Here is a 144,179-nt window from a genome sequence, read left to right as displayed (position 1 = left end):
GGTGCAAGGGTAAATGTGTGGACTTGTTGGGCCGAAGGGCCTGTTTCCACACTGTAAGTAATCTAATCTAGACCTGCAATCGGTCATTACCTCTATTTATTTATCAATGTATTATTTAATGCATTTATTTGGCAATTTCTAGTCTGTTCCTTGTTCTGGAGAACTGTCTAACTACTGCATTTCATGCCAAGTATGATCATGTGGGTAATGTGATAAAGTTAGAATCTGAAGTAAAGTAACAACACTTTTTTTAAAGTAACCCTTGGCTTGCTACCAATTATCTAGATATTGGGAAGATAAATATATATAATTAGTTCAGAGTTCATTTGCAAAAGCCATCTGAAATGTTGGCTCCATAACAAATATTTACAGTATGGATTTTTTCAAAAGTTATTTTGCCTTTAGTTTCATCAACCTTGACAATTACTGCAATATCTGATACTTTAAAAAAAATAGATACTGTTAATAAAATTGCTGTGGCACCTTTACAACTTTCTGCCTCAATGTATAACTGATATTCCATATTTGTCAGTCCTTACAGAAAAGACTCATTCATGCATCTTCTATTTTATGAGATTTCATATCCATGGCCATGCATTACAATAACAAGAAAACTGGTTTAAAGATGAACAGCTGAACATTAATTAAAGGCACTTTCTTCTGATGGAATGAATGCTTCTTCATTATGCTGTCCTTAAAATTAGACCTTTCCTGATGAAGGGCTTTTGTCCGAAACATCGATTTTTCTGCTCTTTGGATGCTGTCTGACCTGCTGTGCCTTTCCAGCACCACTCTAATTCAGACTCTGGTTTCCAGCATCTGCAGGCCTCCTTTTTATCTCGTTTTTACCTCCTTCCTAAACTGTTGTAATTTGTGTGACGAATTTAAACCAGCAATTCGGTTGGGGGGAGGGGGGGTGTTTCAAGATTTTCAAATACTGGAGGTAAGAAATAGTAATATACTTCTAGACTGATGGTGACTATTTACAGATTGATGGAGAAGAGCTTTAAATGGTGCTATTTGCATGCAACTGATACTCTTACTTTTCTGGATAGTACAGAAGGGGGGGGGTGGGGGGATCTTTGACAGATGCTTTAAAAAAGACTTGCTGAGCTATTGTTGTGCATCTTGTATATTTAAATGCAGTTGTCATGTTGTGTTGGTGGGGAATGTATAAGGTGGAGGACCTGATGTCAACTAACCAAGCAAGTTTTTTTCTGGATAATGCTGAACTTCTTGACTGTTAGACTTACACTTATCCAGGAAAGTGTTCCATCACGTTCCTGACATATTCTTTGTAGATGATGGACAGGCTCTGGGGAGTCAAGTGATGAATCACTTGTGCAGAATTCCCATCTCTAACTTATTCTTATAGCCATAGCATTTAAATGGCATTTCCAGGTTCTGATCAATGGTAACCCCAATGTTTTTGGTGGTGAGGAATGGTAATGTCATTGAATGTCAAGAGCAGATGATTACATTTTCTGAAGTGTTATGACCCCCTGGCCAGGCTGTCAAATGCACATTACAGAATGGCTATATATAGAAATTTCTTTTTTTTTAAAGTAGACAACATTTCAGATTTTAGATACTTGCTAAGAGAATAAAACCACATGACTTCAAAGTTTTGAATAAACAATAGTAAATTTTACTATACAAAAGTTGAACAGGAGTACTATCAATTATATGCATACAAACATCTGAGAATGATAGAGTATTTGTTCCTCATCCTTAACTTTAAACCACCATCAACAAGTTCATAGCTAATCTGTCCCAGGCCTCAATTACTCCTATATGCCAGCATTTATTTCTAACAACTAATTCAAATTAACCAGAGGTTAACATGGTTAACAGACTGCAGAAATCACATTGACCATAAAATGTCATCAAGATAAATGCAAAGAGTTTCTTAGCAATCCCTGAGATGTAAATGCATAGTGGGTCATAAAATTATATTAAAATTTTTTTTTGGATTCCAATTCTTCTCGTTCTAAGACCTTGTTTTGGACCTTTCTCAAAAGTTATTCCATTACACAGTGCCGCAAAGAGTGCTCATGTTGTGGTAGTTCACCTTCCTTTCCTGGGTCGAGCTATTGCTAGATATTGGAAACTGCACTTAAGCACTTATTGAAAGGTACAAATCCCAAGTTTCACAGCTAGCTTCATCAAGCCAGTACTGCCTCATCTTTGCTTTTTCTGAGTTCTAATCTTCTTCAGCCAGATAAGGACATTACTGCTTGTGGAACTTCCAACACTGACTCTCGGCTGTATTGAAGTATATTTATCTTTAGGCTTCTTACAAGATTATTGCAACTTCTAGGGCTTTCCTAAAGCTTAACCCCAATATCTAGCTACAACTATCAGCTCCTGGTACTTCCCATGCATAGGGCTATCCAAATGCTTTTGAGACATTTCTATGATTCCCAGTTGTACAGAACCAATGGCCTTCTCAGTCAGGCCATTGAGGCATGTTTTTGCATTAACTCTGCAAGTAGTTCCTCCTTTCACTGTCTCCAACTGATGTTAACCTTTGATCTGCTCTCAGGTGAACCTTGAACTGTTTTGAATAAGCTATTGAAAACTTTACATCAAGACCTTGCCTTGTTCCCAGATAGTTTTAAATGTAGCTACCGATGTAACTGTCTCAAGTAGAAATCATTGGAAGAACTAGTTGCTTGGACGTTATAGTATTCATAATTTACACCATACAACTGGATATAAAAAGAAATAGATTTCATCACATAACTTGTGTGTACTGGTCTCTATTTAGGAATCCAAGTCTGTTTATTTTTCTTGCATGCAGGAATGGACAGCTTCATTATCTGAAGAGTTATGAATGAAACAAAGCAACATATAATTGTCAGCAAACAGTCTTATTCCTGACCTTTTGATTGAAGAAATGTCATTAATGAAGTAGATGAAGATGTTTGGGCCAAGCACATGACCTGAAGAACTCCTGCACTGATGTTATTAAGCTAATACCATTAGTTTACAAAAACCATGACCATTTTCTTTGTAACTCTAGTCAGTCGAGTGTTTCTCCTCATCACACTAAGTCAGAAACTATCTTGAAATTAAGACATGCATTCGCACCTATTAAACTCAGCACTTCTAATCATGTTTAACCAATGAGGTCTGGAAGCAACTCATCTTAATCGAACCTAAATTGGATATTAGTTGAGAAATGCCTTTTCAGTATCAAGTTGCAAAATATCTTTTTCAGGTACCAACCACATTAAAAATTCACAAATACAAAGTCTCTACCCAATGGTTGGGATTCATTGCTTACTTGTTCATTGCAGCGTGACAGATCATGTTAGAATACCAATGAGAGAGATCAGTACAATTTGGATTTGCATGTACAATGCCCTTCAATTTGAATTGAATCTTGTAACAAAAAGAGGAAATACTGAGTGAAATCTTTATGCACATCCAAGAACAAAGATTCGGACAAATCAGTACCTACTGCTCTTGCACAACAGTTAATAGAATCAGTTTATGCTGGAAAAAAAAACATAAAAATGCATACTTTTAATTCATCATTTATATAAAAGTAAAAAGTGAAATAATTACAAACAAATTGGGAAACTGAGGCTGTATATATGAACCACACTGAAATTACATTATATGATAGAAATAAGAAAGAAAATTGAAAGTTCACAAATGTTGAGGTAGATACTAAGTTACTAATGCTATTGAAAGGGATTACTGCATTCTTAGTTTAGTCAAACAGTCAAGTGAAAATTAAATCTATTTTTTGTTTTTTGTAGACAAAACGATGCCTTTGGCCAAAACGATGTCAATGTTTCACTATATACTATTTGGCCACAGAATAAAGTGGCAAAATCTAAGTTATGGCTGCATTGAATTTAGTGATGGAAAAATTAAATCATCAGCTGATTAATATGAGACATATTTACTGCAGAATGTATTCTAAAAGGTATTCAATGTTTTTACATGGCCCATAGCAGCAGCTGGCCAATCCCTTAAGTATCTCGAGGGTTTCTGTTGATCAAAGGCCCTTTACTATCATTTAAACAAAGTGCATAGTTAGGGAGCTTTCAAAATTACATCCAAAGAACTTTGGCACTTCAGTTTCAGTTAGATTCATATCGCACACTGATGGAATCCAAGAAAATATGGACCTCCGTTCTTGACATGCTCTTTCTAATTGTGATAAATGAACCCCAGTGTCTGCATTTAATTCACTGCTCACAGCTGTCATGTCTGTCAAAATCAGCATCTGCTTTCTGATATAGGAGAAATCCATGTATGTTGCTGCTATCTCTTTGGGGCCCAGCATGTTGCAGACTTTGAAGGAGTAAAAAATCCTTTTCAGGGTACATTTTTATGTTGAAAGAACAAAATTGTTTCCAATTTAAGAGCTGAGGATGGGACTTAGACCATAATGAAGTCAAACCAGTATTGTTTACTTTGTCATGTTATCTGCCTGTCTACAGAACAAAATGCTTGACAAAATTTTTGAATGATTTCTTTTTATATAACAATTTGTCAGCGACTATTGCAAAAGAAGGTGAAGCAGGGCAGCAATTATCTACTTGACAAGGTGAACAAGCACAGCGAGAAACAAAAAAGAGCTGCCCTAACTTAACTGTTTAATTATTTAAAGATTTTAATTGAGCTTTTTAAAGTGAGTATACCTTTACACAACTAAGTCCAATGCAAAACAATGAGAAATTTTCAGCATAATTTATTTCAAATTTTAACATAATTCCTGCTTATATTTATAACATAAGAATAGTATTTTTGGGTTTGTATCAATAATCATTTTAATTTTTATAACTGATAATCATGTTACAAAGAAGTGGTATATTGCCACATAGGGGAAGACCAATATGATCTACATGTTACTATAAACTGAATTAATTTGTATAAGTATGTTGAGTTTTCTTGAATTAATCTCAACCTATGATCTGAAATAAGGGAAGGCTGCTTTGAGAATGTCAGGGAGATCTGATGGCTGGGTAGATATTTTGCTGATAAGGCAGAGTTTAATTGATTGTGCATTGGCTGAGATGTAGTCTCCCATACTTAATTAATATACTTTAGCTCTAAAGTGTAGGGCATGTTTTTTTCTAACAAAACCCTTTAATACCTGCTTTAAACATATATAGTTGTGGATTTCTGTAAAAACATAGTAATAGGAGTAATCCATTTAACTGCTTGAGTCTGTTCACACTTCTATTCAATGTGTGGTGATATTTTGTTATGATGAATAATCTTTCACAATTTTAGTAGCTAGTAAATTGAGTATTACCAATTATTCCTCATAATTCAAATATGTTCAAGTTCAGAGTGACTTTGTCATCGTTTGGAGGTCTTCCCATAACAGGAGACCAAAGCAGGATTGGCATTGCTATTCACAAAACTCACAGTTCATGTCATTGTTGGTGCTCAGAGCAATCTTTGGAGCTAAATGCCAACTCTGGTCTTTCCCTGGACACAACAGTTGTTATGATCTTGCTTTAGAAGGCCTCGAAATATGCTAAACCAAAACCAAATTTCAGTGCTTGTCAGATTCATTGGAGCTAATTTGGAATGGTTTCTATTTTAATATCTAGAAAGGAGCTGGTAATTAGATGAGTCCCTGGGAGATGCTTAAGGAATTTTTTTATTCATAAGTTTTAATATAACGTTCAAATTAGTGGTAAAGTTTTAAAAGAAAGGCCAATAGAACCAAGTGAGTAATATAATTAAATAATTAAAGCTTATTAAGGATGGCAGTTCAGGTGGTATGTCAAGGTGCTATTGTGAACGAAGGCAAACCTGACTGCAGTGGATATATGAAGCTCATGCATCTTTGTCTCAGAGTGTATGAATTGGAGGCTGAACCTTAGACACTTTGTTGCTTCAGGGAAAGGGAAGGTTACCTGGAAACATGTACCAGGAAAAAGTGAGGACTGCAGATGCTAGAGATCAGAGTCAAGTGGTGCTAGAAAAAGAGTGAAGGGCTTAAGCTCAAAACATCAATTTTCCTGCTCCTCAGATGCTGCCTGACCTGCTGTGCTTTTCCAGCACCACACTCTCGACAACAGGTACCTGGAGACAGCAACGCCACTTAGAGTGAGGTCTTCTGATTTGATCAGTGGTCAGGCAATGTAGGGGACCCAAAGACCATAGTGCTATAATGTTAGCCTCGCAATTATCCAATAGATCCAAAGATCTTAATTTTTAAACAGAATGTGACTGCAAATTTCAAGATGCACGAGGATTTGTGTGTCCTAATGCATGACATACAAAAGGTTAGTGTACTGGTGAAGCACATAATGAAGGAGCTACCCTGTACCACAAGGGAAACTGAACATACAAGTAAGGATGTAATTAAGAATGGTTCAGTTATACAGGGTACTGTTGAGACCACATCTGGAATACAATGTGTAGTTTTGATTTTATTATTTAAGGAAGGATGTAAATGAACTTGAGGTGATTTGGAGAAGGTTTACTAAATTGATACTTAGAACAAGTGGGTTGTTTTATGTGAATAGATTGGACAGATTGTGTTGGTTTCCATTGGAATTTAGAACAGTAGCTTTCACTGGTGTGCCGTGTTATCTGAGTGTCAAGGCCTTGTCTGTGCCTCTGATCTTCTCAGGAGCATCAGTGTCTATTTTTGAAGGCAGTATCTGCTGACACTCAGCACCACTAATGACTGTTTAGAAGAAGAGAACTGTGCTCAGTTATACAGCCTGCTTGTGCATGCACAGGTCCAATCATTCAGAAAGAGCTTGCATATTAGTCGTGTATTGTATTCTAGTATGAGAGAAATGGTGCACATGCAATTGAGACAGCTGTGTTGACATGGATTTTAAAGTGAATATTTTTGGATTTTTGTTATTTAATCCCTTGATCAAAGTCTTTGATTCTAAGAGGGTTAAGTTTCTTGTCAAAAGTGACAATTCCTCTGCTAACTCAGTCGATGGAAGATCTGAACCCAAAGGGAAAAAAAAACTTTTCATTGACAGTATATTGAGAGCTATCTGGCCTTTGGATTTTCATGGACAAGAGATGCTGTTTGCCCCTTTCCTGCTTGTCTCATATGTAGAGAGAAATTGACAAATATTGTGATAGTACCAAGTAAGTTAAGATGCCATTTATGAATAACATATTTATCTCTTACAAATAACCAAATTCAGTACTTCAAGAGTTTGAGAGGGCAAAACATCAAGCAGACCCAATATCTGATGGAATGTGTGTGAGTATTGAATAAAGCTCAATAGGCTAGTTACCTGGTAGCTGTGTTTGCAACAAAATCAAGGTAGCCCCATACCATTGCCATATCCTTATCATGCCTGCACGTGAGAAAACAAATCATACCTGGGGTGTTAAGAGATGAAACTGCAAAAGGGATTGAAAAAATTCCACTCTCTGATGATACAGTTAAACTGTGAATTGACAATGTGTCAGCTGATATCAAGGAGGTGTTGTCCCATTATTCTGATAACCTAAAAACTTACTCTCGTTTGCATTTTACTGTGATCCATTGTTCATAAATCGAAGTGGCTGAGTGAGCAGATTTTGAATTTTTTTTGCCTGCGTTTAAAGGCAGTGTATTTTTTGTCAGTGGTTTGCAACTTCATCTTTTGATCTTTCTTTAGTTTGGCGTATGCATGATGTTGTAAACCTCTCTAGTAAGGTCACACTCATAGTAAATGTGACATTTATGAGCAATTAATTCAGCTGAGAAAAGTGGATGTGGCTGTGGAATCGTTTGTCTCCTGAAATGTGTCGTGATATTTAAAAGGTTGGGAACTAATGGTTTAGAGTAGTAATGGGTAACTTGATTGAAGTGTATAGGATCCTGAATGGTCTAGTCAAGGTGGATATGGAAAGGATATTTTCTCTTGTAGGTGACTCCATAATTAGGAGGTATTGTTTTAAAACTAGGAATCACTTGTTTAAGGCAGTGATGAGGAGGTTTTTTTTTCTCAGAGAATTGTGAGGGTTTGGAACTCCTCAGAAGGTGATGAATCTGAGTCATTGAATATTTTTCAGATCAATATGGACAGATTTTGATAGACTATTTGTGGTAGATGATATTGCAGAATTTATCAAACAGCATCCAGGAATATTCATGGTGTCCATTGCAGGTAGAACTTCTTTCTGGATGTGTGTATGGATATCTTCATCAATACTGACATTCTATAACATCATCCTATGAGACTTTTTCTACAGCCATTGAGAATGGTGCCTTAAATCATTAGGCTTCGTGCTTAGCAGAATGTCCATAGTACTGGCTTAAACATAATCTTGATTCTGCTTTAAATGCAAAGATTTGTGGCAGCGCTTAAGAATTTGTTTGCCATACTCAAGATAAGGATTTGGAGGGATATGGGCTGGGTGCTGGCAGGTGGGACTAGATTAGGTTGGGATATCTGGCCGGCATGGACAGGTTGGACCAAAGGATCTGTTTCCATGCTGTACATCTCTATGACTCTATGCCTCCCATGTTGTGCACAACTAGGGATTAATCACCTGTTTACAGAGCTATCTGATTAATGCTTCTGTGCCAGTGTGTGAGACATGTACTCAGGAAACACTGATAAACTTCACTGAATGGAAGCTAGTGTTGGTGCTTACAGGCAGACCTATGATGGCTTCCCTAAGCATTGCATTAGAAAAGAGGTTGAAGTGTTGCGGAGCCACATTTCACATTTACACCATTGGTTACCAAAGCGATATTGGACAACTCACTCCTGGCACAAATACATCTGATCATGCAACCATGCCTTAGTTGCAGGACTTTGACAAGCCCTGTTCAGAAATCCTGCATTATTTGATTAAGTTTGTCTGATCACCAAACATTGTTCAGTACTTGACTGATTTAGCCTTCAGGCACAGCTAGTGAGTCAAATGATTGATTTCTAGCAGAGAGAGAATTATTTGAGGAAGATGAGAGATACTATTCCTAGTTATGACAGTATATAAATTGAAAGTTCTTCAGTAACTAAGATATATTTAAGTCACGTAAATATGCTTGATAACTATCTCTGCATTATTCTGATATAAATAAAATGTAAAGTAAGTTAACTCAAACCTCAGCTTTGAGACCAAGTGGCATAGTTTAGATTGACTTACACTGTCAAAAACCTAAGTTGGGTCCATGAACAGCACATATAAATCTTGGTGTAACTTTCTGCACTCTAATTTTCTATCCGTAAACAGACATTTCCTGCCTCAAGGTTATTTCTAAAACCACACTGTGATGCTGAGAGAACATCCTCTATGATGCAATCAAATAGACCGATTAATAGAATCCTTCCTGCAATGGAGGGAAGACTGACATATTAATTAATTGTAAAAAATGATAAGGGATGTAAGCCATCTAGTCTCTGAAGTATATTCTGTCATTGGATCCAATCTTGAGTATTTTACGATCTAACATCAGAAAGCTGTCTCTGCCTCTTAATATTGTTATTTGATTTTTTTAAAAAATCAACTTCAGATTTATAATTAGTAATTTCATTATCAGTTACCATTTATAGGAGAGAGTTCAGAGTGACAGAGGAGGGGGAAACATCAAGGGACAAAATAGGGGAAAGTATGGAACAGGAAAATGCATGGGCGGTAGGAAATAGATGATAGAATGGCATGGGAGAGGCACAACGATCAATGAAGTCGTAGCAGAAGGATAAAAGAAATGGAATAGTTATGACATGAAAAGCAGGGCATGGGAAGGATGAAATGTCATCAGATGGTGATTTAAGTAAGTATTGTTCATAGATGCTGAAGATATTAATTTCACCACGGATTTCATGGATTTAATGGCAGGAGACCAACAACAACATCAAGGGGTGGAGGGATTGGGGAGGATGCAAGTGGCATGGGAGTTAGGTGATGTGTGTGAAAGAGGGGCTACAGCTTTGAGGGAGGACAGCTGGAGAAGGAAGATGGGGAGCAGGATGGGAGGAAGGAACAACAACATGGCAGGAATGAATGAAATAGGAGGGGAGGAAAGGAAGAAAGGTGATATAATGATGGGAGTAGCATTGCAGAAAACAGCATGGGAGGACTGGCATGGGGAATGTGGAGAGTTGACTTGGGAAATGTGATGACGTGAGAGGAAAGGGGAATACATGAGAATTATGAATGTACATAGAGCAGGATGAATTGGGAAGATTGATAGTGCAGGGAGATGCCAAAGGGCATGTGATAATATTATTAAGAATGATGACAGAAATAGGATGAGAAATGAGAATGAGCAATGATGTGGGAAGGATGAAATGGCAGTTTGGGGATTTAAAGAAGTACTAATACAATAAAGATACTAATTTCACTGCAAATGTTTTGTGGGTCTCTTATTATAAAATTATTTTAGGGCATGAATAGATGCTAAGTATGTTACAATTGGAACGCTGTGCTGAATTCTAGAGATGCCAGAAATGTACCCTATCATATTTGTGCTGGAAGTCACATAATGAGAGTAAACTCAGAATTTCTTTCACTCATTTAAGTGAAGTGCCATCATATCAAATGTTTAACAGAAAACCTGTTAAGAAATGTTAAAACATTTTCATGATCTATTCTAGGGGAAGGGTGTAGGTTTGCTCGCTGAGCTGTAGGTTTGATATCCAGACGTTTCATTACCTGGCTAGGTAACATCATCAGTGGCGACCTCCAAGTGAAGCGAAGCTGTTGTCTCCTGCTTTCTAATTATATCTTTCTCCTGGATGGGGTTCCTGGAGTTTGTGTTGATGTCATTTCCTGTTCGTTTTCTGAGGGGTTGATAGATAGCATCTTGATCTATGTGTTTGTTTATTAAACGAACAGGAAATGACATCACCACAAACCCCAGGAACCCCATCCAGGAGGAAGATATAAATAGAAAGCAGGAGACAACAGCTTCGCTTCACTTGGAGGTCACCACTGATGATGTTACCTAGTCAGGTAATGAAACGTCTGGATATCAAACCTACAGCTCAGCGAGCAAACCTACACCCAAAACCTCAACCTGAGCTACAAACCTTCACAAACCTTGCTATTCTAGGGGAAATTTTCTGCATTTTGGCAGAATGTCTGGCTCGAAATCAAAATATTATAATTAATCACATTACACCCAATCTGTTGGATTTATATGGGCTAAAATATTGATGGATTTTGTCTGATTCAGCTCCTTTATTGCTTTCACTGGAAATTGGAATTGATTTTCCCCTTTGACTTTATAGCTATGTGCATAAACTTTTAATAATGCCTGACTTTAAAAATCAGATGCAAGTTGGTTTTACAGCAGGTAACCAACCTCAAAAATATTGCAATGAAACATTTAATATTGTTGTAAACTCAAATCCAACGTCATCAGGCAAGCTTTAGAGAATCACTTATAAATGTACAAACATTGAAACATAATTCAGTTGACTACATCTTGGTTCAGTATTGTAAAACATAACATTGTCAGAAATAGAATTAAGTCCTTAGTTCTGCTATCCACTCTTTATCCTATAGTGTAAATTTGCAAGCTTCCTATCTATATATCTAGTCTCACTGTACTCACTTTAATATTTTCAACTTTTTCAAAATTGCACAACATTAAGCTGAATGACCAGTTGATCTGCTGAAAAATAACTAATGGGCATTAGAGGAACTCTTTGCTAAAATTGTGAAATGGCATCAGTAACATCTACCTGGACAATCGAAACAGCATTTTTGGCTTTCAAATTAACATTTCGGCTAAAAGTTAGTACTTTTGACAATAGAATTCATCAGATGTGGTACAACTGAGTGTCACATTGTGAGTCTTTGCTTTCCTCAATAACCTTTAATGTGTATCAAATGCTTTCTGGAAATTTAAATACAGCAGCCCGTTTCCCTTCATTCACAGCATATTACTTCGTCAAAGAACTCCAATGCATTGGTTAACCATGGGTTTTTTTCATCAAACCATGATGCTGAATGATTACCTTGAACTTTTCTAAGTGGCCTGCCATAACATTTTAATAATAGCTTCTAATATCTTCCCTATAGTGAATGTTAAGCGAACCGGCATGATTTTTCTTGCTTTCTGCCTCCCTTTTTGAATAAGGAATTATGTTCACCAATTTCCATTCTAACATAACTTTCTCCAAATCCAGAGAATGTTGGAAAATTAAAACCAACACATCAACCATCTCACTATCTACTTCCTTTAAGACTAGAGAATGAAATAAGTCAGGACCTGGGAAGTTGAAGCATGCAGTTTGAACAATTTGCTCAGTCCCACTTCCCCATAGATTGTAATTTTCTTAAGTTTCTCCCATTTCCTGATTTCCAGCGATTTATGGAATGTTACTTGTATCCTTTATGGTGTAAATCAATGCCAAATATTTGTTCAATTTGTCTGCCATCTTCCTTTTGTTTTGCTATTAAGTCCCCAGAATCACAGACTCCTATGCTCACATTCTTAACTCCCTCCTTTCTTCAAATATCTATATCTAATATCTAGCTTCTTTTTGTGCAAAATGTTATATCAACATAAAACAGAGAACAAAGAGCTGTACAGCCTCTCAGCCCACGATGTTGTGCCGAATATGACGCAAAATTAAACTAATCCCTTCTGCCTGACCTTGGTCGATATCTCTCGATTCCTTGCATATTCAATGCACCAAAATAAAAATGTCAATAAATATAGTCTGTCATTACTATGTGCAAGTTAATGAAATATCTCAAACTTAACAATGGCTCAAAATTTGATTTCACCAATGCAGAATCACAGATCAAACTTCAAGGGAATACATAATATAGGATACATAATATGCAGAGATAATCTCATGATGTTCTTACAATAACCTTACATGAAATCTTCACAAATTTCTTCATTTATTTCTTTTGACTGTATCTCTATATTGGTGTATTTGTATTGCAATGCAAAAAGGCTTTCATACATTTCAGAGAGATAATTTTAAAAAAAAATACACTGGGGTGAGGTCGTCTGTCGTGTATCATAACATTATTTTCTTATAGTTTTGTTTGAAGTAAAATACTGAAACTCTTAATTTGAAAAGAAACACAATTCAGAAGGTGGCAACCTATGTGTAAACCAGCTGTACGGACTTGGAGGTCACTGAGGTAAATGTATGGCATATGTTAATGCAGCTGACACTGTTTCTGGACCACCTATGGTTTACTCCTGCCCTAATGGCACAGTGACTATGGTGAAAATATAATTAGTAACTTCTCATGAAACATTTGTTTTTCCCATATGGAATACTGCAGCCTGAAATAGAAATGTGGTCTGTGTAGCAAGAATCTTTTCCTTCATACTGACAGCAGTGAGAGTTGAGTGAAAACATCCATTAGCATATTAACAGTACAGCATATGTTCATACGTACCTTGCCACAAATATTGTTAACAGAGGTATCAGCAGACATACCTTAGCAAGACTTGTGGGGCTGAATTTTCAGTTGCAGGAGCAGGCAAACATGAGTGTGGGTACATATGGAAAACTGCATCCCAGAGAGCCCAATCACTAAAATGTCCAGAATGCAACACCGTTTTCAAAGAGAGAGCAGACAGAGGAGTAGGAGAGCCAACCATCCCAATTAATGGCACAGTAGGCTCTTTAAGAAGCTCAGGATGTCCAGGAGGTGATTTTCAAATTGTAAATTGCTAAATCTGAAATACACAGCAATGCACAGCTGTTAGCTTCAGTGCAGGGCGCTGCAGATATTTTTCAAACTGGAAACATGTCCGTCTACAAGGGTTTCTCTGTGAGATTGGGTACAGTACCACTTGGTTGTTAGTTTAACCAATTGTCTGAGCTCGGAGGCATCTGGCCCTCTGAATTTCTCGCTCCTTTCTTGTCCAAGACATCAGCAAGCCTCATTATTTGCCTTTCACAATCCTGATCCAAGAAGCATCTGTTGTCTCCTCACAGAGCGAGGCCTTGCTTCTGACCCAATTAAAGCATTAACAAGAGGCATGGGGTTGGAGCTTGGAAATTATCCAAGTGTAAGGATAAAATCAAGTCTGTGTTTTTGTTGCTTTATTTGTTTAGCTAACTTAATCTTAACACCAACAGACCTTATTAAATTAATAGCCAACTTATAGGACTCAATGACTTATAAAAATGTGGATGACTAGTAAAATGCTGATGACTTGTAACTTATTTTTAAAAATTACAGGAAATAAATATTTGAATCTGAACATAGAAGAAAATTCCCAAAAGTGTAGCCATCCAGAGAGTGCAGAATCTTACATGATGTTGACTCATCCACAATTCACAACTTCTCCTGGGAGATGTAAAAAGAGAGAATAAACTCTCTTATGGCCAATTCAGCAGAAAATCTGGGAAATTCTTCTGGAGTTCCCTGAGGTAGCTCCAGGATATGGCTGTCACAATGACTCATCACAATCACAATTAATTAGCAATTTATTCTGTAAAACTAGAACTTTCTTCTTCTTTCAGGAACTTGTCATTTTTTTTTCTGAAAACAACCTAGAGAAAATCCATAGCTACCACATTTCTAAGTAGTTGTTCCACTGGGTCATTACATTCTGTCAAAATAAATATTTCATGGTACCTCACCTGACATTTTAGTTATGGATTTTATAGCTTAATTTTCTAGTTTCATTTCAGGTTGGATTTTCATGGAGTTAAAGAAACTTAGCAGAGGGGTGAGGATGATGGGTGGGGGGATTCCAAACCCCGAACTTGTGGTTTCTAATTTTCAACAGTGCTATTCAATTAAGAAAAGACTTGAATTTAAAATTACAAACTTAATTTTCAAATATATCTTAGCCTGCCCTAAATCTTTCATTTCCTCCAACCTGACAACTCTTTAAACTACCCACAGCTTTCTAATCCTAAGGCCTTGAGTGGCTCAGATTTTAACTGATATACCATTGGCTGAATAATCCTTGTTGGCAGGAATTTATTGATTTAGCCTGAATTACTACATTTTGCATATAGTAGTGGATATTTCTACTAATTGGATGTTTGTACTAATTGCACTAAGGTTGACTTATTGTACTAAGACTAATCCAGCGGATGTGTTCAAATCTCACTTTTTCCGCTCAAGTTGAATTCAACTTTAGAAATTTGTCATCGTGCAGGTCAAAGGTAATTTGGACAGAAAGCAACCAGGAAGAGGATGAGCAGTTGCCACTTTAATATAGAGCTAATGAAAAGTCTCTTGTTCCTCTCAACTCTACAAATTGGAAAGTAAAGGGGGAATACCTGTCAGGGAAGGGTAGATAAACTTAAATTCCAATTTCCTTCCCTTCTGACCAAAGGCCATTTGTTTTGAAAAGATAGTTTTATTTTCATAAATCTTCATTAATATGTTGTCAAACTAAAGGATTCCAGCAGCACATTTTCATGAAGTTAAACAGAGAGGATTTTTTTTCACACACTCTCCTCAAAAGATCTAATGTTAAATTAGTCACACACTAGATACTCAAGAAAATAAAGACAAAATCAAAGAAATATAAAAGAATTACTCCAGGGATTAACACAAAATGGTAGTGAACAGTGCATGTGCCTTTGAGACTCCATTGAAGAAGGAAGGTTTTCTCACTCTTGGCTGATGTTTCTGATGAGTTCAGGTGGTTGGATTAGATGTCCACTTTAACAGCAATGTTCCTTTGAAGAGAAGTTGGTTCAGCTGAACCTAGAATCCCTACAGTATGGAAAGTGTTCATTTGGCCCATTGAGTCCACATCAACTCTTTGAAGAGCATCCCACCCAGACCCACATCCTACCCTATCCCTGTAACCCTGCATTTCCCATGGTCAATCCACCCAATTTGCTTGTCTCTGAATAGGGAGACACATACTCATGGTTGTTCAATTTATTCAGGAAGTTCAACTTCTTTAAAGTTAAATTCAAAACTTTGTAATCAGGGTGGAAGCCTTTTGTCAATAAACCTTTCGGCATTGTAGTTCTAAAAAGGCATCACAAAGCTCTCCTGAACTCTTTGGCAACCAACTTAACCGTTCAACGATGTCATTTTAAAAAACAATAATTTTTTTCTTATTTATTATATTTCCACGAGTGTACTGGCAATGACAAATGGGTGGTTTGGCTACTGACTGACTGTAAACCAACAGCATATGCTGTAGTTATTTGCAAACCAATTTGCCAAAGTAACCTAAAATATGCATTATTGTATAATTATAGAATGGTACCACATTGTGGGCCCAAGGGATGAGGCTGGTCTGTTTCAGATCTGTAAAACTGGGCAGTGATTAAATTGACACACCTTTTAAGCAAGGAAATTAATCTCTGTTTTAATATCATCTTATGGTTATGGTTCTTTATTTTCAAGTGTCAACCAATTAATTGCCAAATATTGAGTGTACTTCTTGAATCTTTCACTTGGGTTTGGTAAAATGGCCAAGTGTAGAGTGGTAGGTTTCATAACTAAATGAATTAGAGAAACAAACATCTAGCTTTCTGGCTGCTGTTACTTAAATACAAATACTATATCTCCACCCAAAAGCTGCCCCTGACTTCAGTCCCATTGTGCTTACAAGATTGTTTTCATAAATGCTAAGGTACAACCAGGAATAGGCTATGCTGGCTCATGCCAATGACAACTGTAATACAGACAAACCACAACAATAATGAAATCTTTTTCAAATGTAAACTATAACAATTCACTCCTCCGCAAATGAACTGGAGGTGACCAACACATAACTGAAAACCTTTCAAACAATAATATTGATTTTCCGTTCCTCACCAGGCTTCTTTACCTTTTGCATCAAGATAAGGTGGAGTAAAGAGAGTTCAAATGTTGAAAAGCAATCTTTGTGTCAATTTGTGTGACAGAATGTCATTAGAGTAATATAGATGACCTGGCAAACAATAAAGATCCTTGACTTAATACAAATTGGTCCTGAATATTTCTGAGTTAGACAGAGTATAACTCACCAATCATTACTTATTTTCCAATCAAGCCATTTTACCTCAATGATTTCTATCATGGGTATACTGAAATGTAAAATGAAAATACTTTTTTTCAGTGCCCGTCACAAGTGTTTAATCAATCTGGCATGGTGATTCTACTAGGACATAGTCTGATGGTCCATAGGCAGATCGTTGTATAGGCAACAGGACTCCTGATCACCACTTGGATGAGAGCCTCATGTTACCACTTTTATGGAAAACCTGCCTTATCTTATTCCACTTAGGTACTTGACATATCAGCAGTGGGCCTCCACCTGTGATCAGGGATCCTTGGGACAGAATTCCTATCCGTTAAGAATTGCTGCACTCTCAGAGACCGATATATTTACTAAATGGAAGCACAACTGGGGAGTGGTCTCACCTATTTGAGATCTCAGAATACTCCTGAATCCCATGCCACAGGTAATGATCACAGAAAGGGAATCACAAGTCGGACCTCACGGGGAGAAGAAAGGGGTCAGCAGGAAGGAGAGGAAGGCACCTCTCTATGACCCCATCCCTTCCCAATAACAGGTTCCCCTGAGCCAGGCAATTGTTTGACTCTTGTCCTCCCCACATCATGAGCCATCTGGGTTAATTCCAGGCATTTAAAATGAGGCCCTTAAATATGCAATAATTGAACAGTTAAGAGTCTTAATTGGCAGTGAGACAGAAAGACTGTCCATGAATTTAATCATGTCAGAGACGAGAAGGTGCTGGATGTTCCTCACCTTCCCATTTACCATCAAACTCACACACGGAAAGGGGAACAAGATTCTGCCCCTGGATATAAAATAGCACCATATTATCTTAACACTTGTAGCACAGAGCATTGGTGCTCTGATGTACTGCATCATCCTTACTTTACAATACTTTTTAAAATGATTATGGCACCTCTTATTCTGCATTATACCACATTTCCCCAGAAATAACATAAGTTTTTTCAAATAATCATGTCCCCAAGATGCATAGAAGGTGGTGGACAGCAAAGCAATGTTCTCAGCACATTATTTGTAATGGCAACCTTGTGATTAATTTCAATTTGCTTATTTTATACAGTGATAGAAAAATATTATATCCATGTTCCACTACTTTAAAGCAAACAGCATTGCTGACATTTTCTATCTCTTTCCTTATTGTCTACACATGTGCTATCTATATTGTTTCTCAACAGGCAGTCAGACTAACAGATTAGAAACGGTTTCAGAACTCAAAAATAAATTCTGTTTAATGTTCATTCATTTTCCTACCTACCTGCAATTATTCAAATATCTCCAGATAAAAGGGAAAAAGCTTCACACATTTTACTATGAACACAAAGTTACATCACTATCAACGCATGTTCTTTTTCAGAAAATATTTTAAATAAGAACACTTTGGCAAGTACTATGAAGCTTATATCAACAATAAACATTATTCATATTTATGATAAATAATTGATTAAAGTACTGATGAGAGTCTTTCCTAAAAGAGTCCTTTTCACTTGTTACATAGTTCAGTATTTAGTAGCCCATTTACTTTTTTTTACAGCTGTGAATCATTTGTTACAATCTGACTAGATAGTTCCATTTCGACTTTAGAGTGTTTGCCTCGATTATCAGTCTGATTGCATTTGTGATGATGTCCATTCACATTTCAATTTTTAAAAAAGTTCAAATAATTTCTCCTTTCAGCATGACTCAGTGGTAGCACTCTTGTCCCTAGTCAGTAGATTGTGGTCCAAGTCCTGCTCCAGAGACTCCACTGATTCTTTAGCTTCCTCTAAGCTATTTGATACATTTATTCTAGAACCAGTCTAGCTTGGCTTTTCTGTAGTGTAAGGGAGGGCTGTTCATTTTCCCTGATTGTTAGGAGAGGATTTAGCAGTGGTGAAGGAAACAGCAGTTCCAGTTCATCCCTCTCTGATTTCCCATTTTAATGTTATTCTTATTGTGCTTTGATAAGTATGGCTCCTTCAGGAGGCACAATGAAGGATTCCGTGATCGATTTAAGGCTCTGATGCTTTATCCAAAACCTGGGATGGAATTCTGTGGCAACTTCCCAACCAGGACATAAGTTTAAAAAAAAATGCTTTCCTAGTGTGACCATACAGAGCAGGAGTGTCCACTTCTGGACTTGGAAGGAAAATGCAGGCCTCAACTACCTGGGGTTTTCCCATCTCCTCAGTGCAAAGATCTCCCAATGGTTGTGAATAAAAAGACACCACCCCCATCCATGCAACCTACCAGCTGGTCAGTTATTGCTTTCTTTTCAAAACAAGCACTGTTCACAGCAATAAAATGAGGCCTGATTGGAACAAGAATGCTAGATCTTTAATGCAGGTTTCAGCAACAAATTGTTGTTCCCTCAAAAAAGTTTCCCATAAGGATGAAAAATTGACTGTATATTATTTCTTTTAGCTACTGACCAAACTTTTCTTTCTATAAGGAGGTATGATATGACTCATTTACTGAAACAGTGCAGTTTCAGCATCTCACTTGATGTACTGGAACATTTGTAAAGAATAAGGGAAGGGTTTATATAGGCTGTGGATCTTTTCTAGAATTTTTTTTTACAATTTTAATAAGGCTTAGGGCCTTAACCGTAGCTATCCTGGTGACTTGGTGAAATGATTGAACTCATTTTCATTTGCAAAGTCATGAACCTTTTATCAGCAATTTATTTTGTATAAATTATCTAACTGAACGGTGAGAGACAGTTTCTTCTCTTTCTAAAAAGTTTTTTTTCTGAGAGTCTGTCTGATGGCTAGAAAATGGTTCCATTAATGTTCAACTGGAAGCTGTTTGTGTACTTCATGCTAGATATATAGGTTTCTATTTCCTCAGAGGCCAGTAAATCACTTCTCTACCTACTCCACCTTCTACTGTCCTCCCCAAAGACAACTTGTAACTCAAATGAACTTTGCATCTCTTCTCTCATACAGATGAGTATGATGATTTAATAGTCTTTGAATAACAATCAATTCCAAGCTGTAGGCTCCTTTCCAATGTTAAAATGCATAGCAATCTGCAACGGCCAACTGGCGACTTATGCTTATTCTCATTTGTAACCATTTTGGATTTTAATCTATTGCAACAGTTTGCTGAATCTTTGCCATTTCATTCTGAGGTAAGATAATATTGCAGTAAAGTACATTTTTTCCTATTGCGTGTGCAGCAATCAAGATGATTCCTTCACTTTTAAACCTTCTGATCATTTAAATTAGTCAGTTATAAACCATATTTATGAAGAAGTCCACCTTTTTTTTTATCACTAAACTTAAAATTATGATTTTGAAGAGATAATATCATTCCATAAAGCATTATGGAAAAGTTCATGTTTTTTTCAAAATGGTGTCAAACAGTTTGTGATTGTGTTTCACAATAAAGTGGCCAATTTCCACCTCTATGCTTCTGGTGCAAAATGTATCACCTTGGGAACACATATCAGGACATAGGCTTGTAACCCTATTATACTAAAATCTACATTCCCATCTATCACCGAATCAAACACTAAAATTAGCTACATTCTAAAAGTAAACATTTCGTACAATTTTATTTCCTTAATAAAGTCAATTTTTTTTTCAAGTAAGTAATCATTTTTGATTCTGATAAACAAAGGATCACTTTTAGATTTCAAGTGTTTAAAAATTGAATATGCCCTTTGTTTTATCAGTGATTTCTGATTTTCCTTAATGCATTCAATATCTCGTTCTCAGGATATTGTCATTTGTTGAATCTCAGCTAAACATCATATATGGAGGTGGAATGAATTGCATAATAGCATTCATTCACATGGGATATCAACATAATGTAATCTATTGCAGTTAAAAATAAGTGCAAATTATGAATTTTAGTTTCGTTCACTTCATATTTTACAAAACGAGTCTCCAGCAGAATTAACAAATATATTTAAAGGTGACTAAGAACTTCAATAAACTGTTGGAAATAGGAGTTTCAGACAAATATACTAAACATGCGTTTTGACTGAATAATTTCAAGGTCATAGTTAAAAATATTGTAATCATGTTATGAGGTGATTTGCCTGTCAGAGCTAGGAAATTTTTAATGCCCATGGAATTATCTACAATACTACTACCAGCTAATTGATTTCATGCCAATTCACTCCCAGGTACAATGGATTTGTAGATTATGTGATTAGATTATTCTCCAGTTATTACATGACAAATGATGATATACCCATGATAAATATTTTCAATTGTTTTATATGAATTCAACAACTGGCAAATTAAAACACGACTAACCATTTAAGTAAATGGTGATACAAGTTGCTAAAATCTCCAGTCACACTAATGGAAACAATAATCTATTTTAAAAAATGACATTTTAATCTATTTAAATCATAAAGACACATTGAAACATGGTTCAAGATTAACAAATTATGTTTAGCATTCTGCAGCTTTTTGTATCGCTAGATATCCATTTAAAAAAATAATCATTATAAAAGCATTAAACCCATGTAGCATAATGAAATTGCTTACCTGGGATGAGTTAATGATTGTAATTCAATCCATTTATTCTACTGATATTCACAAAGTACCTCAGCTTTACCCTAAGGTTCCCAATGTAATGAGGACCCCTTGATTGAATTATAACCTCATAACTCCCTCCTAAGTATCCATTATTCTCCATGCTCCACTTAGCTTAACTTTTAGTTCTCCCAGTACTGTCGTCCCTCAAAAGCAATATTGCAACTTTTGATGAGAAAGTGAATCCAGTGTGACTTACAAGTCCTGACCACCTTAATGAGATATTTTGAAAGTACTTTAACATGTTGAGTTTCTAGTACAATTAGTTGTTCGTTGTGTAAAATATTTGTGAATGTAGGCAAGTCTTTTTTGTGGACCAGAGGGGACCAATAAACTGTCTTTTGGATGAAGTATCTTATTCCAGTTTTATGAAGAAATCTGTAGCTGCACATATATCAGCTAACTTCTATACTAAACTATTGTACATATTTCCCTTGTAAGAAAGCATAGAATTGACAAAGCCAATTGCTCCATTAAGCCTTAAGGACTTAATCAAAAAACTTTATCTTGGGGCATGTGATAAATGATCTACTAATATATTGCAAAAATTTTATTTGAGTTTCACTTTAAGGTCCATTAACTTTAATCCTATGTCCTCTTGTCCTGCAATCCAAGTCATGAATTCTGCCAGTATCTGTATCATCTCAGCCTCTCAGCATTTTAAAAGCTCATTCAAGAAGGAATTTGCAAAGGTCAACAAATGGTGGACTTCTATTTCTTAGCCACAAAGGTCATGAAAATGTACTGAATAGTTTTGACACCACTGCGTCAAATTGAACTTTAGAAGATACAAAATGAGTCACAATAGATTGACCAACCGTTATCCACCTCTTAAAATCATCCAATTTGTGCTATCTCGTTTGCATTCGTGTCTAAATTGAATTTCACCTGAAAAGCCTCTGCTCGCTTCATGCTGGTTCCAGTTCTCCAAGGCATTCCTCCCCAAAGGGATGGAAGTGGATGTAAGCCAGTAATACGCTCAATTCAAATGCAACCTTGAAAATGTGAAAAGGAGAATCTTTGTGCTCTGGTTTATCTTTCTTGCTTGAGCTCTGAAAGTGTGAATAATTAAAATGTATTTCTTTGGCTAAGCCTGAGTTTAGTTGAGGGATTTTTAGAGGCATTGCTGCCATGAACCCCAATGAGTTTTCTTTTTTGTGTGTCTTTTACATGTCCTTTTATTTTTGTGCTTTTGAAAGGACAGTTTCTAAAACCAGTATTTTAAAGAGCAGCTGTAGTTTTGAAAGCAAATAGCCTGATACCTATGGCAAGAATTGTAAAGAACTATTTGAACAGGCAGCAATTGAAGTTCAGATTTCAGATGAATGGAAGTCGAGGGTGTGCACTGATGCAGCTTCTTGTTGGAAAGAAAAAAAATTGGTTGGTTTGTGGACCAGTGACAGTTCTCAGTGGTGGAGACTTTTGCTTGCCAACAATTGTGTGATCGATTCTCCGTTGACTGAGCAGCTTGGAACTGGAAACAAGTTACAGAGACACAGAATGAGGAAGGAAAAGAAGTGTGCAGATCTTCACCCAGCTGCATGTTCTCTGCATTCAAAAGCTCAGTTTAAACATGAAGAAAACCAGTGACCTTGTCTGTAGCAATTGATGTAGGCTTTGATTTCTGAGTAGATAAATCAGAGACATACTTTAAGTAATTCAGTTACTCTGGTACTTCTTGCAAACCAGTAGTAAAACCCAGAGAGTAATACATGTGAAAAGCGAGCAGTTTAGCTCGCCAAGGAAGGATCATTTCAACATCAGAACTCAGAAGCAAAGACCATTGAAGTAACTTTCCAATTTTTCTACATCTGCCAATCTGTTTTCCCTATTTCTTTGTTTGTGTGTGCTTATGTGTGTGTGTGTAAGGAGAAGTTTATAAGGGAATGAGATTTTAATTGGTAGTCTTATATGCCAATGGTTTATATCTGTTTACCTGTGGCTACGATTTAATTATTGTAATAAATAATAATTGTTCATTAGTACAGAAACATGGTCCATGCTTTCTGTCAACCTTGGTCTGGAAGTCAGGCAAATTGTGTACTGTAAAAAAGCTTGAACAGTTGGAAAAACTCTGGGAGTAGTGGGGCTCATTTTATGGTGCACTATCCAAGTGGATAATAACACCGTATCTTCCCAAATTCCCATCGTTAACTGCCTACTCTGCCCTATGGCATCCCTCACATCCGATTTTGACACCAGCTAACCACAGGACCTTCCTGGAACAACACGTCACTGAGCAGAGAGCCAAGAAGTCCTTCCTATGTGCCTGTGCTAAGTGGCAAGGGAACATGATGCAGTGCATCCAGGTTGGCTCAAAGAGAGTGTGCTCTAAGGGAACATCCAAACAGAGACAGTCTGGTCCACTCCATGAGCATGGTACATATCTCTCAGTGCACAGTGTCTTTGTATTAAAATGACAGTTGCTGGTGCAACCTGTGGTACAATGTTGAAGTGCATAAGCATCTGGAAATTAATTGGACATGTACGATAAGGTTTCTTGGAGGTTGGCACATATAAGATGCCACAGCCTGTGGATTTTGGATTTGTGTTGACAGTGCCCATGGAGTGTGCTCTGAGAGGCTGGCGCCTGGAGTTAACATGGAGATCCTTCAAAGCACGCAAGAGCTGAAGAGGCCTGATTGCCTTCAGGTTTTCTTGACATCAGATTATTTAGTGAGCTGGAAGCTTTGTTTTCAGATGTTTCATCACCATATTAGGTAACATCATCAGTCTCACAAATAAACCTTCCAGCTCAGCGAGTAAACTTACATCCAGAACCTCAAACTGAGCTACAAATCTTCTCAAAACTCACGAAAAAAAACTTAGCAAGTATGGTCATATCAAAACTTGAATGTAGTGAGGAGATCTGGGCCATCAACAAGGCCTTTAACAAGCTTTAATCACTGTAATTTGACAACTCGCTGCTGCCTAGCGAGATTCTCACTACGGAATTCATGAAGAGCATTAAGGATTGAGTCATATGCTCCCAATATAAAGATGAGCTCTTTGAACAACTGATTCTGCCACATAACTTGCCATAGCCTGCATCAGACAGATTCCTATAAGATGACTCCTGAAAATTTGAATTCATACAGTACTTTTCATGACCGCCAGATTTTTCAAGCCTGCTACTGGCCACTTGTGACTGATCTTTTCCAAAAGAGGTCATAAAGTCATAGAGATGTACTGCACGGATACACACCCTTCAGTCCAAACCGTCCATGCCAACCAGATATCCCAACCCAATCTAGTCCCACCTGCCAGCACTTGGCCTATATCCTTCCAAACCCTTCTTATTCATACACCCATCCAAAATGCCTTTTAAATGTTGCAATTGTACCAGCCTCCACCACTTCCTTTGGCAGCTCATTCCATACGCGTACCACCCTCTGCATGAAAATGTTGCTGCTGAAGTCTCTTTTATATCTTTCTCCTCTCCCCCGAAACCTATGCCCTCTTGTTCTGGACCCCCAGAGAAAAAACTTTGTCAATTTATCCTATCCATGCCCCTCATAATTTTGTAAACCTTTACAAGGTCACCCCTCAGCCTCCAATGCTCCAGGGAAAACAACCCCAGTCTGTTCAGCCTCTCCCTATAGCTCAAATCCTACAACCCCGGCAACATTCTTGTAAATCTTTTCTGAACTCTTTCAAGTTTCACAACACCTTTCTGACAGAAATTGCATGCAATATTCCAAAAGAGAACCGCACAATGATCTCCCAACACCCGTACTCAATACTCTGACCGATAAAGGAAAGCATACCAAATGCCTTCTTCACTATCCTATCTACCTGCGACTCCACTTTCAAAGAGCTATGAACCTGCACTCCAAGGTCTCTTTGTTCAGCAATACTCCCTACGGCCATACCAGTAAGCGTATATGTCCTGCTAAGATTGCTTTCCCAAAATGCAGCACCTCTCATTTACCTGAATTAAACTCCATCTGCCACTTCTCAGCCCATTGGCCCATCTAATCAAGATCCCATTGTAATCTGAGGTAACCTTCTTCACTGTCCACTACATCTCCCAATTTTGGTGTCATCTGCAAACTTACTAAATATACCTCTTATGCTCACATCCAAATCATTTATATAAATGACGAAAAGTAGTGGACCCAGCACCAATCCTTGTGACACTCCACTGGTCACAGACCTCCAATCGGAAAAGCAATCTTCCACTACCACCCTCTGTCTTCTAACTTTGAGCCAGTTCTGTATCCAAATGGCTAGTTCTTCCTGTATACCGTGAGATCTAACCTTCCTAACCAGTGTCCCAGGGGAACCTTGTTGAATGCCTTACTGAAGTCCATACAGATCACATCTACCGCTCTGCCCTCATTAATCCTCTTTGTTACTTCTTCAAAAAAACTCAATCAAGTTTGTGAGACATGATTTCCCATGCCATGTTGACTATCCCGAATCAGTCCTCGCCTTTCCAAATACATGTATATCCTGTCCCTCAGGATTCTCTCCAACAACTTGCCCATCACTGAGGTCAGGCTCACTGGTCTATAGTTCCCTGGCTTGTCCTTACCTCCCTTCTTAAAGAGTGGCACCACATTAGCCAATTTCCAGTCTTCTTGAACGTCACCTGTGACTATCGATGATACAAATATCTCAGCAAGAGGCCCAGCAATCACAACTCTAGCTTCCCGCAGAGTTCTAGGGTACACTTGATCAGGTCCTGGGGATTTATCCACCTTTATTTCAAGACATCCAGCACTTCCTCCTCTGTAATATGGACATTTTTCAAGGTATCACCATCTGTCTCCTTACATTCTATGTCTTCCATGTCCTTTTTCACAGTAAATACTGTTTAGTATCTTCCCCATTTTCTGCGGCTCCACACAAAGGTCGTTTTGCTGATCTTTGAGGGGTCCAAAATTCTCTCTCGTTGTCCTTAATGTATTTGTAAAAACCCTTTGGATTCTCCTTAATTCTATTTGCCAAAGCTATCTCATGTCCCCTTTCTGCCCTCCTGATTTCCCTCTTAAGTACACTCCTACTGCCTTATACTCTTCTAAGGAGTCACTCGATCTATCCTGTCTATACCTTACATATGCTTCCTCCTTTTTCTTAACCAAACCTAAATTTCTTTGGTCATCCAGCATTCCCTATACCTAACAGCCTTTCCTTTCACCCTAACAGGAATATACTTTGTCTGGATTCTCGTTATCTCATTTCTGAAGGCTTCCCATTTTCCAGCCGTCCCTTTACCTGCTAACATCTGCCCCATCAGCTTTTGAAAGTTCTTGCCTAATACTGTCAAAATTGGCCTTTCTTCAATTTAGAACTACAACTTTTAGATCTGGCCTATCCTTTTCCATCACTATTTTGAAATGAATAGAATTATGGTCACTGGCCCCAAAGTGCTCCCCCACTGACACCACTGTCACCTGCCCTGCCTTATTTCCCAAGAGTAGGTCAAGTTTTGACCTTCTCTAGTAGGTACATCCACATATCGAATCAGAAAATTGTCTTGTACACACTTAACAAATACTTCTCCATCTAAACCCTTAACACTATGGCAGTCCCGGTCTATGTTTGGAAAGTTAAGTCCCCTACTATAACCACCCTATTATTCTTACAGATAGCTGAGATCTCCTTACAAATGTGTTTCTCAATTTCCCTCTGACTATTAGGGGGTCTATAATACAATCCTAATAAGGTGATCATCCCTTTCTTATTTCTCAGTTCCACCTGAATAACTTCCCTGGATGTATTCACCTGAATATCCTCTCTCACTACAGCTGTAATACTATCCCTTATCAAAAACATCACTCCGCCTCCTCTCTCCTTTCTATCCTTTCTGTAGCATTTGTATCCTGGAACACTAAGCTGCCAGTCCTGTCCATCCCTGAGCTATATTTCTGTAATTGCTATGATATCCCAGTCCCATGTTTCTAAATATGCCCTGTGTTCATCTGCCTTCCCTGTTAGGCCCCTTGCAATGAAATAAATGCAACTTAATTTATTAGTCCTACCTTGTCCCTGCCTGCCCTGACTGTTTGACTCGCTTCTGTTCTCATCTGTTCCAGTCTCAGGTTGTGTTACAAGGATGTCACAAGCTTCCTGGTTTGTGAGTGAGATTCCTTTAGCCTGGATTAAATTCCACCCGGACAGTGCACTCTACCTAGCTCTGGGTACAGCTCAGGCAGAGACGTAGAAACATTGAAGACAGGAGCAGGAATAGGCCATTTAATCCCTGGAGCCTGCTCGCTGATCTTTGAACTCAATGCCCTACTTCTACCTTCACTCCATATCCCTTGATCCTTTTAGCCACAAAAGCTGGATCTACCTCCTTCTTGCAAATGCAGTGTTTTGGCCTCAACACTTGCTGTGAACATGAGTTCCAAAGGTTCACCAATGTCTGGGTGACGAACGTTCTCAGTCCAAAAAAAGGAAAATCCCTCTATGCTTTCAACTTGCTGAAAATATCCATTTAAATTGGAGAATTCAGAAGGTTCTGTTGAAATAAAGCAAATAATTACTCTGGGCAGCATGATAGCAAAGTGGTTGGCACTGCTGCCTGACAGTGCCAGGGTCCCAGGTTCGATCCCAGCCTCGGGTGACTGTCTGTGTTGAGTTTGCACATTCTCCTCATGTGTGCGCAGGTTTCCTCCTGGTGCTCTAGTTTCCTCCCACAGTCCAGGTGATTGGCCATGCTAAGTTGCCCATAGTGTTAGGTACATTAGTCAGAGGGAAATGGGTCTGGTTGGGTTACTCTTCGGAGGGTCGGTGTGGACTGGTTGGGCCGAAGGGCCAGTTTCCACACTGTAGGGAATCTAGTCTAATCAAAAGATAGAGTATCCAAGACATTATCTTCCGATTCATCTATTCCAGTAGGTATTCATCTGACCACGTACGTACTTTGCACACACCCAACTACAACTACCATGGACCCCAATTTCCCTGACCCTGACATGACACCCCTTTCCCCATAGGTCATGAGACCCTACCACCCCACTCCAGAACCTACACCCGCTTTCCCCTTCTCTGGACCTGCCCTCCTTTCCCCAACTCCTGACTCATATCTCACTTCATTCCCATTTTCAACCCGACACTCCCTTTGCCTGCTTCAGATCCACTGCACATTTCTTCCCCTGAGAAATTATCCACCCTTTCCCCTTCTGCATTCACTTCCCCCAGCCCCTAATTCTACCCCTACCTGGCTGGCAACTACTCCCTCCCCACTTGGCACACGATCCCACTTGGCACTCTATCCCACCTGGCAGCTTACTTACCTTACTAAACCATCTGGTACCCTGGCCTCCGGACACACCAATCTCAATTTTATATTATGTACCTATCCTTTGACAGCAACTTTCAATGTGTTTATCAGTAGTTCTGGACCGTTAATATCCAGAGTAGACAACTGACTGCTGTGAAAAGATGGGAGGAGCAGTTCTGCGCTATGAGAAAACAATCAGAATTAAAGTACAACTCCATAGTTCCAAAGGAATTCTGATTGGAATCTCCTGTCAGAAATATGGAGCTGTCACCTTTCATAATAAAGAAGGGGGAGAGTTGCAATCTGGACCAATATGCACAAACAAGCTAACATTTTCATTACAATTATGTTTGTTTCAATAGATTCAATTGAGTGAGGAAAAAAAATACTGGATATGCAAACTTAACTGCTCTTCTCCACACCTGTCTATGAATACTGGATCCTATTAAAGGAAAAAGTTAGACTTGTTTAAGATAGATGATATGAATGTTTGGAAAAAATAAATAAAATTGCTTTTGTCTATGATACATGGTATTAATTTATTTCTCTTGTAGCACACATAAGTCAACAAAAGTTCATTCACAGAGGACAGTTAATTCTGTTTCAATACACAACTCCCAGATAGATATAAAAAACAATTCTTTGTGTCCTCACTGTGCCAATGTCCAGGAAATAATATAGAGGAAGAAAGGTCATTGACCTATTGTAATAACTTTATATTTCATCTGCATGCCTGCTGGTATTGGAAAGGAAATTTTGATTTTGCATTTGTGATGAAATTAATTGCAGTGCATCCTGTTAAAACTCGTGAGGTAGGCATCTTCATACAACTTTTCTTCAATGGCCTGATTGTACATTAAAACAAATAATAATGCAATTGATTTTCACTGCAAAATAGTCTGAGTTGGTCAGTAACTTCTGGAGTTTGCAGTTAGTGATGTAAATTGTTCTCCACTTTTTCCTGCATCTCCATAAGTTTACTGTGCACTTTTATGCTAGATTCAACATTCAAATACCCTAATTTCATTAGGTTGTAGTACTTAACCTTTTTCCAACAAATAAGTCAGTTTGAGGGAGGAAGTTAAGGGGTGGCATCAGAACAGGGAGGAATGTTTGTTCGTGGAGACTGTGAGGTTGGGTTGAGGAGTATCAGGGATTCAGTGTTATTGTTAGCTTGGTATTAGAGCAGGTTTTAATTGCTCACAGTTAGGACGGTTTTCAAGGCATTCCCAATGCCTGGTAATTGCCCATTGGAAGCTTAAGTTTCCCAGACAATACCCAGTGAATCAGGGCTTCAGGACATCAAGGGATCCTGCTGTATATCTTTTAGAAAACACTACTGCAATAATTATCTTCATAGAATCCCTACAGTGTAGAAGAGGCCATTTTGCCCATAGTAATCCTTTGAAAAGCATCTCACCTCCTTAACCCTGCATTTCTCATGCCCAATCCACCAAACATGTTTGGACTTTGGGAGGAAAGTGAAGCACCCAGAGGAAACCCACACAGACACAGGGAGAACATGCAAACTCCACACAGACAAGTGCCTGAGAGTGGAATAGAATCCAGGAACCTGTAAGGCAGCAGTATAAATCATTGAGCTACCACTCTACCCCAATCAAAAGGTCTAGGCCAAACAGTTTCAGTGCACTCTTTTTCAAATACTAACATGTTTAAAGGACAGAATGCGTCTGATTAGGAGGCAGATAAACTAATTGCTGGAAAAGCATTCATAGGGATTTACAGCATGGAAACAGACCTTCAGTCCAACTCGTCCATGCCGACCAGATATCCCAACCTAATGTAGTCCCATTTACCAGCACTAGGCCCTATATCCCTCTAACCCCTTCCTATTCATATACCCATCCAGGTGCATTTTAAATGTTGCAATTGTACCAGCCTCCACCATTTCCTCTGGCAGCTCATTCCATACACGTACCACCCTCTGCATGAAAAGGTTGCCCCGTAGGTCCCTTTTATATCTTTCCCCTCTCACCCTAAACTTATGTCCTCTAGTTCTGGACTCCCCCACCTCAGGGAAAAGACTTTTGTCTATTTATCCTATCCATGCTCGTCATGATTTTATAAAAATCTATGAAGTCACCCCTCAGCCTTCAACGCTCCAGAGAAAACAGCTCTCAGCTTATTCGGCCTCTCCCTATAGCTCAAATCCTCCAACCCTGGCAACATCCTTGTAAATCTTTTCTGAACCCTTTCAAGTCTTACGACATCCTTGTGATAGGAAGGAGACCAGCATTGCATGCTTGCTACATTTCCTGTATTAGATAGGAGCTTTTAAGGAGAATTAAGGTGATCCTATTTTAGATGACTAACAATCTCATTCGATATATCTTCACATGTGATATTAATAGGAAGGATAGGAATTAAAATATTTAGACAATAAGGTATAAACTGTCCAGGTTAGAGGGGGAGGGTATCTATATACTTAATTCTGCCACCCAAATATACTGAATGAAATAGACTCTTAAGGCAGGATGCCACCTTCGGTAAAACTGGCCATAGAGTCTGCAACAGTGAAAGTCAACTTGGGCTGGGCCCAAAACCAGCATCAGGCATGTTGTTATATTGCATGATTAATAGGTCAGTTGACCTTTATGAGACATGCTCATGATTTCATTACTGCATCATTATGTGACATGAGAGTTTAAAGATTTACGGAAAGACTTCACCTTACCTTGGATCACTTGAAGCATTGCACTCTCTCCTGGAAACAAACTGTCACTTGGTGCCTAATTGCTTACTGTTAGCCCAGACATTTCTGGAACTGAAAAATGAAATATTTGGATATCATATTTGTTTGTAATAACTGCCCGTTGGATTCTTCAATATCCACATCGAGTTTCCTTTTGTTACAGGAAATAACATAAGCATTGCTGTATCAAGTGAAAACACCTGTGACAGGCAAACTCACAACACACATTGGCCAACTATCCTCTCTCTCTCTCTCTACTGCTGCTGTTCCTCTTGGCTTCACAAGCATACTGCAACCCTCACCATTTTATTATTAGGCCCTGATTTGTTTATTAAATGTCCAACTGCTATGTTCTTCCTGGTGTCTCAACTGCTCAGTATAAAACCTTTGAGTCAGGAATACCACTATGATATTGAAGTTCGAATGTAATATCTCCAAGTTTGCAAACAAGAGGAAAGCTGGGTGGGAGGATGAACTATGAGGAGGATACGGAAATAATTCAGTATGATTTGGACAAATTCAATGAGTAGGTAAATTTGTGGTAAATAAGTTGTAATGTGGAGAAATGGTAGCAAAAATAGGACTGCAGATGATGATCTGAATGGCAATGGATTGAGAAAGGGAGAGGAGGGAAATGAGACCGAGGTGTTCTTGTTACTGAAAGTAAGCAGGTGCAGCAGGAGATGAACAAGGCCAGTCAGTGATGTGATGAACTAGTGGTATTATCACTAGATTTATTAATCCAGAAGCTCTGCTGATGTTTCTGGGTTCAAATCCCACCATGGCAAATGGTTGTACTTGAATTCAATTTTTTTTTAAACTGACGACTATAAAAGAATTCTTGATCATCAGAAAAATCCTTTTGGCTCATTGATGCCCTTCTGGGAGGAAATCTGCCATCATCACCTGGTCTGGCCTACATGTGATTCCAGAGCTACAGTGCCGTGGTTGACTCTCAACTACCCTCTGAAATTGCCTAGCAAACTATTCAGTGAATTGTGAACAAAGAAATGAAGTGGACAGAGCACCTGGCATCAACCTAAGTATTGGAAGAGACATCAGAAAAAGCCTGTCAACCCTGCAAAGTCCTCCTCACTAACATTTGGGGACTGGTGCCAAGATTGAGAAAGCTGCCTCACACTAGACAAACAACAGTCTGGTGTTGTCATACTCATGGAATCATACCATTTAGTTGATATCCTAGACACCAGCAACTCTGGATATGTCCTGTCCCACTGGCAGATAGACCCAGCAGAGGTGTACAGTTGGGAGGGAGTTGCCCTGGAAATGCTCAACATTGAATCCCATGAAGTCTCATGGCTTCAGATTAAACTTGGGCAAGGAAACCTCCTGCTGATTACAAGCTACTGTCCTCCTTCAGCTGATGACTCAATACTCCTCCACAATGAACAACATTTGGAGGAAGCACTGAGGTGGCAAGAACACAAAATATACACTGAATACAAGAGAGAAAAAATACTTGACCTCATCCTACCAATCAGTTGGCTGCAGATGCATCTGTCCAGGACAGTGAGAATGACCACTGCACATGTGGAGTCAAAGCAACTGACGTGTTGTGTGGCACTATCATGATGCTAAAGGGGACAGACTTCAAACAAATCTAGCAAATAAATTTGGGCATTCAAGTGTGTTGCGATGTTCAACAGCACCAGAACTATTCTCCAGCACAATCTGCAATCTCACCATAAAACTCATCTTCCTCACCATGGCTCACCAAAGCCTCCACTTAACCATTTCCACCAAGCCAGGGAATCAACTCTGGTTCAATGAAGAATACAGGATAGCATTCCATTAGCAGCAACACAGATACCTAAAAATGAGGTGTCAACCTGGTGAAGCTATGAAACAGAACTACTGGCATGCCAAACAGCATAAGCAGCAAGTGTTTGACAGAGCGAAGTCATCCCATAACCAACAGACCAGATCTAAATTCTGCTGTCCTGCCACATCCAATCATGAATGGTGTTAGATAATTAAACAATTCACTGGAAGAGGAGGAGGCTCCACAGATAAATTCATTATCAATGATGGAAGAGCCCAACACATCAGTGCAAAAGATAAGGCTGAAGCATTTACAGCAATCTTCAGCCAGAAGTGCAGAGTGGATGATCCACCTTAGCCTTATCCAGTGGTCCCCAGCATCACAGTTATCAGTCTTTAAACAATTTTATTCATTCCACGTGATACCAAGAAATGATTGGAGGCACTGAATACTGCAAGAGTTCTGAGTCCTGACTATATTCCAGCAATAGTACTGAAGACTTGTGCTTCAGAACTTTCTGCTTTCTTAGCCAAACTCTTCCAGAATACCACACTGGCATCTATTCGACAATGTGGAAAATTGCATAGGTATGTCATGTACACAAAAGCTGAACAAATCCAATCCAGCCAATTACACCCCATCAGTCTGCTCTCGATCATCAGTAAAATGATGGAAGATGTCATTAACAGTGCTATCAAGCAGCACCTGCTCAGCAATAATCTACCCACTGACACCAAGTTTGTGTTCCATCAGGGTCACTCAGCTCTGACCTCATTTTTGCCTTGATTCAAGCACAGGCAACAGAGCTGAATCCAGAGGTGAGGAGAGAGTGGCAGCCCTTCATATCAAGGCCACATTATACTGAGCATGGCCTCAAGGAGCCCTAGCAAACTGGAATCATTGAGAACAAGGGGACAGACTTGCCACTGGTTCGAGTCATATCTGGCATTTAGGAAGACAGCTGTGGTTGTTGGAGATCAGTCATCTCACCTCCAGGATATCTCTGTAGAGAATTCCTTAAGTAGTGTCCTTAGGCCAACCATCTTCAACTGCTTCATCAATGACACTTCCAACACAAGGTCAGAAGTGGAGATGTTTGCTGATGATTGCACAATGTTCAGCACCATTCATGACTCTTCAGATACTGCAGCAGTCCATGTTCAAATGCAATATCAGGCCTGGGCTAACAAGTAACATTCACACCACACAAATGCCAGTCAATCATCATCTCCAGTGAGAAACAATCGAACCACGGCCCCTGTTAATATCAGGAGTATTGTATGCACTTTTGGTCTGGCTATGCCAAACTGCGTCAGGTTTATTCTTGGGTAGACAGTACTGATGGATAAAGACAGATTGGATTGTTTAGGATTATATTCACCGGAGTTTAGAAGAATGAGAAGTGAATTCATAGAAACTTAGAAAGCTCTAACAGACTTGGACAGGCTGAATGCAGGAAGGGTGTTCATGATGACTGGAAAGTCCAGCATCAGAGGTCACAGTTTAAGAATATAGAGTAAACCAGTTAGGACTGAGATGAGGAGTAATTTCTTCATCCAAAGTGGTGATGAGCCTTTCTGGCGCAAACTATTTGAGGTTAAAACATTGAACGTTTTAAAGAAGTAGGGATGAAAGGGTATGAGGATAAAACAGGAACAGGGTATTGAGCAGGGGAATCAGCTGTGATCAATTGGCAGAGCAGGCTGAAAGAGTCAAATTGCCTATTCCTGCTATTTTCTATGTTTATGTCTACATTTAATGCAGTGATAAGTCGACCACCACTGTTTAAAGCTGTTAGCTCTCAGTAAACTCAAATTTTGGTAGCTTAAAATTGACCCAAAGCTATTTAAATTCATTCTGTTTAAAGTTCTGCTGATGAATGATTTGCAACAGTGGGACATTATGGCCAAAATGATGAAAGGGGAGAAAGCTTAAGTGGTTACTTAGAGTCAAGCAAATGCTCTGGTGTGAAGTTGGATAAATATAGCAACAGCACCAGCTGCAACAGTGTGTTTAACACAGATGCAGCAGCCAGATCCTGAAATGAGGAGACTCCTGCTGTGACAATAACATAAACAATGTAAGAGCTTGCAAAGTAGCCCAGTACTTTCTGCATGTAATCATCTGCAGGTAATTATCTGGTGGAACTTTGGACCTCTAAAAGGTGCAACAATTTGCCATATTTACACTTTACACTAGATAGCTTACAATAGCCATGCTGTTTTTTTTAATGCACACATAGGACATGGGTATCAGTGGCTGGGCGAGCATTTATTGTCCATCCCTCATTGCCCTTGAGAAAGTACTGGTGAGCTGTCTTCTTGACCTGCTGCAGTCCACATGCTGTGGGTTGACTCTCAATGTTGTTAGGGAGAGAATTCCAGAATTTCTATTCAGTGACAGTGAATGAACAGCAATATATTAGCAAGTTAGAATGGTAAGTTGCTTGGAGGGGAATGTGCAAGTGGTGGTGTTCCCATGTATCTTCTGCCCTTGTCCTTACTAGTTGGCAGAATATGTGGGTTTGGAAATTGCTATCTAAAGATTTTTGGTGAATTTCTGCAGTGGATGTACACACTGCTGCAAGTAAGCGTCAGTGGTGGAGAGAGTGGATGCTTATGGATATGGTGCCAATCAAGCAGGCTGCTTTTGTCCTGGATGGTATCAAGCATCTTGAGTGTTGTTGGAGCTGCACTCATCCAGGCAAATGGGAAGTATTCCATCACACTCCTGACTTCAGCCTTGTAGACGGTAACTTTAGGGAGGCAGGAGATGAGCTACTCACAACAGCATTTCAAACCTCTGACCCCCTGTTATAGCCATTGTATTTATGTAGAGAGTTAAATTGAGATTTTGGTCAATAGTAAAACCCAAGATGTTAATATTGGTGTTCAGTGATGGTAAGATTGATGGTAAGGGGTTATGGTTAGATTGTGTAGCATTTGAGACTGGCCTTTGTGTAATGTGAATGTTACTTGCAGCATACAACATGCTGCCTTCAATACACCTTCTAAACATGCATTTTGTACCATTCACTGTATTTTTTCCTCCCAACCCCAGTCCCCAAAACTTGTTCTAACTTGTTGTGTTGGGAAAACAAATCCATTCATTGTCCTTGAAGTTAAAACTCTGGGTCCCTGATGAAGTGCTGGTGCCTTAACAGACTGACACGATGTTAAAGGAATACAGACTCATGCCAGCAACGATGATCTACGCCAGTTGGATCTTTCAGAATATCAGGAGGTAAAATTCACAAAGTACAATTTGTTTTAGCACTTTTTTGTGGCTTTGTAACTCTAGGGAATGGCTGACAGTTGCACAAATCTAATGTCAAGATATAAGCACATGGATTTCTGAGTAAAAGGTAAATTTAACCTAGAAATCTCACTTTCCAGTGTGATTGTAATGATGGTAGTGGTTAGTATTTTGTTATCAAATTTCACTTCAGGTGTGCTCTTAAAAGAGATTCTGTCTGATCTAGAAGACCAGTGTTTTCTTTTTGTTATTGCTTCTCAGTCACCCGTAGCAACTGTGGTAAATAATATAGTTGTATAGTTACAACTCAGCCAATACCAATAACAAACAAGTGGCTGAGAGAGATATTTCTTCAATAACCAATTCATATGCAGCATATATTTACTCAGCAGAAATACAAGGTTTAGAATTAGCTCACCATTAGGCGCTTTTCATATTTAGAGTGATACCCTAAAAGCACAGCAGGTCAGGCAGCATCTGAGGAGCAGGAGAAAGTGATATTTGGGAAAAGCCCTTAATCAAATAACCTGATCAGGAAACAGGAGACCAGGGTGCTTTTCCAGCACCACTCTAATCTTGACTCTGATCTCCAGCATCTGCAGTACCCATTTCTGCCTGGTTTTCATATTTCCCAAGTTACTCACCATTTTTATTATTATTAAGATATCAAATGCATCTGTTAACACTGGTCAAGGATACATAATTAGGATGAGTACTGATGAGAATAGGAATGTGCAAATCCAAGCTTCCAAAGGAAAGTATGAAATATCAAATGGTTTTTAAAAAAAAGGCTGGTATGATCATAGTGACAGGTACTGGAAATACTAACTGCATCTAAAGTGCTAACCACTATTGCCATAACATATAATAGTCCATCAATTCTCTACAGAATGGTGAAGAGATTCAATAAAATATTCAAGCTATCCAATCAGCCATGCAGATGTCAGGTTATCCATGTCAACGTGTTCAAACCTTAAACAAAAGCAATTATATCATGTCTCTTCCCCTGAACAGAGGATTTGTGAGAAATGGTTATAGCTTATGTTGTGAAATAAAATGGATTAATTAATGGAAAAGATTATTTTGAGTGCCTCAGCTCAATTAACTTCCATACAAATGCATAAAGCTCAGCACAATAATCAAACAACACATGCAGTTTCAGTCACTCTGATAGACACCAGGCTCTGCAATAAGCAGTTGAGCACATTGCAAACAAAAGAGACTTAAAGTATAAGCCGTATCAGGGAACATATAACTCAAAGAATCCAGGGAATATATTAGCTTTCTTGAACCCTTCACATTGCTGGAGGAACTGGTCCACAAGAAGATAAGGGCCAATTGATTCAACATAGTAATGACATGGCAGAAATTGAAATCCATCCCTTGATTTGCAAAGAGCAAATTCTGGAGAAATTGAAAATGGGAGCTAACAGTGACCCGAGATGTGAAAGGTGCTAATAACAGGGCCTGGTCCTACTTTACAACTGGATTTCTACAAGATTAAGATGTACATTAAGATCAAGAATGCTCCTACTTTGTCCCAGCCGTTGATAAATCCCATTCTTCCGCAAGCTTGACGAGTGAAAAGAAAAAGGGTCATGATGGTTCATAATATATTATTTGGGAATTTGGATGCTCAACTAAAGGAAAATGGATTTTAGTTTTCAGTTATATGAAAATCTGACATTTTTCCAACAGGTCAAAAAGTAATTTTCGGCAGGGTTTTCAACATATTCATGAAGTCCTGTGATTTTAGCGAAATGATGAGCAAGGGTGGGTTGGAGATGTAGAAGCTGGTTTATTCAAACAGAGGAGATCCATAGCAGCAGAGCTGCTGTTATTAGCACTGTCGAAGAGTCAGGCTGGGGAGACATCCTGAGAAGCTTAGCAGTCAATGGCAAGATAGTCCCAGAAGGCTGTGAAAGAAGGCAGGGAGGAATATATCCTACATCCTAAGTTGTTGAAAAGGTGAATTTCAGAAACTCATGCAACAAGCAAGCTAACTTTGCGGATTGCTTTAAGTTTCTTGGTGAGGAACATTAAATAAAGCAAACAGATGCAAATAAATGCACAGAAATTTTCCAAAAGGAAACCTATTACATCTGTACGAGCTGAACAAAAAGCTTTAGGGTAGAGATGGGGTTGATTCTTCACTGGTTTGAGTGTTTGTAAGGTTGTTGCTGGGGTAAAGGGATGAATCTTTCTTTATGGTGTATGAAGTAAGATTATTGCAATAGTTCTTCTCTAACTTAATACAGTCTGTGCATTGTCTTTTATGTAATAACTTCTTTTACATCCTTTTGTGAAAAGTACATTGGCATTCTTTCATGAATATGTTCAGTGACTGACATCCATAGTAAACAAAAAGAAAAGTAAAATGCATACTCTACCAAGCCACGTGCTATTTTGGGATCTGACTTGTCCAGTGTTATCATCAACTAAGAAGTGTAATCTCAGCATGGTGAGATTCTGTACTAATGACACCATATGATTGAGTGGAAATAGAGTCAAGCAAAGGAAGATACCATCATATGCCAAGCTTGCTCATGGCACAGCTATAAAGTCATTCCAATAAATTATCTATGAAAACCAGTTAAATGGGTCTTGATTTTTCACATGCAAAAGAATAACCAGTGGAACCAATTAACCTATCTACACTATTAAAACACCATAACATGTATTGTGAAACTGAGATTCTGCAGCTCACAAGCACTGCAGGTAACCACACTGTGGGAATCAAACTGCATATAATGATTTGGCTCAAGCAGCTTGTACGATACCAGACACATGTCAACTCAGTGAAACAGTTCAAAGTCTTTTTGTATCACTCATAAAAATTTGATGGTTTCCATACCATGTGGTATAAATATGGCACACAGCGTGAGGAACAGCTTCCAGAACAAACCGGTTTGTACATCAGGACTATAGTCCATAAAACACAGTGACACTTTTGAATTATTACTTATTGTGCCATTTCTTGATTTATTTTCCAGTAAACCAATGTTCTCTTTACATCAATATATTTGAGATATACAAAATAATGCCTGAAGAACAAATTTAGGTTATCCTGATCTATTTTAAAAATGCAGTTTGCTTGAAATTGGGTGGGTGGATATGGACACATTTTGCGTATTTTAAAAATTGAAGGAAAACATGTTCTAATAAACTGCAATGTTTTTGCAGCACAGGAAAGTATTTGTCTGAGGGCAGATGCAATCAGTTACTGAAAAATACACAAGAGGCCTTGAGCATTAATATGAAATCATACGGGCCTTTCCACCTTTTACACAACAGAAATCAGAATCAATGCAACATCAAAATATTATTGAAAAAGAGAGCAATTACAACTTTGAGACTTATCATGTCACAATCTCATACATGCAGATTTACCTTTCATCTTTGTATATGTACCTCAATAGTAAATATTGCACATACATTGGTCAGAATAGACTGTGCATGTCAACTGTTTTAGAACAAGTTCTACGCAACCTTTGACTCAAACTAAACTTTACTGGAAGTGACAATGACATGATTTTTGAAAGGTCAATTAATCCTCGTCAAGTATTCTATGTTGTTATCACCTTAACACAGCAGCATACCCTTGGAGCAGGATGGAAATTGGTTTTCAGTGAGCTGAAAGAGGAAATTGTCTGCAGCTGTCAGGACTCTTATCCACAAGGCCATTATTTGGGTCGATGCCTTGCCTCATAAATATTTTGTCTATTTTAGTTCTTAAAGTGAAAGGAAAGGTTACCTAATCAATGATAAAGGAAAAGTTGCTCAATTACAGTAGTGATTTATAGCAATTTTTATCAACCTGATAATTCTCACAGAAATCTGAATACTATCAATTCATTTATTTTTATCAGTTGAAGAATGACAGGCCCTGAAAGAAGTTTAGAGTCTTGCTGTCATTGTTGTACTATCTATGATGAACAGGTGAATACAAGTCCAGAAATACTAAATCAAACCTGACATTCCTCGTGCAGCATTATGAACGACAGTCATTTTGTCCAATTTTATCTTTACATTAGGATTGCAATGCACTGACATTATGATGCATTTACATTTATTATAAATACTTCCAATTTTATTTTGCAAGTTTGTCCACACTACATTACACATTCAAAGCACGCACAGCTGAGTATTATCTTTCATGGCTTCACTTTTAAAAATCAAAACTACAGAAATTTCATTTTATTAAGTGTTTAATTAATTCATTACAGTTGAGAAAGATGAACAAATCTGAAATAGATTTGGAAATATCTTAGTTAAAACATATTTTTGTCATATAGCATGATTCAAAGATTCATTTTTCGGAAGAGATTTGGAATATGGCTTATTTGCATATTTCAGCTGCACATATTTATAACAGAAAATGAACAATAGAATGACACAGGATAGAAATAACTTATTTGAGCCATTGTACTTGTGCTGATTCTTTGTGGAGGTATCTAATTAATACTACTCCCGTTTTATTTTCTCTATTGTTTGTATATTTTTCTTTGTCCAATATTTATCCAATTCTCTTTTAAATGTTCGTATAGAATCAGTTTCCATATCCTTCAGACTCTGCACTTCAGATCACTGTTTTACACATGTCAAGTTACAATGTCCTCAACTACCATTTTTTCGCTAATCATCTTAAATCAGCATTCATATGTTACTCACCCTCCTGCCCCTGTTTTCTCTTACATACTCTTATCAGATGATTTGGATAACTTCAGTCAAATATCTTTATTACACATACCTTTTTGAAGGTAATCAACCAGTTTCTTCAGTTGCTTTTACAACTGAAATAATTCATCAATAGTGGCAGTGTAATACATTTCTGTAAAACCTTGCTAAGGTCCTAAAATCCTTTTTAAAGTCTGATGCTCAGGACTGAGTATAATATTACAATTGAATCCTAACCAGTTTCTTTTTCAAATGTTTAGCATTATTTCTTTTTTTTTGTTCTATTGCTATATAAGTAAAGCTAGGGATCAACTTCCTTATACTTGCTATCAACATTTTTAAGTTGTCCTGCCACTGCCAAAGATATACTGCATTCATCTACGTGTTTCTCTTTCCCTGCAATCTCTTTGAACATGGAATCATCTAATATACATTGCTACTTTTCATGTTTCCAACCAAAGCATAGGCTTCACACTCCTGTTTCAATTTCATCTGTTATGTTTCTGCTCATTTTACCAATCAATATCCATCTGCAAATGGATCTTGTGCTCTTCTTATTTACCAGACATTTAAATTGTGCATGACCTGGAAATTCACAAATGATGTCCAATTCTTGATCATTAATTATATGTTAAAAAGTTAATGTTAACACATAAATAATGTACTCAACATAATCAGGGGATGTGATGTGAGATCAAATAATGACTAGACCTTTGGGGAATAGTTTTACCTTGTAGTCTTGTCCTATACATAGTTAGTAGTTGCCATATTAAATAAAAAGTAATGCTTATTAACAACTAAACCTCCTGCAATCTATGTTAACCCAATCCTGGACACAACTAAACCCGAATGACAGAATCTCAGATAGTGAGAAAAAGATTAATATATATTAGAGGATACAACGATCACTATGGCAACTCCTGGGGAATGCAGCCATCTACTTCTCTGTAGTCTTAACAACCATTCAAACTACTGGGAAATCTGAAATAAAAACAGAAAACATTGGAAATTCTCAACAGAAGTAGTAGCGCCTGTGGAGAGGAAAACAGAGTTAATGGGTTCAGGTCAACAACTTTTCATTAGAACCAGGATAAGTTATAAATGTAGTTCATTTTGAGCAAGGCATGGATGAGAAAAGGGACATTAAGGAAGGTTTGTGTTAGAACGGAAGTTGGGAGATTGAATGATGCACAAATTGATCATACAGGGTACAAAGAAACAAAGGGTCAGTCTAGAATGGTCATGCTACTATTAGAAAGTGAAAATAAAAAGAAAAAAACTGATACAGGCAGATATATAAACCAATTAGTGGTAATGGGAAGAGAATGATGAATTCTGAAGGCACTGAAGTGCCTAATCAAACTATGAAGTATTGTTCCTTTTTCTTACATTGAACTTTACTGGAGCTATGCAGGAGGTTAACTACAGTGAAGCCATGTGAGAGGATTGCTTGGATACTGAGGATCATGCTGTAGACAGAATACAGGTGTTCTGCACAGTGATCTCTTCGTTTGTGTTATGTCTCCCAATTGATTTTTCAGTTATTCTCAAAGAAATATATTTGGTCTGGGCATTTATTTTGTTCTTTGTTTCATTTCGTACCCCAATCCAATTCCCTTTTGCCTTGCATGACAAAGACTTCTGTCATACACTCCCTTTTCTGCCCTCTCACAGACTGTACTTATGTCCCTGTTCTCACTTATTTCTTATTCGAAACTTATTATGCTTCTAAGTTTTCCCAGTAGTGATGAAAGGTAATTGACCTGAAATGTTGTTCTAGACTTCTTGCAGAATTATGAAGATTCTGTGACCTATTTACTTGAGTGCTAGGATTCAGCATCTGGATGACCTACAGTCACTTTGCAGAGATCCTATGTTCAGATCGGGGAGTATGAATGGGACGTTACTTGCACATGGAGTAACCTGGACTCAGATGGGCCATTTGAACTTTGACTGCAGAATTCAAATAGATGAATTTACACTAAGAGTGAGTACCTTATCCCGCAATGAGTCGCTTGAACATTTTTATATTAGACGTAATTGCTCATAAAAGGTGGATAAGATCTGTGGAACTATCAAACTGTAAGGTTAAATAAACTCTCTGAAATGAAATAGTCTCATTCTGATTTGAAATAAATCTGTGCTTATATTTCATAGGCTATTTGTTGATTTAATAATAAGGGGTATTGTTATTACTGTATGGGACTGCTTCAACAACGTCATTATCACAATGGAAGTCTGTCAGCTCACGGTTTGATTGATAGCTCCAAGAAGTTATTAAGGGTTTATGAATGCAAATCTTGTTTGTATCAGAGGTTAAGTACTTGAGGGGATTTAAGTTTTTGTATGAACTTCTGTCAATGGGAAATTTTTTGTGCGACATAGTATTTTAGAGATACTTAAACTTTATTTTATCCCGGCATGGCTCCTGAAGTCTGAAACTGATAGGTATTTGGTGAGATTGCAAGCAAATGCTGGCATGCATTGGACACTAAATTGGAATAGAATGTAGGAGAAAGTAAGGACTGCAAATGCTGGAGACCAGAGTTGAAAAATATGGTGCTGGAAAAACACAGCAGGCCAGGCAGCATCCGAGGAGCAGGAGAATCGACGTTTCGGGCACAAGCCCTTCTTCAGGAATTCAAGGGCTTGTGCCCGAAACGTCGATTTTCCTGCTCCTCGGATGCTGCCTGGCCTGATGTGTTTTTCCAGCACCACATTTTTCAGCTCTGGAATAGAATGTATAAAGGAATATGTGAATTATTGGCATTGATTTGCATGAGTTGAGTTGACACTCGCTAGGCCTAGGGCCATTGGGGGTGAATGGGCAATAAAGTTGATGTGCAGAAATGGAGGGGAATTAAGGATGTGTGCGAGTCATGAGTAGTGCCTACAAATGGATGAATAGTGCCTACAAATGGATGAGGCATGATGGGTGTGATCTAGAGACCCTAACATCCAATAGAATGAGTGGGACAAAATCCAAGTGTACCTAGATGGGCCATTTTATCTGGCCTCCTTGGCACTGGATACACCTCCTTACTATTTCCTGAACAGAAGTGCTGGCTTTATTCAATCTATTCTGTGCCTTATCACATCCAGACCACTTCATTTCAGAAAAATTAATTTATTCTGTCTCAGGGACTGGACTTCCTACCTTAATGAAAAATGTATTTTTTTAATTCCATCAAGCACAATTTACTGAAAGCATTTACATTCCAAAAGACAGGTTTTCTTTTCACTTTTTGTCCTCCATGTTCCTCATCATAAATCACACTGACTCAAAATCTAGCTTTTCTGCTTTGACTGTACCCACTTGACTAATAATTATCCAAATGAATTTTCTTCAGAACAACGATCACAGCATGACTAGTTCAAGTTGAACCAAGTCAATATATGCACATTATGATGCATAGGTCAATTCAAACTTTCTCTCTCTCTCTCTGCAAGATATTGTTTCCAAAGTGTATATATATAAAACCACATTAAGACGACTGCACCATTATACAAGCAATATTATTTTTAAATCAATTGCTATACCATTCTTTAAGATACTGTAATTTTAGTGAAACACATACATTTCATTGATAGCAACAATGAGAAGGAATTCAAATAACCTCACATAATTAGTTTCTTCCATTGTTTCCTCCCATTTTAATTGCTCATAACTTGCCAGCATAAATAGCAAATAATCTTAGATGCCACTGGATCATTTCTTTCTGAGAATGATAAAATGCAGCTCATTCTAATTTGACTTCTTCGTCTTTGCCTAAACATTCAAATCCTACTCTGTAAAGATCCTAATTGTCTGACTAAATCAGCAGTTCTGTGCTTGATGAAGTCTGAATCCCATTAATAAGGACTGGGATTTGAACCTACGTCACCCTGTCTATATTTTAAAAAGACTATTATCACACCAGTAAGCCACTTTGAAGCATCTTCAATGATTTAGGGTCCGCAACAAAAAGCACAAAAGCATAAAATAATAAATCATCTTTTTTTTCGAATTATTCTATTATCCAAATAAATATGCTTTGATGCTCAGAGATCCACACTGTACATCCAAGTGGTAAGGAATCCTTTACTTATTTATCAAGCCTTTTCGGTGAGGATCTAATCTGTTATGTTTGTTAAGAGACCAAATGGCTTACTCCTGTTCCTAATTTATTTGTGGTTCACATATAGTGTAGGGCGAAAATATGACTATTCTGGTTCAAAAATTGTGATAAATGGGACATTCCAGTGGCAAAATTCTAAACCTGATTTTTACAGAGTATAATCCTATCTGCAACATTATTTGGCTTTCATTCACGAATCCAAATTTATCACTCAACTGTTAGTGAATATAGTTTTGACTTTTTGACTGGCCATTAAGATTGAAGAAATTTGTTTCTAGCAAAATGTATGCATAGAAGGAATTGATTTCTAGTACAAAGTTCATGTTGAATTGTAAATCAGCAGAAATGTTATCCCAAGGTGAGATGGATGGTTTCTTTAGAGAACGAACCATTTGACAATTTGTGGCCATTACTGTTATTCAGAAGGGCATGTCATACTTTCATGTTCAAAACATTATTTTCATGACTGTGAAGGCTGTAAGAGAGAAGCTTTTAAAAATCAGACCCAGACATCAAAGGCAATTGAGCAGGAGAAGAATATCAAACCACCTTCTTGAACAATAGGACCTGGTTTTGAGATTATGCTTTTGAGTTGAGTTAGCTGACATATCAGATTGGGCAAGGCCTCTAAGTGGCCTTTTCCTTTGTAGAAATATCATGGGGAGAGGTTTTTACTGAACTCCATTCAGTAGCTCTCATACATTTCCTTTCTTTTACCGTTTCACCAGTAGGAAATAAAGCAGGTTATGATTCAAAGCAAGCTTGGCAGCATCTTGGGATAACTCAGTTTGCCTTCAGAGTGATTGAAGGAGTGTATGCTTCTGATCGAGATCATAAGGGAGCTTCACTCTTGATCCCACAAAAGCATGAATATCTGCAGTAAGGGTGATGGCATCAACTTATGTGAAAGATTCTTAAAAATTTCTGAACCCAGTTTACTGACACCATTGGGCTCACAATGATTCCTGCATTACCAAGTTTTGATCAGAACACTTCTAAATCTGCTTTAGATATTGAGGATTTGAGAAGAAAAGAGTAAATTGTAAATATTCAATGATGTGCAAAACCATGAAAGCAAAGATCAGTCATTTATAACTATAATCTTTGCAGATATTAGTTTGCTGGAGAACTTTAAATGGATCTCGGCAGAAGGTGCAGAAAGCGTGTTAAGCTTTGGGGCAGGACTGAGATAAAATAGTCTGTCTGAAATGAAATTCAAGTACATTAATCTATATAATCATGACAAGCTGGAAAGGTTAAATCTTCTTTTCTTGTGTTCTATTACAGTCTTAAAGTTCAGCTAACATTTGTAAAATGTCAAAACTTCACTTATGTCTTGTGACATCATCCAAGTTCTCAAATCTGACTATAGACATATAATTCCTCTTAAATGTGGACTTTATATAGAAAATAATGTTGTTATTCTTTATAGCTCGAGCAGACATATAGATAATTTAAGCTACAGTGAAACTGCACTGAAATTATTACTGATTTAAGCAATTTATGATATCAAATATTAAATGCATTTGAGAAGGAAAAGAAGTAAATTCTTAGTAAAAATTAATGCATCAGTTATACTTTATTTGCTTGCTTATTGTTATGTTTAATGCCTCAGAGAAATGCAGAGATAATACACTGGATCTTATGTCTGAACAGGGGTTTATTTGCAATGCTTTGAAAATAACTGCATTCTCATGGTTCCAGCTGCTTCTTACTCTTAATTAGTGTCTGTTTTTAAATCACTACAGCCAGATTTGACTTCAATGTGGAGGTGCCAGTGTTGGACTGTGGTGGACAAAGTTAAAAATCACACAACACCAGGTTATAGTCCAACAGGTTTATTTGGAAATACTAGCTTTCAGAGCACTGCTCCTTCAGGTAACCTGTTGTGTGATTTTTAGATTTGACTACAGCACACAAAACAGGGCAGTCAACGGATACTCACAGACCCCAACCAGTTGAACATAACATTGATTCCACTTTGCCAAACTAAAAGATTACTTGAAATTTTATGCATATGTATGCATATTGAGTCATTTATTAGACATCAGTTTGTCCATTTTCTTAAAGTATTGAAATAGTATTTGAGAAACGAAGTGTTTTTGAGGGTGGTGCTGAGATCTATAAACCTGCCTCTGCATGATCTACTCAACAAAGTGGAAAGTTGCTCATCAGAAAAGGAAATGTATCATTTTAATTACAGTCTTTGAAATATCAAGCATCTTGATTTTCACTATGCACTGTCCTCTGAAACTTAAGTGTTACTATTGCGTAACTTTGATCAGCTTTGGTCCTGTTAGGTACATTGCAAGTTATCTGGGTATGATGACTGGCCATTTGATGTGAACCCAATCTCTAACATCAAATTTCTTGCCTATTTTCTTGTCCAACTCTGTTTTTGTTATGCCTCATTGTTTTATAATTTCTTTTACTTTCACTGACATTTTCACTGAATTACAGAAATTGCTTAAGAATGGTCAATAAAGGATATTCTATTTTATTCAATGGCATGTTAAAATTGCAATCTATCATTATGGTTGGCTGATGTGTTTGTGGTCAAAGTGCGTGCAAAGCAGAAAGTGAATGAATTGTTCAACATTGGCTGACTGCCACACTAACTCTCAGAAACTCTCTTTGATCACCATGTTATATCGTTCAGTGCCACCATTCACTTATGGGTGCTATAATGTTATCAAACGGTGGTGAATTCCATAGTTTGCTGGGAACCCTGTGAACCGACTGGAACCAAACAATAGACCACTATTTGTATTGAGAGTCTTTGACAAATCCTATTTTGCAAACTGCCTGTCTAGAATGTCAATGGACAAATGTGTGGTTATGGAATTTGTTGTAGAAATTTCTAGCCATTAGATACTTAGATCACTATCAACAGGCAAAAACATTTAAATCTAGAGTCTGATTGATGTAGTCACAGAGATGTACATCATGGAAACACACCCTTCGATATAATTTGTCCATGCTGACCAGGTATCCTAACCTAATCTAGTCCCATTTGCCAGCACCAAGCCCATAGCCCATATACTCAACCAGATGCCTTTTAAATGTTGTAATTGTACCAGCTTCCACCACTTCCTCTGGCAGCTCATTCCATACACACACCCACCCTCTCTGTGAAAAAGATACCCCCTTAGTTCCCTTTAAATCTTTCCTCACTGATCCTCATCCTATGCCCTCTAGTTCTGATCTCCCCCATCCCAGAGAAAAGATTTTGTCTATTTATCTTATCCATGCCCCTCATGATTTTATAAACTTCTATAAGTTCACCCCTCAGCCTCCAATACTCCATGGAAAGCAGCCCCATCCTATTCATCCTCTCCCTATAGCTCAAACCCACCAACCCTGGCAACATCCTTGTAAATCTTTTCTGAACCCTTTCGAGTTTCACAATATCCTTCAATGGAATGGAGAACAGAACTGTAGGCAATATTCCAACAGTGGCCTAACCAATGTCCTGTACAGCTGCAACATGACCTCCCAAGCCCTATACTGAATGCTCTGACCACTAAAGGAAAGCAAACTAAATGACTTCTTCACTATCATATCTACCTGATATATGGTCTGCCCATGTAAGTGTAATTTTCTGAAGGATGGTCACCATGTTGTTTAGATAACATGTTGGAGAACTTTGTTGATTGCAATTTGGTACTGCCATTGAATTCTCTTTAGGTATCTTTAATGGACATTTTCCAGAACTTTGATGTGGCATCTTTAGCAGTCCCAGAGTTCTGTACAATACAGGAAGGTAGCAAGGACTTGATCATGGAGTCAGTCATAAGAAGAACTTGATCATTTGAATTTTGAAGTCTTGTCATTGCTTTTAAGTTGAAAACATGCATCAATTTGCATGAAATCTGTTCTGACAAATAAATATGACAATGAACAAACAATCTTTCTCTGTCTCTTTCTGAGCTCACTCTCCACCTATCTGCTCACTTTCCCCCCTTCCTCCTTCATCAGCATATATACTACCTTTTCCTAGGTCCTACCAGTTCTAAAGTAAGGTCACCAGACATAAAACATTAACTATGTTTCTCTCTACACAGATGCTACCAGTTCTGCTGAGTTTCTCCTGCTGTTTCTGTTTTTGTTTGTTAAATAATCTGTCTGTCTGGTATTTGCTTGTGGATTTATATTTGTCAGAAAACTAAATTGGTCTTCCTTCATCTTCTTCCAAATAGTATAGTACAGTATTTGACAGCCATCTGAAAAGGTAGACCAAGTTTTATTCAACATCTTATCAAAAAGATTTCTCACAACATATATGCCAATCCTTTACTGAAAGTCAATTGTGAATTCACAACAGTGGCAATTGTAGTTAAAATCTCAATATAGCATCTGGATAGTTAAACAGGGCTTGTACCCTCACAACCAAATGGTAACTACATGTGCTAATCTCCATTAAAAGAAATTCAATTTATCAATTATGATTTTAAAAATCAGTGATTATTTTAGGAATACATTGAAAAAAAAACGTTCTAATTTCTCTCTTTGTCATATTATGATGCCCCTCAAGAGATTTACATATGTATTATTGCCAACTACCTGATTAACGAGATTGAGTTTTGTTGATAAATTACAATATTTACTGAATTATCCTGCTAAAGGGAACTAAATTATTTCAATCCTAATGAACATATTACAAAAGTTATAAATGTCCATCTTTGAAATTGAATTGATCTTGAAATTTCATGATAGCTATTGGCTAGGTTGAGTTAAGATCTTAAATATTTAAAGATGTTATAGACAGAATGCAATTAATTTTAAATAAGAACAAAAATTTCTGGAAATACCCAACAGGTAGCATCTGTTGAGAGAAAATCAGTGTTAATGGGATGAATCTTATGTTCTTTGTCTAAGTGGGAGTTGCATTGAGTTTTTCAGTTAAATTCACACCATGAGGCCTTGCAAAATTTCTCACCATATCTCATCAAACTTATCTCATATACTACCTATCTCACTCCTTAGTCCCCTCATGTCTGATTGCAGCCTCATCTAAACAGGCGGTGAGATGACAATGTTAAATTGGCAGGTACCAAAGGTACAGTGCAATTCACTTTTGCCCAGCATTTGAGTCCTAAGCACTTTTTCTCTGCAGGCATTCCAAATAGGCAAAGGCAAGATTGCATGTGAATGTAGCTGAAGTTTGCAAATGCATACTTCATGTTTCTAGTCTTGCAATTCTCTTAGTGTCTGGAAGTTATTAATTCTGTGCTTTCATATATCAAATTGACTCTAATCTTATCCACCCTAGGCTGTGCCTCTGCAACTTTCCAATTGCATTTTACATTAACAAGTGACAATTGACGGCAGCAAACACAACTCACAATGGATACTGTCAGCACTGGAACCCACCTGGTCACCAGGTACCTCACCAAGAGCCCTTTTAACTCACACTATCTCGACAGCTCATTTCCACCCATCCTCCTAATGCAGAGACACAATACAATGAACTTCACTTCCAACTGCCCTTCCTGCCTCCTGAACCTGAACTTTACATGTTAAGGATGTCCACCCTACTCCTCTAGTCCTCACCCCCAGTGGTGATCACTGCCAATAGCATCCTTCCCATCGCAATCCATGCCCTCGATTTTGTTCTGTCTACTCCCCCATACATTTAGTGTCTTTTCCCATCACTGTCCTTGTCCCCACTCATACAAGTATCGCTGTATTCAGCCTCAGCCTTTGCTCCCACACCCCTTTTGGCAACGTTCTCCTTGTTATCATACATGGCCCCCTGCACTCTTTATAACGAATGATAGATGGACCTCCCAGGATGGTATTCACCCTAGACCTCTGACTGATATCAGCAAATTTATGCTAAACATGACTCACCAAACAGCTGAATGCTGTGTTTGCAGCTTCCTGACTGAAAATACGTGAGTTCCCTGACTGCTGGTGCTGGCCCAACAGGATTGACTGTTGCCTACTCCCAGGACTGTAATCAGACCCATACCCTCTCCATGAGTGTCCCAAGCAGACGACTGACCAGGTTAAGCCCCTGACTGTGTCCAGACTGTACCCATGACTGATTGTACAGAAGCCCCCCTGATGACAGTGTCTCCCATTGACTGGACTGAGGACTGAGGGGGCGGCACAGTGGCTCAGTGGTTAACGCTGCTGCCTCACAGCACCAGGGTCCCAGGTTCAATTCTAGCCATGCGCGACTGGCTATGTGGAGTTTGCACATTCTCCCTGTGTCTGCGTGGGTTTCCTTTGGGTGCTCCGGTTTCCTCCCACAGTCCAAAGATGTACAGGTCAGGTGAATTGGTCATGGTAAATTGCCTATAGTGTTAGGTGCATTAGTCATAGGGAAGTGGGTCTGGGTGGGTTACTCTTTGGAGAGTTGGTGTGGGCTGGTTGGGCCAAAGGGCCTGTTTCTACACTGTAGGGAATCTAATCTAATTACCAATATGGAATTTGGTTGAATTAATGTGCATTGTCTTTGCCACTCAGTCAGTTGGCGCAAGCTATAGGTGTCTCAAAGTGCTCTATACCAAGATGTCACTCCCCCAAGTCCACCCTGAATAAGTGGACAGATTCCTATTGACGAACAGCCAGTGTGTCCTCACAAAATATACCAGTACTGGTGGCAATGTGAGGCACAGATACTGTGAGCGTGCAGGTCGGTGCCAAATGAACAAGGGCTAAGAGAGCAAGTGAACAGCCCTGAGATGCAGCCTGTTCTAATCCATGAGCTATCCATGCCCAAAAAACTGTCCCTGCTGAAGACTTTCAATGTGAGTTGCCAATGTCACCTGCCAGGGGGGAAAGTGAGGACTGCAGATGCTGGAGATCTGAAGACAGAAGGAGAACTTTTTATGCCCGAAATGTGGAATCTCCTGCGCCCCGGATGCTGCCTGATCGACTGTGCTTTTCCAGCCCCACACTCTCAACAATGTCATCCAAAACGCTCCGAAAGTGGATGGAAAAGCTCAATGATAGTTGAAGATGTTGTCAAATGTTGGATGGCAATGCCTGTGGATGAGCTGGGTATAGCTGGTGGCCTTGGATTGTGCCCTGAGATGCTGTTTGCTGCTGATCAACGAGCTGGCTCTTCTTAACCAGCAGAGTCACCAGGTTACTAGGTATCTGTTCTGACTTCTAGACTGAGATTGCAGGATGTTGAAGTTGTTCTGCCTGCACAGTGAGGTAGGAAGCTGAATATTAATGAGGTGAGTTGGGCCATTAGTAATGTGTTTAACAAGCAATAATCCCCCTCAATTGGCATCTCACTTCTGCCTTGTAAGAAACTCACCATTCCACTTGACAATTGCATGAAAAGTGCTGCAATTTGTTCCTGGCAGATTTCTCACTCAATTCTCCCACAAACCTCACCATAGCCCATGTCAGTCAGACCCACCCAATATTTCAAAATAAAGTCTTTTCCTCAGATTTAATTTGTACAATGACCTAGCAATAAATCAGCCTTTGGTGTTAAAATCAGAAAAAACAAGTCAATAATTTCATCCCTAAAATGAACAATGCTAAAAATTCAAGCACAATTAAAGGATAATTCTCTTGAATTGAATGACAATACTCATATGTAACAGTTGGTTAAAGCATATTTTAGATATAAAAAGCACATTAAAATGTTTTAATTCATATTAGTATTCTGCTTTTTTTAGTCGCAGAAACACTTCTGCTATTTTTGTTGTCAATCTTTCTGATGAATGTCTATGCCTACTATCTGTTCAAATGATGTGACTAAAATATTGGATTTTTCTTTCTTTAATGTTGTGTAATACTTTCCTCTTTATTCAACCATTTTCAACACTTTCTCATTAGCCTTTTTGTTTGTATAGGATATTCAGAACACTCTTCCAAATGGTTACATCTCGAGGTAGATTATATAAATCATGGAGGACCTCAGCAAACTTTTCTTTAGATTCAGGTTCAGTTCCTTTGATGTTAACACATAATTCATTCTGATAAAGCTTGGCTATCTCACTTAGTCTTCAGATCTCATAATCACATCTCCCATCGTCTGCAATAATGTACCCAAGAAACATGAGCCTTTGGTCTATTCTCAGACTTGTCCATTTATTTCAATTTTCAATTCTTGGATTAGGTCTCGGTTTATCACCATCGTCTTGGTATTAATTACATTCATTCTCAAACCATATTTCACACTTCGTTCTTTCATTTTATCGACTATTTCCTTTAGTGTCTCTTCTGACTTCACAATCACTGCAATGTTATCTGAGTATCTGATTTATAACACACTAATTTTGGGAGCTGTTAGATTTTCTATATCTCTGAAGACAGTTTCAGTGTGCCAGTTGAACAGTTCTGGGGTGTCTAACAATCCTGATGCACTACTTTTTTTTGATTGGGAGCCTGTCTGCAAACTGCTACCACGTTCTATCATTGATGTTTGATTCTAAATTATCCTTTTATCATTTCTGTCAATTTCTAATTTGTTTAGGCACTCCATTACCTTTTGGTGGTAGATACTATCAAGTGCCTTCTCATAGACTATTCTAAACATCGTCCGCTTTATAGACTTTGTCAATATAGTCCATAAGAAAACAAATGTTGCTGTGTTTTAACATAAAGTAATAATATTCATGTCATAATACAAAGTTGCTCTCATAGGATTTAATACATGTTAAAGTCCTCCGTTCCAAACCCAACATTAATTTAGCTACTTTCCCTTCAAATTAATAGCCACTATTAGCTTCACCTTCAAATGAATATACAAAATCTGTATTTTAAATAAATTAATTGACTGTGAGGACTGAAATAGTACTTATTCAAAACAAAATAATAAGAATACTTTTATTTAATATGATCTCAGTATTCAGGTAATATTTTCCATTCAAAATGTAGGATCAATACAAAAAGTTATTCCAGTCTGCATTCAATATTTTCAATCATGCTTTTGATCGCATTCATTAAATGCTTGAGAAAAATTTTGACAGTTGAAAGGTTAATTTATGAGCCATATTCTTCTTTACTTGCTCTCAGCCTCAGTTGGTAAACTAAGAAGAACTACATTTGCTGTGAATGACTGCTGATGAGATCATACAAAGAGCTAGAAAAGTGGACCACACAGTCAAAATTGAAACCAAGTACTTTTACAAATATCTTCTTGGATATTAATAACACATCTAGTGTAATCATTATAGAGTCATGGAGTCAAAGAGATGTACAACACAGAAACAGCCCCTTGGGTCCAACTTGTCCATGCCGACCAGATATCCCAACTCAATCTAGTCCCACCTGCCAGCACCCGGCCCATAACTCTCCAAACCCTTCCTATTCATATACCCATCCAAATGCCCTTAATGTTGCAGTTGTATCAGCCTCCACCACTTCCTCTTGCAGCTCATTCCATACATGTACCACACTCTGCATGAAAACGTTGCCCCTTAGGTCCCTTTTAAATCATCTCCCTCACCCTAAACTTACGCCCTCTGGTTCTGGACTCCCCCAACTCAGGGAAAAGACTTTGACTATTTATCCTATCCATGCCCCTCTTGATTTTATAAACCTCTATAAGGTCACCCCTCAGCCTCTGATACTCCAGGGAAAACAGCCCCAGCCTATTCAACCTCTCTCAATAACTCAAATCTTTCAACTCTGGCAACATCCTTGGAAATCTTTTCTGAACCCTTTCAAGTTTCACAACATCTTTCTGATAGGAAGGAGACCAGAATTGAACGCAATATTCCAACAGTGGCTTAACCAACGTCCTGTACAGCTGCAACATGACCTCCCAACTCCTGTACTCAATCTTCTGACCAATAAAGGAAAGCATACCAAACGCCTTCTTCACTATCCTACCTACCTGTGACTCCACTTTCAATGAGCTATGAGCTTGTACTCCAAGATCTCTTTGGTCAGCAACACTCTCTAGGACCTTACCATTAAGTGTACAAGTCCTACCAAGATTTTCTTTCCCAAAATGCAGCGTGTCACATTTATATAAATTAAACTCCATCTACCACTTCTCACTCTATTGACCCATCTGATCAAGATCCCATTGTAATCTGAGGTAACCTGCTTCAATGTCCACTAATCTCCAATTTTGGTGTTATCTGCAAACTTACTAATTATACCACTTATGCTCACATTCAAGTCATAAATGACGAAAAGTAGTGGACACAGCACCTATCCTTGTGGCACTCAACTGGTCAAGGCCTCCAATCTGAAAAACAACTCTCCATTTACCTTTGAGCCAGTTCTGTGTCCAAATGACTAGTTCTCCCTGTACTCCATGAGATTTAACCATGCTAACCAGTCTCCCATGGGAAACCTTGTCGAACATCTTACTGAAGTCCATATAGATCACATCTACTGCTGTGCCCTCATCAATTCTCTTTGTTACTTCTTCAAAAAACTCAATCAAGTTTGTGAGACATGATTTCCCACACACAAAGCCATGTTGACTATCCCTAATCAGTCCTTGCCTTTCCTAATGCATGTACATCCTGTCCCTCAGGATTCCCTCTAACAACTTGCCCACCACTGACGTCAGGCTCACTGGTCTATAGTTCCCTGGCTTGTCATTACCACCTTTCTTAAACAGTGGTACTACGTTAGCCAACCTCCAGTCTTCCGGCACCTCACCTGTGACTATTGATGATACAAATATCTCAGTGAGAGACCTAGCAATCACTTCCCCAGCTTCCCGCAGAGTTCTAGGGTACACCTGATCAGATCCTGTGGATTTATCCAATTTTATGCATTTCAAGACATCCAGCACTTCCTCCTCTGTAATATGGATATTTTTCAAGATGTCATCATCTGTTTCCCTACATTCTATATCTTCCATGTCCTTTTCCACAGTAAATACTGATGCAAAGTACCAATTTATTATCTCCCCCATCTTCTGTGGCTTCGCACAAAAGCTGCCTTGTTGATCTTTGAAGGGGCCTATTCTCTCCCTTTCATCCTTAATGTATTTATAAAAACCTTTTGGATTTTCCTTATCTCCCCAACAAAAGCTCCTTAAATGCTGTCTTCTCATTTTGCAGCTAAAGTGATTAGAATTGTAATCTTGTCACTGCTTCCCTTATCAATCATAAATACTTTGAAATGTTTTCCATTTGGGAATGTGGAAGAGAGAGGACTTCCGTAAATATACCAAGCCCTATTTTGACTAAAGTATATATCTAATATATTTATTAGCAAAATTGACAACTTTCTCAGGGACATGCTTTCACACACCAAGAGTTAGATTTTCAATTTATCTCTCAGACTTGAAACTAATGTTGTGGGTGGGCAACTATTACAGAAACTATCTTGGCAATACTTTTTGTGAGTAAAAGCAGGCAATGATATGATTGCAGGAGGATTCACCGAAGACCAAGTTAGTGGCATTGCCCGATACCTTTTTAGTTACTGGTGCACCCTGATACTTGCACTCCCTTCTCCTGCGCCTCATTACTGTGGCCTGTATACCTTACCCTCCCTTCCTTAAAGATGCTTATATGTCATTGAGGTAGTATTGAAGTTGCAGCTGGTCTCAGGAACGGCTGTCAAAATCAATAGCGATGCTGCATTTGATGAATAACTGGTGTTCAGATTAGGCCAATAGTTCTTTAAATCTTAGAGTATGTGGGAAGTCTTAGATGCACCTGGCAGTACAGTTGCTGAAGGTTTGACAGCTTGAGTGCCAGGTTTCGAAGCTTGAGTATCATCTGGAGACACTGTAGTGCAGTCATAAGACTGAGAGTTAAGTCGATAGTGTGTTTCTACATGTGGACAGCCTGCAGCTTAAGGAAATGCAGTCAGAGAATGAATGGGTGACAGCAACTTGGAAGAAGAGTAGCAGGCAAGTTGTCAGAAAGGCCCAGATCACATCTCACTCAAGAACAATTCTATGTGTTGAAAAGTGGTGAGGGAATAGTTCCTCTAGCACCCCCCTTTGTTCCCTTGGGGTGTTGGTGTGTATTGATCTGTCCGTTCCTGTCTGGTGGATGCCTGTCCTTTGTGTCAGGGTGGTTCCGTATCGATGGGTATGGGTGTGTTTCAGTCAGTCTCTTGATCTGATTAGGAGATGGGTTTCCATATTAATTAATTCTGGAGTTTTGGTCTATGAGTCATGGTTAGTGTCTGGCCTAGTGTGGATTTGATCTGTCCTCTGTCTCCCATCTCCCGGTCACGTGGGCGGACCGGCAGCTGCTGAATTCTGTGGGTTTAAAGCTGCGACTGCTGTTTAAAACACAAAATGAATTCTTATAGTTTCCTGATGTAGGCATAGTCCCGTGGCAAAAGCGGGGCGGCTCTGATGCCCGCTTGCAGCACTGTTGGAATATTGTGTGCAATTCTGGTCTCCTTCCTATCGGAAAGATGTTGGGAAACTTGAAAGGGTTCAGAAAAGTTTTCCAAGGATGTTGCCAGGGTTAGAGGATTTGAGCTAGAGGTTGAATAGGCTGGGGCTGTTTTCCCTGGAGTGTTGGGAACTAAGGGGTGAAAAAGATTGCCGTTCATGGTAACTTCAGCTGGTGCAGGATCGAACCCACGCTGTTGCCGTTACTCTGTATTGCATATCAGCCATCTAGTCAACTGATTTAACCAATCTCCATTCTTTGAATATTGAGGAAACTTATGCTAAAAACAGCAGAAGCTCTAAGGGAGTATAGAAAGCACAGAGGATTCCTTGGAATAGAACTAGGAGAGTGACCATGGATTTCCCAGTTGATACCTGCTTATTTATTTGTGTTATGAATGTATCTTCTTGAACATCATGTCCTGGATTGGGACTTGAACCCAGAGCTTCCAGTTCAAAGGTAACATGCTAAGCCATAAGACCCCCTTCTTTCATCATTAAAAATTTCACGTCATTCAATCTCTTCCCTCATTCTTGGTCATCATTTACTGTCAATCTGTAAAAATCCTACACTAACTGACCTTTATTATGAATCACTAAAGAATGAATAGTTTGTCTTCACATTCATTCTAATTAAGCATAGTTAGTATCTCAAACCTGAACTTCACTGCAAATTTGTAGAATAGGCTCATTGACTATATATCTTTCTGCAAACATATTATTTTCTGTATTCAGTCATGATGGGCAACAAGTTACTGTCTACCATTAGTAAGGTAGGTTACAGCAAAGAAGGCATAGTCTTCATTTCAAAATCTCTAGTAGTTTTGGAGTGATTGCATATTCTTAAAAATATATTACTTTTGTTTTACTATCATTTGGTCAAAATTCTAGAATCCTTTCTGAACAACACTGTTGGGAAACCAAACACCTAGGGACTACAACAAATCAAGAAAGCAGCTCACTACTTTCTCAACTGTAATTTGGAATGAGGAGCAAAACTGGCCTAGCAAGCAATGCTCACATTATTTATGAGGTAGAGTCATTGAGTCTTAGAGATGTACAGCAAGGACCAGATATCCCAACCTAGTCTAGTCCCATTTGCCAGCACTTGTCCCATATTCCTCTGAACCCTTCCTATTCATATACCCATCCAAATGCCTTTTAAATGCTGCAATTGTACCAGTCTCCACTATTTCCTCTGGCAGCTCATTCAACACACACACCATCCTCTGTGTGAAAAAGTTGTCCCTTAGTTCTGTTGTACATCTTTCCCCTCTCACCCTAAACCTATGCCATCTACTTCTGGAGTCCCCCACCCAAGGGAAAAGACTTTTGTCTATTTATCCTGTCCATGCCCTTCATGATTTTATCAACCTCTATAAGGTCACCCCTCAGCCTCCCACTAGAGAAAACTGCCCAAGCCTATTCAACCCCTCCCTACAACTCAAATCCTTGAACCCTGGCAACATCTTTGTAAATCTTTTCTGAACCCTTCCAAGTTTCACAACATACTTCTGATAGGAAGGAGACCAGAATTATACACAATATTCCAGAAGTGAACTAATCAACATCCTGTACAGCCACAACATGGCCTCACAATGTTTATATTTGATGCTCTGACCAAGAAAGGAAAGCATACCAAATTCCTTCTCCATTATCCTATCTACCTTTGACTCTACTTTCAAGGAGCTATGAACCTGCACTCCAAAGTCTCTTTGTTCAGTTACACTCCTTAGGCCCTGACCATTAAGTGTACAAGTCCTGCTAAGATTTGCTTTTCCAAAATGCAGCACCGTGCATTTATCTAAATTAAAATCCATCTGCCACTTCTCAGCCCATTGGCCCATCAGACCAAGATCCCTTTGTACTCTGAGATAACCTTCTTTGCTGTCCATGACACCTCCAATTTTGTGTCATCTGCAAACTTACTAACTATACCTCTTATGTCCACATCCAAATCATTTATATAAATGACAAAAAGTAGTGGACCCAGCACCGATCCTTGTGGCACTCCACTGGTCACAGGCCTCCAGTCTGAAAAGCAACCCTCTATCACCACCCTCTGTCTTCTACCTTCGAGCTAGTTCTGTATCCAAATGGCTAGTTCTCCTTGTATTCCATGAGATCTAACCTTGCTAACCTGTCTCTCATGGGGAACCTTGTTAAATGCCTTAGTAAAGTTCATATAGATCACGTCCAATGCTGTGCCCTCATCAATCCTTTTTGTTACTTCTTCAAAAAACTCAACCAAGTTTGTGAGGCATGATTTCCTATGCACAAAGCCATTAAATCTTTCTTTAGCTATTGGGTGCAGGGCTATTTCTACAACTGTTGCTTAACGATGTAACAGTCACTATTAATTCATATTCATATTAAGTACAGCACTGTGATAAAGAAATCAACTAGGCTTTCCATCAGTCTCATATATGTACGAAAGCCAATGAAATTTTAATTCTTCAAGATCTACACTCCATAGTGAACAACAAATAGGTTGTCCTACTTATAAATTCCATTGTTTTCTTGCTTCCAGTTCTGACATTAATGAATGAATTTTCAAGCTGCCAGTATTTTGTTATTGTCGCCTGTGTGAAGCTCTCCATGTGAAACATTATTATTCAGAGTTACTACATTATATAGACGATTCATTCTTCTCATGAAATGTGAAATCAAAGGCCCAGTTGCTAATCAAAAAACCTTCAAAAATTCAGTTGTGTCTTTGATTACCAAACATATTCACTCCTGTTCTAAACAGCCTTTAATTAAGGAAATAGTAGTGACAGATAGAGAACAGTGTCATCTCTTGGGAGTTATACATTCTGGCAAATGATGGAAGCCATGAAAGTATCACAGGACCACCCAAAGTGAACTAATGTATATAATTTAAAAGATTAACCTCAACGAGTGGGAAATATAACAGGTCAGCTGAGTCAAGTACAGATTAGTGCAAAAAGGCAAAAGATTCTATATAAACAATCAATGTGATGATCCCACCTTTTATAATTGGACACATGTTTAAATTTTAACCCATGAAAAATGTTTAGTTTCAATATTTCAGAACTCTGCATAATGTATCTTTGAAAATTGCAAAGCACGTTATTGTGCTAATATTGTTAACCTTTGCTCTGCTGACAGTATAAATATACATTCAAATACCAACATACTCTGCCTGGCTAAAGCCGATTTGAAAAATATCTCTCATCCTTTTATGGAAAAACGTTGGGATGTCATACTATTCCTCTATTTATTCTTCATTCAGTTGTTTTGTCTATACAAGGAATTAAAATATAAAATGATCCTTATTTTCTCTTTGAATCAACTGCTCAGTTTTAAATACATGGAAGCACATTATATCCCCAACTTGCATTTTGAACACTCTGATTACTCACAACAATGTAACCTGAGGTCAGAAGGTTAATTTTGTGTAATTTATATACTCACTGTGTGGCTAAATTTTGAATTGAAATCACTTTAAAATGTTCTTTTGACCCAGGAAGGTGTATTTTGAACACAGATGCTTTGAATATAGGACACTTTGCAAATTTCTGTACAATGCACTGTGTTTGATTGAAATTAATATTTAAAGTTTAGAAATTATTAAACCAACAACCACCTTCACCATTTCTTCTCCATATCCCCACTACAGCCATCCACCCTGCCAAAATTCAGATGTGGCTCTGTAAAGCATACATTAAAATGTTCATGTAACCTTTGTCTTCAGTACTGTAGAAGACAAAATGAATACCATGGGATTGTATTTTTACATTGAAGGCAAGAAGCAGGAAGCAAAGCAAATGCTGCCATCTCAAACACACCTTTGTCTCAAGAATGCTGGATGGTGGGCTTTTCTGGTGATCCTGGTCTAAAGTGGCTTGGGAGTGGGAGTGGATGTGTGCCACACATATCTAAGTCCAGAGGGCATACATTTAAGGTGAGGAGCATGTTGTTCAGAGGAGATCTGAGAAAAGATTTTTTTCACTCAGTGTGTGATAGACACATGGAAGATGCTGCCTGAGAGGGTGGTGGAGGAAGGTACTCTCACACAACATTTAAGAAGCATTTGGATGAGTATTTAAAATGCCAGGGCATGACAGGTTTTGGCCCAAGTGTGGGTAAATGGGACTAATGTAGCTTGATATTTGTTGGTCAGCGTAGACATGGTGGCTGAAGGGCCTGTTTCTATGCTCTATGATTTCCTCAAGCTTAGAGTGGGGAAGTTGAAATACTTGCATTTGGTCCCAGAAAGTTTGAGTATAGTGCTTCTAGGGCAGTCAGAGACCTATCTGCAGTATTGAAACTTCTATAATACAAGGTATGGGTGATACTAAATCTGGAGTATTGTGCACAATATTGTTCACCTTATTTAAGGAAGGCCATAATATCATGGAAAACAGTTCAGAAAAGGTTTAGCAGATTGATGTCTAGAATGAGCATGTTGTCTTATGAGGAAAGAGCAGAGAAGCTATTTTGCATCCATTGACATTTGGAAGATAAGGAAGCAGTTGATTGAAATGTGTAAGTTCATGGGGCTTTTGGCAGGGTTTGTGTGGAAAAGATATTTCCTCATATGTGAATAACAAATCTAGGATATCCATCAGAGGTTGTCTATTTAAAGCAGAGATTAGGCAAAAAAAAAGTCTCACTGAGTCAGGAGTCTTTTGGAACTCTCTTATGAAAAAGATGGTGAAATCAGATCCTTTGAATATTTTTAAAGGAGAGGTAGATAGATTCTTATGAAGCAAGGTGGAAAAGTGTTATCAGGGATTGATTGGAATATAGATTTTAGGCTACCATTGGATCATCCATGATTTTACTAGATGGACAAGTAGACCCCAGGGACTAAATAGTCTACTGCAGATCATATGTGCATGTGTTTGTCTGATGAACTTCCAGAAGCATGCTTTTCTGTTGTAACCTAATAGCTTAATATTTGCCCACTTATTTATGTACCAAAGGAAAGTATTGTTTGTACATTATACTGAGTTCTAACAAATCTGTCAGATTACTCAATACTTCGATATACAAATAGAGTTCCTTATTCTATAGGAAGTAACATAAGCATTGGCATAACCATTGGAGGCACTCTGTTGGAGACAACTGCACCAGTGGCTATCCATAAAAGACTCCAATCTCTCAGGTGAAGAGAATCTAATTGAAAACCAAACAGGCAACAGCTTCGGACAACAGTGAATTTAGACAAAGGGAGACATCTTTATTTTTAAGTGGCATCAGTTGTTGAGAGTTCAAATAGCTGTATAGATCTGTGAGACTGGATATAAACCATCAGAACAAAACAGAACTAATGTATATTTGAATAGAATAAAATCTTTTTCAAGATAAAATAAATTTCTAAGATTGCTTCATCTAATATTGAAAAAAGCTGAAGTGTATTTTTGGGCTGGAACATTACGCTAGTGCAATGCAATGCTAAAAGTTGGAACCCTTTGTGCCTGCAATTGACACATATGCATAAAGATTTTGAAAGTAGTAGCTGTGATGTCTTTGTTCTCAAGGAAGGAGCAATATAAAATTTATACTGATACAAAGGCAGGGATATAAAACTTAAGGCTATACCCGGCTATGTGCCAGAGAAATTAACCCAGTAAAGCAGAGATCACAAAACACAGATCAAAGTGAAATTAACAAACAGTTTATTAACACAGTGATATCGCGGAAGAGAAATTAACTAAGCTGAAACAGCATGGACAGTCTGTCTGGGTAGCCAAAACTCTCTTCCCCGAGCTGAGAATCAAGCCAGGTTGTATAGGAATCTTGTACAGTGATGCTAATTAAAATAGGGAAAATACAATGTATTTGATAATTAAGTAATCCAGTTACAATGGTGATTATTGCAAAGCGGTTATCAGAAGAATGTCCTGATTGTAGATACAATGTAGCAACCTGGCAACATCGAACAGTTTTTTAATAGGATCAAGAGATTCCAGCTCTCTTTGAGGGTAGGTGAGAATGTCCCTTTTCTTGGCAGTAAGGTGTTTCCATTGTTTCTCTCCTGTGAGTGAGGTATTCTGGTGCCTCTCCATCTGACCTGTGTGGCTTTGGTATCACTAGGGTACGAGACTGCCATTAGGACTTTGGGGCAGCTGTGTTGATTGGGTCCAGGAAGCTTATTGTTAGTTTGTCTTGGGAAGTGTATTCCCTGATCTGTGAGTGACTATGTTCATGTCTGGTTTCTCTTGTCAGCTTGTTTGTTCAATGTTGAGGTATTCTGGGTGTTTCTTGCATGGTCTGGACAGGCTTGATTTTCTGTGTTCTGTGTGGCCATGCGATGGGGTAGGCAGGGTGGCAGATCTTTTCTCACACTATGTTTTTAAGTCTGAATCAAGGATAGCAGCAATCTTATTATGAACTGGGCATCCAGTATCACCCTTCATGAATTTCAACTGTTCATACAGTTCATGTAGATTCATTTTACATATCAAGTGCTAGATGATTCAAAAAAAGGGCTCTAAGAATCTTGCTGGCCATTTGCAAGGAGGGACTTTGCAGAATTGACCACATGAGGTCATCCCATGGATGATCATAAAGAGCCTAATGAGTTCTTGAGTCCTCAAAGATCAGCTCAAGATAAAAATTAACTTCAGGGTGAACAGACACATACCTTACACACAGCAACCTCAGCAGTTATTTCTCAATTTGCTGGAAGATGCTGCAGCAAAGGCCACCAGCATGATTTTGTTTGAAGAATCATCAGAAAGGTTGGTTGAGTTAGTCATTATCTCTACACCTTTAAATGTTCAGGAAGGATCATTTGGGGAAGAAAATGGGCCCTATTATTGATGCATGACTTAAGGATAAATGCAAATATGAAGACATAGCGGTAGGCCAACTGCAATTATACACAGTCCTTTCTGCTATAATGCGATAGTTGGATCCTCATGCAAGCTCCCATGATCGAAAATCATGCAATAAAAATAACAGGACTTATGGAAAATTTGGGTTGGGGCAGACCACCAAAAATATTACTCAAAATCCAATTCTGGTCGCCCTCCTATCTGAACGGTGTTGTGAAACGTGAAAGGATTCAGAAATGATTTATTAGGATGTTGCCAAGGTGGGAGGGCTTGACTGTAAGGAGAGGCTAAATAGGTTAGGGCTGCTTTCCCTGGAGCATTGGAGGTTGAGGGGTCACCTTATAGAGGTTTATAAGACCATGAGGGGCACAGGTAGGATAAATTAATAATATCTTTTCCCTTTGGTGGGGGAGCCCAGAAATAGATGGCATAGGTTTAGGATGAGATGGGAAAAATTTAAAAGGGACCTAAGGGGCAACTTTTTCACATAGATGGTGGTGCATGTATGGAATGAGCTGCCAGAGGAAGTGGTAGAGGCTGGTACAATTATAACATTTAAAAGGCACCTGGATGAGTATATAAATAGGAAGAGTTTAGAGGGACATGGGCCAAGTGCTGGCAAATGAGATTAGATTAATTTAGGATATCTGGTCAGCATGGACTGAAGGGTCTGTTTCCATGCTGTACATCTCTATGACTCTAAATACAGTAGTTAGCCTAACACAAAGGATAGCACAGTTTAAGTAAATGCTAAACTCATATCAAATAATGATATCATTTAGTAAATTTAACACGTTACCTTGAAAAATTTGAAAATAACTTGATGGGGGAGGTAGGTGGTTTTGATGTTGCTGAGTTTTTAAGAAGGGGCTTGATGGTCATCATCATTATCACCTTCAGTTGCAATTGTAGTTGCAGCGTTAGAATGAAAAATAGTTAATCCACATGTGGACAGCTGTGATTCAATGTCTTCTGACTTTTTCTTGGGGTTGGCTTAAAAAGATATCTAGTCATCCAACCTCTTTTGGTTGACCTATAGTAAACACCTAGAGTAGACTGAAGGTAAATGTTCAAGGGTTGGCAGAGTGTTCCACCACCACAGGCTTAAGTTTTAAATCTCCACTAGTATTGGCACCCAACAGCACAGTCAATACGATCTTTTGCGACCTTAAAACCTGGACTGTGTGCTTCATTCTTAGAAATGTAGGTCTTGATGGTCTTCCTGTATATACCTGTCTCATCCAAATTGAAAATTTGATCTAAGTAGTAGCCTTCTTTCTCACCCTTTTTTTTCACTATGGGAGGAAATGTCATAGCATGTTCCTCGTCTGCACTGGCAGCTTCGCCACATAACTTTACATTATGCAAGGCAGAGTGGTTCTTAAAACCAGCCATTACTAGCACTACAGGCAAGCACATCTGCAGGATTTTCAGCTTTTTTTCTTTAGGTCTTCATAAATTGATAAGGCTTTCCCTTTTATGGTGAGAAAGCTGGTCCCAGATCGTTTTCTCATTTGTTATTCTATCCACATATTTAAAAGCTGTTCCAACTCCACAAGTTCCTTTGGCGGTGATCTCACAGATTTGCTCGTGCTCAGGCTTGTTCCAACAACACATCTTGCTTTAATTTTTTTCTGTAATGTCTCTAACTGTGCGTGACATAGACACCTTAATTCCAGTTACATGAACAATATCACATGTTCCTTCATTATATTCAAAATGCTTTATAAGATTTAACTTCTCTTCAAACAAAAGTGTTAAGGCCTTTCTTTTACATCCACCATGAGTAATTTTATCAGTAAGATGCTTCTTGCAAACATTCTTGTTACTTTGTCCTCCCATATTTATGGGTAACACAGAAAAAAATTGCAAAAAACCCTAAAATTATGGAGTACCTCTTAAAGTACTTCACAACAAAGCACACGAGTCAATTGAACATGTGATGCCAATGCAGACACTTTGGCGTAAACACGTTCCTCTGCGCACAGCGACACCTGACGTGTTGGGGATGGAATCGCATAATAGCCAACAGACACATGCGAAAGTTGGTGTTTTACATACAGCGTTCACCTATTCATCAATTGCATTGCAGCCAATTTGTGTTGATTAAATGCACGTAATAGCAGGGAGGTTTAATGATTAATGATGCAATAGTTAACAGATATGGCTTTTCACACATATGAAAAACTGACCAAAAAAGCTTCTCTTGCCATCTGTAAAACATGAAGCACCAAGGGACATTAGGTGTGCATGTGCAGAAAATTTGGTTTCTAAAGGCAAAGTCAGATTCCAGATGACCAATAAGATGATGCAGCACCATAACAGGTGCATAACACCATAACAAGTCCTGCTCATCAATTGCTGCTTCGCCTCCAACACCATTATCTCCTCCAGACTGAACTCCAAACTCTGTGATCTTGGTCTCGGCTCCATTCTATGCAACTGGATCATCAGCTTTCTGACCCATAGACTGCAATCAGTGAAGAGACAACAGCACCCCCTCCATGATAACCCTCAACACTGGAGCCCCACACCCCCAACCCCCACCAAGGATGCGTTTTCAGCCCCTTACTGTACTCCCTGACAACACTACTGTGTTAGGATGGATATCAAACAACAATGAATCAGAATACAGAAAGGAGATAGAGGGCTTAGTGATGTGGTTGAATGATAACAACCTCTCTCTCAATGTCGGCAAAACTGAAGAACTGATCATTGATTTCAGAAAGAAAGGAGGAGAACACACCCTCACCTACATCAACAGAGCTGAGGTTGAGAGGGTTTAGAGTATCAAAGTTCCTAGGAGTGACAATAACCAAAACTCTTCCTGGACCTCCCACATAGATATGACGGTTCAAGAAGGGACAACAACATCTCTTCTTCCTCGGGTTGCTCAGGAAAGTCAGCATGTCCATAAGGTCACTCACCACATTTATAGATGCATACTGTCTGGGTGCATAACGGCCTGGTACAGCAACTGCTCTGCCCAGGACCACAAAAAACTACAGAAGGTGGTGTGCATAGCCCAGACCATCACGGAAGCCAACCTTGCATTCATGGACTCCATTTACACATCTAGTTGCAGCAGAAAGGCTGCCAACATCATCAAGGACCCATCCCAGACCGGTCATGCTCTCCTACAACATTTTCCATCAGGCCGAAGCTTATACACACACACTAGCAGGTTCAAGAGCAGCTTCTTCCCTGCCATTATTAGACTGCTGAATGGGCTTTCTAACTGATGATCTGGTTAATGTTGATCTTGCTTTGTGCATATCCTGTGTAGAGTAACCTAAATGCCTCACTCTGTCCAAGTATTTTTTTCACCCTATAATCTGTATGTCCTTGATTATGATCTGCCTATACTGCTTATAAACACAGCTTTTCACTGTAGTTAGGTACATACGAGAATAGATTAACTCAAATCAAAATCAAATCACATGTGTTACAAAGGTGCACAAAAGCAAATGTATCAATGAGGTTCAGAGTCAACCAAGCAAATGACAAATTTTGGAAGATGTCTAAAGTTTCCTTATTGCTGACCTTATTAACCATGTTGATGACATAAGATGATCAGAAACCTTTACAACCACAAGCATCACATGTCCTGAAAGGATAGCGAAGCTCAACACAAAAAGCCAAAATCAACATGTGAGCTGGCGCCAATATATTACCAGTCTGTATCCTGGAAGACAAGTAGTTGGTGCTGCATGATGCAGCCTACTAAAGATTGCCTCACAATATATAACTAATCACCAATTCGATGTACTTGTAGAAATTATAGTGTCAACATCCAGGCACATCTTGATGTCCTGGCTTCTGCCTGGTAAACATCAATGGTTCACCAGAAGCACCAGTGTGCATAGATTTTGGTATAGATACAACTAATGAATTCAAATCACACCCACATTGGCAGCACACACTGCAATTGACCCAATCGAATCAGTTAATTATCAGCAAGGACAGCAAGACTGAAGTGAAATATAAGTCAAGTATAAGAATGATTACATATTACACACTGAACAGATTACCCAACCCACATTTTACTCTACACATTAATGCTCTAGACTATGAAGTTGACAATTTTATCAAGGGTGATCTGTTGCATTTTGGCCGGAACTACTGTAAAGAGTTGCAATTGGCTCCTGCCAAGATGATCAGCTACAGAGTTGCAAAGATTATTATCCAGGGATGGCCCAACTTTATAAAAGAAGTACCTGAAAAGATTGGTTAATTTTAGTCCTATAGAGATAAATTTGATCTATTATAAGTGATCTTCTTAACACCAAAAGCATTACATTAAGGTATCATGATCATGTTATACCATTACATATGGGTATTGAATGTACATTATTCTGGATATCAGGATATTCAATGACCTATGACTAGATCTCAGGTATGTCTAGCATATCAATCTTGGCAGTGAAGGGAGCCTCTGCATCCGTATGATGTTCCATTCTTTCCTTAGCTGAAAGTAGCAACAGACCAATTCACAGTACATTAGAACAATTACATCTTTGTGATGATTACTTTTTGTGAATTTCCCATGGTTTGATGACAGCAAAGCAATGAGTTGGTCTGTGATTGACATGTTGAGCACTATTGGTTAGAAATTAAAAGATATATTATTGCTGGGTCTGACAAAAATATAACTTCCGTTACAATATCAGCATACATATTAAAACTAATTAGTGTCTCAATTTCAAAATGGGTTATAGAAATATTCAGGTTGCTTTAAAAAACATTTCAGAAACAAATATCAAATAAACTATATACTGTCATGAAATTGGATGCTTTGATTCCATGTAATAGGGATGTGCAATACACGCTAGCCTGGTCAGTGGTGCCCATTTCCCGTGAATGAATTTTTAAAAAACTTGTATTCACATGCTATTGGCTTGTCTACATGCTACTGTTAATTGACATTTTTAAGTGTCTTTGTCCATAGTTTGTCAGAAGCGGTATGTTCAAAAAAATTAAAAACAAGGCACAAGAATCCTGCTTTTGGCCATTGCTGCAATTCCAACATTCCATGGGTGATTTTCGAGCAAAATCAGCAAGATGCCTCAAGCATTTTGAAGGTCAGGTCTTGTTTAAAGTCAATCGGTGAGCTGCCCAAATTTTTCAAACATTATTAGGCAGCTGACTGTTTGCAAGAAACTTGCAAAGTAGACTCAGCAGAAAGTTATTAACAGAAAGTCGGCAGATCATCTTGAATCTAATGAACTGCTAAATAAAAACATGGTTATTTTGGCCAGATTTGCTTTCAGTGACTTTCCCTACATTGTTAAAAATCACACAACACCAGGTTATAGTCCAACAGGTTTAATTGGAAGCACACTAGCTTTCGGAGTGACGCTCCTTCATCAGGTGATTGTGGAGGGCTCGATCGTAACACAGAATTTATAGCAAAAATTTGCAGTGTGATGTAACTGAAATTATACATTGAAGAATTGATTGTCTGTTAAGCCTGTTGCACATATCGACACAGACATCAAGAATTCTGTGTTACGATCGAGCCCTCCACAATCACCTGATGAAGGAGGGTCGCTCTGAAAGCTAGTGTGCTTCCAATTAAACCTGTTGGACTATAACCTGGTGTGTGATTTTTAACTTTGTACACCCCAGTCCAACACCGGCATCTCCGAATCATTTCCCTATATTATTATTCTTTGTTTGGTAACATGCTAAAGACTACCACCATTGCTACAGAGTCCTCACTTCGTCTTACATTCTCAATCTGGTTACAACATTGTGAGGAGGAGAAAATCAGTTCCTCTCTTTTTAACCTTGCTTGGTCAGTCATGACAATTTAATTTGGTACACAGCTCTCACACTTCAATTAAAAATAATTTAACTAAGTTGCAATGGAGGACCTAATCCCTGTTTGTGCTTGTGTATATTTGATGTCACATTTTCATTATTTTGTATGGTAGGTAATAAAATGCCAAGATTTTCTTGAGAAGAGGAATTTTATTACCTACTATACAAAATAATGAAAATGTGACATCAAATATACACAAGCACAAACATGAGTGTTCAAATTAAAAATAAGGGATAGGTGTAGAGGTTGTCTTTCCTGACATAAAAGTAAAGGTAGTTGCAGTATAAAGTTTTTAAGAGTCCGTGAGGTTGTGAGAGTGAAAGCTGAATCTTGACTATTTAATTATTGTCAACAGTGTGGTGCTGGAAAAGCACAGCAAGTCAGGCAGCATCCGAGGAGCAGGAGAATCAACATTTTGGGCATAAACCCTTGTTCAGGAAGGTCTCCTGCTTCTCGGATGCTGTCTGACCTGCTGTGCTTTTCCAGCACAACACTCTTGACTATGATCTCCAGCATCTGCAGTCCTCACTTTCTCCCTATTTAATTGCTGTCCTGATTACTCAGGAGTGATAAGGCTTGTAGAGAGCCTTGATTTACCATTGAGGAGTAATTTTTCCAAGTTTTTTTTAATCACCATTGACTTCAAAGACAGAGAGAGAGAAAGAGTATAAAGAAACATCAGTATCCATGCACTTATCAGTCCATGTTGCTCTTTCTCCCCTTTGTTGCTGAAAGACTGGTCATGGCATATGGTTCCTTTATGGATCATGGTATCTGTGTCATTTTTTTAATTCAATGCTGGATTGTTGTAGCCAACGTTTCATCCATCCAACATAAGGATCTATCATGGGTGTCTAAAAGAAGAGATGCAAATTTCTTGACATCTTACTCAGTTTTAGTGCCTCTTCACTGAAATGGATATTATAATGCATCTGGTTTGGTATCTTCCATGTGAATAATCTAGGCTTGTCAGGTGTTCACAGGAAGCATTTGAGATCAACAATGTCATTTTTAAAGCCATTTTAGTCAAAGTCTCAGATATTAAAGTCAAACGATGAAAGTTAATTATTGATAGTTAATTTTTACTTGAATCATGGCAATTTGCATAATGTTTTGGGGCACCCACCATGAGATCAAATGAATGAATCCAGTTAATCTAGATTTTCTGATTTGTGCATTATACTTGTGTTTGGAAACTTTCTTGGCATGGTCACAAGAAATATGACACATAGAAAATAGGAACAGGAGTAGGTCATTCAGCCCCACAAACCTGCTCCACCATTCAGTATGATTGTGGCTGATCATCCAACTCATTATCCTGTTCCTACTTTCCCCTCATGCCCTTTGATCCCTTTAGTCCGAAGAACTCACCCCTTCTTGAATACATCCAATGTTTTGATCTCAACCTGTGGCAGAGAATTCTGTAGGTTTACTACTCTCTGGGGGAGGAAATTTCTCCTCATCTTAGCCCTAAATGACCTACTCTTTATCCTTAGACTGTGACCCTAGGTTCCGCACTCCCTGGTCTTTGGGAACATCTGTGTTCACTCTGCCTAATTTTATAGGTTTCTATAAGATCCTCCCCATATTGTAAACTCCAGTAAGTATAGTCTTGCTTCATACATGATTCCTGCCATTCCAGGAATCTGTCTGGCAAAACTTTGTCGCACTCTCTGCGTAGCTGGATCATCCTTACTCGGATACGAAGATCAAAACTGCACACAGTACTCCAAGTGTTGTCTTACCAAGGCCATTCAAAATTTCAGCAAGACATCCCAGCTTCAAAGTTTGTGCGAAGATTTGTAGCTCGGGTGCTCGTTGTTGTGGTTCTGTTCACCGAGCTGGAAGTTTTTGTTGCAAACGTTTCATCCCCTGGCTAGGCGACATCATCAGTGCTTGGGAGCCTCCTGCGAAGCACTTCTTTGATGTTTCCTCCAGTGTTTGTAGTGGAGGAAACACCAGAGGAAACATCAAAGAAGCGCTTCGCAGGAGGCTCCCAAGCACTGATGATGTCGCCTAGCCAGGGGACGAAACGTTTGCAACAAAAACTTCCAGCTCGGCGAACAGAACCACAACATCCCAGCTTCAATTCCCAAATCCTTTCACTTTGAAGACAAACATGCCACTTGCCTTCTTCACTGCCTGCTGTACATGCATGCTTAATTTCAGAGACTAGTATATAAGGACACCCGGATCTCATTACACTGATCTTTTTCCAATCTGCTACCATTCAGATAATAATCTGTTTCCTGTTCTTGCTACCAAAGAGGACAACTTCACGTTTATCCACATTATATTTTTTCTGTCATATATTTGCCATGCAACATTAGAGCACCACTTTGAAAATGAAATGTGCCAATATTCTTGGAATTGAAACTATTTAAACTGCAAAAATATAACATGGCTCTCACAATTAGATCATGAAAAATAATCAAGCAAAATGGCTAAGAGAAACAGTCAGAAAAAAAGTCAATGATCAATGTTCTTTATATCTCATCAATCTTTTCTTAATTAGTAAACCATATAATTTTTATTGTCATAGCCTGCTCCTTTTTATGTTAACTACAATGTTTCATGAGCAACAAAAAAAATCTCAAATGTATATCAAAATCATAATATTGTACTTATTCCAAAAATAAACTACTTTGCATAATGAAATACAGTTGTTACAAAATTATTGAATGAAATAGCAATTAAAAAGGAAGAGAAATTTTATTATCTACTATATTGTGTTTTTGTTTGAAGTTCAGCTGAGTTATACTAACAGAGGATTAATACAACAAATATTTGCATCAGTCATGACAGGTTTGGTCTATTGGTAGGAACACATTTTGTAAATTTACTTTGTTTCAGTCATTAGTGAAATGCCCCAATGGTAAACTGTATCTCTGAACAGATGCACCAATACCATGAATGGGCCAACAATGAAAAAAGACTAAAAGTGGATGTTTGACTTGTGTAAAATATTTTCTTAAAATCATTAACAGCTTTCAAATGGATGGTGCATGTTAATTATTAAGTATAATTTGAACTCAATAATGCAGTTGAAAGCTTAAAACTTGTTTTTAAAAGGATTGCAGAGCCGAAAGCAGCATAACATGTCAAATGTGTAAACAGCTCTGTTGATGAAAAGCACTTTGTTCAAACCATTCTACAAAACATTGGAAGCTCTGACCTTTTATATTCATGAATATAAGCCCTGACAGTATGTCAGCATCTTAAGTTTCTCACTGTGTTTTTTTTTAAAAGGCTGATATTTTGTTTTATTTATTTCAAGGTAGGCTAATTTTATTTTTGTGTACAGAGGAACATATTCTTCAGTTTTTCTCTTTGTAAAGAAATGCATTATGTATGCCTTTCCATTCATAATAGTATCTCTGATGGAGCGACAGTGTATATTTTCAAATGTTAATGCAGGGCACTTGATAGAAAACAGACCACTTTAACTCCAAGCTACAAAGAAAAGTTGTTCCTCTTTCTGCACTTAGCAGTTTGATATAAAATTGAGTTTGATCATACTTAAATGGCATTGCCAACTCTGCACAGAGTACACTGTATATTTTGTAGAAACATGCAATGTGGTGGAGGAGGTGAACTGAAATAAGCCATCAATTTATTAGCATGAAACTTACTATACATTGTTGTCACTGATTGGTCAATAGCAAATTAGAGATTTTTCTGTAACCCCGAAGTCTCCAAAATAATACTAATAAGTAATAAACTCAAAGTTATAGATAATGAGCTTGAACATTGCCAAGCGTTCTGCAGAAACTGACAATCAGAAATCTACAAGAATCTACTGGAAAATGGCAGCACCCCAATTGTACCATGCTTTTTCCATCCAAACATGCTATTCCATCCCTCAGGCTTAATGTGCATTCAGTAATATCATGACTGGTCTGACTATTCCACATTTCCACCTAATATAATAAACTTCACTCACTTGTTTATCAAGAAACTATCTACCTCTGCCTTAAAAATATGCAAAGTCACTGTTTGTACTGCCTTTCCAGGAAGAGAATTCCAAAGTGCCATAATCCCTTTATCTCTGTCTAAAATGGGTCACAACTTATTTTCAAATAGCAAACTCAAGTACTAGAAGATCCTACAACAGGAAGCATCCTTTCCATATGCTCCCTGTTGAGTTGCCTGAGGATCATACTTGTTTCAATCAAGTCACCTCTTAGTCTATTAAATGCGATTGGATACAATCCCAACCTGTCCAAACATTCCTCATTAGACAAAATGCTCAATTCTGGTATTATCCCAGCAAATCTTCTCTGAACTATTTCCAATGCATTTATATCATTCCTTAAGTATGGACACCATTATTGTGCACAAGATACAGATCTGATCTCACCAAAGCCCTGTTAGGTGCAGCATTATCTCCCTTTTTAAAATTCAATTTACCTTGCAATTAATGATAATAGAGTAATTGAGTCGTAGAGATGTACAACACAGAAACAGACCCTTTGATCCGACTCGTCCATGCCAACCAAATACCCCAACTCAATCTAGACGCATTTGCCTGCACTTGGCCCATATCTCCCTAAACCCTTCCTATACATACATCCATCCAGATGCCTTTTAAATGTTGTAATTGTACCAGCCTCCACTACTTCCTTTGGCAGCTCATTCCATACACACCACCAAAAAGTGCACCTTAGGTCCCTTTTTAAAGTTTTCCCCTCTCACCCTAAACCTATGCTGTCTGATCCTGGACTCCCCTACCCCAAGGAAAAGACCTTTTTTTTTTACCCTATCCATGCCCTTCATGATTTTGTAAACCTCCATAAGGTTTAGGATGGTAGGTCAAGATGGTTGATTTGCTTTGCTGAAGACATAAGTGAACAATAAGTTTTTGCAATGATTGATAATGGTTACATAGTCAAACTCAAATGATCAGATCCAAATCCATGTTCCTAGAACATTAGCATAGGGGTCTGGGTTAATAGTCCGGTGACATTATTGCTAAGACCAGATCCTCATTAAAGAAGTATTTTGGAACATTTGTTCACTTTGGTCATATGGAGATGAACTTGGTATATAGCAACAGGTCATTTTCAAAGGCAATCCTATCCTTAAACCAAATGCGCTACACTGTTAACTCCTTAAAACAATTTAGACAACTCTGACCAGAACGCTATGAATGAGTTTGCCCAGGTGTCTCACAATACCAAAGCAATCAAATCAGTACGAACATAAGCTGGTACCAAGGTAAGATAACATATGCATAATACACCACACCACAGGGTATTGACCACAGTGGATGGCTAGAACATGAATCTAGGTATTGACCAGGGATAAATATGACTTTTTGCAAGGTTTGTGAAGATTTGTAGCTCAGGTTGAGGTTTAGGGTGTAGGTTTGCTCGCTGAGCTGTAGGTTTGATATCCAGACGTTTCATTACCTGGCCAGGTAACATCATCAGTGGCGACCTCCAAGTGAAGGCTTCACTTGGAGGTCGCCACTGATGATGTTACCTAGCCAGCTAATTAAACATCTGGATATCAAACCTACAGCTCAGCGAGCAAACCTACACCCCCATAAATATGAATGTTTAAAGACATCTGAATGCACATGAGGCATTTGTCGGGTAGTAGAGAAGGTATTCAAATAAGTGGGGCAGTTAAGGGTTTAAATATGAAAGGATGTGGTATATCAAAAAGGACAGACAAGTTAAAAGAGGAAGATAGTCATGTAAAAAATGAGAGACAGATGGTGGCAAAAAAGGACAGTGATAAAAATACTAGGATACACCAACAATCAATTAAGTGCCTGTGAGCATGATATTTGTGTATATTAGTGACCTGAAATAAGCAGCTTTTATCTTTGAATACCATGTTACCTATGTTTACTTCTTATGAGAGATAAGCATTACTGCATCAAGTGCGAAGATGCTGCTATAAGAAAACACACATCACCCGTAACCTCAAATGTGGAGCCATTTTTGTCCAAGTGCCAAATGCATCTGTTGTACTTTTACCAACTTGGCCTCCCTCCACACTTCCCAAAAGGAAAGATCAGAAAAAGGAAATAAAAACCTGAATCAGACTCTGATCATTTATCTTGTCTGAGTTAGGGAAAGAAGGGAAGAGAGGACACCCCCAACTAAATGTAAAAAGTCAGATGGTGACACAGCTGACAGGGACAGAAATGCAAAAGTAAATATCCAAACGAGTCGAAAAAAATCTCTTGGGCCTTTAGCTTTTCTTCACCTCTTTTGCTGTGCTTAGCAACCTCAGCCAATCACTGGTAATATTTGTAATTACTGCAATGTGCTAATGAGGTGATAATGATGCACTATAGCACACGTTGAATTGAAATGAATTAAAGCTTTTTGTAAGTAATTAATTATTTGCAATTTGACTGCAGGTGTTAATATTATACAGTACTATAGGCAGAATCTACCAAGTGATGTCATATCGACTTGTGGGCAGAACAGGTTAGGATCTCAAAAAAGGAATGTTTAATATTTGGTCCTCAGCAGAGTCTTTGTAGTGATATATATCAACTTCATTAAACCTGCAGCTGGTTGCTAACATCCAATAAATTATGTCTTGTTCACTACAGAACTCTTTTGGTCAATTTAATTTTTGATGTATTGTGGGCATTCTGACAAGACTGGCATTTGTTGCCCATCCTGAAATAGGTGTGAAATAAGTGACTTGCTAGGTCATTTCAGGGGGCAGTTAAGATTCAACCACATTGCTGTAGATTTGGAATCATATGTAGGTTCCCTATCCTGCAGGATACTAGTGAACCAGATGGGTTTTTACAACATTCCATTATTATTTTCATGATCACCACATCTGGGACTAGCTTTCAATTCCAGATTTTCTTAATTTTTGATTTAATCTTAACTCCTCAATTTGCTCTGGTGGATTTTTAATTCATAGCCTCAAAAAATTCATCTTGGACTCTGGATTACTAGTCCAGTGATATTATCACTATGCCTGCATAACCATACTTATTAATAAGTGATTTACCTCAATCACAGTGGACCAAGAAAGTCCTGAGGTTTCTTATACTAAGCAAAAAGGAGACATAGCTTTCATCATAAGCAACACCTCATACAGCACAGTAAACTGGCATGCTTGTACAACAACTATATTTAAACAGTGCAGATTACCTCAGCTTCTGCCAAGAGCTACTGTGATGATGCTGTTCCTTTAACAAGATTATGTTGTCCTTGTTTTTTTTTTCAGAGAGGTTGTAAATGCAGAGGTTCCAGGGTGTCTAGTCTAGATGGGTTTCAGGGCAAGTTGATTATAGCTAATAGATACTACTTCAGGCAAAAGACTTCAAATTTAAAACAAAAAAACACGTGTACAATGAAAGGGGAGTGATCAGTTCTCATAGTTCACCTTTTCTCCGGTTCGGTTTAGATGGCTTTTAGCAGTCTGGCTGTTCAGAGCTGCTGGTAAGTTGTTAGCTGGGAATCCAAAAGAAATAGTTGCATGGAAGAAGGTATTCCATGCTGTTATCTCACTCTCCTGTAAGATCGTGTGTTGGATTTTATCTTTTTTTGCCAAGAAGTTGTTTTAATAGGATTATTGCAGGAATTTGGAACAGCATCATTAAGTTGGGATAGTCCGTTGGGTTTTCGGATATGTTGTTATTCTGTATTCTGTTCTCTTTTGTTTGTGTTTCATTCGGTAATCTTGTAAATAAATTCTGTTTTATTTAAAACTGAGTGGTTTGACTTGCTGCATCACTCCTTGAATACCCACTGACACCTGCTTAAAACAACTAGAAAAGTTAGGGTTTGGGCTACCTTCCTGAAATGTTTTGAGGGGTTCTGGCCTGATCCATAACACTACTCTGTTAAAATAAAGCTTGCCACCTACATTAAATATCAGAAGTATACTTCTGGATAAGTATTTGTTTTTCTTCCTGATTCCTTTAATGCAAGTCACATGATAATTTATGTTTAATTGCAGTAAAGCATAAGATTATTCAATAGCAAAATTCCCAAAAAAAGCCTAAACCACCCAAACATCAGTGACTCGTTTTGCAGTCATTCATCTGTTTATGAATATGGCATTGGTGATGGAACAGAAACATCAAGAGCTAGTGCTGAGTCCTCTCTATTTTGATGGTAACAAGAAAATAATTAAGAAGAGAACTATCAGAAAATGGAATGGTTTTGAGTTTTGTTCTAGGGAAATCTGGAAATGTATTTGTATTGAATCTGCATTTGTGTGTGTGGGAATTTGTATTTTGTTTACTCATTATGCTACTGTTTTGTCAATGGTGTGTTGCAAATTTTGTGCACAGAATAAGAATATTTGAATCTTGATTTTCCATTTTTGTTTGCATTTGTGAACATCCACAGGCAGGTCTAAAACTTGGTTGGCCATCTTAGACACCTGCTGAATAAAATGTATTTGCTGTACAGTTTCAGAAACACAATTTGCTCAGCCACTTGTACATTTCTTACTGTCAAGGCTGTACTAAATTTTTACATTAACTGAAAACTTTGACATGGTTAGAGATACTTGAAGGCACAACTGAAATAAGAGTATTAATGCAATAATTTGCCTCACAAGGCACACTCTAAAATATCAATGCAAATTGATAATAGGATGAACTAACCATTACATGACAAATTTTACACATTCCCTTTTTGTTTTTTCAGTGAGGGATATAGATCTGACGCTGCTGAATCTTTTCAGAAAGTAATTTAACACAAGGTTAATTCTGCTTGGTGCATGACAATTGGGTGGAATTAGGTTTATGGAAAGAAGTCTCTAATAAATTGGAATCGAATAAAATGTTGCAACCTTTACATTAGCTGTTTTTCCCTCTTGAGTACACAGAACTGTTACAATTTCACAAGATCCCTCATTCTCTGCTGACCTTTGAAACTATCTTTTTCTAGTTCTGTTGAATTATTGGCTACTGAAGCAATTTAACTGTTGGTTCATCACTGTTTAAACTGTGCCATTCAACTGTCTGCATGTTTGTAGATTGCACTGATTAAAGCTAATTAAATGTGTTAACAGTCTACAGTGAACTCATTACTAACAAGTCTTAAGCCATGGAGACTACCTGTCTATGAAGATCACGTAACTTCAGTCCCGAAAAAATTTTAATGTTTGTAGACTTGGCAAAACTCATTTGCTATAGACACTGGTCTGTAGACGTATAGGGCATCTTTTTAAAGCCCAGCTCTTCTATGGAGGCTGTGAGAGACAAGTGAATATTTATGCACTGAGAGCAGATTAAGTTTTAATTATAATGTCATAAGTCTAACAGTGAAGTCAAAGAAAGGCAACTGATATATTTTACAGGATATACCAGTAAGCTTAAAAGTTTCTTGGCAATGGCTTCTTGTCAAAGACTATCAGATAGACGCAAAGCAGGTCCCCAAAATTAAAGCGAGTCAAAACAACATGGCTCAGTCTTTAGCTTTTCTAGGTGCTTAGTTGAATGCTGCCATTCATTTGTAAGGCCACTGGCTAAATGTTATGAAATGTCTTTCATGGTGGTGAAGTTCTGAAAGTTTCATTTTCAAATAAATTTATCAAAATATTTGCTTTAAAAATCTTTATAAACATCACCAGATTAGTACTTTAAACCCTGAAACCAAATGACACATTTTATTTTCAAACCAGTTTGTTGGTTCGCTGGAGTATTTCATGACAACATAGAAACTTGAGTGGGATCTTATGGGGCTAGAATAACGCGAGCAATGGTAAGATTTATGGCAGACTCGGATGAGAAGCCCAGCAAGGCTTAACTCAATATTGTGAGGAACTCACTCCATCCATTATGCATCTACCAGGCAGTGAGGTGAGTTTCACATGAGTCAGCAATGAGTCACCAATTAAGAGGTATTATAGCTTGTTAAATGGTTTATTGACAGCACAACTTGCCTCGTTAATATTCAGCATCCTATTTTACTAAGCATGCCAAACAAGCTGGACATTGAGAATTTTCAATGGAAATCAGGGCGGGTACTTGGCGACTTCACCTCTCCATTGGCTGTGAAGTGCTTCCATGTTGCTCAACATGAAACATAATCCTACAGGCACCAATTACATGCACCTATCATCCACAGAAATTTGCCAATCCTTCTTGACATCTCTCCGATCCACTTGCAAGATGCTGAGAAAGCACAAACTTAAATTGCATGGTGCATAGGCAACTAGGGGATGGAAAGGCTACTGCAGAAACACTTTGAACACAGGGAGAGACACTTAGCTCACAGATTGTACCAGACTGCATCACAAGGCTGCTATCTTGCTGTCCTATAATTTGTTCATTTAGTGCCTACCTGCATGAGCACTGCATCCATGTCTTGCTTTACCTTACCATGCCATGCCTACTCTGTTTAATTCAAGCCACAAGTTATAGGTATTGAGGTGCTCTTTTCTGCAGACACACAAGACTGGCTGCCCTGTCTTGCATGTGCTCACTCCCTGTATGGCATATCACACTCCATGTTTATTCAGCCCAATGGCCATCGAAAATGGGTGGGGGCTAGTCATCAGTCCTGTCAAGGGGGTTGCTGCTGTCAGCACAGTCCCTTGGTCCGATCACAGTCAGGGGCTCCTACCATCTACAGTCTGAGGAATGGACAAGGGTCAGTCGTGTAAGGCTATCACAGTCTGGAGAAGCACACATAACCAGTCAGGGAGCTGCAAACATAGTTTGGTAGTGTGGGATATAGGTGAATTAATGTTATTTCTGCAATTATAAGTTCTGATACAGAGTAAATGAACTCACATCAGTGTGTAATTGTTTCGGCTAAGAGCTGAGTTAACAAGAATGGGGACTATACAGAGGAAATATATAATCCGTTAAAAATGGTATGTCAGCATGAGACGTGATTACAAAACAATGGTAGATGTATGGGCGAATAGATAAGAAGTTGTAAGAGAATGCAATCACTTGTATAACAGTACGGAAAACGTCAGTTTTCCCACTTGTACGGAGACAAAGGAACAAACCCTAATTAAAGAGGGCATAAAGGTCAGAGTGGCCTCCGGAGAGGAATAAATGCTGATAAAGAAAGGATATGCCTAGCGATGACCTACAGTGGGATGACGTCAAACAACCTTATGGGGGCCAGAGATAGGCATTTGTCACGGACAAGGCCGGATAAACAGAAGTTGTGGGATCAGTCTTAAGGAAATGAGTGACGTAAGCTCAAATTGTATAAATTTTGAAAGTTTGTGGAATATGATGTGTATTTGTCTTTGCCTTGCCTGGCATTAGACATTGCACCCACTCTCTAAGTGTACAAATAAAGGACACTACTGATTCAGATTTTTGTCTCGGATTGCAATTGTTTAGTGAGTGAGCTTTGTTTCTCACAGTAGTCATTTCTAAGGGGCTCATTGGAGTCAGAATTGTGAGGTGATTACAGTTCTGCAGACCATACATTGGTAGTTGAGGAGGCAAAGTTCAGTATGGTGGGTCTCCATATTGGGGGAAATAAGGTGTTGGACTATTGCAAGGTAAAAGTCAACATGGATACTGTAAGGATTCCTAGAGACCAGGAAAAACCCAATGTCGACAGTGTGTCCATCATGAGCTATGTTTCCTGATATCACTTGCCATTCTCTAGGTGCTATTTACAACTGCAAAATGGCTGGGACAATACGCAGGGGGGATAAAGTTGGTGTCAATTTGAAGAAGAATAGTGCAGGATCCATGATAGCTAGATGCTAGGATATTATAAGGGCAAATTAATGAAGTATGCATTTACAAACTTTAGCTATATTTCATTCACAATACTTTCTTCATCCATTTGCAACACGTGCAGAGTAAACATATATAGCCTTCAAATGTTGATCGAAGGCATACTTGCAGCACGCTTTGGTGCTTGTAAATTTATCATCACCATTTCAATGATGCAGAATGATAGCAGCAATGATTTAAAAACAGGTGAATGGTGACCAGACATGTCCCATCGATGAGGGACAATGTTGGATTGCCAGTGCTTGTCCTTAGGCCTTTCAAAGATGGCATGGATGCAAGTCTTTCAGTATGTATCTACTGAATGATGAAGTATTCTGCAAACTATATTTGGTAAAGATATGGCTAGAATTGGGTGAGAAAGATCCCATAGGGACTGATTAGATTGTTAATGAAGCAAATCTGGTAAGATACAATGAAGAATCAAGATACAAAGCCTCTAAAAAGTTTCAATATAGCCAACACATAGCCAAAAAAATTGAAGATTCAGTCTGTATTTTTAGGTGGCTGGTGTTGAATTTGAGGACTTTGGAGCAATTTTGAGACTATGTTACAGAGCTATTCCTCATTAGCATACATAGCATAATGTAGATGGAGTTAGTGACAGATAGAATAAGAGAGGGAGAGAGAAACACATGCAGTGAATTATGTGACGTAGAAGACCAGTGTTAGGTGATATAGTTTATGGAGTAGTCTTTCAATAATGCAACACGAAGATTATAGCTTGGTATATCTCAGTTTGCTACATGATGTAGTACTTAATCTTAATAAATTAGATTATAACAAAGGCTCAAGATATTTTTGACCTTGCCGTCTCCTCAACCAGTCTGTTCAAATTCAACTCATGAAATTGTGCATAAAGCACAAGACAAAAAAGTTGGGGGGTTAGCAAAGTCCAGATAACCTTCTGTCTGCTAATATGGAATATAAATGTAACATGCAATAAACAGTGAGGAGAAAGTGAGGTCTGCAGATGCTGGAGATCAGAGCTGAAAATGTGTTGCTGGAAAAGCGCAGCAGGTCAGGCAGCATCCAGGGAACAGGAGAATCGACGTTTCGGGCATAAGCCCTTATTCCTGAAGAAGGGCTTGTGCCCGAAACGTCGATTCTCCTGTTCCCTGGATGCTGCCTGACCTGCTGCGCTTTTCCAGCAACACATTTTCAGCATGCAATAAACAGTGCCAAGCAATCACATAGTAAATAGATTAGATGAATGTGCTGCGGTAGAGTCATATCCATTAATGAAAAGGAGTGGATAATGAACTGACTAACTAGAAGAGATTCCATAAACATTTCTATCTTCAATAATGCAGGAGTCCAGCACTTCAGCACAAAGGACCAGGCTGAAGTGTTTAAAAACATCCTCAGTCAGAAGTGATAGTTTGATGATCCATCTCAGCCACTTCCTGTGATCCCCAATGTCATAGATGCCAGTATTCAGCCAATTTAATTCATTTCTCATAATATCGAATATGGCTCAAAGGAACTGGACACAAGATAATCTGGGGAGTCTGACAGTATCCCAGCTGCAGTACTGAAGATTTGTTGTCTATAACTAGCCATGTCTCCAGTCAAACTGTTCCAGTACAATTACTACACAAGTATCTTCACAACAATATGGAAAATTGTACATAAAAAGCAGGACAATCCAATCCAATCATTTACTGCTCCATCAATGTATTCTCAATCATCAACAAGGTAATGGATGGTCTTATTGATGGTGCTATCAAACAGCACTTACACAGCAAACATCTGCTCACTAGTGCACGTTTGGGTTACATCCACCAACCTGATTGCAGAACTTTCAACAGCTTTAATTCAAACATTTCCAAATGCTGAATTCCAGAGGTGAGGATAACATTCAGACTTGGGGTGATGAGTGGTAAGTAGTATTCATGCATCATTAGTTATATTCCTCCATAAAAGGAATAAAGCCATTGTCCCTTTACATTGCCATCATTGAATCCCCCACCATCAATGTATTGGGGATGTGTCTTATTGACCAGCAACTCAACTGGACCAGCTTGTACATAAGAAATTGTGTCTCACTAACTTCATTAAGTTATTTGGAGAGGTGACAAAGAATATTGATGAAGACAGAGTAGTAGAAGGACTTCAGCAAGGCAATCAACAAGGTTCCACATGGTAACAAGGTTAGATCACATGGAATCTGGGGGGAGCTAGTTAATTGAATACAGAATTGGCTTCGAGGTAGGAGACAGACGGTAGTGGTAGAGGGTTCTTTTCTTAGACTGGAGGTCTGTAACCCGCAATGTGCTTCAAGGATTGATGTCTAGATTAGAGTGATGCTGGAAAAGCACAGCAGGTCGGGCAGCATTCGAGAAGCAGGAAAATCAACTTTTCAGGCAAAAGTCCTTCACTGGTGCTGAGTCCACTGCTTTTTGTCATTTATATAAATAATTTAGATGTGAACATAGGGGGATGGTTAGTAGGTTTGCAGATGACTCCAAAACTGATGCTACAGTGGACAGTAGAGAAGGTTATCTCAGATTATTGACTTCCTCAATAAGCTGATAAGCTGGTAAGTCCACAAACTGAGCCACAAATCTTCTCAAGAACTTCATTAATTCGGATTACTGGGATAATGGGACCTTGATCGGATGGGCCAATTGACTGAAGAATGGCAGATGGATACATAAATGTGAAGTGTTACATTTTGGTAAGGCAATCTAGGGCAGGATTTATACACTTAGTGGTAGGGCCCTGGGGAATGTTGCTTGAAAGTGAGGTCACAAGCAGACATGGTTGGAAAGAGATTTTTGGTAAACATGCCTTTAGTGGTCAGTGCATTGAGTATAGGAGTTGGGAGGTCATGTTGTGGCTGTACAGGACATAGGTGGGACCACTTTTGGAATACAACTTTCAATTCTGGTCTCCCTGCTATTGGTAGCATGTTGTGAAACTTGAAAAGCTTCAGAAAAGATTTACAAGAAATGCCAGGGTTGGAGAGTTTGAGCTATAAGGAGAGACTGAATAAGAACAAGCAACAAAGAACAAAGAAAATAACAGGCCCTTCGGCCCTCCAAGTCTGCACCGATCCAGATCCTCCATCTAAACCTGTCACCTATTTTCTAAGGGTCTGTATCCGTTTGCTCCCTGCCCATTCATGTATCTGTCTAGATACATCTTAAATAACGCTATCGTACCCAGCTCTACCATCTCCGCTGGCAATGCGTTCCAGGCACCCACCACCCTCTGCGTAAAAAACTTTCCAAGTATATCTCCCTTAAATGTTTCCGCTCACACCTTGAACTCATGAGTCCTAGTAATTGAGTCCCCTATTCTGGGAAAAAGCTTCTTGCTATCCATCTTGTCTATACCTCTCATGATTTTGTAGACCTCAATCAGGTGCCCCTCAATCTCCATGTTTCTAATGGAAGTAATCCTAATCCACTCAAACTCTCTTCATAGCTAGTGCCTTCCATACCAGGCAACATCCTGGTGAACCTCCTCTGCATCCTCAAAAAGCATCCGCATCCTTTTGGTAATGTGGTGACCAGAACTGTATGTGGTATTCCAAATGTGGCCGAACCAAAGTCTTATACAACTGTAACATGATCTGCCAACTCTTGTACTCCATATCCCTTCAAATGAAGGAAAGCATGCCATATGCCTTCTTGACAACTCTATTGACCTGCGTTGCCCACCTTCAAGATACAATGGACCTGAACATTCAGATCTCACTGTACATAAATTTTCCCCAGGCCTTCTCCATTAACCATATAGTTTGCTCTTGAATTGGATCTCACAAAATGCATCACTTCGCATTTTTAGAGTCATCGAGTCATTGAGATGTACAGCATGGAAACAGACCCTTCGGTCCAACCCATCCATGCTGACCAGATATCCCAACCCAATTTAGTCCCACCTGCCAGTACCGGCCCATATCCCTCCAAACCCTTCCTATTCATATAAACAATCCAGATACCTCTTAAATGTTGCAATTGTACCAGCCTCCACTACTTCCTCTGGTAGCTCATTCCATACACGTACCACCATCTGTGTGAAAAGATTGCTCCTTTGGTCCCTTTTATATCTTTCCCCTCTCACCCTAAACCTATGCCCTCTAGTTCTGGATTCCCTGACCTCGGGGAAAAGACTTTGTCTATTTACTCTATCCATGCCCCTCATAATTTTGTAAACATCTATAAGGTCACCCCTCAGCCTCCGACACTCAGGGAAAACAGCCCCCAGCCTGTTCAGCCTCTCCCTATAGCTCAGATCCTCCAACCCTGGCAACATCCTTGCAAATCTTTTCTGAACCCTTTTAAGTTTCACAACATCTTTCCGATAGGAAAGAGACCAGAATTGCATGCAATATTCCAACAGTCGCCTAACCAATGTCCTGTACAGCCGCAACATGACCTCCCAACTCCTGTACTCAATACTCTGACCAATAAAAGAAAGCATACCAAACTCCTTCTTTACTATCCTATCTACCTGCAACTGCACTTTCAAGGAGCTATGAACCTGCACTCCAAGGTCTCTTTGTACAGCAACACTCCCTAGGACCTTACCTTTAAATGTATGAGTCCTGCTAAGATTTGTTTTCCCAAAATGCAGCACCTTGCATTTATCTGAATTAAACTCCATCTGCCACTTCTCAGTCCATTGGCCCATCTGGTCAAGATCCTGTTGTAATCTGAAGTAACCCTCTTCGCTGTCCACTACACCTCCAATTTTGGTGTCATCTGCAAATTCACAAACTGTATCTCTCATGCTCGCATCCAAAACATTTATGTAAATGACAAAAAGTAGAGGACTCAGCACCGATCTTTGTGGCACTCCACTGGTCACAGGCCTCCAGTCTGAAAAACAACCCACCACCAAAACCCTCTGTCTTCTCCCTTTGAGCCAGCTCTGTATCCAAATGGCAAGTTCCCACTGTATTCCATGAGATCTAACCTTGCTAATCAGTTTCCCATGGGGAACCTTGTTGAATGCCTTACTGAAGTCCATATAAATCATATCTACTGCTCTGCCCTCATCAATCCTCTTTGTTACTTCCTCAAAAATCTCAATCAAGTTTGTGAGACATGATTTCCCACGCACAAAGCCATGTTGACTGTCCCTAATCAGTCTTTGCCTTTCCAAATACATGTACATCCTGTCCCTCAGGATTCCCTCCAACAACTTGACCACCACCGAGGTCAGACTCACTGGTCTATAGTTCCCTGGCTTGTCCTTACCACCCTTCTTAAACAGTGGCACCACATTAGCCAACCTCCAGTCTTCCGGCACCTCACCTGTGACTATCGAGGATACAAATATCTCAGCAAGAGGCCCAGCAATCACTTCTCTAGCTTCCCACAGAGTTCTCGGGTACACCTGATCAGGTCCTGGGGATTTATCCACCTTTACCAGATTCAAGACATCCAGCACTTGCTCCTCTGTAATATGGACATTTTGCAAGATGTCACCATCTATTTCCCTACATTCTATATCTTCCATATCTTTTACCACAGTAAATACTGATGCAAAATACTCATTTAATATCTCCCCCAATTTCTGCAGCTCCACACAAAGGCCGCCTTGCAGATCTTTGAGGGGCCCTATTCTCTCTCTCGTTACCCTTTTATCCTTTATATATTTGTAAAAACCCTTTGGATTCTCCTTAATTCTATTTCCCAAAGCTATCTCATGTCCCCTTTTTGCCCTCCTGATTTCCCTCTTAAGTATACTCCTACTTCCTTTATACTCTTCTAAGAATTCACCCGAGGTAAAAACAATGACTGCAGATGCTGGAAACCAGATTCTGGATTAGTGGTGCTGGAAGAGCACAGCAGTTCAGGCAGCATCTAAGGAGCAGCGAAATCGACGTTTCGGGCAAAAGCCCTTCATCAGGAATAAAGGCAGTAAGCCTGAAGCATGGAGAGATATGCTAGAGGAGGGTGGGGGTGGGGAGAAAGTAGCATAGAGTACAATGGGTGAGTGGGGGAGGGGATGAAGGTGATAGGTCAGGGAGGAGATAGGCAGGTAGGACAAGTCCGGACAAGTCATGGGGACAGTGCTGAGCTGGAAGTTTGGAACTAGGGTGAGGTGGGGGGGAAGGGGAAATGAGGAAACTGTTAAAGTTCCACATTGATGCCCTGGGGTTGAAGTGTTCCGAGGTGGAAGATGAGGCGTTCTTCCTCCAGGCGTCTCGTGGTGAGGGAGCGGCGGTGAAGGAGGCCCAGGACCTCAATGTCCTCGGCAGAGTGGGAGGGGGAGTTGAAATGTTGGGCCACGAGACGGTGTGATTGATTGGTGCGGGTGTCCCAGAGAATTTCCCTAAAGCGCTCTGCTAGGAGGCGCCCAGTCTCCCCAATGTAGAGGAGACTGCATCGGGAGCAATGGGATACAATAAATGATATTAGTGGATGTGCAAGTAAAACTTTAATGGATGTGGAAGGCTCCTTTAGGGCCTTGGATAGAGGTGAGGGAGGAGGTGTGGGCGCAGGTTTTACAGTTCCTGTGGTGGCCGGGGAAAGTGCCAGGATGGGAGGGTGGGTTGTAGGGGGGCGTGGACCTGACCAGGTAGTCACAGAGGGAACGATCTTTGCGGAAGGCAGAAAGGGGTGGGGAGAGAAATATAGGGAACATCTGCCTTTATTCCTGATGAAGGGCTTTTGCCCAAAACGTCGATTTTGCTGCTCCTTGGATGCTGCCTGAACTGCTGTGCTCTTCCAGCACCACTAATCCAGAATAAGGATTCACTTGATCTGTCTCGACTTTATATGTGCTTCCTTCTTTTTCTTAACCAAACGCTCAATTTCTTTAGTCATCCAGCATTCCCTATATCCTACCAGCCTTTCCTTTCACTCTCACAGGAATATACTTTTTTCTGGATTCTCGTTATCTCATTTCTGAAGGCTTCCCATTTTCCAGCCGTCCCTTTACCTGCAAACATCTGCACCCAATCAGCTTTCGAAAGTTCTTGCCTAATACTGTCAAAATTGGCCTTTCTCCAATTTAAAACTTCAACTTTTAGATCTGGTCTATCCTTTTCCATCACTATTTTAAATCTAATAGAATTATGGTCGCTGGCCCCAAAGTGCTCTCCCACTGACACCTCCGTCACCTGCCCTGTCTTATTTCCCAAGAGTAGGTCAAGTTTTGCACTTTCTCTAGTAGGTACATCCATATACTGAATCGGAAAATTATCTTCTGCGCACTTAACAAATTCCTCTCCATCTAAACCTTTAACACTATGGCAGTCTCAGTCTATGTTTAGAAAGTTAAAATCCCCTACCATCACCACCATATTATTTTTACAGATAGCTGAGATCTCCTTGCAAGTTTGTTTTTCAATTTCCCTCTGACTATTAGGGGTCTATAATACAATCCCAATAAGGTGATCATCCCTTTCTTATTTCTCAGTTCCATCAAAATAACTTCCCTGGATGTATATCATGGAATATCCTCCCTCAATACAGCTGTAATGCTATCCCTAATCAAAAATGCCACTGCCCCTCCTCTCTTGCCTCCCTTTCTAGCCTTCCTGTGGCATTTGTATCCTGGAACATTAAACTGCCAGTCCTGCCCACCCTGAGCCATGCTGCTGTAATTGCTATGATATCCCAGTCCCATGTTCCTAACCATGCTCTGAGTTCATCTGTCTTCCCCGTTAGGCCTCTTGCATTGAAACAAATGCAGTTTAATTTATTAGTCTTACCTTGTCCCTGCCTGCCCTGACTGTTTGACTAATTTCTGTTCTCAACTGTACCAGTCTCAGATTGATCTCTTTCTTCACTATCTCCCTGGGTGTCCCCCCCCACTCCCCACCTTACTAGTTTAAATCCTTCCGAGCAGCTCTAGCAAATTTCCCTGCCAGTATATTAGTCCCTTTCCAATTTAGGTGCAATCTGTCCTTCTTGTACAGGTCACTTCTACCCCAAAAGAGATTCCAATGATCCAAAAGTGTGAATCCTTCTCCCATACACCAGCTCCTCAGCCATGTATTCATCTCCTCTATCCTCCTATTCCTGCCCTTTCTCGCTCGTAGCACTGGGAGTAATCCAGATATTACTACTCTCGAGGACCTCCTTTTTAAATTTCTGCCTAACTCTCTGTAATCTCCCTTCAGAGTCTCAACCTTTTCCCTTCCTATGTCGTTCGTTCCAATGTGGACAATGACCTCTTGCTGGCCCCTCTCCCCTGTGAGAACATTCTGCACCCTCTCTGAGACATCCTTGATCCTGGGCCCAGGGAAGCAACACACCATTCTGCTTTTTTGCTGCTAGCCACAGAAATGTCTGTCTGTACCTCAGACTAGAAAGTCCCTGAACACAATTGACCTCTTGGGACCTGACGTACCCCTCATTGCATTAGAGCCAGTCTCAATACCAGAAACTTGGCTGTTCGTGCTACGTTCCCCTCAATACAGCTGTAATGCTATCCCTAATCAAAAATGCCACTGCCCCTCCTCTCTTGCCTCCCTTTCTAGCCTTCCTGTGGCATTTGTATCCTGGAACATTAAACTGCCAGTCCTGCCCACCCTGAGCCATGCTGCTGTAATTGCTATGATATCCCAGTCCCATGTTCCTAACCATGCCCTACATTTTCGAAAAAACAGCATACCTGTTTGAAATGGGTATATCCACAAAAGACTCCTGCCCTAGGTGCCTATCTCTCTTACCTTTCCTGGAGTGAACCCATCTATGTGACTGTATCTGAGACTTTCGCCCCTTCCTATAACTGCTATCCATCATTGCTTCTAACTGTCTCTCCAACCGATCCATTCGATCTGAAAAGATTCACATCCAGCAGCATTTATGGTAGATATAATCCGCAGTAACCCTTAAACTCTCTTTAAACTCCCACATCTGACAAGAAGCACATATCATTCTACTAAAGGCCAATTTTGCTCCTTCACAATCTACAGACCCAGAAAATAACACTGTCTTATTCCTCTACATTTATATTTTAAGTTTAATCAAGAGACATATCTCCAAAAATATATAATCAAGAAAGAACCCACTCTACTCACTACTGCAGCCTTTCTATTGGACACACTTAAAACAATGATTAACTTTTCTGATTCTGTGCTGTGAACTTCGCCCAAACAGGTTCCTCCAAATTTCACTGTCTGTTGATTTTCCCAGATGCACTATGATGTCCGGCGATACATGAATTCAAAACAGCAAAGGCAGTAACTGTGTAGGTTCTCTCTCTCCCTCTCTCCTGCACTGTCCTCACCATGTGCTTCCTTTGTGAGTGTCCAGATTGAAATCCATCTGCCATTTCTCCGCCCATCTCTCCAATCTATCTATATACTGCTGTATTCTCTGACAGTCCCTTTGACTATCTGCTACTCCAACAATCTTAGTGCCATCTGCAAACTTGCTAATCAGACCACCTGTACTCCCTCAAGATCATTTATGTATATCACAAACAAAGTGGTCCTTGCATGGATCCCTGTAGAAGACCACTGGTCACAGTTCTCCATTTTGAGAAATTCCCTTCCACTATTACTCTCTGTCTCCTGTTGCCCAGCTAGTTCTCTATTCATCTAGCTAGTACACCCTGGACCCCGTGCGACTTTCTCAATCATCCTACCATGGGGAACCTTATCAATTACCTTTCTAAAGTCCATGTATATGACATCTACAGCACTTTCCTCATCAATCAACTTTGTCATTTCCAACCCTTCCCTCATCAATCAACTTTGTCACTTAGCTAGGGCATTGGAGACTCAGGGGTCACCTTATAGAGAATTATAACATCATGAAGGGCATGGATAGGGTGAATAGCCAAGGCCTTTTTTTCCCCCAGGTATAGATTTAAGGTGAAGGGGAAAGATTTAAAAGGAATCTGAGGGGCAACTTATCAAGGCAGAGAGTGGTGCATGTATGGAATGAGCTGCAAGAAAAGTTGGTGGATGCTGGTACAACTACAACATTTAAAAGGCATCTGCATGGGTACATGAATAGGAAGGATTTAGAAGGATATGGGTCAAATGTTGAAAAATGGACTAGATCAGTTTCAAATATTGGTGTGGATGATTTGGACTGAAAGGTCTGTTTCCGTGCTGTACAATTCTATGACTGTACAATGACTACAGTAGCTAGTCAAAGTTCAAGAATTTCATGATGATTAATTCACTGCCGACTCACCAAACTCTCTAAAAGGGACAATCAAATCAGGATCTGGATGTCTGCAATATCCAACAACACTCAAGAAACTCAGCACCATCCAGGGCAAAACAAACTGCTTAATCAACGCTCCATCCACCAGCTTTAACATTCACTTCCTCCATTACCATTAGTGACAGAGTGTGCATTTGACAGGTTGATTAGCTGTCACTTGCCAGTCCAGTGTGATTGTACATTTCAGTATATACAGTAGTGTGATATTTACGCTTGTAAATGCTGCTTGATATAAAGTTTTGCATTTAGATTATGCTAACTTTATATCAAAGGGCAAACTGCAAATGTTCACCTTGAGTCTCAGAGGTAAAGCTCTTATTTCAGAAGGTCAAACTCTAAACTCCAAAGTCTCAAAAAATAGATGATATGGATGGTGGCTAAAGCTTCTTTTGATACCACTCAATACATATTTCAAACTTAACATATTTTTAATCAACCTGTTTGGACATGTTCTATGAATCTATCAATCTCTGCTGTAAATGGGAATTAAACGTGCTCTTTAGGTGGATTCACTAGCAATGCAAGAGTCCTAATATATTTCTTGATATTCAGATTAGATTGTTGGCTCATTTTATATATTAATATTCTGGTCAACCTCATCATGTAACTGTTTAGCTTGGCTAAACATTTTGTGACACTGCTTGGTATGCACTCTTGGTTAATTAGAATTCTGTAGCTGTCAAGTTTTTGGTTATGATTTCTCATGATGTTGAATCACTTGTTTCTGCTTTTGATCTTTAGCACTTCAAGAGTCCTGTGGTGTCACATGGATTGCATACATCATGGAAAGCTGGCAATATCTGGATGCATGAATGAGGCCACACCACCTGCATCACTTACTAAGCATTTCTTGTGTTGGCTATTGCAAAAATGGTCAATAAGTTGCACAGAGCCTACAGATTCTACATACCCAACATTATCTACACTGACTATCAAAGACTGTACTAGGACTGTCAGGGTGCTTTGCTAGTTTGTCTATCTAAGTTCAAGTTCAAGTCCCACCTGCAATGGAGGTGTGTTTCATAATGTGTCTAAACAGATTGATGAAAATCTGTTAATCTTATCTCAACAGTAAGTAATTAAACATTGTAATAGTGCTTCCATGCTGTAAACCTTGGGTTGCTGCAAGAGGTCTTTTTTGGGACACTTCTTGGGGTTAAATGCTGTAAACAGCTTGATTATGCTGTCAGCTATCTCCTCTGGCATGAAATCACAATCATGCTCTTTGTCTCTGCATTCACATAAGTTGGTCTACTCTCTCTATTGATTGCATTCTAAAAGACGTGAATTCCAGGTGGTATGTTCAGAGGTTGAACTTCACTTGTAATTGATGTTTGAATGTTGACCATACCTTATCTGGATTTTAAAGATCATCACCCAACAAACATGAAGTGTTCAGGCTCTTTGCTTTTAGCAATTTTAGAATTTATGACATGTTTATCTACTTCAGAAATATTGAGCTCCAGAAAACGTAGCTTGACATATAGCCTGGACAGAATAAATTGAGACAGGCGGTCTATTGTTTTTCAGTTGTATTTCAGAATTTTCAGACTCAACCTATGGCTTTTTTTGTGGAATTATTAGGACTATCTGGAACAGGAACAAACATTTAGACTTTTCACAGTATTTCATGATTTTGTTTGGTTTCCTGATTTTTAACACTTTAAGTGGTCACATGTTTAGCTAGCCATAGCTTGTTGTTTGACTGCAAAAGTGATGTTGTTGAACTGTTTGTGCCTTCCCAAGCTTGCTTGAAGGTCGATTGAATTTTGTGATTTTTGTGTAAAAGCAAATTGCAGTCTTGGAAAGGAAACTTTAACAGAAAATATGAAAGGCTTCTCACAGCCTTCTTCCAACTGTTAGGAACTGTTGGGGTCTGTTACTGGATGGATTTTTCTTTCCTGGCCCATTCTCCGATATTTATTCAGCATCCTAATCTCCTGAAGAGGTCCCAGCAGTAATGTTGTATCCTGCTTGCACGGTCCTGCTAACAACTAGACAACTGCAAACAGCTATTTACTGGCTGTTCTGAAATAAGTATTACTGTAGATTGACTTAGACTACTTACATTTCCTTGAATTTGAAGAATCTTACTGGGATTGGATGCCTGCTGCTGGAGCACAGTACAATGTCTCAGAAAGGAGGTACTATGTGCAGGATCCCCACAGTAGTGCAGAATCATTAACACAGTACAGACATTGACAGTTGTTTCACCTCCATACCTGTTTTTCTGTTATAATTTAAAGGTCTGCTCTGGGATTGGTGATCTACCCTGACCAAACCTGTGCTGTACCGGGCAGGAAGATCACTGAGAGTCTTGCACTCCTCAGGGATACGATCGCCTATGTGCAGGACAGGGGGTTGGACACCTCTCTCATCAGCCTGGACCAGGAGAAAGCCTTTTACAGGATATCACATATGTATATGAGAGATGTTCTCTCCAAAATGGGCCTTGGGGAGGAAATCTGTAATTGGATCAGACTGCTCTACACCAATATTGTCAGTGCAGTGTCAATCAATGGGTGGGAATCAGATAGCTTCCCAGTCAGATCTGGAGTCAGACAGGGCTGCCCTCTCTCTCCTGCCTTGTTTGTGTGCTGCATAGAGCCATTTGCCGAGTCCATCAGGAAGGATGCGAGCCTGAGAGGGGTGACTATTCCTGGCAGTGGGGCCTACAGGTTAAGGCCAACATGGATGACGTTGCTGATTTCTGCTCGGATCCGCTGTCCGTGCACAGACTCAGTTCGAACGGGCCTCAGAGGCCAAGGTCAACCAAGGCAAGAGCGAAGCCATGCTCTTTGGGAACTGGGCTGACCAATCCTCCATCCCCTTCACCGTCAGGACCAACCACCTGAAGATGCTGGGTATTTGGTTCGGAGGGGCTGGGGCATGTGCCAAATCTTAAGGGGAGTGTATCAGGAAAGTGAGGCAGAAACTGGGCAGATGGAAGCTACGGTCACTCTCCATCGAGGGTAAAAACCTGGTCACCAGGTGTGAGGCATTGTCAGTGTTGTTATACATGGCACAGGTTTGGCCTATTCCCAAAACCTGTGCCGTCGCAGTCACCCGGGCCATCTTCCATTTTATATGGAGATCAAAAATGGCCAGGGTCCGACGGGACTTGATGTACAAAGATCTGGGCCACAGGGGAAAAAACACACCCAATGCCACCCTCACCCTGATGGCCACCTTTGTGTGTGGCTGCATCAATCTATGCATGGATCCCTGGTACACAAACACCAAGTGGGCGGCACGGTGGCACAGTGGTTAGCACTGCTGCCTCACAGTGCCAGAGACCCGGGTTCAATTCCCGCCTCAGGCGACTGACTGTTTGGAGTTTGCACGTTCTCCCCGTGTCTATGTGGGTTTCCTCCGGGTGCTCCGGTTTCCTCCCACAGTCCAAAGATGTGCAGGGTAGATGAATTGGCCATGCTAAATTGCCCATAGTGTTAGGTAAGGGGTAAATGTAGGGGTATGGGTGGGTTGCGCTTCGTTGGGGCCTGTTTCCACACTGTAAGTAATCTAATCTAATCTAATCTAATCTAATCTAATCTAATCTAAGTGTCACTACGTACTGAGGTTCTACCTGTCCCCGGTGTTGTGAAGGATGGGCCTGGCCTCGCTGCCGCGGAACGCTCCAAGTAGTTGGACCGTTCCATATCACCTGTCCTTCGTAGAGAAATTTATGAAGAAAAACACCTTTGACCACAAGTCCATCAGGAAGTGGTCAGCACGTAGTGTCCTTGAGACCCTTCGAAAAAGGAGAGGGTGAATCCTGTCGAGCCGTTTCCTGAGCAGACTGTCAAAGTCATTTGGCAGAATGCCTCATCGCCAGAACTTTCCAACAAGCACCAAGACATGACTTGGCTGATGGTGAGAAGGGCTCTGTCTGTGAGATCCTTAATGCACGCCCGGACTCTCTGCCGCACCGCACGGTGCCCTCAAAGCGGCTGCAGAGGGCTGAGACTGTCACACACCTCCTTCTGGAATGTGCCTACGCAAAGGAAGTCTGGAGACGAATGCAGTGATGTTTGTTGAGGTTCGTCCCGAGCAGCTCCATGACGCGGGACTCCGTGCTCTATGGTCTGTTCCCCGGGACGCACACTGAGACAAACATCAACTGTGCCTGGACGATCATCAACTCGGTCAAAGACGCTCTTTGGTCTGTCCGAAGCCTGTTGACCTTCCAGCTGAAGGAGTTGACCCCGACTGAGTGTTGCGGACTGGCACATTCCAAGGTCCGGGACTGTGTGTTAAAGGACGCACTGAAGCTTGGGGCAGCTGCCGCCAAGGCGCAGTGGGGAAAGACCACCGTGTAACACTTGCCTGCCAAAGAAGAACAGGGGCCACTCAGTAAGTGGGCTCTGCTGAAACCTCAGCTAAATATATGGATGGTAAATGTGCAGACCTGTATAAACAAATGATTAATTCCGATCTCTGTATGTAAAGAAATCAAGGTGCGCCTATGAATGGCACCACCAATTGTACAGATCATCAAAATATTTTTTACGAATAAAGTATATTTTTGAAATTTAAAAAAAGTTTTTCTGTTATAATTTAAAGTTTGTATCTTGTATACGTCTCAGTCAAATCATCAAAAAGCACAGCCACTATCACTGCCAGTATGTGACATCCTTCTATTTGTTGCAAACTCATGAATCATCCAACATGAATGGGTAGAATAATAATGTGGATACTTAATTGGTGATGATGTAGTTAACTAGAAGAGGGCTCTTGTGACACAGTGGTAGTGTCCCTATCTCTGAGTAGAATGTCCGGATTCAATTCTTACCTGTCATCCAAAGTTACATTATAACAATGATTAAAAATCACTTTTTGTGGTGTTACATGAGAGAATATGTCAACATGCTTGATCCCTGTGAGTTTCTTTGTACTCTGCATGCACAATCATGAGACCAATGTAACACAATCTATTTTGAGCTAGTTTGTGATTGACAGCAGTTAAGGAATGTATGCCTTAACTGAACATGTACATCATATCACAACATACCTGGCTCACTTAGCTCCACTGGACAACCCAGTAAGAGAGGACAATATGTATGTAATGGGGACCACACACAAGTCACCATACAGCAGATCACTAAGATACTCACATCCTGAGAAACCCTGGAGGAGTCCTGCAGTACTTGCAGAAACATGAGCCCCATGGTCCTTTGGCTATGTTTTGTCCTGAACAGCTTTGTCATCACAAGGTCATAGCTATTTCACCTAAGGAGCTTAAGAGTAGAAAGAGGAACAGGACAAAGTGAGGAAACAAGCAATACATTCTCATTTTGGCAAGAATGTGATTACTTTCATTCTGCTGAACAAAAGCTGAACCCCTTAATCTATAAATCTTATACATCTTCCCTTTCTATTGGTTACAACAATGTTCCTTTGGTCATAATTATCACAAACACTAGACATGTCCGCAATATAATCAGTGAACAGTGAATATAACAGGCTCACCTAGGGCCCTTTTCAGGTTTTTTGAGTTTGTGAAATGTTAAAATATCCAGCAGTACAGCTTTAATTTTGAACAGGATCAGGGGTTAGTTTCCAACACAATGTTTGCTGCAAGTCATTATGTAAGAACATGATGCAATTATTATTTATATACATGTCCAAAACGTAGAAGATGATATAGATAAAAAATACTTCTAAAGCTGAAAGTAGAATCAGTACATTATTGTTGCAGGCCTGTTACCTAAAGAAGATTTGAAGTTCAGAAGTTGCAGTGACTTCTGTAATTGGAGGTTGCTTGCACAAGTCAACACAGTAGGTAGAGCAGGCTTTGAGAAAGAGAGAGAGCTCGAGAGAGAATGGTTCTTGTTCCCCACCAACTCTATGGTTACAGCACTTACAAGTAGACTGGACTCTTGGCAGAACTGTGGTGGATTTCTGAAAATTTTTGAGCTGGGAGCTCCTTCCTTTGAAAATGTCTCTCTGTCCTTCCTGGGAGTTTTGTTTTAAAATTATTTCTCACTGCATTATGCAGATCAAACTTAAGATGGTTGCTGTGCTAACCTTTGATGAAACAATGTCCCAAAAAGCAAAGTCAATTTGTGTCGGAATTCCTTGTGAAGGTTCTTCAAGTCACTTGCTTGTCATTAGAAAGTAATGAATTCTCACCCCTTTAAGAACCTACTGGGTTGTTATGATGGAATTGAATTCTTAATGGCCTACTATGTGATTGCTATTCAGATAACATGTCAGTTTGTCTGAATTTTCTTGCTGAAATAAATTAACAAGAATCAGCTATGTGACTTCTGACAGTTATTATTCATAGGCCATGTCTACTTAAAGGGAAATGTAATTTAAAAAAATAAAATATGCAACATTTTATTTGCACAGTTAAAACAACATAGTGAACTGAAATCCATACAAACAAATCATCCAATATTCTATACAAAAGCCAACTAATCATACTGTATGTTTCCTCAGTGCATGTCTTACTGGTATCTTTGCCTAGTCTAGTGCTCTGATGAAATACTAGACCAGTAGCTGATGTATATTTATTGGTGACTGCTGATTTTCGGGGTCAGAGGTGGGAGAGGTGACTGAAGACAACCTTGCAGGATGCAAAAGGCCATATAAACTGCTTTGGCATGGCTGGCAACAGTCTGAACTAAGCCAGTCTGGCTTAGAAACAACAGCCTAAAAATTGAAAGAGTGACAGGGAAAGGAGAACAAATCCTGTTTGAGTTTTAGCTCTATTGACCCACTACAACATCCTTAGGGCAGTAATCCCAGTAATGTTTTAGAGGACAGATAATTGGATTGCATGTTAACCTGCAAACCTCTTTAACTGGTGTTTACAGTCTTGATAGCAGTAGTCTGAGCCTGCATGGATACTAACCAAGATTTCATACCTGAGATTGAATTTCCACTATATCTCTAGATTTTGGGTGGCTTTCACTTGTGGTAGAATGGAATGTGATGTAAATATCAATTTTTGTCTATCGACCAACATACATTTTCATGATGTTACCAAATCTATCACAGCCAAATCACTCCTCAAAACTTCACAGTTTCCTTTATTTCAATTTACACCCTCGTTTTAGATTGGACTATGTGATTTTCCATTCCAAAAGGAATTTTCTCTTTGATAAGATCACTCTTCTGTAAATACCATATATAACAAGATTGTTAATTAACTCCTTTCATCGGACAATATTAAATTGAGAGCAGTTAGATTTCTATTTGTTTTCCCAAAGTACTTAACCAAAAAAAAATCTTGTTTGAACTCCAGGACTTCATCATCACGTTATTGCTAATATGGTTTGCCCAGTCTAAATGTAGATTAAGGTTATCCATGATTACTATAGCACTTTTTATATGCTCTTCTGTTTTCTGTTTAATGCCATTTCCGACAAAATTTTGAAGGTCTAAAGATAATTCACAAAAATGTTTTCTGTCTTTTGTTGTTCCGCATAAATGGATGACACATCTGGGTTCTCTGAGATAGTTTTTTAACTATTGCACTAATTTCATCCTTAAGTAACAAGATCACCTGACTGCCTTTCTCTTTCTGCCCATCTTTCCTAAAAATTGAATACCCTTGGATATTATCAGTTTCCAGCATGAGTTACACTGCAGTGCTATTTCATTATTACAATCATGCAGTGCACATTTATAAGTATTTGTGAATGCTCAATGATTCAAGCACCCTATTTTTAGACTTATATTGTTTACTTTTTTCTGCAGTTTTTTCTGTATTGTGGCTATATTTGTTGCTAGCCTTTGTTTCCTCTGCCTTCCACTTTTGCTTTGTACTTTTCTATCTTTATATTTTTGTTCCCTCCATTTGGGTCTCCATGCTCAGATTTCCATACCCCTGACAGTCAAGATTTAACCCTCCTTCATAGTACTAGCAAATGCCCTGTGAGGACATTGGTCCCAATTCTGCTCAATCCTGTTTTGTATGCAAAGATCTCAGTGCATCAGGAATATAAATCTCTCCCTCCTACACCCTCTCTTCAACCATGCATTTATCTGGTCTATTCGCTTATTCCTAATCTCATTAGGACATGGCACTGGGATAATTGTGATATTTCAAACTTTGAGGTCCTGCTTTCTAATTTATTTCCAAGTTCCCTCTATTCTGTTTGCAGGTCTTCTGCCTATGTTATTGCATCTGTCTGTTCACCCTCCTCTCAAAATGTTCCACAACTGCTCATTGACATCCTTGACCCTGGCAACAAGGAGGAAACATACCATCCTAGTGTCATGTCTGTGAACATAGAGACATTTGGCCATTCCCATTATGAGAGAATTCCCTATCATTATTGCTTTGTCACTCTTTTGCTACTGCCTCGCTGTGCAGCAGGGCACGTTCATTGACTTGGCTCTTACTGCATCTCCTGAGAAACTATCTTCCCAGCCATATCCTAAACAGAAGACCTGAACAGAGAAGGAGATATTTCCAGGGAGATTCTGCACTACCTGCCTCATGCCTTTATACTGACTGCTGGTCACCACTCCCTTTCAGCCTGTTCACTGTTTTCCTGCAGTGTAACCACCTCATTATACGCACTGTTCGAAAAAATTCTAGCTTTGCAGATTCTTCACAGTGACTTCAGCTGCTGCTCCAGATCTGAAAAGCAGATGTTGAGTAACTCCAGCTGGAGATACTTCCCGCACACGTGGCCACCTCAGATGCTGCAAGTGTTGCACAGCATTGAGAAATCTGAAAAATGTGCAAGAAAAGCAATGTGACTTCTCCAAGTACTCCTTGATGTGCTCTACTTGTTGATTTTAAGTTCAAATCTTGAAGCCCTCTGATGGGAGGAAGAATAGTGCAGGAATTACACTCCAGGCACCTAATTAAATTGAATGACCTGCAGTTGGCAAGTCACAGTTACACTGCAGGAACAGTCCACTTGGCCGAGCAGTCTTTGAATGACTTACTTTTAAGTTACACTCTACATGCTTATTTCCTCTCGAAAGGAGAGTATTAAATCCTGTATTTACAAAGCACATACTTCTTATACTTTAAACACTACATAATCCAAAGATAAATAGCAGCTGCCTGATGACCAATCAACTCATGTCTTTCCTATAACATCACTCTCAGATTTCTTTTCAAACTCAGCCCAGCTGCTGACTAGAGTGAAAGTCTGCTCAGCTGTTCCTCTCTCTGGCGGCAGGCGAGTGAAGACCTCAAGCCCTGGTGTGGGTTACAGCCCGAGTCTGGTCAAGTTACACAGAGGTCCGATTCTGCTCAGCTGTTCCTCTTCCTGACTCCAGAGACTCCCTGTAGTTTAGCTCCCTGTCATATAATTCCTGCAGTCTCCCTTCTCCCATTAGAGGGCCTTCAAGATTTCAAAGAACAATGTGCAAGTAGAATATATTAGTGATCACTAAGAAGAACTTCGAGATGTCACATTGCTTTGTTTACACATTTGGTAGGACTTAAATAATTATTCAGCTTCAGATAATAGAACTCAATGTTAGCAATTTCTGCCCTGGGAATAAGTCTCTGGCTATCCACTCTGTGCATGCCTCTCATTATCTTGTACAACTCCATCAAGTCACCTCTAATCCTTCTTCGCTCCAATGAGAAAAGCCCGAGATCCCTCAACCTTTCTTCAGAAGACATACCTTCCAGGCCAGGCAGCATCCTGGTAAATTCTCTAAAGCTTCCACATCCTTCCTATAATGAGGCAACCAGAACTGAACACAATATTCCAAATGTTGTCTAACCAGGGCTTAACAGAGCTGCAGCATAACCTCACCGCTCTTAAACGCAATCCCCTTGCAAATGAAAGCCAACACACCATACACCATCATAACAACCCTATGAACTTGGGTGGCAACATTGAGGGATCTATGGATGTGGATCCCAAGATCCCACTGTTCCTCCACACTGCCAAGAATCCTCCCTTTTTTGACCTTCCAAAATTAATCGCTTCACACTTTTCCAGGTTGAACTCCACCTGCCACTTCTTAACTCAACTCTGCATCCTGTCAATGTCCCATTGCAACCTACAACAGCCCTCCACACTATCCACAACTCCAGCAACCTTCGTGTCATCGGTAAACTTACTAACCCACCCTTCCACTACCTCATCCAAGTCATTTATAACAATCACAAAAAGTGAAGGCCCCAGAACAGATCCCTGCAGAACCCACTGATCATTGAGCTCCAGGCTGAATACTTTCCATCTACTACCACCCTCTGTCTCCTAAGGGCCAATCAATTCAGTATCCAGACTGCCAAATTTCCCTATATCCCATGGCTCCTTATTTTCTGAATGAGCCTATAGTGGGGAACCTTATCAAACGCCTTGCTAAAATCCATGTACACCACATTCACTGCTCCACCTTCATCAATGTGTTTTGTCACATCCTCAAAGAATTCAACAAGGTTTGTGAGGCATGACCTGCCCCTCACAAAGCCATGCTGACTATCTCTAATTAAGCTATGCTTTTTCAAATAATCATAAATCCTGTCTCTCAAAATCCTCGCCAATAGTTTGCTCACTGCCGACATAAGACTGACTGGTCTGTAATTCCCAGGGTTATCCCTATTCCCTTTCTTGAATAAGGGAATAACATTTGCCACCCTCCAATCATCTGGCACGACACCAGTGGACAGTGAGGATGCAAAGATAATTGCCAAAGGCACCGCAATCTCTTCCCTCATTTCTTGTAGCAACCTTGAGTATATCCCATCTGACCGAGGAGACTTATCTATTCTCATGTTTTTCAAAATTTTCAGCACATCTTCCTTCTTAACATCAAACTGTTCAAGCATATCAGCTTGCCCACCACTGATGTATGAACTTCAATCAATCGCGATAAACAATAATCTTGAAATCAGCTACTTAACTACCAATGTCATTGTACTGATGCATTCCAGTAACGGGCAAAATGTCTTCTATTTTGTTCATCATGAACAATTCAGAGACTGTTCCATATATTTTTGCTTTACTTTTATCTTTCTGGACTCACTTCTTATTTCTGCTTTGTGAATATGTCCTGTGTTACTATTTCATAAGTTTAGTAATTAATAAATTCATTGATCTATTAACTCAAGAAAGCCTGGTCAAATTGGCTCTTTTTAAAACATAGGGTTTTTTTTGTGTAAGGGAGAAAGGTATCTCAGGGAAGGGATCCTTTTTCTATTAAACTTGTCATGACCAACTAATGGGGCAACTGAATAAACACGAAGTGCCAGTTCATCCCTCCTCACCAGAGAGCTTAATGATTTGGAATGTCCCATCTGGAACTGGAACAATTCTGGAAACCTTGCCCATACCTATGGTTGTAATATATTTTATCAAAACTTTGTTTCCTTCCTGGATCTCCTTGTATTATACAAAATAGAAGGAATGTGAGTTTTATAATCTTGTCCTTCAGGTTAACAAATCTAGCAATATTTCTGTGGTGCGATACACATTAATATTAATTTCTAAGTTCAGTATTTTATATACAAAGATGTTCCTTGCAGAAAAGCTGATGCAAAACAATTATGGGCTAGAAATCCAGAGGTCATAAGTTCAAATCTCATTTTGAAATTGAATCAAATGCATCTAGCAGTTGGTGGACAAACATTACTACATAATGACAACAAAACCCAGCTGGTACACTAATATGTTTCAGGGAAATTGACCTACAAACCTTGTGGTCTGGCAGACTTGTGACTCCATTGCAACGCCAAATAATTGACTCTAAACGGTGTTAATGGTATGAGGATGGGCAATGATATAGCCTTGCCAGTCCTGACTGCACTCCTATGAGCAAATATTTAAAATAATATTAATGTTCTATTTGATTAGATTTCCCACAGTGTGGAAAGAGGCCCTTCGGCACAACCAGCCCTCCGAAGAGTAACCCACCACCCTAACAATGGGCAATTTAACATGGCCAATTCACCTGACCTACACATCTTTGGACTGTGGGAGGAAACCAGAGCACCCGGACAATGTACAAACTCCACACAGACAGTCACCCAAGGCTGGAATTGAACCTGGGGCCCTGGTGGTGTGAGGCAGCAGCACTGACCACTGTGTCACCATGCTACCTATTCAGGGATGTACAAAGGAAGGGATACACCAGGGTGATCATGTCTCCAAACAACCAAAAGGATAATCTAATGTTGAATAATTCCATTCCATTCATGTGCATCTGACTGTAGCTAAGCATCATCAGCAGTACCATGTGTCACCGTCTTAGCATATTAGCAGTGAATTTATGATAGATAATGAAGCACATCCTAGTCAATATTTTGCTTGAGTCAGTCTCTAACATTTTTTCTTTCACACTGCAAAAATAATTATCTGTCATATAGACAGTTGTGGTATTTAGATGACCAACAATGTTTTTTTCAAAATTCCACTAAATTATCTTAGTGCTTTGCTGTCAAACTGATTTGGAGTCTTGTCTTTTACTATAAATAGCAGCTGCGTGTGTCTGTGTGTGTGTGTAGGGTGCCTGGGGGGAAGAGAGAGAGAGAGAGGGGAAGAGTAGTGGAACAAGTTTGGGGTCCATTGTAGTGGGGGTGTTTCGGATCAGTAATCTAGACACCTGAACGTGCGCTACGGTGATGTGTTTTCAATTCCACTTCTAATAATTTCATTAATATAAAAACTGAAACTATTGTGGATGCTGTAAATCAGAAATAAAAACAGAAATTGCTGGAAAAGCTCATCAGGTTTGGTGGCATCTATGAAGAGAAATCAGAATTAACATTTCGGGTCCGGTGACCCTTCCCCAATTCTGCTGAACTTTTCCAGCAATTTCTGTTCTTGTTTCATTAAATTAAATTCAACTAATAAATCTGGAATAAAATGCTCATCTCATTAATAATAATTATCAAACTAATCATGACCATTTTATAAAAATCCATCTGGTTTACTGATCTGGCATTCTCAACAACATGAATGTCACTCCAGACCCACAGAAATCTGAAATGGCCTGGTTACATCACTTGGAGAAAGTGAGGACTGCAGATGCTGGAGATCAGAACTGAAAAATATGTTGCTGGAAAAGCACAGCAGGTCAGGCAGCATCCAAGGAGCAGAAGAATCGACATTTCGGGCATAAGCCCTTCTTCAGGAATGAGGAAGATGTGCCAAGCAGGCTAAGATAAAAGGTAGGGAGGAGGGACTTGGGGGAGGGACGTTGGGAATGCGATAGATGGAAGGAGGTTGGTGGGGGGTGTGAACCTGACGAGGGAGTCACGGAGGGAGTGGTCTTTCTGGAATGCTGATAGGGTCCACCACATCTCCTCCACTTCCCGCTCCTCCATCCTTGAACGCAGCCCCTCTAATCGCCACCAGGACAGAACCCCACTGGCCCTCACCTACCACCCCACCAACCTCCAGATACATCGCATCATCCTTCGTCATTTCCGCCACCTCCAAACAGACCCCACCACCAGGAATATATTTCCCTCCCCTCCCCTAGCAGCGTTCCGGAAAGACCACACCCTTCACGACTCCCTCGTCAGGTCCTTGGTTCCTCACCAACCCAACATCCACTCCCGGCACCTTCCCCTGCAACCGCAAGCAATGCAAAACTTGCGCCCACACCTCCCCCCTCACTTCCCTCCAAGGCCCCAAGAGATCTTTCCATATCTGTCATAAATTCACCTGCACTTCCACACACATCATTTACTGCATCTGCTGCACCCGATGTGGCCTCCTCTACATTGGGGAGACAGGCCACCTACTTGCGGAACATTTCAGAGAACACCTCTGGGACACCTGCACCAACCAACCCAACCGCCCCGTGGCGGAACACTTTAACTCCCCCTCCCACTCCGCCAAGGACATGCAGGTCCTTGGCCTCCTCCATCACCAGACCATGGCAACACAACGCCTGGAGGAAGAGCGCCTCATCTTCCGCCTAGGAACCCTCCAACCACAAGGGATGAATGCAGATTTCTCCAGCTTCCTCATTTCACCTCCCCCCACCTTATCTCAGTCCCAACCCTCAGACTCAGCACCGCCTTCTTGACCTGCAATCTTCTTCCTGAACTCTCCGCCCCCACCCCCTCGCCGGTCTATCACCCTCACCTTAGCCTCCTTCCACCTATCGCATTCCCATTGCCCCTCCCCCAAGTCCCTCCTCCCTACCTTTTATCTTAGCCTGCTTGGCACACCTTCCTCAATCCTGAAGAAGGGCTTATGCCCGAAACGTCGATTCTCCTGCTCCTTGGATGCTGCCTGACCTGCTGCGCTTTTCCAGCAACACATTTTTCAGCTCTGGTTACATCACTACTCTGTTATACCAAATATGACAGAAGTCAGTTTACCTACTCAACATGCATTGCAGCTATTCAACAAAAATGCTTAATACCATCATCTCATGAGAAATTCATAGAATCCCTCCCGTGAGGAGGCAGGCCATTTGGCCCAACAAGTCCACACAGACCCTCTGAAGAGTAATCAACCTAGACCCATTCCCCTACCCCACACTCTACATTTACCCCTGACTAACGTACCTAACCTACACATTCCTGAACACTATGGGCAATTTAGCATGACCAATTCACCTGACCTGCACAACTTTGGATCATGGGAGGAAACAGGAGCACCCAGAGGAAACCCGAGAAGGCACAGGGAGAATGTGCAAACTCCACGTAGATAGTCGCCCAAGGCTGGAATCGAACCTGGGTCCCTAGCACTGTGAGACAGCAGTGTTAACCACTGAGCCACCATGCCACCCATTATAGATTATAGATACACTTCTCATACTGACTATGATGTCCACATTCCAAGAATAACATTAAAAATGAAACCTATATTTGCCTTTGGTATTGCATTGAAACATTTAATGGTGAAACATTTAAACACAAGTCCCATTGTAGCCATTATCTGGAAATAAGTATCACTGACATTAATTTAAAAATTAAGGTTAGAAATCCAGAAAAAGTATTCCTATGATTGAACAATTTACACGTCCACACACATTATGCCAGTGTGTTAAATGTACCACTGTACTGCTTGATCCGTAAACTGTTGAATTTAAAATTTGCAATGTGAAATCCATTTTAAAAAGCTCATCTTAACATTTTTCAAAAGTCAATCCATTTAAAAATCAATTTATATATAAGATTATACGTTAAAACAAAATTTAAAAAGTTTAAATGCCCAATATGAGTGAAGGCTTCACACAAGTTTTATGCATTACTTCTTCTAACCTATTCCAGAAAAAATGACAAGTGCAAATTACTTTATTTTGTGACATATTTTCAGCCAATAAACTATACTTATTATAATTAAGTCAGGAAGCAGTCACCAAGGACATATTCAAAGTTTTGCAATGTATCAATCTACCTGAGTATATTCATGTAAGGGAATTTAATACAATGTACTATTTAAGCAGCTTTTAATGAAATGAGCCAAGAATGCATTTTTGTAGGCCAGGACTGCAGTTCAAGCGCATCATATAGATTTTTACTTAGTTCCGTATTTTGTTTTCCATTGATTGAGCTCTTTACCAAAAGCTAAGCAGTCTAAAATCTTTCATTTTACTACCTCTGACTGAGTTCACATATGGACTAACATTATGAGAGCAGACTCAATCAAGCTGAACTATTCTTAATCAAAACCATGAAGATGCCCTTTAGGCAATGCAGGCTTTCTGTATTCAAATGAGACATAACTGCAGAGAGAATTGTTGAGTACATCAGTTTGCATTCCCTTTACAAGTCCTCAATGAAGCTTTGCAAGATGTCTCTAGTTATGTTCTGGACCAATTATAAATCTACATTTTGTAAAACACAAAATGTTACCATTTCTCAAAAGGTTAAAGGACATTTTTCTGCCATATTGAGCTTGTCATTAATATGACTACCTCTTGGTTATAAAATTGATGTATTTTTAAGTATGTATTTTAAAAGCATGAGAGTGAATTGTATCCCTATCCATCTGGAGGTACTAAAAGAAAATTATTTAAGATCACCCAGTTCCACATCCATCAAAGTTAGGTGAAGTGCTGGAAATGGCAGGGAGTTTATCGTGTCACATTGATCAATGGGGGAGGCTGCAAGTGCTTAGAAACCAGAACTTTGGACATACCTTAGCTTCTAATAGAACAAACTAAACTGTGTACAGAAGATAAAGCACATATAAATTCCAAGTTATACTAAAGAAATATGCTGGTTGAAGTAGTAAAGAAGTGACTGAGGCTATATTGTGAAGGCACACAGAATGAATTATTACAGAACACAGTTCAAACTTTTGAAGAGAGAAGTAATGGTTCATCTTATGTATATAATCGGAACGATTCCATCACATCTTTATATCATGTCTCTCATATTTTAGTCCAAACTAATCATGCTGTTGACAATCATTGTTTATAATTTAAGAACAACACTGTTGATTTCATTATGTGTCCTTTCCTGCTATAGTGAAAAGGACAGATAAAAATCATGATTAAAGAGAAAAACTAAAGAGTTTTCTCCCCTGGACAACTTAAATTGTCAAATCAGTTTCTGCTGGGCTGGTAGGGAAAATATTAGCTCTAGAATAAACTAATAGAAGTCACAAAACTGACAACAGACACAACTGAAACCCTGATTTCAAGAGAGGGACCTGGAGATTATAGTGAGTAGAGTGGTGGACAGGAGAATGGTCCTTTTCCTTCAGGACTGTCCTAGAAGACCACAGCATCAAAACCTGCCAGGTTGATCTGAAGTGTGATGTCCATGTCTGGAGGAACACCCAACAATGCAGAAAGAAAGTTTAATGACCTTCTGCACTCTGAAAAGGTAAATATTACACTCCCTCGAACACTGCTACTACAGCCACCTCCTTAAAAGGCTCTATCACTCATACTGTTGCACGTAGAAACTTTTTTCACTCTCATGCACCCCATCCCTAAACTATTAACGCTTCCTGCCCTTTGTGCTTCCTGTTCACTCAAACAGCTACGTCACCCCCTTTCCCTCAGCAGCACCAACACTAACTGCTATGCCAGCTATTTTTCCCACACTAAATTCAGGTCCTTGTCTCAGTACAGAAGAAAACAGTCCAGATTGAGCAAAGAAGGCTAAGATTGGTCGTAAAGTGCCCAAGCTCAACCTGTACAAAAAAATCCTTGCCTTAGAGAAAGGCAATAGAGACCATTTATGTGGTGATCCTGAGACCTCAGCAGTCAAATCAGATTCATTGTTAGGTGCTGTGCTGCTCCCCATTATCACCACAGTGAATGTGTTCTTAACATTATAAGCTTCTACACCCCTGTTTTACAACTCACACCCACTCTTGTGTTCTGTAGGCGCCAACAATATTCCTAAAGTCTCCTGAAGGGAATAACATCTCCAGCCAACAACTCCTCCTCTCCTCCCTGCTCATATCTGAGGAAGAGAACACAGACTCCTCAGTGCAAAGGAAAACTGTCTCCCGCACGCTCCATCAGCTCAGATACCAACACCTTGTTGTCTACCTGAATTTCAGCACAACTTTCAATAAGGTTCTGCATGGGAGACTGACAGCAAAGGTGAGTATCCATGGGATCTAAGGAAATTTGGTTAATTGGATCCAGAATTAACTGCACAGCAAGAAGCAGAAGGTGATGATCGAGAGATGTCTTTGCGACTGGAAGCCTGTGTCCATAGGTATTCCATAAGGATCAATCTCAAGGCTTTTACTGTTTGTGATATATGTAAATGATTTAGAGTTGAATGTAGGAGGGTTGATCAGTAAACTTGCTGATGAAATGAAGATTGGTGCTGTGGTAAAAAATGAGGGGGATAGCCTCAGATTACAGGAGGATGTAGACAGCCTGGTCAGATGGGCTGATCAGTAGCAAATGGAAATTAATCTGAAAAAAATGTTGGGTGATGCACTTAGACAGGACAAACAAGATAACAGAATACATGATGAATAGAAGGATCCTGGGAAGCACTGAGGATGAGAGGGACCTTGGCATGCATGCCTACCAGTCCCTTAAGGTAGTGCGAGGTAGATACAGTGGTTATGACAAATGGGATACTTGTGTTTATTAGCTGAGGCATAGACAAGAACATTATGCTGGAACTCTATAACCAGTTGGTTAAACCATAACTAGAGTGTTGTTTGTGTGCGGTTTTTAAGCTGCTGGCACAAACTGCAGGCTTAACATTGACCGAGAAAAACATTGTACAGCAACAGGTCCATTCCCTGACTGATCATTTCTGGTAAACATGATAAACTGCTTGGCTGTATGTCTGGTGCTAAAAGATATGGCAAGGGAGAAAAAATGTAAACCTTTAAGTTCTGGAAGAGACTGCAATGTCAAGAAGCAAAGCAAATATATAGGAGTATCCAAGTAGGTGCAAATACAGTGAGCACTGACAGACCAAGCTTCAAGTCCTGAAATATTTCCTGTCCTGATAAATGAGAAGCGTGCCGAGCCCTGTGGCCAAACTGGCCTGGCAATAGTACTTGAATAAAAAGTGTCAATGTACTCCATTGTTAATGTAGTATACTGTTACAAATGTGCCATGACAATTTGGCAAAGCTGGTGCTCATCCAATACCAGCTTCTGTGGATGAAGGATGCAGTGGTCTTTGCCCATGGATCATACCGTGACATGATGTGAAATGCTAGCCTAGGTAGATACCTAGAGAGGATGCTGGGAGTTACAGTGCCAGATCTCATTTGGACTTTCATGTTAGGAATGGTCACCATCTTGTTTCTCTCCACTGTCTGGGAAAGCTGCATTCTGTAATAAATGAGCCAAGATCAGGTAATAATGAGAAATTAATGTATACAAATAGGTTCCTCTTGACTCACTAGCAAGATTCTGGTTCTGTTTTGTTATGTGAAAATTAGATTGTTTTCTCCTAATTTGAGAACCTAATTTTTCCGTTGCTGTTGTACTTTCTCAACAATCTTGTCATTGCCCATGTTATTCAGAGCCTGGGGAAATTCTGTTCAGAGCATGAAATGCTCTTAGACTGAATTGCCTCTATCTACGCATGTTTTTACATGCTCTACGTTCATACATAATACAATGTAATATTGTTTTGCATTTCACATGATAGTTCTAAACTATGTCATGACTTGATCCTGGGCAAGGTTTACAGTTCTTGTTGGGCTTTTCTAAATTGTCAGGATCCCAGGTAAGGAGGGATGAATGAACTGGCTCTTTTGTGCACCCGTCTTCTTTGGTTGATCACAGTGAGATCAATTTACAAAGGATCCCCTTCCTTCTGGATATCTTTCTCTCTGACCAAATAAATTTATGTTTTAAGAGTTACACTTTATCCAGGCTTTCTTGAGTCAACAAAAGAATGAGTTTATTAGTTAATAAATGCAAGATAAACTAATAATGCAACACACACACATAATTTAGAAGTGAAAAGCCAGTCAAAAATGGATAAAAGTTAAAAGATATATAGCTCAGTCTCAGTCATCTGTGACAAAAGAAAGGTGGTACATTGAAAGTCAAGCCGTTGTTTTGGTGTTATAGTTTTGGTCAGTTAGTAAAAAAGTTTTTGACCTTTTTTTCTTTTGATGGTGGTTGGTTGGTAGAACTAATAGCAAGAGAGTCCACTCGAGTCCTGTTTCATTTTGACTGGCTTGTTGGCTTCTAGCTTTGCAATATAAGGGGGCTAGTGGATAGTTCTTCAACTGTGACCTTCACTGCGCACTCGCACTTGACCCTAGAGTATTGGAGACAAGTACCTCAGCTCACTAGAACAGCTTCTTCCACTAGAACACAGACACCACCTGTTGAACTGACCTTAACCCCTGTTCTTGTCTACTCATGATGGAGAAAAAAATGTCTCTTGCCTAGACTGCCTGTTCTCCCACCATTTGCTCAGATTAGAGTGGTGCTGGAAAAGCACAGCAGGTCAGGCAGCATCCGAGGAGCAGGAAAATTGACGTTTCGGGCAAAAGCCTGATGAAGGGCTTTTCCAGCACCACTCTAATCTTGACTCAACTTTACTGTTAACTCCACTCACTTTCTTTAAATAAAAAATCTTGCTGTAAGACCCGATGTGGATCCTACGTATTCTTGTCCTTTTATATGTTTCAGTAAATATACATTGTTCTAGTGTCACTCAGATTTTCCTGACCTCTTCCCGTTTTGGTTCTATGATGATGTTGCTTCCAAGGGTCAGCCAAATGCAAGGTTTTTCTTATTTCCATATGCTTCCATTTTTTCACAATCCTTTGCCTACCTCCAAAATTTATCTTCCCTTCCTGGATTTCACTCCTTTTATCAAGGGGAAGAAAGTCCGCTGAGCTCCATCAGATTCCACTTCTAATAAGGACTTGATTTACTAATCCTAATTTATTTGATCACTGTCTGGATTGATGAGTCTTATCAGACCACAGGGCTGCTCTCTTAATACAGTGAAACAACTGGTGGTAGTTTAACCTGAGGGTCACCATGTCTCAAGCGAGAGGAGAGGTTGAGAAGATGGGACCATCATGGTAACCTTAGCCAGATGCAGGAATTAAACCCACATTATTGTGATCACTCTGCATCATAAGTATATCTCATTAAGTACTGTGTTCAGTTTTAGTTTTCTTATTTAAAGATGGATATATCTCCATGGGAGACAGTTCAGAGAACCTTCACTAGGTTGATACCTGGAATGAAGAGATTGTCTTTTGCTGAGCTGGTTGGATGAGTAAGAAATAGGAGCAGCAGGATGCCATTCAGTCCCTCACACCTGCCTCACTATTCCAAAAGATCACAGCTGATTTTCCCCAGGCCTCAACTCCTCTTTCATGCCAGGCCATCATAATTGTCAAGTCTTCGTTTTTTTAAATAATATATTTACCTCCTCTTTGAATACTTTGAATGATCCAGCCTCCAAAACTCTCTGGACAATACCAGATATTCACTATGCTGTGACAGAAGAAATTCCTTTGCATTTCACTTTTAAATGAATGTCCCCTTATTCTGTAACTATGTCCACTAAATTGGCAAATGGAAACATCTTCTTAATATCCACACTGTTGAGCTCCCTCATAGATGTGCTCTTTAAAGATCAGAAAAATGAGAGATGACCTTATGAAACCTTTCCATTCCAAGATGGTTTAACAGGTTAGAAGGGGTTTCTCATCTAATGTAGAGGTGTAAAGGAATTTCTTCTCTTAAATGATGGCTAGTTTTAAAAATTCACTATCCAGAGATCAATGGGGGCAGAGTCATTGAAGAGAATTATGATCTATAAAGGGTCAAGGTTACAAGCAACATGCAGGAAAATGTAATTTAAATTTTAGTCAAATCAGCCATAATTTTATCAATTGGTGGAGCTGATTCAAGGGGCTACGTGACATGTACTTTCCCCTTTTCCTCTAATGTTTACAACATTTCTTTTCATCTTCACATAGATTCTGTTGTAGAATCCATATCTGAAACTTTGCAATAATCCAAAATCAATTTGTAGATCGAGCATGATTAACCTAAATTTAATGTTCTGTAATAGGGATCATTTTTATTTTTCTGGACTGTGGACAAAAACATGGAATAAATTACCGATTTAAAGCAAGGGACTGTTGACAAAGATGTTGCATTTATTTTTAATTAAAAAAAAAATTTCAACAATGCATTGTGTGTTCTCTCATACAGGGTAGCCTTGTGAAAGCAATTGGGTATAATTTTAGATACAGCCCCATGGGTTTGTGTTCAGGGCAGTTTTGCCCAGTGACAGAATTTTGATTGGTTTTTCAACCAGGGTGCGCGCGCGTGTTCAGTTTTGACAAAGTCTTGACTGGTCCTTGGACAAATGGCTATAACGTTGTGTTTACAGGTTACATCAGAAATATCCAACCTCTGAAAGAAGATCCCTCACACTCTCTGCCTTCTGTGAGTGGAGAAATAAAAGCACTTTGAAACAGCGAGCTATGCACTCTTTTTGTAAATTCCCTTGTTGTAAGGGAAAAAAACGGAAAAGAAAACACCCTCAGCGATAGTGAAAGGGAAAATCTTCAATAGGTGAATGAAAGATTCAGAATCAGTAAGTCTTCCTTAAAGTGTTGGAGGGTACCAAAAGGGAACTGATGGAAACCATTCCATCAATGCCTGTTATCCAGAATGGTGCCAGATCTGTGCTTCACCAGCTCATTTATTGTACCTTGTCCAAAAGTAATATTTGTGTCTTCACTTGTCTCTCTGTGTCTCTTTTTGGAAAATGTTGAGAAATATTTTTAGAAGGTATAGGAGTTACAGAGGGTTATAAGTTAGAACCATCAGTCAAAAACAAACTGTTTGCAATAAATTACTGTTTTATTGTAAAGGACATAAATGCTGTGTTTTTAACTTGGGCTCATCAGCCAAGGAAATTGTGGAATTTGGATAGTTTGATTAAATCTTTTCACATTTCTAATGACTCAAGGAATAGAGAGGCTTATTTCCATTGTACTACCCCAGTGAGTCATGGTATTGACAGCTCGCCTGGAATTTGCATGATGAGGGCCACAGAGATTCTAAAAACAGACTTTGAAATAAACAACATGATGGAGTAGGGTCTTAAGAGAGATAAGGCAGACTTCTGAAGCAGGTTTGGACAATACTTTGTTGTTGGGCCCTAGAGGAATACTTCTATTCCACATGGTTGCATAAAGGAATGTTTTATACTTATCTGATAGGGTCTCTTCTGTCTTCAGACCTGCCTTGGCCAAATGGAGAAGGTGCAACTGCTTCTCTGCTCTGACCCCGATTAAAACTGTAACACAGCACGTTTCCACAGGGTGATTAGCATTAAAATTAAACCTTTTAACTTGTCTGTTCTTTGTTAATACTCACTGACTTGATGAATGTTTCCAGATTTTCAGACTTCTAGTTCTTAAGTATTTTCCTTGTTGTTTACAATAATTATTTGTATATTCAATGCACACATGAATATGTATGTGCATGGAGCTCTAATTTAACCACAGGTTAATGATTAACTTACTGTGAAACAAACCCATAAGTTCGAAGATGACAATTGTTGCTCTTCTTGTAGCTGTAGAAAGAAAAATGGCATTTCAGTAGCTTATGAAAATTCATGTTAATGTAATTTGCAGAATGTCAGAAAACGAGCTTGAATGATTGAAATATTTCAATCATTTCTTTCAATTTCTATTTGTTTTGAAAATTTAATGTGATCATTCAAATTATTATCCAGTATAAAGTACTTCTGTGTTATTGCAAAACATTACCAACTGCAATGTCTTTCTACTGATGTAATGAGGCATTTATGCATTACTAATGTATATCGTTCATGTATTTTGAATGTGATTGAAATTGTGAATAACATTGAAAAACAACATACTTATGACTTCTCATGTATATTCTTATTATAGTATTTAAAAGTGGTTTGGTAGAGTATGTTTCCAAGAGTTGATCTCCCTCAAAGTTGGATAAAACTTTTTATGTAACCTTCCGAAAAAGTCCATGTTTTAAGATGGAAGTGGACTGACAATCTCTCAGTTATGGTGAGATTAGGACGAAGTCAGTTTAAAATGTACATGGAAATAACCAGACTGCAGAAAACCGCATGATCCAATCTGACATCATAATAGCAGTGGAGTAGGACTTCCTGCTGTTGATTAGAGTCAAATAGAATACTCACTCAACTGCCCCAAAGAAAACAACTTTGCTTTTTGGTTATAGAACTGATTCAAATTTCTACTTCTGCAACTCAACTCACTTATAAATTTTAATAAAAATAACGTTTAAATACGGAGTTTCAATTCTTATTGATAGCACTCATGAATTCAACAATATTTCTCAAAATGTTATGAACAGCCATATATCCATAATGAGAAGTGTGCATGTACATACTAAGTTGCAAAGCCAGAACAGGAGCATAATTGCTGAGTATTACACACTTTCATTTTATGATTTTGTTATTTTCTGCTTTAAATTTTGGAGGAGAAATGCCTCAAAGGTAGGATAATAATAAGTAAAATGCAATGTGTGTATGGAGTATAGGGAATTTTTGCTGAGACTTATCCTTGCATGTAAACATTCCCATGATTCAGAATACATAATGTACATATCCCAGATATTTGGCAAATAGTGCTGGAGGTTATTGTTCACCCCTATAGTGGAATGGCGTTTTAAACCATATTACTGATTTTGATTCAGTCAGAAGGTCAACAATTTAAACATTCTGGTTTCCTTTCCCATACACACTTTAATCCATCACTACAACTAAAAACGGTGAACAAATGTACTATAAAACTCAAGCAGTGCTGACTGAGGTGGCTTCGTGGTTTTGAGTACTCTCCAAAAAGGGGATTATTTAAGTCCTAAATGAACATTTGAATTAGTAAAGCCAGGAGCAACAAAAGGAAGTATTTATCCCTAATTTGAAATATCCTGTAGCTATTCATGAGATCTAAAGAATCAGTAATCTAGCTAATTGTTTACTTTGACCAAACACCACATTTGGGCTAGAATGGGATGAGGCAGAAGAGATTCTGGATTAGAGTGGTGCTGGAAAAGCACAGCAGTTCAGGCAGCATCCAAGGAGCAGGGAAATCGACGTTTCGGGCTTTTGCCCGAAACGTCGATTTCCCTGCCCCTTGGATGCTGCCTGAACTGCTGTGCTTTTCCAGCACCACTCTAATCCAGAATCTGATTTCCAGCATCTGCAGTCATTGTGTTTACCTGAGGCAGAAGAGAGGCAAAGGAACCATAAGTAGTAAATAATAAATACTTCCAAATTATTTCACCCTTCCTCTCACAAACATTTCCAAATCAATAAGCAGAATTGACTGCTGTCCCCTTTGACAGCTTTGCTGGCCAGGAGAGGCAGTTAATCAAGCAAGAGAGGAGCAAGAATCTACTGCCTTCCTGCCTTCACCTTGATTCTGTCTATAGTGGGAAGACCCAGGGACTGCCTTCCTGCTCACCCACTGGTAGAGACATTTAAAGTGGCCTTACCCCACCATCTCTGGATTGTCTGTTTGTATAAGGAGAAGAAAAAACAAATCCACCCAAATTTGGTTACTTCAGGTATCCTGGGAATGGGAGTTACTTTGTTTAATAAGTGAGGAACCAGAAATGTGGGACTCATTGAGAACCAACTTCCTACCTATGGATTCCCACCCACCCCCACTGCCTACACAAACACATTCCTCCCTACCAAAGCCAATTAGCTTGTCATAGCTGCAAGCAGTCATCAGTCAAGAGGCTAGACTTATTGCTGGGCAAATTATGCTATGTCAATCTCACAATTGCATTATTTCCCAGTAACATACACAGCAATCACCCTGCATGTGCTTCAATCAAGTGGCCATGTCTCAAAGTGTAAGGGGAGTACTCCTTAATCAAGTCAAGGAAGACATCCTCCAGGCAAGGATCCCAGCACAATATGTCAAAGGTAGCCTCCAATATCAGTCCAGGTTCAAGGCACAGTCTGCTGGTTACTCAGGGTGGTCAGGGTCAGAATCCATTTCTCATTGGGTTGAGCAGTTGAATGTCAGGGGCACTACCACTTATCTTGGCTCTTTCTGCCCATGTTATTCTGGAATAAGAGAGGGAGGGGGGTTAAATGAGATTAAAGGGACTGGCACATCTGTTAGTGCTGGCACAATTGGGGTGAGGTGGTGTGATGTTCAAATGAGTGAGTAAGAGGTGCAGAGGATCTACACAATTAGTGGTATGGAGGGAATGACTGGACAAGAGTGAATGAAGGAAGATGTTGCATGCAATAGTGAGTGGTAGAGCATGAGCCTTAATAGGAAGTGCTGGAAGTAGCAGAGTTAGAGTGGATATGATATGGCCATGGCAATGACGTTTCATTAACCGTATCTCTACATTGCTGGGCTTTCTTCAAAATGATTGAGACCACACTGACCTGGTTAGCAACCTCGGGCAGGCTGGCAGGGTGACCTCCTCTGCTGGTCCAGCAACAAGAGGACATTCTTCCTCAACACTACCAGGAGCTTCAGGTTCCAATCCACAAACCTAAGGCGCCAATTTATCCTTATCTGCTGTGTCCAAAGCGAATGTTATAATCAGTGCAGGGCAGCACCATACTGACAGCATCTGTCTGGATACACAATAACCTTTTAATCATAGTGGTGGTGGTGATAGGAATCACAGGATGTCCCAGCAGTCAAAAAGAAAAAGGAAGTATACGTGGAGTTTAGGGAACTGAAATCAGACAACGGCCACTGAGGAATATAAAGGAAGCAAGAAACAATTTAACAAGGAATTAAGAGGACTAAACGGGCCATGAAAATATTCCTGGCTAGTAGGATTAAGGAGAAGCCCAGGGCATCTTAAAAAATATATATTAAAAACAAGTGAGTAGCTATGAAAAGGGTAGGTCGTTTTCATAGGACAAAGGAGGGAATTCATGTGTAGAGCCAGAGCAAGTGGGTGAGGTCCTTAATAAGTACTTTGCATCAGTATTCACCAAGGAGGAGGACATGGATGATGGCAAGATTACTGAAGGTGTGTGGATATTCTAGGGCATGTTGGTATTAAAAAGGAGGAGATGTTGGGTGTCTTGAAAATCATTAAGGTAGATAAGTCCCCAGGGTCTGATGGGATCTATCCCAGAATACTGAGAGAGAGAGACAAGGGAGGAGATTGCTAGAGCCTTGACATAGATCTTTGTATCCTTTTTGGCCACAGGCGAGGTCCCAGAAGTTGGAGAATAGGCAATCTTGTTCCTTTGTTCAAGAAGGACAACAGGCATAATCCAGGACATTATAGGCCAGCAACCTTGCAAGGAGGGTAGGAAAATTATTGGAAAAGATTCTTAGGGACAGGAATTGCTCATTTTTGAAGAGAATGGACTTATTGGGAATAATTATCAAAATAATTCCAGAGACTGGTATCCCGTCACCTTTGTTTACACAAATAGAGTCCTTGACATTGATCGAGCTCTCTCAGAGCCAGCTCTCAGATTAAACAGGATGTCTGACACTCCTCTTTATGTCTGTCAGCCAGGGCTCCCGGAGTGGGCCTGTTAATCTGGTCTAATTAGGGAACTTATATTCCATGAGATCCACCTGGCAATTAATATATCCTTGCCCCTCTGAATCTGAGGACATAGGCTGATTCTCTCTTTTGTAGCCCCTCCTGGGGCATTTTAGCATTGGGGTCGAAAGTGGGGCACCAGAAAAGCACAGCAGTTCAGGCAGCATCCAACAGCGGGAGAATTGACATTTTGGGCAAGAGCCCTTCATCATTCCCGATGCTGCCTGACCTGTTGTGCTTTTCCAGCACCCCATTCTCAACTCTGATCTCCAGCATTTACAGTCCTCACTTTCTCCCATTTTAGCATTGGGTCAGGTTCCTCTAACTCAGCCTCTGGAATGGGTGGTATGTAAGGCACAGTAGCTCATCTCTTGTACACAAAGCATCTCGGAAGAAATTCACTAATCTTCAACAGCAAAGGCGTCAATGTGGTGATATCTGCCACACCCATCTCAGATTCAGAGGTATCTTCAACGCTTGAAGAACCCACAGGTTCTGGGACAGTCAGAAAGGCAGTTGTGGAATCAGGCACACCATTCGCGAGTTTGCAACTTTCATATGTTCCACATGTTTGTTCAGGACTGTCACACCTACTTTATATGTCACTGCATCTGACCTCATGTTGACCATGCCTCTGACCAATGCAAAGCCATTCCTGTGGTTTCTACACTAAACTTCATCCCTGACGTAAACTGTTTTACTCACTGAGCATAGTCTTGTGTTCAGCAATGACATTCCTGATGTTGTTTTACCCTCCCCCCTCCCCAAGTCCGGGAAGATCAGATTTCACCTGGTATGGAGTCTTCTCCCCATGAGCAGCTCTGCTGGAGCTATCCTGGTAGTTGCTTGAGGGGTGGTTTAAAAACCAAGCAGGAACCGGGCCAGTTTGGTATCTAGTGAAGTTGTAGGCTCTTACTTTAAGCCTGCCTTCACCGTTTGCACTGCTGCTTCTGACAGATCATTGAAATATTGCTGGTATTCTGCTATCCTTATACAACAATTACCATTCGACTTTAAGAAATGCTCAAATTCCCTGCTGGTAAATGATGCCTGTTGTCTGTGACCAACACTTCCAGGAGTCCATGTATTGCAAAAAATCCAAACAGTTTTTCCATCATCATCCAGGTGTTTGATGAATGACCTCTACGCATTTCAGCCATTTTGAGTGGGCATCCACAATGACCATGAACATTGAGCCCAAGAAAGGACCTGCACAGTCGATGTGTAACTGAATCTAGGATTTACCTGGCCATTACCACGAAGGTGAGGGATCTGCTGGCAGTACTTTTTGTCCTTGTTGGTACTCTGAGCGCTGCCCCACCAATACAGCTATGTCTGCATCCAATTCTAGCTACCAGACATAACATCTTCATTTCAAAACCCCCTGGATAACCCAGGTGGAATTCAACCAGTACCTAGCGATGACCTTTGCTGGGGACAGTCACTCTTCCTGCCCGTAACAATATGCTGCCCTCTACTGTGCTCTAGTCTCTCCAGGTCCAAAACGCTTTCAATTCTGGTTATGACAGCTCTTTGGATTCCTCTCCTCAACCACCAGCTGTTTCAGTTTTGCCAGGATTGGATCTTTCTGTGTCTAAAATCTGATATTGTCCGCTGTGACTGCAAGTGTGTTCAGAAAATTTAAAATCATAATGGACTGTTCGAGTGGAGGCACCACCAGTAATGTATCCATTAGCAGGAGGCTCAATACAACCGCATTTACTATTTGGCCTCCCGGACAATGTTCTAACTTATAATTATATACACTTAGTATGAAAGCCCACCCATTGAATTCGGCCTCAAACTATGGGTGGCACTGCCTTGTCCTCTTTAAGTAGACAAAGCAGGGGTTTGTGATCCTTAAGTATAACAAATTTGCATCCATGAGCATACTGATGGAACTTCCTGACCCGAAGTATGACTGCTAAACCTTCCTTCTCTATCTGGGTGTATTTGCATTCTGCATTAACCAAAAGTTGTGGATGCACATGCTATTGGGTGTTCCTCTCCACTGGGTCACCTATGACCAAATACTATCCTGATGCTATATGGGGAAACATCGTATGTCAATACCAGATCTCACTTGGGTGTACGGTGTGCCAACACCTTAGAGGATGAAAGCTATTGCTTGGCTATGCGACCATGTCCAAAGCTGATCCATTTTTAAGAGTTGATGCATAGGTTCCAGGATGGAGGCCAGGTTATGTATGAATTTTCTATAATGATACATCAGACCAAGGAAAGACTTAAGGTCCAACACTGATATAGGAGCTGGAACACCTTTGATCGCCATCACTTTATCTTCCAACAGATGTAACCTGGTCTTGTTGACACTGTAGCCCAAGTAGGTTACTTAGGGTGCCTGGAACACATTTTTCCTTCTAAGGCATACACCTGTCTGAGAGAAATGGCTAAGGACTATATCCAAGTTCTCTAAATGCTCCATATTGGTCTTCCCTATATTAGCACATCATCTATATAAATGGCGACCTTGTAAAATGTTCTCCATTGTCCACTGAAAAATAACACGGGCTGATGTTATCCTAAATGGTAGTCTTGTACATTCCCGATGAAGAGCTTTTGCCCGAAACGTCAATTTTCCTGCTCCTCAGATGCTGCCTGAACGGCTGTGCTTTTCCAGCACCACTCTAATCTAGAGTCTTGTACATTGGTCATAGATATTAATTGTAGCATACTTTTGGGAATCCTCATCTAACTGTAAGTACGCATGGCTCATGTACAGCTTCATGAAGGACAGGCCCCCAACCAATTTTGTGTACAACTCCTCTATATGAGGGATTGGGTATTTATCCAGCTGTGAGAAGTAGTTAAAATCCCCACAAAGGCGAAATAAACCCTTCACAATCAGTACGACCGGTGATGTCCATTCCGCAAAATGGACTGATGATACCTTCACTTTCCTGCCCTCTGATTTCTGCCTCTACTTTTGCGCATAAAGTAAATGGCACTGGGCAGGCCCTGCAAAATCATGGAATTGATTCCTGGTCCACACACAAGGTTGGCCTTGTCTCCTTTGATAAAACTTCCAGATATTTAATTATGACTTCACTCAGGAGGCCAATTCCTAATCGAGAAATGCTGAGCTAATCTAGGTGAATCTTTCTCAACTAATTTTGCTCCATCAAGCTTGGGCCTGAGCCTTTTACTACAATCAGTGGTAACTGAACCAGCTGCTTCTCGTAAGAGGCCAGAACTGAAGGTGCACCCTTAATCTATAAAGGTTCCCAGGTATAAGTTCTCAGTCCAGCCAAAGTCTTATGCAAATTTAAGGGTTGGAGCCTCGAGCAAATTTTGTGAAAGATTGGTTTGGTGATCAATGAAATGGCTGTGCTGGTATCGACCGCCATTCGAACTAGGTGATCATTTAGCTGATACTTTGATTGGTTCTGATTTGGATGTTGCTGAGCAATTTAACTGTTCCAAACCAGATGTCGATGGACTTTTCAGGGTGTGCATTCTCCTGGATACCGGCCTATGAGATCTCTTACTCAATTTAGGTCTAGTGGGACTCTTTCTCTGTCTTGAGTTCACATGCCAGCAGCAATTACAATGGACTGTTTGTCGAATCCTGAAGAAAATGTTAACTGGTTGGCTAGAGCCTGGCTTTGTTTTGGGGTTTTGATGTGGGCTGGTCTGGAATCTCTACGTTCAAGATATGTTTTGAGTGAAGTTATGCAATTACCTTTACTCAAGTAGTGTTCCCCAACCTCAGTCAGAATGGTGAGGGGGTCCATTTCCATCGGAATATTCTGCACCTCATATGCTCCATTTGCCACTGTTTCTAATGATAATCCAGTTGTAGTGCCTGCTTGAAGTCCAGTTGGCTTCAGCTTGTAGATGCTTTTGCATACTTCCATCATTAATCCCACATTTCAAATAGTTTCTCAGCATTTCATTAAGGGGTAAACCAAAGTCACATGCCTCTGCCAGTCACCTTAACTTCGTCAAAAACCCTGATACAAATTCCCCCAGTTCTTGAATTGCTGCATAAAACAATCAGCATCTCAGAATTAGAGGAGGCTTGGACCCATAATGTTCCTTAGCTAAATCTGTCAACTCTTGAAAGGTTTCAGTATCTGACACCTCAGGGAAAGTTAGGCTTCTAATAAATGAATAAACTATACATCCACAAGCTGTCAGCCTGTTATCTGCCCCAATGTCATTTGGAAAAAGTAACGCATTCTCAGCACATTGTGTGTCCAGTATTTGACGGCAGATTTGAAAAAAATCAAACTTTCCTAAATAACAGCATGGTAGCAGAAATGCTTACCCCAACTCAACGATGACTGTTGCGAGCAAATTTCTTCAGGAGCATGTTTTTCTCATGTCTCTACAAGGATAACTCCAAAGAGACTGGTATTCCGTCAACATGTCACCCTTTATTTGCATGTGGAGAGTTCTTAACACTGAACCAACTCTGCCAGAGTGAACAGAATCTCTGACACTCTTGTTTAGATTAGTCAACAAGGGCTCCTTGATTGGAGCTGTGAATCTGGTCCAATCAGGGAACTCATATTCTATGAAGGCAAGCTGGCTGACCTAATTACAATCACTACAGTTAGCATGGCTTGGTGCTGAGGAAGCCTTGTCTCACAAATTTTACTGAGATTTTTGAGGAAATGACAAAGATGATCGATGAGGCTAGGGCAGTGGATGTTGTCTACATGGACTTTACTAAAGCATTTGACAAGGTCCATCACAGTAAGTTGATTAATGGGATCACATGGGATCCACAGTGAGTTGGTAAGTTAGGTGTAAAATTGTTTTGATCATTGAAGACAGATGGTAGTTGTGGAGGAGTTTTTTTTCTGATTGGAGGCCTGTGACCAGTGGAGTTCCACAAGGATCAGATCTGGAACCTCATTTTCTAAAGGATTTTGATAAAAATGTAGGTAGTCTGAATAATAAGTTTACAGATGACACAAAAATTGTTGCAGTTTTGGATATTGAAGACTTGTCAAAAGATACAGCAGAATATGGATCAGTTGGAAAGTTGGGCAGAGAAATGGCAGATGGAGTTCAAAGCAGACAAGTGTGAGGTGATGCACTTTGGGAGATCAAAAGCAAGAAGACTGTATACAGTGATTGACCGTAGGTGCATTGATATATAGAGCGATCTTGGGGTCCAAGTTCACAGTCCCCTGAAAGTGGTAACACAAGTCAATAAGGTGGTAAATAAGTCATATGGCATATTTGCCTTCATCCGTTGGGGCATTGAGTATAAAAGTTGGTATTTCATGTCACAGCTGTATAAAACTTTTAATTAGGCCACATTTGGAGTATTGTGTGTAGTTGTGGTCACCACATTATAAGCAGATGCGGCTGCTTTGGAGAGGGTACAAAAGAGATTTACCAGGATTTTGCCAGGATTGGAGTGTATTGGCTGTAAGGAGAGGTTGGACAAACTTAGATTGTTTTCAAAAATGTCAGAGGCTGAGAGGTGACTTGATAGTAGTATATAAAATTTTCCCAGGATGGATATATCAAATACTAGGTGGCACAGGTTAAAGTTAAGGAGGAAAAGGTTTACAGGAGATGTGAAAATCAAGTTTTATTTTACACTGAGGGTGGTAGGTGCCTGGAAGGCGTTGACGGGGGAGGTGCGAAAAGCAGGTAATATAACAACATTTAAGAGGAATCTAAAAAGATATATAAATAAGCAGGCAATAGAGGCATACTGACCATGTGCAGACAGATGGGATTAATTTAGAATGGCATCATGGTCAGCACAGACACAATGATCTGTAGGGCCTGTTCCTGTGTTGTTCTGCACTCTCTGTTCCACTGCTGCATTAGGCAAGTGAGAGAATTGGGTTTGCATTGAATGAGAATAGTGTGAGGAATCTCAATAGGTCTCACCCAGCGAAACTCTCTATAAAACTTGCCAAAGTGACACAGCCAGTTTCTGGTAAAATTCAGCCTAATGTATTCTGATGTCGCTCAAAAATTGAGAGAAGGTTTTGCAGCTATTGTTAGCCAGTTATTCTTCTGATGACAGTTTCTTTTAAACTGCAACCTGTCATTTTTGAGGGTAGTGCTATGGCATATGAAGTTCTCTTTATTTCTAAATTCTCTTTATTTCTAAATTTTCTATCCCAGTGATCCATTCCAATTTCTAACAAGAATAAGGCCTGTGATTGAAAACCTTTTGAGAGAGTTAGAGATACTGAACATTTTCCATTCTACCAGGCTTCTTTATGTTATGGAGGAGAAAGTGAGGTCTGCAGATGCTGGAGATCAGAGCTGAAAATGTGTTGCTGGTAAAGCACAGCAGGTCAGGCAGCATCCAAGGAACAGGAGAATCGACGTTTCGGGCATAAGCCCTTCATCCCGATGAAGGGCTTATGCCCGAAACGTCGATTCTCCTGTTCCTTGGATGCTGTCTGACCTGCTGTGCTTTACCAGCAACACATTTTCAGCTTCTTTATGTTATGGTAAGTTAACATCTTCATTCCTCCCCGATGATGTTTTGATCATGTGATAATTGACTGTTGGCATACAATTAAGACAATCCAAATTAATGATGAAGCTTCTATTTCCCATTGTCAAAGCTATCAAGATGCAATCAAAACAGAAGGACCCTCAGTACTCTTTTACACAATGGGTTTTGACAGGTTTCCTTTTGTCTCTGATTGATCCTGTGGACAATTTATCTGTGGCTTATTATCAGTTTTATCTATCATGAGGTAAATCAGTTCCAGCAATATTAGTAAGGCATTCATTTTATAATCCCATGTACCACTTGTCAAGCTTTCAAGTTAGTTGACTTTTGCAGCCAGTTTTTTTTTCCAACAGATTCCAAGCATATTTAAAGATTTATTTTCAACCAAAGTTCCATTTTTAAAAATGTGTTCATGGTATTTGGGCACCAATGGTTGGACCATCATTTATTGCCCTCTCTAGTTGTCCTTGAGAATGTGGTGGAATCAGTTAGTAGAATTAAGGATTAATACTCTTTGACACTTATACTCTTGTCATTTATATTTATGTCCAGAAATTATCCTAAATTTGAGAACTTTTGAAAGACAGTCTGTACATTATTACATTCTACCAGGCTTCTTTATGCTATGATAATTTTAATCTCTTAATTTTTCCCCACTGGCGTTTTGATATGGAGGCATGGGATTGAGGGTGATTTAGCAGTTTGGATCAGAAATCGGCTAGCTGAAAGAAGATATAGAGTGGTGGTTAATGGGAAATGTTCATCCTGGCGTTCAATTACTAGTGGGGTATCGCAAAGATCTGTTTTGGGTCCACTGTTGTTTGTCATTTATATACATGACCCGAATGAAGGCTTAGAAGGATAGATTAGTAAATTTGCAGATGACACACAGGTCAGTTGAGTTGTAGATAGTGACGAAGAATGTTGAAAGTTACAGAGAGACATAGACAAGCTGCAGAGATGGGCTGAGAGATGGCAAATGGAGTTTAATGCGGAAAAGTGTGGGGTGATTCACTATGGAAGGTGTAACAGGAATGCAGAGTACTGGGCTAATGGTAAGATTCTTGGTAGTGTAGATGAACAGAGAGAGCTTAGTGTCCAGGTACATAGATCCTTGAAAGTTGCCACCAGGTTGATAGTGTTGTTAAGAAGACAAACGATATGTTAGATTTTATTGGTAGAGGGATTGAGTTTCGGAACCATCAGATCATACTGCAGCTGTATAAAACTCCAGTGCAGCCACATTTGGAGTATTGCATACAGTTCTGGTCCCTGCATTATAGTAAGGATGTGGAAGCTTTGGAAAGGGTTCAGAGGAGTTTTACTAGGATGTTGCCTGGTATGGAGAGAAGGTCTTATGAAGAAAGGCTGTGGGACTTGAGGCTGTTTTCGTTAGAGAGAAGAAGGTTGAGAGGTGACCTAATTGAAATAGATAAGATAATCAGGGGGTTAGTTAGGTTGGACAGTGAGAGCCTTTTTCATCAGATGGCAATGGCTAGCACAAGGGAAATAGCTTTAAAGTGAGGGATGATAGATATAGGACAGGTGTCAGAGGTAGTTTGTTTACTCAGAGAGTAGTAGGAATGCGAAATGCACTGCCTGCAAGAGTAGTAGACTCACCAAATTTAAGGGAATTTACATGGTCATTGGATAGGCATATGGACGAGAATGGAGTAGTGTAGGTTAAGTGGGCTTCAAATTAGTTCCACGGTTCGGTGCAACATCGAGGGCCGAAGGGTCTGTACTGCGCTGTAATGTTCTATGTTCTATGATCGTGTGATAACTGATTATTGGCACATGATGAAGACAATCAGTTGTCAGTTATCAATACAATAGATGCCTTAAGCACAGTAAATTACACCCTTCTTTGAAAGGCATTAATATGAGATTATAATATGGGTTACTATTAAATATTGTATATGAAGCTATCATGTGCTAAGTTCAAAAGTCAGTTTGCTGTGTTATCATTGTTTGGCTAGTCCACAGCATGAATTACTGATATAATTGTCAAAAAGAACTAACACTGTAATCCTATTCACTGGAAGTTAACGGTCAGTGTCGTGGGAAGTTTCGATTTATCTCCAACTATATAATGAGTTTCCTACATGGCACATCTTTGAAAGCAAGTTAATCTTCTTCTGTCGCTTAAATGATACTAATATTGATAAGAATTTCATGTGGCAGACTGCAGCCAAACCAATATAAAAAGGAATCTCTATTGCAGGAAATGACTGCACAAAACAAATTCTGCCTGCAATTATATTATTACTACATAACTTTGACGGCACTCTGATATACAAACTACAGATGCCTGGATGTAGTTTCCACTTTGATAGATTACTAACTTGAAAAAAAACTGGAAAACTGGATTATAGCCTCTATTTAAAATGATGGTTGATTGCCACTTTGAGGGATATGTTTACCAGAGGCTAAATCGCTCCTTAACAAAGGAATAAACAAACCATTAACAAATCCACCACAGTAACATTTTGAAAAGTATGATCTACAGATAAACATTTCTACATTAAGATGCGATGTTTCACAGCACATCACAATATGCCATGAAACTGATTGTCATTATCAGTATTGACAACAGCTGAAGGGCTTCAAAATTCTGGTGTGAAACCGAGGGCTGCATCTTCCCATACTCCAGTTTTGCTTGTTAAGTTTGTTATTCTTATCACTTGCCTCACCACCAATCCACTGGGATAGCAATCTTTTTTCAGGGGACTTTTAAAAGCAGCGCAACAATTATTATTTCTCAAAAATGTTACTGAAGAAAAAGGTTCATTGATTTTGATTGTCTTCATCCCTCAGTCAAATGAGGTATTATTACATTGAACAATTACAGCTGCCATTATTAATGCTTGATAGACAGGTAGATGGTCCTGAAGAAGGATTATACCCGAAACATCAACTTCCCCACCTCCCGATGTTGCCTGGTTTGCTGTGTTCTTCCAGCCTGTCTATTTTGGATTCCAGCATTTGCAGTGTTTTTTTCTCTTTATTAATGCTTGAGCATGTATTAAAATAGGTTTTTCCAATGACTCATTTTGAAAATCTTATGGAAACACTATGATATTACCACCTGATTGGATGCATAAGAAGAGACAAGGAACGAGGAGGAGGATCCTTTTGATAGAAAACTCAAAGTTCACAATGAGAATATGGAACTAATAGGAAAATTTCCATAAGATTTCAGTGAACTGCTGATAGTGAACTGGTTCAGTGAACCAGTAATAAGCAAGATGCACAGTATTCCAAAGGTGACGCACAAGGATATATAATGTTCTTGTCTCAGAGGATTGGTTTCAGAAAGGGTTTATCAGTAAAATCGTGAAAAGGGACAGAAAAGATGACAGGATGTTACTGGAATGGTTATGTTAATAAACCAGCTGAATCCTCTGAAGATTATGCAGAGTTTATAGTTTAATTCTTCATGAATACTTCTGGATATTGTAGATGCCATGGTGGCACAGTGGTTAGCACTGCTGCCTCACAGTGCCAGAGACCTGGGTTCAATTCCTGCCTCATGATTGAATTTATGAATTAAACAGTTTTGGGCTCAAACTGATGATGCTAGATGGCTTTGATGCTCATTAAATGTTCACGGTTAGAGCTTCCTGCAAAAATATAATAATTATAGAAAGGAAAATTAGAGATGTGGAAAATAGCAATTTGTTATTTAGCTAAGTCAATTCACAATCAGTACCAAGACCAACATAACAAATCACTTAGAACCTGGCATAATCATTGCGGGTTCAGGTGACTCTCTGTGTGGAATTTGCATATTCTCCTCGTGTCTGCGGAGGCTTATTCTGGGTGCCCCGGTTTCCTCCCACAATCTAAAAATGTGCAGGTTAGGTGAATTGGCCATGCTAAATTGTGAAGGGGTAAATGTAGGGGAATGGGTCTGGGTGGGTTACGCTTCGGTGGGTCGGTGTGGACTTGTTGGGCCGAAGGGACTGTTTCCACACTGTAAGTAATCTAATCTAAAAAAATATATATATATAAATAACCCGCAATGATTATGCCAGTTTCTAAGTGATTTGTTATGTTGGTCTTGGTACTGATTGTGAATTGAATTGGCTAAATAACAAATTGCTATTTGCCACATCTCTAATTTTCCTTTCTATAATTATTATATTTTTGCAGGAAGCTCGGAAGTTTTAACGGTGAACATTTAATGAGCATCAAAGCCATCTAGCATCATCAGTTTGAGCCCCAAACTGTTTAATTCATAAATCCAATTTGTGTCCAATTGGCCTGTCTAAGTCAATGGAAGAAAATTAACTAACTAACATGGGGTGAGTGTGAAATTGAAGTCCCAGAGATAGCCCACCTGCAACAAGACATGTCACATGGGGAACAATAGTATGGGGAGGAGGAGGAGAGACGTATTAGGTAAAAGAGGCTCAGGCAATGCTCATGGGGTTCTGATGAAGGGTCACAGGACTCAAAACACTAACTCTGTTTTTCTCTCTACAGATACTGATAGACCTACTGAGTTTCTCCAGCAGTTTCTGATTTTGCTTCCATCCTTATATAGACTCTTATTTAGTAAAAGTGAGGACTGCAGATGCTGGAAACCAGAATCCAGATTAGAGCGTTGCTGGAAGAACACAGCAGGTCAGGCAGCATCTGAGGAGCAAGAAAATCGACGTTTCAGGCAAAAGCCCTTCATCAGGAATAGAGGCAGGGAGCCTCCAGGGTGGAGAGATAAATGGGGGAGCTGGGGCTAGGGAGAAGGTAGCAAAGAGTACAATAGGTGAATGGGGTGGGGATGGAGGTAATAGGTCAGAGAGGAAGGCGGGGGAAGGTAGCAAAGAGTATAGCGGGTGGATGGAGGTGGGGATGAAGGTGATATGTCAGAGGAGAGGGTAGAGCGGATAGGTGGGAAGGGAGATTGGAAGGTAGGACTGGTCATGAGGACAGTGCTGAGCTGGAAGTTAGGAACTGGGGTAAGATGGGGGGAGGGGGAATGAGGAAACTAGTGAAGTCTACATTGATGCCCTGGGGTTAACGAGTTCCAAGGTGGAAGATGAGGCATTCTTCCTCCAGGCGTCGGGTGGTGAGGGAGCGGTAGTAGAGGAGGCCCAGGACCTGCACGCCCTCAGTAGAGTGGGAGGAGGAGTTGAAATGTTGGGTCACGGGGCGGTGGGGTTCATTGGTGCGGGTGTCCCAGAGATGTTCCCTAAAGCACTCTGCGAGGAGGCATCCGGTCTCCCCTATGTAGAGGACACCGCTTGGGATGCAACGGATACAATAAATGACATTGGTGGATGTGCAGGTGAAACTTTGCTGGATGTGGAAGGTTCCTTAGGGGCCTTGGATGGAGGTGAGGGGGGAGGTATGGGCGCAGGTTTTGCAATTCCTGCGGTGGCAGGGGAAGGTGCCAGGACGGTGGGTGGGTCGTTGGGGGCGTGGACCTGACCAGGTAGTCACGGAGGGAACGGTCTTTGCCGAAAGCGGAAAGGGTTGGGGAGGGAAATATATCTCTGGTCTTTTTGGATGTGGCAGAAATGTTGGCGGATGATGCGGTTAATGTGAAGGTTGATGGAGTGGAAGGTGAGGACTGGGGTGTTTTGTCCTTGTTATGGTTGGAGGGGTGAGATTTGAGGGCAGAGGTGCAGGATGTGAATGAGATGCATTGGAGGGCATCTTCAACCACGTGGGAAATGAAATTGCGATCTCTAAAGAAGGAGGCCATCTGGTGTGTTCTGTGGTGGAACTGGTCCTCCTGGGAGCAGATACAGCGAAGGTGGAAGAATTGGGAATATGGGATGGCATTTTTGCAGGAAGTAGGGTGGGAAGAGATGTAATCCAGGTAGCTGTGGGAGTCGGTGGGTTTGTAAAAAATGTCAGTGTCAAGTCGGTCATCATTAATGGAGATGGAGAGGTCCAGGAAGGGGAGGGAGGTGTAGAGATGGTCCAGGTGAAATTAAGGTCAGGGTGGAATGTGTTGGTGAAGTTGATGAACTGCTCAACCTCCTCGCGGGAGCACGAGGTGGCACCGATGCAGTCATCAATGTAGCGGAGGAAGAGGTGGGGAGTGGTGCTGGTGTAACTACGGAAGATGGATTGTTCTACGTAGCCGACAAAGAGACAGGCACAGCTGGGACCCATACGGGTGCCCATGGCTACCCCTTTGGTCTGGAGGAAGTGGGAGGAATCGAAGGAGAAATTGTTAAGGGTGAGGACCAGTTCAGCAAAACGAATGAGAGTATCGGTGGAAGGGTACTGTTGGGGACATTGGGATAGGAAGAAACGGAGGGCTTGGAGGCCCTGGTCATGGCAGATGGAGGTGTAGAGGGACTGGATGTCCATGGTGAAGATGAGGCATTGGACGCCAAGGAAACGGAAGTGTTGGAGGAGATGGAGGGCGTGGGTGGTGCCTCGAACGTATGTGGGGGGTTCCTGGACCGGGGGGATAGGACAGTATTGAGGTAGGTGGAGATGAGTTTGGTGGGGCAGGAGAATGCTGAGACAATGGGTCGGCCGGGGTGGTCAGGCGTAATTGTCTGGTCCCTATTAAGGAAATCATCATGTATCTTATCATCATGTACCTCCCCTTTCTGTCTGCTCAAACAGAATCTAAAGTGAAACAAGAACCTAAATCAATAACGTCTCAAATGAATCAAGTGGGTTCCTCAGCTGCCAGTTAGAAATGGGACCCAGTTAAGAAGATAGCAGGTAGAAATGGGGCAGAAACAGAAGAATAAATCTTTGAATAGCTACTTTAAATTGTTTGCCTTTTCAGTTTATCTGATGGGTTGGGATGGATTAAATTCTCACCTTTATTTGCTAGAATCATATTTTGTCGATATTGAAATAGAAGCAGGTTTATCTTCACAATATGATATTCCAGCAGAGACTGCTGTCCACCCCCTATCACCTGACATTCTGGTCCTGATTTTAGCTCTAAATGACTGGGTTTAGAGTGAGTTAAAATAAAGTTCCAGCGACTTACGACTAATCTTTTATTATTAGCACGTCCCCAATGTAATTCTGAACCCCAAGAATGACCAGTCCATTAATGGCCACATATTCCTCGTGATATTACAGTAGGAACATCATTGCTGCACAGCAAGAGACAGCTGAAGTTGAGTGCTTAAAGGGACAGAAGGTTGGTTCTTTGTAAGCTTCAGTAGCAACTGTCGCAGGAGGTAACAAGCCACTCAAGCTTCTTTCGCTCCATCTGGTATAAAAACAGAACATACTGCGAATATTTAGCATGTCATCTGCAAGAAAAGAAACGAAGTTAACATTATGTCAATCGCTAATCATCAGAACTGGAAGAATTTAGAGTACTTAAGTGAGTTCAGAGATTGGCAAAGGAAGGACGAGAGGAAGAAGGGATAAAAGGGAACGTCTGTGACAGGGTGGAAGGCAGGACACATGAAGGCCAAAAATTGAAGAACAAATATGGGTTTAACAAGGTGTAAATGCTAACATCAAAATCAGAACCAACAACCACTGTTTTTATTTTTTTATACAGTGATTATGATCTGAAATTACTGAATTCAATATTGTGTCTACAAAGTTATAGTGTGTCTAATCAAAAGATGAGATGTTGATAATTAAACTTCTGTTGATTCATTGGCACAATGTAAGAGGCTAAATTTAGTAGGGCCAGGAGGCAGAGGAACAGTGAATTAAATTGTAGAAAAAATTGAAGATCAAGGCCTTGCTTATAGATTGAATAATGTGTTCTGTATTGTGATAATCTCACATGCTTTTGGGCTAAACTAAGTAGAGTAGACCACAAGGTGAGCAATGAATAGAGTATATCAAATTGGAATGCCTACAAGTAAATCACTATTTTACATGGAATAAATATTTTGTTCCTTAAATAGTGGGAAAGAAGGCATGAAATGGCATATCTTACGTGTGCAGGGCTTGCACAAGGAAAGTGACTTAGCTGGTTGAATGAGTGTTGGAAGTGATTAAAAACTGGATAATGGAAAGAAATGTCCCTTGCTACAGTTACAAGGATAAATCTCTTTGGTCATAGCTGGACGTCAGAGTATTAGTAGAAAATGATCAGTTGAATGTAGAGGTGGTGGAGTAGACAGTGAAGACAAGGAGTACTTACTATGTGCTCTGAGTACAGTAATGAGGACAGCAGAATGCTTTATCAGCCAGACACAGTCAACGTGCTGCAGTGTATCCTTGATGGAAGCAAAAAGACCATATAATCAAAAGCACAGTGGCTTCAGAACTGATATGGTTGAGCTGGAGAAACTGGTAGAAGGAATTAAGTTCATACAGGAAGCAGGGTAGGAGCAATGGTAGTTAAGGTAGCTATCTAAGTCCATGAGTTTATTATGGACACTGGGGGACAAACTATTCTGACATCAGCAGGTGCAGAAGTTCAGGGTGTGAAGGAATGAGTTGGAAATGAACCATGTCATGGTGAGAAATGGAAGAAACCATGTTCAAAGTTAATGAAAATTCTTGTATGTGATGAGTACAGGAACCAGCACTAATATAGTCACCAATGTGTTGAACAAAGGATTGAAAGAGAGAACCTGAGTAGAGCTGAAACGATGGATGTCTCCCAAATATCACAAAACCACAGACTAGGACCAATTCTGTTTCCCATAATAACAATTTTTATTTGAAAATAGTGAAAATAAATGCCTGTTTTACCAACTACACCTGCTCCCTAGGAAGAGATCTTGCAAGACAAATGGCAACTGTCCTTTTGATCAAGTAAAATACGACACTTTATCCAACCAGTTATTGGAATTATTTGGAATCATCAGGTTCCCCCAAAATGTTAGAATTACTGGTTGAAGATGTGAATTGTTATGTATACTCTATGGGTTCTCACCTGCCATATGTTTATAAATTACAAAAACATCCATTTCTGAAATGTGACAGACATTTTGGTACCAAGCATAACATCTTTCAAGTAAAGTAATGTTTGGGAAGGTGCTGGGAATAGTAACAAAGTTGTATTAAAAAAGAAAATGCTGCAGATGTTGAAAATCAAAATGTAAACTCTCAGCAAGTAAGGCAGCCTTTGTAGGGAGAGAAATTGAGGTAAGTTTTATGCTTCAACAATCCAATATCTTAGTAGCTGGACTAAAAGATCCAATCAAGGAATCAGTATAACCATTGGGATAGCTACTACCATAACTCTTAGTTTTCTGCCATCAATTCTAACATTTCCATTGCATCCAGCATGAGAAGCTGCACTGCTGCAGAATATTATGAAACAGTGATAGTGGAACTGGTCTTTTTCAGGGCTCGATGTGCCAGAACACATAGTGATTAATCAGATTAATCCTTTATCATGGGATTTCTGGGCATTCTGGGCCTCAGGAGTGAAGATGTCTGCAGGCTGCTGACTGAATGCTTCTGAGCACAACTGTTTCGATGGGATATATCAGTGTACACACTCCTGCTCTGCCGCTGATACTAAAAATAATATTCTGGTTACCAGTGATAAGTCGGAGCAAGATTTCTCAAAACCAGAAAGCCTTTAACTTCCTTAAAGATATTCAACTAAACATCCTTTAGTAGTTTGAGAAGTTACAGAGACATTCAGCATGGAAACAGACCCTTCGGTCCAACCAGTCCATGCTAACTATAATCCCAAATTAAATAAATCCCACCTGCCTGCACCTGGCCCATATTCCTCCAAACATTTCTTATTCATGTACTTATCTAAATGCTTGTTAGATGTTGTAACTGTAGCCACATTCATCACTTCCTCTGGAAGTTCATTCCACACATGAACCACGCTGTGTAAAAAGAATTGCCTCTCATGTCTTTTTAAAATCTTTTTCCTCTCACCTTAAAAAATGCTGTCAGTCTTAAAATTTCCCACCCAAGGGAAAAGACACTTTCCATTCACCTTATCTACATGCCTCATTATTTTATAAAACTCTATAAAGTTGCCTTTCAACTTCCTATGCTCTAGTGATAAAAGTCCCAGCTAATTTACCCTCTCTTTATAATTCAAACCCTCCATTCCTGGCAACACCCTGGTAAATCTCTTTTGAACCCTCTCCAGCTGAAAAATATCCTTTCTATAACAGGATGACCAGAACTATATATACACATATAACTACATATAACTATACATAACTATAAATAGTTGCTGATTAGAGTAGTGCTGGAAAAGCACAGCAGGTCAGGCAGCATCCAAGGACAAATGGACGTTTTGGGCAAAAGCCCTTCATCAAGAAAGTGCTTGCCTGAAACTTAAATTTTCCTGCTCCTCGGATGCTGCCTGACCTGCTGTGCTTTTCCAGCACTACCCTAATCTTGACTCTAATTTCCAGCATCTGCAGTACCCACTTTTGCTGATATATATACTTTGCAATCCTGGTTGCCAATTATCCCTCCCAATGATCCCCTAAATTCTATGTATTACATAAAGTGCAAAAACATACAGTCATCAGAACAATGTGGACTATGGTTAGATGTGTGGCAGAATGAGACAAGAAGTTCAGCAAGGCCCGTCTCAACATCAGACACAACCCTTATAATCTTTTATGCTTTTCCTGAGTGATGTGGTGAATTTCCCACCGAGGAGTAGCAATTTGCCAATTGAGGGTGATGACTACTCATTAACTCCTTTGTTAACACTGCAACTTGCCTCGTTAGTATTGTTCAGACCAAAATTGCCAAATAAGATTGCCAAGACATTGAGAAAATCTGACATGGAAACCAGAGAAGGTAACAGGTGACTTCAGCTTGCCGTTTGCTTTGAATGACCTCCATATTGTGCACAATCAATCTGCAGCCCAGAGCACAATCCACAAGCACCAGCCACATGCACCTCTCGTTCACAGTCATTGGCAATTGGCATTTGCTAAGCCCTCACAAATATCATCACACCTTTCTGCTTATGTTGGTAGGACACACTGGAAGCATAGACTTGCATTGCAGAGCACCTAGCAGTGAGAATTGAAAGGCAAATCAAGGATGCATTGCATGCACAGATGCATGGATTGGATTAGGCTGTCTCTCAGGGCTTCTGCCTGCTGACGTAATGCTCAGTTACTTAACATCTAGCTAGATGCACACATCATTCATGCTTTGTCTTGTCTTTCCTTCCCATCCCAATTAACACAACCAGACAACTTTCCTTGCTGGTCAGCAGTCCATAGTCAAGGGGCTGCTACATCAATCTCACACCTGCCCAATGAGTCAAGGCTTAAGCAGCAAACAGACTGTGTGCACCATAAGCAAGCAGCCATGTCTCAAAGTCTGGGAGGAGTAGTCCTCCCCGATGTCCATGGAAGCACCCATGGGTCAAGGGGTCCAGGTACAGTTAGTGAGGTGCACCCGCCAGTATCAGTCCAGGGGTTTGGCAAGTGTCTACTCAGTGTGTTCTTGGTCAGGAGGTTCATACCTCGCAATCCAAGGAGGGGATCATGTTCGGCCCTGTGGCTCCATCGGCGCCAGTACAGGAGATTGGGTTAATGCTGCTGGGGAGAACTACAGCCACTAGGCAGGAGCTTGGGCTCACTTTTTCCTAGGGGTTTGGGCATTTCTCAACCAGGCCTGGCTGGTTACATTGCTCAAGGGAAATGGCCACAGTTGTTCAGTCTGTCTGTCAGTCAGTCTGTCAGATCTGAAACAAAGGAGATAGAAGAAGGGGACAGAGGGGTTTGAAGTTTATATATCATGGAGGTACTGGCGATACCTGTACAACACTCCACAGACAGCTGTTCTTGCTACATCCTGAGTTCCAAACTCAAAACCGTGCACTGCTATGTTCAGACTCTCGACCTCTCTCTCTATCAGCATTGCTTCACATTATCTCAAAGCTGTCCACTTCAGTTTCACTTTATTCTTTGCTCATTCCATGTTTTAACAAGAAACTATTTATTTTCCTTTCAGGCATTAGGAATGCAAGCTGCAACCACCCGGGGTACCCGTGCTCCTCTGGAACCTTCCTCCCCTCGTCTTCCCTCTGACTCCATCCCTTCTCCTAATCCAAGCTCCTGTTGGGTATTTGCTATGCTTTCTGATCTTCCACTTTTTGATGCTGAGTAGTCTGTACTCAGCAAAGGGATTAGTTTTTTCCTTTACACCCCACCGCAATGCATTTCGGGTTGGATGTGATGTTGAACTTTTCTTCCATCACCCTCTCCTCCATGCCCATTTCCTTGGACAAGAATCCCCTCCCTCGTCCACAGACCCCTTCACCCACCTCCAACAGACTCCCTCCAGCTGGACTCTTCCACCTGGCCTTTCTCCTGCATTTAACGTGTTCAATGAGAACTGTCAAAATGACAGCCATAACCTTAATTTCTCTGCTTCTCTCACCCGCCTAACCTATCTGCCACTGAAATGACTGCTCTCTGTGCTCTCAGATCCAACTCTGACATTGTAATAATGCTGCTTTCTCTCCACACATACTACCAGACCTGCTGAGTTTCTCCAATAGGATCTGTATTTATTAGTATTGTTCTGCTAGCCATCCTTTTTCAAAGTCATGGAGATTCCCTCTGCTTTAAGTTATCAATTATTGCAAAGTTACTTGGAAAGTAGAGTTAACGGGAATGTTGTTTCGTTGGTCACACATTTATTTCATTAACGTGTATATTTACAATTATATTAAATCAGTGTTCAGCCAAATACCACTTAAATTTATATAATGTCTTTAACACAGTGGAACTGCTGCAAATGTAACAGTATTCTAGCAACTCATCTTCCATAATATGCTCCAGTTTGCTAGCTCATGCCTTTTCCAGATATGCTGACTGTTAGTTCAGAGTTGCAGACTGCGGCACTAAAATAGTGGCAGAACTCCAAGGAACCCTTCAGAAATAAATTCAATTCACTTTTATCTCTTCACCAAGATGAAGTAATGCTGAGAACCGATGTTACATCTCTTTCCCACCCATTGTCACCCAAACAATGTTCACTTCAAAGGTGTTCAGCTCAGAAGTCAGATCAGTTGATCACAAATTTCTATATGGCCCCACATTGATGTTGTCCATGAATTTATCCTTCAGACATAGGGTTACATATTGGTAAGATGTTTGGTAAGCTACATACTCTAATAACTGGCTACATTCACAAAAGAATCTCAAATATAGAAAGTGCTTACAATAGAGGACATCCTATTCAGAGAACATACTGCTCATCTGTAAAATATTTAAAATAAGTTGTCATTATTCATCTGGTCAAATGCAAAAGCCTAATTGAGTAAATTTTAATTCTGTGAAAATGGGAAGGAAGTAAAGTAAAAATGTTCTCTTCTACTCTCATATAAAACAATCTTTGTATTTTAATATCTTTACTTAGAATAAGTATGATTACAGTTTCCTATACTTTGCACATGATTGGGAAATTCACACTATCAAATGTGTGAAATGTATAACTTGTAGACAAATGCACAGAGTTAAATGGCCAATCTCTGTTTTCTTTGATTTCCAAAGCGACAAACTCATTACATTGATTTAAATAGGGCTTCCAATGGGAATCTGAAAAGACTGCCCATCATTTTTCAGTCACTTCAAATCTTACATCTGTTGTACAAAGAAATTAAATATGGAAAGGAAAAGACTAGTTGTTTGGGAATTAAATTCCCCAGGTTTTCTAAAGAAGACTATAGCTTTTCCATGCGTCAGAATTTTCCAGGAGCACTTATCTTTTGAAAGAGCTGGCAATCCATGGGAGAATTGGGAGCAGAACTAGTTTTACCTTCACAGGATGTAGCAGTTCATGGTTTTCAAATCAGATCAGTCATTCAAATGGCTGTGTTTTTTTTTCAGTATTTTGAATATACTGACATTTGAATATGTTACTAATGGTCTATGCCTAATATTCGTAGTCACTAAGTTAAATTTAAACATTGTTTCAGTCAATTACACTGACCCTAATAAGGACATTCCTTGAAAATGCCATGTAGCTAAATAAGATTAAATTGCACAATTTGTTAAAAAAACATCAAGGTTATAGCATGAAGAAAAAGGGCAGTTGGAACTTGAATGCTGTTACCTTAGGAGGTAATAACTGAAGGAGTGTTATGTGAAGAGGCCAACATTTATGTGATTACATTGCCATGTAAACAACAAGATATTTCAAATAATAACTGTTTCCTGAAAGACTCACTTATTAATATTTATAACTGAGTTGGTGTTGGCTTTGGCTCCTTCGCATTTTTCTTATCTGAGTCAGCAAGTTCTGGTTTCAGGCTCTAACCTTGAGCACATAAACTAGGCTGATACTTTAGTGAGAGCTGCACTGTCAGAAATCCCATCTTTCACATGAGAAATTAAACTGAGAATTAACTAAATGAGGATGAACAAAATTGTTCAAGGAAAGAAATAAACAAAGGAAGAATAAATACTGCCATATAGCAAATGCTCAGTAGGTACCACAATAAAGGTAAGGTCAGGTAAAGACTTCTTCTCCAATGAAGGGCATAGGAGTCTTCCCAATGTCTTCATCAAATTTAATTACTTAAAACAACATTACAATAAAATATGTTCACTCACTTCATTACTTTCTGTCAGACCTTAGTGTACAAATTGGCTGCCATTAACCACATCATGACCCTATCACAATATTCCCAAGTTTCTGATACAAAGTTCAACTTTTTCATGCATCAGAATTTCTTTGTGAAAGAGTTAGCAATCCTGGGAGAACTGGAAAATGAACTAGTTTTGCAACTGGTTCATGGTTTTCAAATCGTCCATTCAAATGTCTGTGTTTATTTCAGTAATTTGAATGTAATGATATTTGAATGTGTTATTCATAGTCTACACCTAATCTTCTTTGTCTCTGAGTTAATTTTGAACATTGGCTCATTCAATTATACTGGCCTAAATAAGGTATTCCATGAAAATACTATGTAGCTAAATAGGATTAATTACAGGAAATGACAAATCTTACTATTTCAACCAATTAGACACCATCCATGGGAATATTGGGAACATGAGTTGACTACACAATACCCGGGTCTCATTTGTCATTTAATTAGACCATAGATGATCAACCACTCAATTTTCTTGTCTCTAACTCTTGATGTTCTCCCTTAGCAAACATTTATCTCAGCCTAGCAAATTCCAGTTGTCTTTGTATCCATACTCTTTGTGGGGAAAAATGTTACTAATTTCTAGGAAATATATTTGATGAAAAGTTAAAAATGGTACTCGAGATAAACAAAGGAGTATTAATGCATTCCCTCATTAAGGTCTTGCTACTTTTTTCACAGTATACACAGACCAGTTATTTTCCTGAATAGTGTAAAATTGTGAACTTTTGGGGTGGAAGAAGAATAGGTTTACTCTCTTAACTCTGCAGAATTCCATGAATGAAGAGGACATGTATTAGCTGCAGCTAATAAACAATAATATTACAAATCAAGTCAAATTACATTAATATAAAGTCTTTAAATAGAGCACGGTGGCTCAGTGGTTATCCCTGCTACCTCACAGCACCAGGGTCCCAGGTTCAATTCCAGCCTCGGGCGACTGTGTGGAGTTTGCACATTCCCCCCGTGTGTGCATGGGTTTCCTCTGGGTGCTCTGGTTTCCTCCCACAGTCCAAAGATGTACAGGCAAAGTGAATTGGCCAGGCTAAATTGTCCATAGCATTAGGTGCATTAGTCAGAGGGAGGTGGGTTGCTCTTCAAAGGGTTGGTGTGAACTTGTTGGGCCAAAGGGCTTGTTTCCACACTGTAGGGAACCTAATATAAATACTTTATTCAGCAAGACTTATTGTCTGTACCTTAGATCTTTACGGTAAACAAAAGGTTCTAGTAAAGTAGTTACTATATTTTATAAATTCACATCTGCTGACAAGTCCTATTTCACATTTTAAATAAATACCAGTGCTCGCTCATGTGATATGCAATGTAAGAATAAATGATTCACACCCTACATTAAAATGTCTACAGTGATTTGTGATGGTCGGACTGCTCCATTAAAAGAAGAAATCCCTCTGGTCTATTTTTGGTAAGAAAAAAGTGGTAATTCAAACAAAAAATTGTTTCAGCATAAAATATGTTTCAGTCTACTCTTCAAAAGTTCAATTTTTTGTTTATCAATGGAAAAGTTAAAAAGCTTCAAAGTTTATAGTGTCCAAGAAGCACCTTTGCAATGGTACCTGACGATAGGATGATAGTAGGCTTGCTGCATCATCAGAATTTCCGTCCCTTCTAACACAGTCAGCACTAACCTCATGGGAGTGGATGTGTCAATACACAGTTTTTATTTTTCAAGGTAGATAATAATTCTAAGCAAAGCCATAATGCTTAAACCACAAAACAGTAATATTTCCCATAAAATCACAACAGTAAATTGAATCACAATTTCCTTTAAACACGTTCTACACCACTGACATCACATATGATGGAAGTAAACTTCTGAAGTGATAGAAAAACCAGAAGCTTAGTGTTCAGATCATGCTTTTGTCTAATAGTCTAAGATGACGGATTGCCAACTGGCAGCCCATTTCTCATCTTTTTGAAATTTATTGTTGTTGACTTCAATAGAAATGAAAATTGAGAGAGATATAAAACAGGCTACAGATTCACCATCACCCATTTTATACTGTCACACAAAAATCCCTGAGTGTCTCGATACATGTGCCAGCAATCCTTTTTCTCCTTTGTAGAAAAGTCATTGATGTGGACGACTTCCAAGAACAATGACATTAAAATTAAAAACAGGCTGACTTGTGACATTTAGAGAATAAAGTAACTGCACATCATGTGGTATTTTCTAATGTTTAGCAGACCAAAAGGCATTCAATATGGTGCCACTCAAAAGGTCAATATGCAAGATAAGGTCTCATGGAGATGGGGCTAATAAAATGGTTAAAGGGTTGGTTAACATGCAGGAAACAAGGAGTAAAGATAGCCATGGTATTTTCAAATTGGCAGGTTCTAAACACAAGGATTAGAACTAGCACTTTGAATATTTACCATCTTTATTAATTATTATGTTGAAGAGTGATGACACAATGTTCAGTGGGAATGCAATGTGTGAAGGTGACACATAAGACATAAAGAGATATATACAGATGAGTAGGCAATAAGGTGGTGGATGGAGAATAATGTGGTCAAATGTGAAATAATTCCTTTTGATATTAAGAATAAAAAGGTAACATTTTAAAAGATATGATATTGTAAGTGTTGACTTGCATGCACTTACACAAGAAGTGTACCAGAACAGAAGTGTACCAGAACAGCAAGCAATTAGAAAGATAAATGGCACATTAATCTTTCATGCAAGGTGATTGAAGTACAAGAATAAAGAAACCTTGCAACAGTTGTGCAGAGTTTGGTGAGGTATGTGCAATGCTATGCACAGTTTGATTCTCTTTAATAAGGAAGGATATACATGCATTCGAGACATATAGAGAAGGTTTACTGGATTAATGATGATAAGGTTATGATAACGGCTGAGAAAATTGAGCCTGTATGTGGAGTTTAACAAAAGGTGATTTCATTTAAATATGAATATAAAGGGGTTTGACAATGAGGTGCTGTTTTCTATGGCTGGGGATTCTAGAACATGTGGACCAAGTGTTAGGATAATGGGAGGATCATTCAGGACTGAGGTGAGGATAAAAGTCTCTGCAAAAGGATTGTCAATTTTGGAATTTCAAACTCCAGAGGGTTGTGGATGCTTTAAACATGTCGAAGGTTGATATAGACAGATTTTTGTAGCTTGAGGATGTGAAAGATATGGAGCGTAATAAGAAAGTAGAGTTGAAGCTGAAGATTAACAGTGATCAAAGTAAATTGCAGGGCAGGTTCAAAAGGCAGTATGGTCCACTCATGCTCTATTTCTAACTGTCTTAAATTAAAATTAAGCACAAAACAACACATGTTCAACCTTTCAACTCTTTGTTATTTAGCTTCATAATTACTGATAATGCATTTTATTGGCACGCCATCATCAGTTTCTGTCCTTCCGACCTTGGTCTACCTGTACTCACTCTGCCCCATCACTGTACATGACAAGTCAGCATTCACACATTTTCACACTGGATCTGTCTTTCTGATTGCTTTGCATTTTCTAGTGCTTTTGAAAGGACTTACGAATTGCAAGTGGGCCAACTACTTCTCAAAGGGCTCACCAATCTTATTTAGGTCCACAAACTATACATTCTGCAAAGCTGTTACCAATGAAGCGAAGCTGCTAAATTGACATCTCCAGTATGATAAACTGAGACTGGGTATGCAGATGAAGCCTGAGGATGGATTGGCTTCTTGCTTCAGGTATGCATTCATTTCAAGCCTGTGATTTTTATTATTCCTATCCCTGGTGAATAACTTTATTAATTATCTCTGATATAGAATAGAATGACTGAAGTTAACATTTCCACACATAAATCCTTAGTGAAAGCACAAAATCTGTCAGGTAAAGCATTTTTGACTTTTTAATATTGACTTTTCAATTGACTTCTTTGAGTACATAAAAAGGAAGAGAAATGTCAACGTGAACATAAGTACCCTAGAAATTTAATCTGGGAAGACAGTTACTGGGAACAAGGACATGGCAGAGGAGTTAAACAGATAATTTGGTGGAAGTTACTTCAAACATTCCATTAATACTTAAGAATACAGGGGAGGAATTAAGTATCATCACCATCACTAAGAATTATTATTAGACAAATTAATGGAGCAAATGCTGGGAGTATGTTTCCCCTCATGGGACAGTCCAGAGACTATAGTCTCAGAATAAAGGGGTGACAATTTAAGACTGAGATGAGAAGAAATTACTCTCTTTGTGAATCTTTGGATCTCATTAGCACAAAGAGTTTTGGGGGCAGAGTTCACATGAATATTTAATGCTGAGATAGATAGATTCTTGATCAGTACAGGAATCAAGGGTTATGGGGAAATGCAAGAAAGTGGATGTGAAGAGTGGTA

This window comes from Chiloscyllium plagiosum, unplaced genomic scaffold (assembly GCF_037043375.1).
Source record: "Chiloscyllium plagiosum isolate Xiang-an unplaced genomic scaffold, Cpla_swu_hap1 HiC_scaffold_13, whole genome shotgun sequence".
Classification (NCBI taxonomy): domain Eukaryota; kingdom Metazoa; phylum Chordata; class Chondrichthyes; order Orectolobiformes; family Hemiscylliidae; genus Chiloscyllium; species Chiloscyllium plagiosum.
This window is presented reverse-complemented; position numbering follows the sequence as displayed.